Here is a 144,179-nt window from a genome sequence, read left to right as displayed (position 1 = left end):
TTTTTTTCGGATATTTTCACGGACAGGCGTCCACAGGCAGCTCTGTGTTGCTGAAGACACTGCACCCATCCATAAGATGCACATTGCACACATCATTTGGGTGCTATGAATGTAAGATGATTGCAGAAGTGACACTGATCTGTGTTTTTGTTTATTATTTTTAAAGAAATGGCAGAGCAGATTCCGAAAACAAATCCAGTGTTTACATTTTTATGATGTAAATTGAGGGAGCAAAAGCAGTATTGGCTCCAAATATCGGCTCAAGAAAATATTGGTCGATCCCTAATTGTAATACTCATCTAATGAGGATTTTGAACCCGATCCAACCCAGTAGTAAAAAAAATGGTTCATTATTGTATATAGAAGACCTTTATATCTTTTGTCACCTCGCCTACCATGGGAACACTGTACCTTTGTGTGCCTTTATGTGGATTTCACATATCTTCACCAGCAAAAACATGTACTTTCCACACAAACTGTTGTCTGTTGCAAATATTAAAACTGTATTTTATATGTACATAGATTCACAATTCTGCTTGGACATTTGATTTTTAATATGGCCTTTGAAATCTCCTCGTTGGTTGTCTTAACGCACTACATGATGTAAATATGAAACAAACCTCAGCCTCATCCACTCCAAATTCAAAAAATATTTAAATTTTAGAAACCTTTTTTTGACAGATAAATTAAAGATTAGTACTGTAGGACTGTACATCTCTATGCATTTAGCTACCATTGCTTCTGTTGCCTGTTGATTTTATACCTGAAGACATCTTGTGGCCTAATAATAGTATTATAATTTCAATTCAGACTTTACATGTAAGGATTTTGTTGATGAGACACATTTAGTAGTGTTTTGTAGTGCACATAGCATATTTTAATGTTTGTAAAAATAAAAGATCTGCGTGTATGGTTTTTGGAACATGAACTTCTGTTTGGGAAATTTGAGTTGTGATGGATGATGTCCTGTGTGGTTCGTGTAAGTGGTTTGATATGATGAATAAAAGAAAATCATGCATACAGAACTGAAGATTTTTGGGGTCAATTTGTCATTTTTGTTGGAATTAAACCTACAATAACTGATTATTTTTGGCCACTTGAGGGCAGCGCAACAAGCTTTAAACCAAACAACCCTGACGTATCAAGTTGATGTGGTGAACATGTTAGCAAACAGTTGCTTATTTACACATCCAGCAGACATGAAGAAACATTCACATTTGTGAAAGAAAAGAGTGGCAGGAGTGCTCCTGGTATCCTTTTAACCACCGCTCATCAAACGGAATAAAGTTCACGAAGAGGAAGAAGAGTTATTTTGACTGTTTTTATTGAATTATACATTATAACAGCAACCATGCCAGAAATAGGACAGATAGGCAATTTAAATGAAAAAACTACAATCAAAACTGAAGAAAATGATAAAATAAAAGAAGGGAGGATTGGGGGAGGGTATAGGGACGTCAATCAGTCACATTGGTACATGGTAGGCTGTTCAAGTAATCCAGGAAGGGTTGCCATGTCATGTAGTTCAAATGAGCTACAACTTCTCTGATCCACCGGGCATATGAGGGCGGAGCCCAATCCTTCAGGCCCGTCGGCCAGGAAGGAAGCAAATGCAAGGGAGTTAGATTGGGAAATTGAAAGGGATATTCCCTCTGGAGCCACACCAAACACCGCAGTTATAGGATTAGGGTAAAATACCACAGGAGTTCATGTGTGAAAGCATGTCAAATATAGATGACCGAAATGGGGCAAGGAGGAAGAGTTCTGACCAAAAAGTCATTAAAAAAAAAACAACATATCCAGGCACTCAAGGTTGGTGACAAAAAATAAAAAAGGCCTTTAATTTATTTGGCAAGACATTTTTATTTTTTGTAACCAATCTTGAGTGCCTAGATATGTTTTTTTTATGACTTTTTTGTTCATAACTCTTCCTCCTCTCCAGAAACGTTCACATTTATTTGAAGTTGTGTTTCTGCCACCTGATTAATGTAAATCCAATTTTCCGCTCTTTTTTTTAAGCTTTTTTTGTCTCTACCAACCCCTTTAGCTGCTACATGTTCCACTACTGTATGTCCACATGCTATACTGACTGTGTCTGTCTGCTGTTTGGTGCTGAACAGGCAGTGAACAGTGTATCATTTTTTTGTGCTGAAAACTGGATGCTGATGAGAGCAGTGAGACTGAAGCACAACAGTAAAGCTGCAGGCTGCAAAACCAAAACAACGAGGTAAAAATCTCCATAGAGATATGGGAACCGGGTGATAATTGGCACCACTGGTGGAAAAAGTATCTAAAAAGTAAAAGTACTAACACTGTAAAAATACTCTGTTACAAGTAAAAGTCCTGCATTGAAAATGTTACTTATGTAAAAGTATGTAAGTATCATCAGGAAAATGTACTTAAAATATTAAAAGTAAAAGTACTCAATGCAGAAAAATCCTCACATTTTAGAAACAATCCAAACAGTTCTGTGTTTAATCGGCTAATCGTTTCAGCTGGACTTATAGGCCTCTATATTGTTGGGTAGTTTAATGTAAAATAATACATTATATTTTACAAAACTCAGGTGTTTTGTGTGCAAAAATCCTAATTTCTAAAGTAGCTAGTAACTAAAGCTGTCACATGAATGTAGTGGAGTAAAAAGCACAATATTTCTCTCTGAAATGTAGCGGAGTAGAAGTAGAAAGTGGCATGAAAAGAAAGGACTCAAGTAAAGTACAAGATCCTCAAATTTTTACTTAAGTACAGTAATTGAGTAAATGTACTTAGTTGCATTCCACCACTGATTGTCACCACTACCAACATATAGCCATTTGATCTAGCACAGTGGCCCAGTGGTTACACTGTGGCCTCACGCCTTTCTTTTTTTTAAAACATTGTTTGGGCATTTTTGGCCATTAGTTTGACAGGACAGCTGAAGACATGAAAGGGGAGAGAGAGGGGGGAATGACATGCAGCAAAGGGCCGCGGGTCGGAGTCGAACCCAGCCCGCTGCATTGAGGAGTTAACCTCTACATACGGGCACCTGCTCTACCAACTGAGCTATCTGGGCACCAAGTGCTGGGCCTTTCTGTGTGGAGTTTGCATGTTCTTCACGTGTCTGCGTGGGGTTTTTGCCAGGTGCTCCGATTTCCCCCACCACTAAAAACATTCCCCCCCCTGAGTGGATGTGTGGTGAGCGTCTGCCGTTGTAAGGCTGCCGCGCATCACCCAGGCGGGTGCTACACATTGGTGGTGGTAGAGAGTAAGCGAGTTGAGTGTCTACGATAAAGCGAATTAATGATGATGATCATTATTATTATTATTATTATTGCTATTATTATTATTATTATTATCTGTTGCTGATATAAAAATGTTGATTACAGCAATTAAACTGCATAAGATTCGAGATTGAAAGTTCATCAAATGCATCTCACAGTCTTCATTGAGAGATGACTCAGGCTTCATCATGTATGAAATTTTGGTTGAATTACTGTATTAAGTTGTCATAAATGACCAGATCTATTTTAGCTGAAGAAGACTGGGAGATATATGGAGGAAAGCTTCGGAAAGCGGATTGTTGGGGATTAACCAGGCAGAAATCAGAACACGTTTTAGATTTTTTTGTTAAAAACAACAACACAGCAATACAAAAAAAGATCTTCCCAATAACACACAGGAGAAACATACATAATAATGGTTGGCAAAACCCTTTTTAACACATTAAGGATACACAAGACAACACGTACAAAATAACACTAGGGTTAGGCTTAGAGTTCGCCAACCAACTCCATATTACCAATGCAAAAGACAAAAAACTTTAACTTCTCAAACTTCAATATACACAAACAAAAGTGTTCCCTAAACACCACCTTCTTGTGACTGAGCTGAACATAAACCTGAATGAGAGAAAAGGTCAAATTAAGGTGTGAGTGGATATGTTGCTGTATTAAGTTCTCAGGGCCTACAATCATTTTCCAGCAAGACAAATAAATTGTGATTATTTTGTTCACTTTCTGAGTGACCGTATGTGATTCTCTGGCTTCAAAGAAGTCTCTGAAGATCACTCTACTCTAGAAATATAACCTGATCTCAGAACACCTGAATCTACAATTTCTCTCTTTCCTAAACAGCATTTGCCCAAACCCTGTCTGTAGCTCTTATTTATGCTACAAATAAAAGTCGGCACATTTTCCCCTAACCTATGACACAACAGTAATGACACCGGATGACTGGTCTAATGTGCCAGCTAGGCGTTAACAAGACAAAATGTTACGTCTTAAGGTTTATTCAACCCCATCTGTACAGAATACTGTAGCGAGGTCAGTAAAAAGAAAACGAGCTCATGTCAACGTGCATGGATGGATGACCTGGAGATGAACCAGATTAGGGTTATCATCACATTACTAGAGACATGCTTCACTTCACTCATGTCCTCCAGCTGTCTTTAAAGGGCAGGAGTCTCACCTCACGTGTGTGTCTCATCGTAGACATCTGTTAAATCTCAGCACCAGCATCCTTTATTTTACATTGATATGGTGCTCTCTCTCTCTCTCTCTCTCTCTCTCTCTCTGGAGCTGGAGCTGGAGCTGCACTCGAAACGGACAAAACCTTGAGTGGGGAACGCTGGACACTACTCACCCTGAACGGTAGCTACAGGACCACCGATGTATTTTCAAACTTGTAAAAATGGCGGGTGAGGAAGTTTTTCGTCAATTTAAAAGATAATTTACCAAGTCAAGATCGTCTCAGTTTGTCGTAAAACTGTGGAAGCAAGTATGTGAAAATACGTAATTAGAAAAACTACACACTTCAAAGTCGCATGGATGATGTCTCTCTGAAACTGAAATGACGTACCGAGATGTAAAGTTTCTCACACGAACAACGGATCTTGCTCAATTTTATGCTTCTTGGATGTTAAAACTTCGCTGGATAAAAAACATCAATTAAGATACCGTTACATGTGTTGTGGGAGCAGAGCTAAGATAGCTAGCTAGCGAGCAAGCCGAGGATCAAGCAAGGTGACGTAAATTGTGCGAGACGAGATATGTAGCCTAGTTCACTGAGCGGTTTCACACAAAACTAAGTGGTTCTACGACAAACCTACGACAAATTAAGACTTTATTCACTTGCAAAATTATCTTTTACATTAACAAACATCATAAGTGCAATACATCAATACAAACGGGATCAAGAAAATATTTGTCTCTTCCAGTTCTCTAACATACATATTTTTTTCCAAAATAGGTCCCCTGGGGTCCACTGGAAGGGAAGGGACTTATCAATGTTATCTATGCTCCGCCTGGCTGCAATTTACTATTAAAAAGAAGAAGCAGAGTAATTTCCGGTATAAGTGGATAATCGCTGTGCGTGATTTTAAGACAACACTACCCTATCAAACGTTACCCACTACACAAGTGAGTACATAGTGTACACATGTAAGTGTACTCACTAAAGTATCCGAATTGAGACACAGCACTGGTCTGTTCCTGTCAATTCTAAATCATTCTCAAGGCGGCCGATAGCAATATCCCAACTACTGAGATACAGGAGAGGCCCAGGCAAATGCAAACATTTGAATATGTTTGATCATGCCGTGGAACATGAGCATTTGAGCCAGCCAGAACCTTCAGGGTAGAACAAACCAGAGGTGCCTTTAATCCCGTGCATACCCCCCCACCCCCATTACACATAAATCCCTCCACCCTTGATGGGAAAGGATCAACCAGTTCAAAGACATGTTTCCTATTAAATACAACTGTGATGTTACTTCATGTCCTGCCTTTATTGATTTCAGCAAGAGGAACGAAGGGAAGGGATGAAAATCCTCAGGGGGGGTAGGAGATATGCTGTACACAAGGTTTAGTGGACCACTATTAAAAAGCATATTACTACAATCTCCGTGGTTTACCTCGGATTCATGCATGTGTAACTATTGTGACCATTGGAGCCTCCGTGTTGGATTGTCTTGTTTGTTCTCTAATCCCATGCTTATGTGCTATACATCATATCCTCAGTGTGAGTTTGTTGATAGGAACGTACAGTGTCTTGGATTCTATCCAGTCTGTTATTTCCACTGTCACATACTCTGACAAGGTGAATCCAGGTAACAATGATTATAAAGTTTGAAAATAATCCTCAAGCTTTGAAACAACTGTGATGCAGATTATGAAACAAAGCTGCAAATCAATACCAAGCAGCTACAGCTGATGTTTTATACAGTACATTCAGCTTGTGTTCTGTGTATAAACCCACAGCATCCACGAGCATCAGACTCGCAGCAGGGAGACAAACTCAAGCCTGTGGAGGAGGAAGATTTAACTGATGAAAACGAGATAAAGAGGAAATCAGTACGACGTACGAATATTGATGAGTTGAGACGTATGTGAGGAAGTATGGGTGTTGACTGAAACTCGATGGAGCACGAGTATCACAAGGCGGTCAGATAAAAAGATACAGCTTGGTATGTGGGTAGCATCTCTAACCTCTCTATGATCCCACTGCTTATGAGAAGAAGAGACCTTTAATGGGTGGGTGGCGTTGTTCTAAAGTGCACAGCAATTGGCAGTGACCAGAACGGGATCATCTGCAAACCTAGAAAGTGAACAACAACCACTTTCTGACCAATTTGGCTTTGAGCAGGACGTTTGACCCCTATTTGCTCTGGGAACGCGGCTCAGCAATCAATGCTAATAGACCGGTGGTTTCACAGGAGAGTGAACATCAAACAGGTTGATTCTTAAAGGAAAAGTACCCAGCAAACCTTCTCTGGAGGAATACATGTCAAGAGACGAGTGAGGCTCTTGAAACCAATCACAATCGCCCTGGGCGATGCTAAGCAGAGAGAACGAGAGGGGAAGGACATCCGGCGCATAGATTTAAGATTACAGGGGTATCCCAGCTTAGTCTCTCCGCTCAAAGGCCAACTCCATACTCAGGAGCCTGGAGCTCAAGGCTCCTTCATGGCTTCCGCCAAGAAGGTTATGTTTTCCATTTGGTTTGTCTATGGGCCATGGAAGTACCCATAACATTTTGGAGCGGATCCAAATCACAGGGCAAATTCTTTTTCACTTGTGTTAATACTGCGAGATAGGGTGTTTGTGTTGCATTAATGTGGTGTCGGAGTAATCGTAGAAATGAGTTCCCATCTAGGAAAATTTACACTTTGTTAAAATTGAGTGCACTGCTACTTCATAAAGCAACTGTGCCACTATCCATAAACTATAGCCCACCTTTTATTGTTGCATATTGTAGATTCCACTCCTTGCACTTTTGTACTCATTGCACTTTGCAAACTTAATGTTTGCTACTACTTGATGTTTATAATATCTTAACTGTTGTATATACACTAGGATTCTTGTTAGTTGTTGTTGATAGAGTTTTTTGTTATTGTCATGTGTACAGTAAGATTCTCTCAAGTTTTTTTTTGTTATGCCCTCTGGGGACAATAAATATTTATTTTAATTGAATTGCATTGAAAATTGGTGGATAATCTTTCTGGATGAGGGAATAGAGGGCAGCCCTCGTGTTTTACTGATGAGTGAGATAACTTTTATTACAACAGAGGAACAAAGCAAAAGCGTGAACACCCATATTTTACGAAGGTTTAGCTACATGTCACGGTTGTGTAGGATATTGGATATACAAGCACAAATTAATAGCTCTACTGTAAGGGAAACATATGGTAATAAACCAAGGAGAAAAAGACAGATGTGCAGTAGCGCTTCCTTCCTGTTAGGAGTCATGGAGCTCAACCCTCCTGTCGTTAGTGCCATTGTTGCTCCTGTGGCGTGTTCATTAGCCCTTTGCCCCTGGTGATTACACCAGCTCTGAGTCCCTGCTCTCCCCCGCCTCAGGTTGTATTCCCTCTGGCACAACGCCATCAGCACTGGCACCTGATGCTGTACAGTAAGATGGTTTTAGATTGTCCTGTACAAACAGTGTATGGGGTTGGGTGGATGGTGTCAGGTCAAGGTCGTAAAGCCACAGAATGGATTAGCAAAGCGTGTAGATACTGTAGATAATAGTAATAATATGAAGGTAATGTAAAAACAAACAAGTATGGCTGGTCTTTAATGAAACAATGATCAGTAACAGCAATTTATATTCAGTCCGGCTGTGAATCAGCAGGTCAAAAAAAGAAAGATTAAAAGCCTAAAGCTGTGTATTCTTGCTGCGGTGCAGGATTTTCCATTATCAAATACCACTAATTCAGCTTGCTCCTATTATCTAGTGAATGTCATTGTGAGCCAACATTTTTATTATGCACAAGTACAAGAGTGTGATGATTATTTTTTTAATCTTCAAGATTAGATCTGCTGAAGTCGGTACTTTATACCCTTATGAGGAAATGTGGCAAGTAACATTTATGGAATACATATTGATTAATAATAATTTCAAATAATTTAGAAAAAAACAGCATTAGTGTTATATTAGTATGAGGTATTTCTATTGGTGTGTCATTTAGTGAAGATTATATTGAATAATTTAAGGATACAAAATTGCTCTAGATGGTCAGGCAGTGTCTGCATGGTAGCTTGTTGCTATCGCTGTGTGTGAATGGGTGACTGAGAGGCAAAATGGTAAAGCCCTTTGGACACCACAACAACGCATTCCATTTGAAAGGAACCACCCTTGTTTGAAACCCCATCTTCTAGAAATTATGTAATAATGCTACTATTTTGTTTTCCCAATGACTTCTTGTTGGGAAACGTAAGGGCTTACATTTGAATATGTGCAGCTTTGTGTGTGAACCATGAAGAGGTAAAATTCCAGCAACACTTGTAATATGCAGAACAACTTCATTGTTAGACCAAGGCGTTTCGGCTTGTGGTCTGAAATTGTGCTGGAAATCTCTACCCTGAGTGTGAAGCAGGAACAGGTATGAAATAATCTCCATCTGCGGGTTCATAGTCTAGAAAAGCATGTTACAGTAAAAGATAATTGTGATAGTTACAACTTGGATCTTAATTTTGTAGCTTTAGCCAGTGCTTATGATATCATTGTACGCACCAAATTACCATATCTCTACGATAAAGCCAAATAGGCAAGAAACAGTAGCAGTCAGATGATCCGACAGGTTGTGAACATGTCATTGCTTTAGTTTATGTCAACCATTTTTATTTGGAGGTAAAACTAAAAGTGAGCGCATCCAAAATGTCGTACCTTCAAAACACAGGAAAAATGGGTGCAGACAACTATGGCAAGTTTACGGTGGGTCAAAGTTTAAGCAGGAAGTGGGTTAGGGAACTGTGATGGAGTACAATAACTAATGTACTTTATTTGTCACCTTGGGGATATTCATTTATTCATTCTGTTGTTATTTTTTGATTTACACACACGCACACGCACACGCACACGCACACGCACACACACACACACACACACACACACACACATCAAATGTGGAGAGATGTGAGAATGATGTGTCACAAGCAGTTATGGCTTTGGTGCCTTGCTCAAGGGCACCTCGGCAGTGCCCAGGAGGTGAACTGGCACCTTTCCACAGTCTGTGCCGGGTTTAGATGTCAGGCTCTCTTTTTCTTGACAATAATCTACACATGCCGGAATGCTGTTGGCACAATGTTTTCATTACAGATAAGAATGATGGTAAAAAGGTAAGACCCAAGTTATTTCAAACCCAAAATTATCTTTTATGAAATAAATAAAGCATGGAGCATGACTTTACATCAAACAGACAGCTCAGGGTGCAAATGCCAGCGGTTGTTAATGTCCTACAGTTTCATAATTAATAAAGTTTATTTTTGAGTCATTATTTTTTATCAAGCTGCACACAGTCAGTCCACACACACAGTGTTGAATTGTGTCAGCCTGGATAACAGCGTGTATAAGGCTGTATTTGTTTTAGCAGCAGTCAAGGAAGGGTGGAGGGCTATTCAGGGCTATGTAGGATTTCAGCTGAGTTTCTATCTCCATAAGCAACAACAGCAATTGCAATCACCATGTGTGATAAAGACTTTGTTATGCAAAGTGAGTAGAGATCCCTGATCCCTCAGGGTCATACAGCCCATACTCCAGTGGCTTCAGTCAAGCTACACTTTGGATTTCATGCTCTCTTGACAACAAACTACACATGCCAGATTGCTTTTACCACAAGCCAACAACCAGAAATGACTGGAAATAAAAGGTACAGTTTATTTATATAGCACTTTTCAAAATACTCAAAGAAACTTTACAATAGAACCAGTACATTAAGCACATTAAAAACAAGTGAAGCAATAAAACCGACACATAAAAAACAAGCGTATTAAAAGCAGGTGAATGGAAAGAGGTAGGTTTTGATGAGTGATTTGAATGTGTCCGGGTCAGTACACTCACGGATGTGTATGGGTAGGAAGTTCCAGTGGGAGGGGGCTGCGATGGTGAAAGCTACGTCACCCTAGGTTAGTAGGTTCGCTGCCTGAGTGGTGGGGAGAGGAGGTTGGTTACGGAGGGCATTGTGGCGGTGGAGCAGGTCTGTGAGGTAGAAAGTCATGCAGCAAAGGGCCATGGGTCAGATTTGAGCCTACATGGGGTGCACACTCTACTAGGTGAGCTAGAGGTTGCCGCAGTGGTCACTTTTTGAAATCAACTTTGTTCTGTGACATAGTTGCCTCTGTGACTCAAGGTTGTTACGGCAGAAACTCATTGTGACGCAATCCTTCCGTGTGGCCGTTTCATGACATTAAATAGAATAGTCATATACTGTATGTTGTTTTAGAAGTCATTGGCAATTGAATAAGTGGGTCGTTTAGGTATGAGGACATGTTGTATTAATTGTATGCAGAGTGGTATGGATCTTCTCATCTAACTCTTGGCAAGTAAGCAAATAAGCTTATTTTCCCAAAATATCAAAGTATTGCTTTAAGCATCAACAAAGCCAAGTAAATCCCCAAATCCTAATCTATATATAACAAAAGATTAAAATTAAAACAGCATACTCTTTTTACTGTTTTCTCTATTCAGATCTCAGTGTACCTTATTGACCCTGCGCACTAGAAGAAGAGAGACAGAGCGAGACAGAGCGAGACAGGGAGGGACAGAGAAAGTACGACATGGCCCGAAAACATGCTCCTGTTCATTTTCTGTCTTGAGTAATTATTTCTGACATTGCACATCAACCATGACAAACTGTGACAGCTTCAGACATTCAGGACTGACACATTGATAGCGACATGACAGCGAAATGAACCTTAAGATAAAGACAGAGGGAGAGACCGAGAGAGTAATACGGAAATGTGTCAGGAGCAAACAGCAGCCTGGCGATAGAGGGTGAACTGCTGTACGAGGAGGTGAGGTGTGCATAAAAGGGTGAGGAGGATGCTGTTGTAGTGAAGGCTATGTGGAGGAAATTATGATGCATTGGAAATACAGCATGAGGCGCAGCCCGAGCCCTTTCTACTTTCAATTTATATCATTGGCTAGAGAGAAAGAGAGAGAGAGAGAGAGAGAGAGAGAGAGAGAGAGAGAGAGAGAGAGAGACACACAAAGTAAACCTGAGGTGATGAGGGCAAAACCTTGTGTCACGCTACAACCTGAAACAGGGGACAGGTGAATTTCCTCATTTGCCATTTCCAGATTTTCATTCTATCTTTGCATGTTTGTTGCTTTTAGTGGACCTTCATTTTTAATGTGTATTTTTACACAAGTGCTCCAAATAAGAAGATAAAATACCTAACTGCTCTTTAGAGCGAAGCATAGAGGTGTTTTCTGATCTGAAGCCTTCATCAGCAGGGCGACATCATCTCCATCATCCTTCTATCCTTTGGTCAGGTTCAGGCTAAAAAAAACAGCTTGGCTATGTTATAGGGAAAGTTCATGATTTGGGTTAAAATAAGAAATTCCTTTGGTTAAGGTTAGGGGACCTTCTTTGTCATGGTCCACGATGTTCCACTTCCAGGATTGGTCCGTTGCCGCCGGAAATTCCGCCGGATGTCCCTCTTTTCGGGCCAGATGTCCGTTACCTTCCGCTTTCTTTGTGTTGTAATTTTAAACTCCGGTGGATTTCTGAGGACTATGGTTAACTGGTCCTCCGATCTCTGCAGGGTAAATCCAGACAGCTAGCTAGACTATCTGTCCAATCTGAGTTTTCTGTTGCTTGACTAAAACAACCTTTGAACGTAGACACGTTCCACCAAAACAAGTTCCTTCCCGAGGCTATTTTGCAGCGGCACCGGGGCTCCGTCTGGTGCTTAGCGCCGCCCAAGGCGATTGTGATTGGTTAAAAGAAATGCCAATAAACCAGAGCACATTTTTCTCCCATCCCGGAATGCTGTGTGGACTAGCCAGACCCTCCTCCGCAGCGCTGTGCAGGAAGGTCTTGCAATGCCAAGACTACAATAATTGACACATCATTAAGGTTAGAGAATGATCGTGGTCATGGTTCAAAAACAACAATATTGATTGGCGGTTGGAAATGGGAAACTACAAGAGCATGATCTATAATAATATATCATAATACAATATAATACATAATACATAAAACCATGGCCTGTGGGGAGTCTTGCTAATAAGGTAGGCCTGCTTTCCTAGGACTTTGGTGAATACTAATGAAGAGCAAAACTAATTATCATTAGCCGGCCTAATACTGAGCTGGTGGAGATGTACAGTCAAAGCTTTGTGTCTGCGAGGTGAAAAGCAAATTTGACATTTTGAAGGATGCTGATAAGAAGTAACAAGTACACGTGTTCCCTCAAGCAAATCCATTTTCTCCACAGTATCTAAGGTCAGACAAATATAGAGCCTCCTATTCACACAAAGGATAGCTCTGCCACTGTTTAACACTTGTTGTGTCTTATTCGTGCACGTGTGCGCTTGTTTGTCTGGCTTTGAACCCGTGTATGTGCATGTGATAGATGTGCTGGATATGATATAAAGGCAGTCCAGTTTCAGCACCTGCCATACCTTGGGGTGTCATGATAGCTGTATCTCGTAGCTGCTTACAGCTTGTATGCTGCAAAATCCAAAAAAGAGCACTCCATTTAAGATTTAGTGAAGGGGAGAGTCAGATATCTTTCATTCACACTGTTATGGAGATCTCAGTGGATGCACTGCAGAGAGGAATGGAGGCAGGCAGGGTGGGGGGACATGAATAATTCAGCAACTCTGCCACAGTAAGCCCTAGATTCCCATCCTCCACCCCACCAGCCTCGATCCCGGGGGACCAACAGTGGGTTTGTAGTACAGCTCAGCCAGTGTTGCAAATGCACTGGTGCAGCGGAAGAGACCACATGGGAACTTCAGGTTCCTGCAGGCGACTGGGGAAATCACCTGAATGCCGAGACTCATTTTCTGTCACAGTGACAAACTGGAAAAAGTTGCTTAAATTCAACCCTTGAACTTGTGTAAATTATAATTAGCCTGCACCACGCTAATGGGAGGAGTAGTAGATGGCACATGAGGAAGTTGAGAAAATTTATTCTGCTGGTTCCTTCAGTGTAAGCTGCTTTGGCTGAGAGCATCAGCTAAATGCTAAAAATGAAAATATGATACAAAATTATATGTGAGCTAAGCAAAGTTACTAAAAACGGAAGATTTTTCAGGTAGATTTCCAGTCACTGAGATAGATAGATAGATAGATAGATATATTCTTTGCTTTCATCCTGTGAATGTGGTGATGTAGAACTAACCACTTCACTGAATACATTATAAACCCACATCAGTGTCACACACACACACACACACACACACACACACACACACACACACACACACACACACACACACACACACACACACACACACACACACACACACATTCAAAGTGAATTGGAGGAAGGATAAGGAGACAGGAGATCATGCATATTGTATGATCTGTCATTATACATTTTAGTGCTTCAATTGTTTACATACGTTTTCTAAGAGCTAAGAGTATTCTTAGAACTCTACACACAAATCCAAAAGCACACACACAAAAGTAAAACTCCACAAATCTCCTGCAAATTGAAACTCTGCCTTCAAAACAATGTTGTGTCTTCTCAAAATGTAATTTTCAAATGATATACACACACACTCAGATTAATAGACCTTTCTAAGAACCAATTAAACCCTGATGTGCTAAATGTAAAACACTATTATAAATGGAAAATACCATTCATTATCAGGAGACCTATGCCTTTTGTTGAGTTCAGTGTTACTCCTACGTCATCCAATTAACAAAAAATACCCCGTGATGGCCTTCTGTGTCATTTAAATGTTTTTGCTGTCTACATTGAGGAGGTGTGTCTTAACTTGTTTTCTCCTGTTTGCAGGTTACTAATTAGAGTAACTCAGCTCATCTGGGTCTGGTGTGCTGAGGCCACTTAAGCTGCAGTGTCCTCTGTCTCTTCTCTCTGCTCTGGCTGTACTCACAGGCACATTAAGGTTTGGCTTAGTTAGGGTATAGTCTGCTAAGTTTTCCTTTTACTGAGTTTACACTTGACAACACCAACTCACTCATGCACACCCTACACTCTGCCTCTACTGACTTCTACATCTAATTCTGTATATTATTAATTTGGTCTAATTTGGTTCCATTTGGTTTAATAAAGTAGTGTTTAAACATTCAACATGGTGTTGTCTCCCTCTTTGTTATGACCAACTGAGCCAGGTCATGACAAGTGGGGGCTCGTCAAATTAAGATATATTGGTAGTATTGTGTTTGTGTTTTACTGTTAATTAGTGGATCCAGCTAAAGGTTGGATGTCGCTGTGCTTTGTAGGGTTGGTTTTTAATTGTTGGGAGATGCACCATATTCTATGGGAGCCTTTGTTTGTGAGGTAATTTGTTTGTGGCTAATTCTGACAGCGGTTGTTACTGTCTGATGCACTGTGGACAGAGATTTCTCCATCAGGTTGTAGGATGCTTTCCTCTAGGGATTGTGTCCGTTTTATTTTTATTTATTTTTTTTCTGGCTAGTGGCTAGAGCATTTGTCTCGGGGGCATATCCGCTGCTACTGAATGGTCGCCGTTTTATGGTTGCTCTGTCGGGCTAATGTTATTGAATGCATATAATGGTTATTATTGCAGTCAATGCCGTGCATAACTACCTGCCGTGAGTACCACACGAAGCCTAGGGTTGTGCTTTAGCTAGCTTTTGGCTAGGCAGTTAGGGGGCAGTTCTCTGTCAAGGGGCTGACAATTGCCCAAGTGCAACTTTGACTGTTAACATAGTTTTCTGTATTGTCCTTTTGTGATGATGGCTTCCGTGTCAGATTTTTTTGAGGCACCCACAGTAGATTTTGTGACTGGTGGTAAAAAGGATCAGTTGTTGGAGATAGCTGATCATTATGACATTGCTGTTGCAAGGAAGTGTCGTAAGGATGAGATAACCGGTGAGATTTGTTGTCTTTATTTGAATGTGGTGTGTGCTGAGCCTGTACCCATGTCATCTATAGCAACAGTTGTGCAGGCAGCGAGTTTGACTTTTGAACAGCGGAAGGAGCTGTTGGCTTTGGAGTTTGAGCAGGAGAAGCATCACAGGCATTTTGAGAGAGAGGAAAAGCTTGAGTTGGAGAAAATGCGGCAAGATACAGAGAGGACGAAGTTGGACTTGAATCAGTTTCGGTTGGAGTAAATAAGAGGGCAAGCTTGTTCCTGGGGGTTCTGAGGGGTCAGGATGTTGTCGCCATTGGCTCTGCACCGGCTGGTTTGGATGTTGTTGCCAACTTGCGTTTAGTGTTGCAGTTTAACGAATGGGACCCTGATTCTTTTTTCACTCTCTTCGAACACGTTGCCGATGCAAAAAAATTGGCCAGATTCAGACCGGGTGCATATGCTTCAGTGCGTCCTCACTGGACGGGCCCAGGAGGCCTATTCAGCTGTATGTGGTGAGGATGGCTTGGATTATAAGGCAGTGAAAGCAGCTGTCTTAAAGTCATACAAGTTGGTTCCTGAAGCTTATCGTCAGAAGTTCAGAAACTGGGTAAAGGGGGATAAGCAGACCAATGTAGAGTTTGTCCGTGATTTGACTTGGCATTTTCAACATTGGTGTTCTGCAACCAAGGTGAGTTCTTTTGTGGGTCTTTGTGAGCTTATCATATTGGAGCAGTTTAAAAATGCCATCCCTCAATCTGTTTCTATATATGTAAATGAGCAGAAGCCCACCACCGTTACGGTTACAGGAGCAGCGAGGACTTACATGAGGCTGCAGCCTAAAGGTAGTTGTTAACTGCAGATTAACAGAAGCCACACAGCCCTTTGGCAATTTTTATTCAGAATTGGAATTGTCTCTGTGCAAACTATAATCTATTGCAAGATTCAGTATTATGACACCTTATGCACATTTCAGTCTCAGTGACTAACAGCTCAGTTACTCACCTGAATTCATCATCATACAACAAACCATGCACACTTCCTACTCGCTCTCTCCCTCCTCCTACTTGTTCTCTTTCTCCCCAGATCTGGTTTTCAATCACTGAGGAGGGGTTGGTGGAAGCTATTTTCTTATATGGCATCTAACAGTAATGCTCTGGGTTATAACACCAGCACTGAGATTAAACTGGGTTATATCAATCCCAGGCTCAATGGAGCTTGTGGCACGGACCAGTAGACACAGATCACCCAACCATGCTGACCCCGGAGAAAAGGATAAGGGTGCTTCTTTGGCACTAAAGACAAACAGAGATCGCACATCTTGGAATAATCGACTGAAACACAGTGCAGACGTTTGTGACTACGCTCCCTTTAGGATGAACATATTTTCAAGCTCTGTTTACATTTTACCAGAGAATCCTGAATAGTTGTATCAGAGGATGTAGAGGGTGCAGATAACCTTCCTCTTTTTATTTATTAGCTGCTGTTTTGCTGTAATCATGTTATTGACGGTCACAATTGTGTTTCTAAGTGCACATTTTCCTCTGTCATAACCTGGCTCTCTGGCCATGACAAATAGGAGACATGCACCAGTTGAAAGGATCAAACAAAAATAATTTAATTAGCAAAAATAATTAAATTGCAAAGCATAAAAAAAGAAATTCAAAGTGGGATGCTGTTATGAAACAATCCGGTAACGCCAAAGCGACACAATGTTCTAAAGGTTTAATGAGACACACAAGAATATTTACATTTTCTACAATCACTTCTTTCACTTACTTGAGAGTAGAAAAATAAGAAAGGGGCACCAGAGGAAAGGAGGATTGGTTTACGCAGATACATCTTCAGAAAGAAAAAAAAAAAAAAAAGTGTTACAATATATTAACAAATTTATGATACCAAATAATAAAGAGGAGAGAGGCTTGTTTCTTTGTTTTTAGATAGTGAAATGTTTAAAATAGATGTGATTGTCAGTAAGATCAGTAATGTTAGGTGTGTAAAATGTATGACAATGTGGTGTGTGTGCATGTTGTAGTGTGAGCAGAGCCTAAATTTATAATCTGGGAGCACCGGGCCAATCAACCAATTGACCACACGGACACTGCTAACTAAAAGCAGGGTCGTCACACCTCCCACATGATTTCTCAGTCTCTTTTGTTGTCCGCCATCTAGCCTAAAGAACATCACCCTCATGTCAGGATCATGTGGAGCTTGGAACCTTCGCAGACAAATCTATGTGCAAATGCATCTCAGCAGAGGCCAACCACCTAAGGCATCATAGAAAAAAGAATCATGCATAAAGCACCACTGATAAGCCTGAGGTAAAAAGAAAAGTAGCAAAGAAATGATGAATTTCATCCCACCCAAATCAACATAATTATGATTGCAAATGACCTACATTCATAGCAGAGCAAAATCAGTTCTGAAAATGAATCTTTTTGTCTTCTTTTTGCAAAAAAGTAGACAACCATCTAATGCACCAGAGAGTGAAACTGAATACTGACTCACAGATGAGTTGAGCTCTTGCCAAACCGTAAAAAAGCCTCTCCTACAGATACAGTAGATATCTGGAGTGCTTTTCCAAACAGCAGATAACACATAAAACAATGAAAGCACATTCAGGGAGGGATACAGTTTTACTGCACCAGCAGGTGCTCATTGGAAAGCCAGCATACATAAAATGTTGTCATCAGTCCTCCTGCGGTGTACAGTCTCCCACTGCTATTATATGTGAATAAATCATGACTCATGTAGAGCGGAAGTCAGTGGCTCAACACATGATGGCATGAATAATAGGAAGAATGAGTAATTACTTTTGATTCATGAATTTAAAAAAAGATTTTTCAAAAGGATGTTTTCCAATTAGAGCACATGCTTATTCTACTTGACAATAATACATCCCTCCTCAGTTATCATTTCAGACACGACGGCTCCAAAATGGGGTGACATAAACCAATGAGAGCACATGCAGAGAGGCAGTCATTCTGCTCTACACGACTATTGAAAAGCCAGCGCATAACAATCACAAGCAGCGGTTTGATGTTCACCATCCTCCGGGGTCATGCTGTCTCTCACTCTGAAATGCAAGTGCATCCTGACTCATGTAGAGAGTCTATTTATACTGAATCTACCAGTGCCTGAGCGTGGGACATAATGTTCTCTGGTTAACAGGAGAGGCTGGACCCGACTTATGGAGAATCATGACGCCCACTCGCATCTCCGATTTACCTGGATAAGAGGATTTGTCCTCATTAGATAGGGCTTGTGAACAGCGCAGCTCACTAAAATGAATTGATTATTGTACTCTAGTGTGTGACAGCAGGGGCGCAACTACCCAGTGTCAGATGGGTATGCAGCAACAATTTTGGCGCCCATCCCCCACAAAAACATATAAATAAATAAATAAGTGTGCCCCCCGTTCTGATATGTTTACTACGTCCCCGCTGTCAGACATAGGCTAATTGTTATATATTCCATCTCCTTCTGCATTATTTTTTCCCCAAAAAGGACACAGTGAATAGGTTGGTCAACAGAACTTCAAACCCTACTGGACATTTAGTTTTGTGTGGTCTAACTAATAGAACTCCTACCTGATGTCATCACTGGTCTCATCTCTACGTGATGCCATCACCGACCTCATGTCTGTCTCATTCACTCCTTGCCTGTGTTCTTCTCCACTAAGACATATTGTCAAACAAACATTATGTAATAGATTTTCCATATTAGTTTTTCCATAATATTAAGAAATGAATCTGTTGGTATCAAGTGGCTCCCCCTACACTTCCACCTAATGTTAGACCTACCTGTTGCCTTCCCGTCTTTCCTGATCCACCATCCTCACACCTGAATGAAATGAACTCACTGTTAAATATAGCAGCCTAAATTCAATTCTTAAATCACCCTAGTGATGGCATTAGATAAGACAACTATTTTGCAGTAAGGTTGTGCTGCTGTTTTTTGGGATTTTAAAAAGTACAAATATGGAGAGCCACTTAGCACAGAGACCTTTAAAAAGAGAGAGAGAGAGAGAGAGAGAGAGAGAGAGAGAGAGATATGTGACCCTGTAATTACAGCTTCCATGTCACCCAACAGATGTAACTATAGGCCTAGCCTGTATGTCTGACAGCTAATAGACACAAAACACAAAATCTATTAATGATTCCATGGTACCAGAGTTATAGCATTAGTTATGTTTTCCAGATTCTTGTCATTTATTGTACATCCTACCTTATATTTTCCAGTTTTCAGCTCAGCAACCTCAGTTCTGCATATTCTAAGCTAGCTGTAAACTCCCATTTGGCTGCTACATTCCCAGTGTTAGCTAACGCTAGCTAGTCTGTTAACATGAATATTTGCAAGCCTCCAAGCACAGACGCCACACTTTAAATCCTACTTGTTGCCTTTCACCATCCACATATTTAACTGCTGTTGCATCCCTTGACATGCTATCTCCTTTTCCCTCTTTCTTTTTTCTTTTTAGCCCCCGACAGCTTTTTTGCTTTATCCATCTTTTTCCACAGACGACAACTCACTGCTGTACCTGTTCGCTCAGCGCTCACGGCGCCCCCACTCGCGATATTACGGTATATAATCCTACTATGGCCACGCCAAGACCGGACCCACCCTTCAATAGCCTGGGTCTTGGCGTGGCCATAGTAGGGAGCGCCCATTGACATATATAAACGGGAGCGCCCCCCGCTCCCTCTTCTCATCTATGATGGAATCTTATGAGACAGGGTGCCTACTCAAGCCTGTTAGTCCTCTACAATGTTATATAATAACATTGAGGAAATGCAGAAATTATTTAGAAATGCACAAAATCAGCTACATATAGAAAACACCAAAACAAATATTTTTAACTTTTTTTTTTTTCTTTTCTACCATCGCTTTGGCGCCCCTACGGTGCTGCGCCCCTATGCGCCGCACATAGCGCATACCCACTTTTTGCGCCACTGTGCGACAGCTTTAATATGTGAACTGACTGCACTCTCTGGGAGGTAAGGTGTAAGCTTACTGTAAGCTACTGGACAAATAGCCTTCTAATAATTCCCTAAATGCATTTTATTTCCTGCACAAATGTTTTTACCTACCACTTGCAAGGGTATTACAGTAAAATGATCTTAAAGGAATAGTTTTTGGCATATTGTAATTCAACTAGACTTCTGAAACTTCTCCTTGGCTCTGTATTTAAGCTTTAGAAAATCTAGCCCATGACAGGAAGTTTAGGCCAATCACAGGTCATTTCAGAGAGAGAGAGAGAGTTGCAGATGCGTGTGCACATCCTTTCGTGAAAGTTCCGCTAACCAAAAGGCTCAGGGCTGCAGCTAATTCACGGCTAAACTATTAGATAAGAGACTTTATTGTCATCCATATATACAGTGCAGTACAGTACTTACAGGAACGAAATTGTGTAAAAATGTAGTCCAGTTAATTGTCAAGGGAGCAGACATCTGCCGTCTAAACCAGAAGACGCCGGAAGCGATGTGAGAGGAAATGTAAATGCGGCACACAACCTGGTAGTTTAGCCTTCTGCTTTGTTCGAACAAAGCTGTATTGTGGAGTTTAACCTTCCTTGGATACTATGACCTGGATGACTGAGAACCTTTACGGACTAGTTATACATGATAGTAAAACCTTAAAAACAGCCCTTTCATTAGCCCTATCTAAAAAAGGCCGTGACACACCAAGTTGGGCCGATTTCTGGCCAAGACGAAGGTGACGTGGGCTGAAGTGAGGTGACGCCACAGTTGTTCCTGGCCATTGGCTTGGTGTGTCAGGGCCTTAAAATAAAAATGACAGCGCAGCTTGTTACAGGCACAGGATGTTGACATTTCCCTGCAAAATTTCTGTGCAGTGTGGAGCCAAGGTCTGAATAATGAATACAGATCTATTAGGCAGCCTTGATGCCCTTCTCCCGACAGGCAGACTGTGTCCTCGCTCGGCCCGCTTTGCAGATTGCTCACTGATTTCAATGCTCCACTCCAGGACTCTGCCTGACTACAGTCTTCACATCTTCACAGCAAACACTGCGCAGCAAGGGTTTCTGTTTCATATACAGATGGGAACATTATTATTATACCCTTCTAGATTATGATCAAAAGATTGGGCATTTAAATTGGCTCTGAAGTCAACCCTCAATAACAGAAGACACATAATGATGATGGCCTTTTGCCAATAGAGTTTCTCAGTGTTACAACCTGAGGTGATAAATGATCATCAAATTACATCAAATTCCTTAAATTACACAAGATTATGTCTAATAGTGTCAGTGTCTGATGATCCAACCCAACTTGTGGACTACTACAACAACACTCCGTCCTCCTGTCTTGACCTACTGGCTCCCATCATTACTAAAACTGTCTCCTTCACACACTTAGCCCCCTGCTACACTCCTGAACTTCACCAAATGATGTCCCACAAACATCAGCTTGAAAGACTCTACAATAAAATAGGTTTAACAGGTCACCTCCATGCATATACAGACTACCTTCACCAGTACAAAAACGCCCTAAACACTACCCAGTCCTACTACCACTCACAGCTCCAACAACCCCAAGACTTTCTTCTCTACAATAAACAAACTTCTTAACCCCCCTGACAACATTTCGGCAACCTTCACAGTGGACAAATGCAACTCTTTTCTCTAATTTTTAACAACTTGACCACCTTTCCTGCTCCTTCAACCACCACACCTGCCTCCCCCCCCTCCACCCTTTCAGTCGCTCTCTCACTTCTCTCAGGCTGTCCCCTGTGTCACCACAGGTATGAGCAGCTCCACCTGCAGCCTTGATCCCATCCCATCAGCTTTCATTAAGACCTGTCTACCATCCAATGACCTCCTCGTCTCCTCTGACTCTGGCCACCTCACCATTCTTATCATGCTTGACCTCACTGCAGCCTTCGACACCATCAACCACTCCATCCTCCTGTCCCGGCTGGAAACCTACTGCAACGTCAGTGGCACTGGACTCTCCTGGCTCCATTCCTATCTCACCAACAGACAACAGTTCGTACACATCAACAACTGCACCTCCTCCATTGCTCCTCTGTCACAAGGCGTCCCCCAAGGTTCGGTGCTTGGTCCTCTCCTTTTCATCCTTTACATCCTGCCATTCGGAAATATCCAAACATATACGCAAACATGGTCTTCACTTCCACTGCTACGCCGATGATGTCCAGATCTACATCTCTACCAAATACATCACAACAGCTATATCCTCCACCCTGACCAACTGCCTTACTGATATTCAAACCTGGATGCAAACCAACTTCCTTCCAACTTCGGTCTCACTGTCAACAACTCCACCCTGTCTCCATCCCCACACATCCGTAACCTGGGAGTCATCTTCGACAGCAACCTCACTTTTGAAAACCACATCAACCAAATAACCAGAACTGCCTTCTTTCACCTCAAAAACTTGCTCGTCTCCGCCCATCACTCACCTGCTCTGCTGCCGAAACTTTGATTAACGCCTTCATTACTTCCAGAATTGACTACTGCAACAGCATCCTCTATGGTTCACCTGCAAAAGCCTTAAATAATCTCCAATACACCCACACCTGTTACTGTGATCACATCACTCCTGTCCTTCAGAACCTCCACTGGCTCCCTGTTTCCCAATGCATCCAGTTTAAAGTCTTCCTCCTCACCCACAAAGCCCTCCATAACCAGGTTCCTTCCTACCTCACAGACTTGCTCCACCGCCACAATTCCCCCGTAACCTCCGCTTCTCTGACGCAAACCTAATCTCCCTACCACTCAGGCCCACACACCGTACCTGGGGCGACAGAGCTTTCACCATTGCAGCCCCCTCCTTTTGGAACTCCCTAACCATACACATCCGTGACTGTACTGACCTGGACACATTCAAAACACTACTCAAAACACACCTCTTCAGATTATCTTTCCACATACAATAGTCTTATATTTCTCACCTGATAGTTACTGGTTTCATTGTTTTTAATTGCTTCTAATATGTTGGTTTTATGTGTTGGTTTTATTGCTTATCTGTTTTTAATGTGATATATGTGCTGGTTTTTACTGTAAAGTGTCTTTACCATGAAAAGTGCTTTTTAAATAAAATATATTATTATTATTAATAATCCATATAGCATGTCACGAAGGGCAAACCATTGTCATGACATTATGTTAAAAACATTTAGTTTTTTTAAGTTGTAAGTGCAGTTAAACTCTGTAGTAACAGGACCATTATTGTGTATTATTGAGTGTTTTTCTCTTCCGGCATCGTCATCCCGAATGACATTCATCTATAAACATGGCCTGTGCTCTGAATGGTGCACTATGATTTCTGAAATAGAATTTTCCCAAGGCCACAGAAATTGAATAACCTCCCAGCTAATCACAACTGAGTCAGAAGATATGACTGAATTGCTTTCAATAGGCTTTAGGTGTTCCAAAAAGTCAATATCCATTATATGTTTGGGCTCTGACCAATAGGACTTCTTACAATATGAACATGATTGACCTTTCTCTTGGGGGGGAGAGAAGGAAGCAAAACTGTACCTCTGTGACACAGTCTCCACCAAAGCTAAACAATGTAAACTTCACAATAGTAGTAATATTATGGGGATATTAAATTACATTATATTGTGTTCACATTATTTTGTCCATCTCCTTTGTGTTGAGTTCAGATATTTACTGTCACACAAAAGGAAGGCAGTGTAAAAAGATATAAACACAATACAAAATGCAATAAGATTCAAGACATTAAAGGTGCTGGTGTACATGCAATGCAAATCATAACATATACATAACATATCGATGTGATATAACTGTAACAATAACATTAGATATACAATACAGTGATAAGATGTGCCAGAAATTATGGTTATAGGAAAACTGCACCAGTATATTGTATGCAAAAGATCCAATTGTTGGCTTGATTCTCAATACTTTTATGTGGAGTGAATTTCCAGGTACTTGACATCTTAAAGAGTTTTTAAAGTGCTAATAAAAGTTGGTGTGTTTTATCCTGAATTTAGATTTGCATCAGTATTGTAGAATCTTTGCACAGACAGTTGCATTATTGTTATTTTATTCCTGAATTGTGATGGTTTCTCTCAAAAGAGCCACACAATGCCCGACATGAGAAGCCCGACATGCATTTCTGTTGTTGTGTATGATTCTTTTCTCGTGTTTTTAACCTGTTTTTGCTTGGACTTCTGATATTAAATAGTCATGTTTAGTATTGTGCAACAACAAACAGTTCATTTGAAAAGGTAACTCATGCGAACAGGGAATTATGGAAGCTGAGACCGGCCGTGCTTGCAATGTTTTTAATGCCGTTATCTTATGATAAAAAGCTTTTTTTTTTTCAAGATAACGACTTAATTACTTCATTATCTTAAAGAACAAAAAGATCGTTTCCTCTTATTATTTATAATGTTTAACAGAAATTAGCATGCACTGCAGCAAAAGCAGCCGTCACTCGCATCTCCGTGGTCAAATCAGCCTATGATACATCTATTGTGCACCCATCCAGTATATATATTGAAATGGCCAAGATAGAGCTGCAGGGTCTTTTGACTTTCCCCTCACAATTTAGTGGTATTTTCGTTTTAATTTATAATGATACAGCTTTCCATTCCATGAGTCTAGCAATTTCTTGAGCAAAGACTTGAATCAGCTTCTTCCAGCCCAGCAGAAAAACAGATGGCTCAGTAGGATGCCAAGGATTTGAGGTCAGAGTGTGGGAGGAAGGACAGAGGTGTATATTTACACCTTTAGTCAGTCCTTGCTTCAGAACACCCCATAGAGAGGTTTAATCTAATTTCTAAAGGTGTTCAGAAACTTCTGGAGGATGAGATGACCTGCTGCTGCTGAGAGATATTTTTTGATACATGGATGTGTAATACTTTCGCTGGGAATGACAGTGGAGAACCTCAAACAAAATCTGTGAGAGTTGGGTGGGATGCCAACAAGAAAATAACAAAGACAGACAAAAAACAAATGGACAAAGGCACAGATGCGAGACGAGATATAAACAGCAAATGGCAAAGAATACCGAGAAATAGTGAACAGAGATAAAAAAGAAGAAAGCACTACGGGCACAGTATGGTTTCTCAAATGCAACACATACACAAAAACACAAATGCTCTCAGTATCATTAAATCCACTGGTCCAGAAATTTCTGATGTCACTTATGTCTCTTTCACACACAGTAAACAGTGCAGTAAACAGTCAGGATGCTGCCTAAAGCATGCAATCTTTACACTGAAGAGCGAGACAATAACCTCCCTAAAACTGGTTTGGGAGTTTACAAAGAAGGCCTCCAGGCTTCATCTAGCGGCTGAAGTGGGACCACAAACAGTGGGGTTTGGGGGCTGAGGTAACACGCTCTTCATTAAAATGCATCAAACTCAAGAGCTGCTTAACGGCTGCAGGCTGTTTATCATGTATTATAGAAGAGACTGTCAAGAAAGGATTTTCCTTTCAACATTTTCTGGCTTTAATTCATCTATAAAAAAATTAGTAATGAGCGACCAGTGTGAGTCACACCACACTACTACAACTGTTTCTGCTATAGGTTCAAGGTTTTCGCTGCGAAAAAATAAAGATTTTGTCTGATGTACCACATGTTGGTACGAGTTGTTGATTTCACGCGGCCGGTTATGCTCTCTTTTTGTTGGGAACATGCAGGGTTAAGGAAATTGTGATTAACTAAATGCAGCTGAGAGCAGAATTGTATAATGACATTGCCAAATGCATTCTATTTAATGTGAGTTGATCAAATCATAGCAGATGCAGTCAATAGGTTTTGACACCAATACTGATTTGGTGTATCAGATCAGTGCCACAAAATTTTGGCCTACTGAACATATTTATTCTCCCCAGAGGATGAACCTTTTCAATTTTACACATTTCTTTAGCTTTCTTCTAGCACCACCCACTGGCCAAAATGTGAACAGACTGTCATCAAATTAGCCAAATTTATGTTCACTTGGGGATACGTATACATTTGTTGTTGGAGTTTTTCCAACACTTTCTTATTGTGTGGTATAATAAACAATGCATCCTCTTGGAGCTGCCAGCAGCAGGGCTTAAACCACCAATCTTTCACCAATAAAGAATCTGGGCACACTCTAGGTGGACAAGAGGCTAGGCAGTGACTGGACACATCTGAACAGGTGGAGATGGAAGTCCTTTCTGGATACCCCAACCCACCAAGACTATACTAACCACAACCACCTCTGACCCAAAACATAGGCAAACAGGACCAAGAGTCTTCTGTCATGTGAGACGCAGTGGTGCTTTGAGCTGATGATGTCGAGATGAAAAGTCAAGGGCTCGCCAAAGTCATAGCAAATCATCCTGAGGGGGACGTTAAGGTCTGTACCAAATGTCAAGACAGTCATTCCAATAGTTGCTGAAACATTTCACTCAAAAGCACAAATGTCAACCCCATGGTGGTGCTAGAGGAAAGTCAAGGGACCACTAATGTCAGTCTGCTATAGTCTCGTGAATGTTTGAAAGAAGTTTCATTAAAATCCATATAGGTTTTGAGATATTTCAGTCTGGACCCAAGTGGTGGACCGACATTGCTAAAAACAATCTCAAGGCCTAAACATAACCTTTTATTGTTTAAAAAAAATCTTATGTCTAAAACAAACTTTCTGCTTTGGTGGATCAGGCACAGCGCTTTTACCTGTTACCCTGGTGGGATCCGTGATTCCACCTGCTGGATTCATTGGAAGCCGTAGACATTACATCCCTCACATCAACAATGCCGGAGGCCTAATACAGCCTGACATGAATCACTGATGGAAACTTGAAAAATGGATGAGGCTTTAAAAGGGGATGGTGTGTGAAAGGCAGGCGGGTTACATCCAGCAGATGTACTGGATGAAGGAAAAGTGTGTAAAAAAATACCAACATATTTCCCTGAACTTAAATGAATGAGACGTTCAGTTCTTGGGTGCTCCTTTCTCTTAGAGGCTTTATTGTCATTGCAACACTGGATTGACAGCAGTACAACAAAATGACGTTGGTATTCCCTGAGTATTAAAAAAACACAACAATCACAACAAACACTACAAATACATTTTTAAAAGGGCAGTTGAATAAGAGCAAGAGGGGAAAATGTCCCAGCATATAATGCACATTAGATTAGATCAGATTAAGTATTGCTCATTCCTTATAAATTAGCAGCCTCTGTAATAAATAGATAAATAAATAAATAACTTGGAGGTGTAAAGGTGGTTTGATGAATCATGGAACCATTTAACTGTTCCAATGCTTGGGGGAAGAAACTGTTCTTCAGTCTAACCAGCTAACAATTTTTGCTTCCCCGTTTTTGGTTGCGGGAACGTTTCCTCAAGGTTAGGTTTGGTTAGGTTTTGGTTAGGTTTTGGTTGTAATGGAAAGTCGGTTAAACATTCTTGCAACATTTAGAGTACGTTCTTTTTTACATTCCCCTAACCTTTAAAAAAACCCTTTAACAACCCTGGTACCAAAAAATAAAAAATAAATATAAGAATCAGAATCACTTTTATTGGCCATATACTGTAGACACATACTGTACAATAGAGACAACATACATATAGGCACATAACACAATATACAAAAAATACAACTGTACAAATAAGACATAATATCAATACAAGTACACATGGAGTGGGATGTAGAGTGCAAAGTAATAGTGCAAATGTAGTGTGCAAGATGCATATTGGAATGATAAAGTATGTAATGTGGAGGTGAATGGTAAAGTGGGGATGACCCCACTTATAAGCAGTTCAGGAGAGTAGTCCGAGTTGTTATTATGGTCCTGAATCTCCTACCAGATGGCAGGAGCCTGACAAGTGGTGAATCAGTAGACACTCCCAGCTGTTTTACTACATAAGGTGAGCGTATTGTGAATGGTGTAAAAAATGAACAAATGTCTTTAGAAAAAAATCACTCACAATTATTCCAAACGGGTTTTTGCTTACAATTCATTCACAGCAAGTAGCCTACGTGTGTCTTCCCCCCAGCTGTTAATTAAAAGCTGCATAGTAAGCTGCAGCATTATTCGGTGTGTGTGTGTGTGTGTGTGTGTGTGTGTGTGTGTGTGTGTGTGTGTGTGTGTGTGTGTGTGTGTGTGTGTGTGTGTGTGTGTGTGTGTGTGTGTGTGTGTGTGTGTGTGTGTGTGTGTGTGTGTGGATGGAGGAGTAGGCTATTAGGGAGCGCATTGGACGGCGGGGAATGGTCACATGGCAGTGACAGCATGTTCGATTTAAAAGAAAGGAAAAGAGAGGCTTGAGCATCAGATGCGGGCTGATACGTGCCGGGGATCTAGCTGAACTCACATCTTCACTCCGCCGCTGAACGGGGACAGCAGCTTTAATCCGCTTTTTGAAAAAAACACAAAAGCGAACCAAAACAAAACAACAAAAAACGCTATTCCACCTATATTATGCGACAATACTAATTTCCTACCTTCAGCTTCTGCTAAATTAAAACCACTGACGTGGGCTATCTTTTGTTGCGTTCATCACTATAACAGCATTGCGGAAGCGCGTCCAGACAGGGCACAATTCTCCAAACAAAAGGTAAGAGAAAAATAACTTTCTAAAGCTATCATTTTGGCGTAGTTGTTATTTGCTCCCTGATTGTAATCTCGCGTTGTTCCGCGTGGTCCATAAACCCAATTAACAACTCGATTCACACCGTTGTTCATTTTCCTGGCAATATCTTATCAATAAATCTCATGCATGCTGTGGCTGAGCATGTGCACCTGACAAAGGTTGGCAGTGTAAATGAGAGTAAACTGCATCAAAATTACATTACATTACATACTGTAATATAATATAGGATTATTTACTTACAGCAAACTAATTAAACGTTTGATGTGTAATTAATTCAGCCTTCACCAATTATTGCAAAATCCCCATTTCCAATTTGCAATCCACAAATGACTTACTAAATATAGGAAAATGCATTTGATTTAAGTGATTTAATATGCAGAGACAATCCTGATTAAACCCCCCAATCCGCCTTTTTTCATTTCATGTATTTTATTGAAGTACATATCTTTTTTTTATGGCAGCAGTGAGTCTGAAACTCAGAACAACTGACCTCATTGCAGATGAGCTTATAGGAGAAAATATTACAGATCTTTCTCCTTTTTATATTCTTTTTTAACGGTCTTTTTCCACATGGCAGATATTCCTTTTTGTCCTATTAAAGGGACAGTCTGCTGGTCGCAGAAATGAGCGTTTGTTTTGAAGGCTTCAAGTTTGAATCCTGTCTGTCCGTAGAACTAGACAATTTGCCAAACTGTTGTTGGTGGAAAGCTGTGGTAGTGCTTGAATAGGTTTAAGTGAGTGAATTTGATGGGTGTGATTTGATTATTCATAAATACCGGACTATTCAGTGGAGACTAGAGATGTTCACCTCCGATACTGCCTAAAACGCTGGTATTGTTATCGGGAAGTACTGGAGTTTATGCACCGATACGATACCACGTAATAAAGCCCATAAGAAAATCTACGTTAAAGTAGTTTATTTATGTTCTTTTTCCGTTATAACTAACTGTCAAGCTAGATAATAAAAGAAAGTTCTGTTTATGTTTCACAAAGAGTTTAACCTGAGCCAGACCGACAACAAAGATAGAAATCATATCCCATCCATACAGGGATAGTAGTATACAGTTGTTAAAACATAATAAAATATATGACACACTATTGGATCAGTACTCGGAATCGGCCGATACGCAAGTTCAGGTATCAGAATCGGTATCTGGAAGCAAAAAATGGTATCGGACCATTAGTGGAGACACATAAAATCACGACAGCTTAGAGATGTCTGCCACTTCATCACCAGGCTCCATTTCAGCCCTTGATCTCTACAGCATCTGTAGCAGCAGAGCAGTTATTCCAGTAGTTTTCTGGCCGCTGGTTTGTCCCATCAGAAAATGAAGAAGAGTAAGCAGTAGATACATATTAATGTAATTGCTTCTACAGTCCATGTGGGGAACATGTGTCTATCTGCATTCTATTGACGACCTGCGCAGTCAGAGATCCAACCTCTAGTGCTGGGTGTCCTGCATGCCCAGCAGGGTTCAGACACATGCCATGACCTCGCTGCACACTGGGCGGTCCGATCCATCTCCTTCTCTGAATGTCAACCCTGCATGCGCCCTTCTTCTTGTGTGAATAAACGGAAAATTGTACAGTGTTTTATATATTAATGCAGCCATTAGGCTCTCGCCTTAATTGAAGGTTGTGGTCTTTTAAAGTTTTTTTTTTAAAAACTTTTTATTTGTTGAAGAAGAGTTGGATGAATAGTATATGACAGAGATAACCACCTACAGAACTTGAAACATGTCCAGACAATCTAAAGATGCATGCATTTTGTTGATAGCCACGTGATCTCTAGACATAAACACACAACAAAATAAATGGCCAAGAGGAAATATTTATTTCCATCTATAAAAATGGAAGCTAATAGTGCAGTTTACGCTATTTGTGAGTTAACACACATAAACCATTCCTTATCTGCTGTAGGAATAGTTGAGAGTCTGTCATCTGTTTGTTAGGCTGTTTGCCTGGCCAGTTAAAATCTTTCCTCATCTAGAGCACTGTAGTAAAAAAAAGTAGTAGAAAATTTGAATGTTGAATTACGAGACATTGTGGTTTGTTTGGAGCAAATAGTATAATTTCTCCCCCTGATGGGGATTTCAAAAAAAATATTAAATGCTAGAATAATGTTGGTTTTTCTTGTTGCTTAATGCTCAGTGTTTGGAATCTGAAGTTCGTCATGAAAGAAGGCCACTCAAAGTGAGCACAGACTCAGGTGGTGAAGTTTGCACCTGAAAAGTAACCACTGATGGTGGCAATTGCGCCAATTCACGCAAATTCACGCAAATTCACGCAAATTCACGCAAATTCAACCAATCACCATGAATTTGGTGCGACTCGCAATTTTGACCAATCACCGCAAATTTGACCAATAACCTGAAGTTTCCCCCGACTTCAACCAATCCCAGCAGTCCCACGTGCCAGACTTGGTATCAGTATGTGACTCTGTGAGCCAATGACCAAGAAGGAGTTGATTGATCATTTCCTTGTTTCTGATATGAAGACGAGACGAGACGAGTGTGTGTGTGACTTGAACATCTCACATTTACCAACAAAACGTACAGCGAAAGACCGTGCAAAACATTTCAGACCGTCCTGCCAACCTGTATACATTTTAACATTAATGTACGCTGTAATGTTTTTTCACTCTAAAGTCGCTGAAAGCTACTGCTGTTTTAATCCTGTCAGCTATCTGCAGCGGGCAGGGCTGCAGCTCAGTTCCCACGACTGACGCACACACACACACACACACACACACACACACACACACACACACACACAAACACACAAACACACACGGTGGATGCAGGAAAAACTGGAGATGAGACGTACATGATGACCTAAATTGAGGACACCTACGCTCGTTATAAGTAAGTGCAATGATAAGTTAAAGTCCAATAAGTACTTTAACAAACCATATAAATGTGAGTCCCTGGCCAGGATAGGAAATTAACTAACAATGTAAAGCTCAACAAGCCACTGACACATATGTTTAAATTTGATTAATTCAATAAATTATTATTTTTTGTCTTAAATCCACCAGCCATTTTCATATTATACCAACATTTGCAGCATCCTGAGCCTTTTTGGTAAGGGTACTAGGAAATCTCAGCCCAGAGTAATTTTATTCTCTTCAAAATAAGTTTCCTTTTTATTTTTTAAAGAACTATACAAAAAAAACGTTGCAACTTTCACTGTCTCCCGCAACTTCATTGCAACAAACATACAAAAGACATCGCAACTTTTATCGCAATTTTTTACAAAAGCTCCTGCGAAATCAGGCATTTTGGACCGCAACAATCTCAAAGAAAGGCCGCAAAATCCTGGAGGGACTGGATGATGCCACTGACATGGAACTGTTCACACAGGGAGCAATGCAATCAGTGGAGGCTTAGATGGATATTGTTGTAAACTCTTGGACAATCAAAGCTAATTTCTTCAAAAATCAATGTCTTTGGCCTCACAACCAAAATATTATATAGCATTACAACATTTTAATCATGCAGCTCAGCAAATGTCATCTATCTGCACAGTTGCTCCTGTAGCCTAAAATACATGAATGAAGCTAATCACCAACTGTGCAATCAGATAAAAAAAAAAACATTGAAGGAAATCATTAATTTCATTATTTATTTATTTATTTATTTCATCATTCACTCAACAAAACAAGAAGATGCACAAATTCCAAGCAAACCCTTATCCGCTTTGAATGCAAATGGATTGATTTATGAAAACCAAACCTTTTTGCGTGAATGAAAGCTTAAATCCGTCCCCCCCAGAATCTTTTTTCACCTGGGTTGAACATTGGGAGAGTTAGTGTAGAGTAGCGTTATCAGCTGAATAGCTTAGCGCAGGGGCTAATTGACGTCTACAAATTACAACACCAAAAAGAGATGCAACAAAAATATTTATTAATTTAATGATTAAATAAGGTAATGTCTCCAAACTTACCTCAATTATAACTTGTCTCCTGCTAGTTATACTACAGCACTTTCTTAAAAAAAAAAGTTAAATTAATAAATATTTTTGTTGCATCTCTTTTCGGTGTTGTAATTTGTAAACGGCCCTAAGCACTCGTCTTACTGCCGGGTAGTAACAGCAGCAGCAGAGACGAGAAGCCAACAGGCAAGTGTTATTTACATAAACTTCTGATGTACTTACAAACTTTACAATCCATTGTTTTATGAGTACATAACCTATTTGTACTAGTGTAGAAGTTTGGTATAATTTCGGGCATAATTAGTGGGGTAACTTATACAACTTAACAGATACAAACGTGGGTCCATTAGCCCCTGCGCTAAGCTATTCAGCTGACCACGCTACTCTACGCTAACTCTCCCAATGTTCGACCCAGGTGAAAAAAGCTTCTGGGGGGGTGTTTGGCTCGAGGTCATGGTGCAAAGGACCCTAGGGTAAATTACTCCGAACCATCACTTTAAAGCTTTCAGTGAACCATTCCTCTTGTTCAGGCATTATTTAACCTTCACACACCTCTACACATGTTTACCGCCAACTGCTGCTTTAAGTCAAGCATTTTTTACACAACAATATCCTATGAAAATATCCTTTGCATAGTCTTATCCATCTCCACCGCGCTGCCGAAGAGGGTCTGGCTAGTCAACACAGCATTCTGGGATGGGAGATAAACGTACACTGGTTTATTGACATTTCTTTAAACCAATCACAATTGTCTTCATCAGACCTACCACAGCTGTCATCAGCATACTGGATGATTTCTTATCTGTATAAGAAATACCAGTAACTCTTAGTGAATGTAACAAACAACATTTAATCATAAAAAGGACACTTTGCTTTTACAAAACACTTGTTAATAAAATCAGAGTACTGCAGCTATAAAAGCTTACAGATATTTCACAATGTTACATAAATATGTGCTCCTTTTAAAAGAGTTGGAACATTCAAGGACGTTGCTCCATCAAAGTGTTTTGTTTGAAAGCTTCTAAAAAAAATGACACTGTCACTGTGCTCTGGCATTTAAAAATCGGCTGATTAAGGACGCAATTGATAATGATCTAAATGTAAAACCCTCAGAAGCCATAACTGATGCACCACTGGTCTGATTTTGATGCATCGGGGCGAAGGGGTGCCTTGTTGCTTGAGGGGTTCCTGCATTATTCTTGAGGGATACCTTTTGTCTTTTATTTTCTATTCTTCATAATGGCACCGTAAACCTACAACAGGACTGGAAGACATGCCATAGTCTGTCTGGGAATTATATATTTGCACCCAATCAAACAGATATTCTTGCTCTGCAGCAATGTACATCCGAAATCTGAAATGCCCACTGTGGTTGTTCCTTATTTTCCACTTCCATTTTTCTATCAACTATAACTTCATATGTTTTGGCTTTTCTGGATGTATCTGAAAGTGTTTGTAAACCATGTGCACATTTACATAAATCCATTATTTCTCATGGAAATGTTATTCTTAAGTACTACTGGACATAAAAGTCAAAACACTTTCCTCCTTATTATACATTAACACAAAAACAGATGGGACGAAGGAGAGATGCATTTGTTGTTGAATGCATTTAAAGTGCAATATGTGATGTTTGCCCTTCTTTTTTTAAACAGTAGTACATGCAGACAGACAGACAGACAGACAGACAGACAGACAGACAGACAGACAGACAGAGTTTGCCTCATTTTGTTGGCTGACATTGATTTTCACAAAGGATGAAAAGATGAAAGGGATTTTTTTTGTATGTTAAGCCTATAAACCAAAGATGAAAGACAAGTGAGAGGAAGAAAAACCTGCACAGCTAGCTACATCATAAAGCTACTGCAAATCAAAATGTTGGTTTTAGATACAAAACATATGAAGAGCATATATAATATGATGCTTTGTTACAAATTAAACTAGCCAACAGCCTATATACAAGTACAGCTGAATCAATTAGTTGAGTTTGATAGTTGTTTAAGTCATGAATGCAATATGCCAAACATTTGATGATTTCTGCTTCTCAAATGTGATGATTTGCTGCTTTTCCTTCTAACTTATTTGTAAACATTTTGAGGTTTGTCCTATTGTTTTGACAAACCAAAGCATTGTGAAGATGTCCCTTTGGGCTCTGGGTAATTTTGATTGTCATTTTTCACTATTTTAGAATTTTTACAAACTAAAAAATCAATAGGCTATAATCCATAATGGAAATAATCATTAGTTTCAGTCCTATACAAAAAAGTAAAAAAATAATAGTTGCACCTGAAAGACAGCAGTAAAATCCTGCTTTTAATGCATGAGTAATAATAATCTAATTTATAGTAGTTTAACAGTAAGGGGGCGGAGGGGGGTTCTGTTTTCCTTTTACCTGTGCTGATTATAGTTATAGGTATTATACATACCTTTTACTCATGTAACATTTACAGTGCATGAGTTTGATTGTACAAAAGTATCTTTGTAGTGTGGTGTATTTTTACAGTAAATAATCTGAATACTTGCTCAAACATTGCAGAGACCAGGAACTTGTGTTGTTCTTAGTCTATTTATGGCCAGCTAAGGCCATCATCTCTGTGTTTGACTTTGTCTGCAGATAAACAGATAGTGGACAATAGCAAGACAAATTGCTGTTTACCTTACAGTAATGATTAATGAGTTCTATCACTGATTCCCCTGAAAGTCTCCCGCTGCTGTACCGAGGAAGGATCGATGCCGCTGTTGCAGAGCAGTAAATCCATTGCTTCATAGCTCTCTACTAAAGAAATGTGAACAGACCAATTCATAGCTTTCCTGCCACATTTATGTAAGGTACAGCAAAATGGCAAACATCTCCCAAAAGCCACTGATTGACTGTGACAAATGTGCAAATAATTTCCCCCTCACATTCTCAACATCCACTTCTTTTCTCGCCCAAATGTAATGCAGTTGTGAACATGTTGATGGGTATTTTATAACTGGCCAGTATCAACTGGATATGTAATTTATTCCAGTTCTATTGAGATAGTTGGTCTCTACAGTTGACAACAGATGATGACAGTAAACAATTTGCAGTTCAGTAAATTTTGGCTTATAATAGCAAAAGCAGAGGTGTTATTAATGATGGCTCATGGCAGTGTGACAGGAACACAAAATGTAATTCAGCCATCATTAAATGTTTTACCCGTGTTTCCTATGTGACGTGTCAACATTTCTTCTGTGCCTAGCCATTTAAATAATACAAATAGATGCCCCATCACGCATACTACGGATATTACTTCCAACTTCCAATTTTGTTAATCAGTAAGTGATTCTGAGGCTGTGTGTTTTGGACACTCGGGTGAAGAGAGGGGCGGAGCTGTCAACTGATCACCATCTGGTGGTGAGTTGGGTCAGGGGGTGGGGGAAGACTCTGGACAGACCCGGTAAGCCCAAACGGGTAGTGCGGGTAAATTGGGAACGTCTGGAGGAGGCCCTTGTCCGACAGACTTTCAACTCACACCTCCGGCGGAGCTTTTCGTGCATCCCTGTGGAAGCTGGGGGCATTGAACCCGAGTGGACAATGTTCAAAGTTTCCATTGCTGAAGCCACGGCTAGGAGCTGTGGTCTTAGGGTCTTAGGTGCCTCAAGGGGCGGTAACCCACGAACACCGTGGTGGACACCGGTGGTCCGGGAAGCTGTCTGACTGAAGAAGGAGTCTTTTCGGGATATGTTATCCCAGAGGACTCCGGAGGCATTTGCAAGGTACCGAGGGGCCCGAAGGGCTGCAGCCTCTGCCGTGAAAGAGGCGAAGCAGCGGGTGTGGGAGAAGTTTGGAGAAGACATGGAGAAGGACTTTCGGTCGGCACCAAGGTGCTTCTGGAAAACCATTCGCCACCTCAGGAGGGGGAAGCGGGGAACCATCCAAGCTGTGTACCGTAAGGATGGGACGCTGTTGACCTCAACTGAGGAGGTAATAGGGCGGTGGAAGGAGCACTTTGAGGAACTCCTAAATCCGACTAATACGCCCTCTATGGTAGAGGCAGAGCTGGAGGATGATGGGGGATTTTCGTCAATTTCCCTGGTGGAAGTTGCTGAGGTAGTTAAACAACTCCACAGTGGCAAAGCCCCAGGGATTGATGAGATCCATCCAGAAATGCTTAAGGCTCTGGGTGTGGAAGGGCTGTCCTGGTTGACACGCCTCTTCAACATTGCGTGGAAGTCTGGGATGGTGCCTAAGGAGTGGCAGACCAGGGTGGTGGTTCCCCTTTTCAAAAAGGATCACACTTCTCAGCCTCCCCGGTAAAGTCTACTCCAAGGTGCTGGAAAGGAGGGTTCGGTCGATAGTCGAACCTCAAGTTGAGGAGGAACAATGCGGATTCCGTCCTGGTCGTGGAACAACGGACCAGATATTTACTCTTGCAAGGATCCTGGAAGGAACCTGGGAGTATGCCCAACCGGTCTACATGTGTTTTGTGGATTTGGAGAAGGCGTATGACCGGGTCCCCCGGGAGATACTGTGGGAGGTGCTGCGGGAGTATGGGGTGAGGGTGTCCCTTCTCAGGGCCATCCAATCTCTGTACAACCAAAGCGAGAGCTGTGTCCGGGTTCTCGGCAGTAAGTCGGACTCGTTTCAGGTGAGGGTTGGCCCTCCGCCAGGACTGTGCTTTGTCACCAATCCTGTTTGTAGTATTTATGGACAGGATATCAAGGCGTAGTCGGGTTGGAGAGGGGTTGCAGTTTGATGCGCTGGGGATCTCATCGCTGCTTTTTGCAGATGATGTGGTCCTGATGGCATCATCGGCCTGTGACCTTCAGCATTCACTGGATCGGTTCGCAGCCGAGTGTGAAGCGGTTGGGATGAGGATTAGCACCTCTAAATCGGAGACCATGGTTCTCAGCAGGAAACCGATGGAGTACTGGGAACGCCTCGGAATCCCCCAGTCGGAGCTGGTTAATGTTGCTCGGGAAAGGGAAGTTTGGGGTCCCCTGCTGGAGCTGCTACCCCCGCGACCCGATACCGGATAAGCGGACAAAGATGGATGGATGGATGGATGGATGGATGGAGTAAGTGATTAATGCTTTGTCCATATTTTGATGTGATAGTTTAAAAAGCTGTTGTGAAAGTGGCATGCATAGCATCAATCTTTATCTATGTTTATAACTACCAGTTAAATATGGAGGGACTGTTGTTAGGCAATTATACTTAAAGGTCCAATATGTAATATTTGTACTGTAATAAATCCAAAAATGACACCAATGCCTCATCAGATATTAAGGAAACATGTTAAACTGAAATACTATCTTTTCTGACAACAATGCTAATGTCAGTATTTTTTCTTTTTGAAATTTACATTCCGTGACGGAATTTATGTTTATGTTTTGATCTGTGTGTTGTTATCAACGGCCCAGTTTGACAGGCAGGCCGGGTTGCCAGATATACCTGGAAAAACGTAAACCCAGCGCGCTACAGCTGTAACGGTAGTACAGCCATGAAAGCAGCAAACAAACGAACAGGATCAACGGAGATAGATTCTACATGACATAAAAAAAGAAAACAGCATGTTTCTAACAGTTGCGTGACCAGAGACGTAACAACCCCCTGGTAAATATTGGAGATGTATTTGAAAGATGGAGACAGCTTAGAGCCCAAAAGGACGCAGAGTTTGCTTATTTCCTCCTGAACAGGTAAGCATTAGCTTCAGGCTAATTTATCACAGCTACTAGGGATGGGCATTTTTTGTCATTTCAACATTTGTGTACTCACATTGAATTATATAGCTAGAGTACCCGAGTTGGTTACTCGCAAAAACAATTGAGACATAGCCAGTAAAGTGATCCCGACTGGTCCTGGCTAACGCCGCCATGCTAACCCTGCTAACTGTTAACGTTACCGGGAGGACCAGGCAAGTAGCCCATGGCTGTTTACAGCGTGTAGCCTCTTCAGTGGCTGGAGCCGACAACGGTGAGTTATTTTAAGCCACGAGAGGGGGGCTGTAAATCGGAAAGAGAGGACTGTGAGTTTGCAGTGTGTTTAGCGATTGTTGCCGTAATTCTAAGCCAATGAAGTGTGTTCCGTCGGCAAGGTAGTGGTATTTTTAGCGTTTCGTATTGTAATTCTAAGCCGAGGAAGTGTGCCTGACTGGCGTGTGGAGAGGACAGTGAGGTTGCACCTTTAAGCTAGCGTTAGCTACAAAAAGAAAAACCCAATAAGCAAAAAATATTAGGTAAGCTAATAGCTAATGTTAGCTGGTAACTGCTAGGTTAGCTAACACAAACTAGGGTGTAGATATTTGTAGCTATTGTGGTCAGTGAATCTTTTGTTAAACAGTAATGTCAGCTACTAAAACATGATTTTGATGTTAACTGGTTTTGGCAATTGTAAGAGAGTGGAGTAAACTTTATTGTCCCCAAGGGTAGATCTGTCATGAGCACAGTGCTACATTCTGTTGTCCACTGGTCTCCTTAATTACAGAAACCTACACATAATTGAGCATTATTAGGTGTCTGAGTGTGACTTAATTTTATTAGCCAGGTGTGCAGCTCGGTCTCACACTAAAGTAACTGGTTCAGTGTCATCACAAATCACTAGTTTTAAGCATGCAATTATTAGACCAAAGACAAAGGGTTCTCTAGAGCTAATAGCTTTATTTGTTCCCATTTTCACACAAATGTCTCTCTTATCTTATTCAATGTTACAGTAAATGTACTATGGGAAATGTAATAATAAAAGTAAAGCTGTAAAGCTTAGATCTGCCTTTCCTTATGTGATTTGTGTTGTTTTAAAGGCCCTTGTTTTTTAATAACAATATCATTAATGCCATAATGATATAAAGGGCGGATAAATCAACAGATGAGAGAAGAAAGAAAGCATCCAGAAGTTTGCTTAAAGCACTGTGTCCTGAGACATTAGCAAAATAAAGAATTGTAAATTAAAATTATACCTACAAAATACTCCACCATGATTAAACAACACATGTATTGTCAAACATTTTTCTTCTATAATTTCCTCTTTTTACATCTTTGTGTTGAACTGTTGCCCTGTCAGTGAAGCACTGTAATGCAGCTCCTCGCAGTCTGTTGGTAGTGTTACAAATATGAGAGATAGAGGCTCTCTCAGCCATTATAAACAGGAAACTTATTTGTTATTCTGTGGTGCTGCCAGAGATCCCATTTCATGTAACCCCTTATTACCAGAGAGAAGCACTAGACCAGCCTGATAATTTTCCTTTTCCATTAATAGTGAGGCTGTTTTCATATGCATGTAATAAATTTCTAGCAGCCAACTTTGTACTCTCCCAAAGACAGGTCTGAGCATTTTCAGAAGGATGCTATTTGTTTTTTCTTGTGCCACTGATTTGTTCTTTGATAGCTTTTGCCACTGTGGTTCACAGCGCGATGGAATCCATTATCCTTTAGGTATCAGCACCCTGGCAGAGACAGAGCACAATATCAAAAAATCCTCCACTGTCATTACTTTCCTGTTTGCTGGGACGGGCACATTATCCCATTTTAGACATTTTTCTGTGATTTTAACAAATCCCTCAGTCTTCACTGAATATGAGGTTTCAGCCGAGTCATTGCTCTTCTGTCCCCCTGAGGAGCATCAGCCCTGAAGCTCAGAGAGAGAGAAAGAGAGACAGATTTAAATTTACGTGAGGCAGTTTGTGGAGAGGTTTAGAGAAGCAGTATTGGGCATCTGTGAAACATGAGCAGAAGCAATTCATTATCCTAATAGCTAAGTCCTGGAACCATGAGTGGGAACAATGTTCTGCAGACGGTGGTTGTGCAGTCTGAGCCATTGACACCATGGACTGGGGGTACTGTTTGTCTCTCTTTTCTCAATACTATTGCTTTGTTTATTAGTAAAGTATAGTTTAATTTGGATCAAAATAATGTGGAAATAAGAAAACTCATACCTGAATATATTCTTAAGGGGTAAGGATAGCTGTATCGGCAACGATGTGAGCATCCACATGGATGAACGATAACATTCTGTAAACAGCAGCACCAAAGAATGTGCTTGCACTTTCCAGCTGACAATACTTAAAGCTAAAGTGCGTAGTTTCTGTCGCCCCCATGAGGAATTCTAAGTAATGACAACAAAACTGTCGGCGCGTCCACAAGATACAAGCTTGCGTGATCGCGCCCTCACCCCTCCTCCACACAGTTTCTAGTAGCCAAGCAGGACACAGAGGTTTAAAAAAACATCATAGACTCTTCAGAAGAGGCAATTATCTTCACTCGAGTTTCTGCGCCGACACCAATTTCTGAACGTAGCCATACTGAAAAATACAGAGAGAGTTTGTGAGGAGCTGATAGTCTTAATTAGCTTTGTAGCAACTCATTTGGCAATGGCTTGAATGTAATAGACGTTCATATATATCAAAAAGTTACGCACTAAAGCTTTAATACACTATTAGCGACATATGAATACAGGAATACAGGAATGTCTGCAGTAATATCCTGCATATTGGTGAATTCAGGTACATTTAATGAACCTAAAAATATAAGGTTATTGTCTACCGGCAGTCCCCAGGGCCTTCGTGCTGCTGATCGCTCTGCAATGCTATCCTATGTGCCATGTTGTAAAGGCAGATGGATTTGAATTGGCAGTCAGTTGATTGGACACAAGTCCCTGTCTTCAAAATAGTGTTTTGAAAGACTACAAAGTTTTAATTGCAACAGCCGCATTTAATTTAAGTACAATTTACATAATTAACATTGTGATGATTAATCTGTGAAGATGAGACAGAAAGGTAAGACGATATACTGTAAAGAGTGTAAAAAATGACCACCTGTAAGTCAATTTTGGATGTTTTTCTGTGCTTATGGCTCTTCTAAAACTGTTTTATGTGGCGCTCTATCCTTCTTTAAGCTTGCCATATTCTTGTTATATGCTTGTCAGTGTTTGTTGAGATTATGAAAGGTGTTCATTCGTTATGGTGAAATCTATGGTAATTTTCGGGGGCTGTAGGTTTGTTGTGCTGTTGAAATGTATTGAAATGAAATTGGACAGTTTAGTGCTCATATATATTTGCAGGGTCGCTGCTAAATGTCTGTAAATCTTCAGTCAGCTTTTCACCATTTACAGATTCTCCTCTGAAATATGTTCTCAGAATCTCAAATCACTTTTCTTTGAAGATGAGACTCAGTGAGTTGCAAAATTGCATAGAACAAAAGATTTGCGAGATTAAAAAGAAATATTAGCCTTGGTTTGAACTCAATGGTGTAATTACATAAAAAAACAGTCTGTTCAACATTGGCCTGCTAGAGAATACAAAATGACAAAATGTGTTGGAAATGATGATGACTACTCATTTATCTCTCATACATATCCCTGAGTAATCATGTTTATTATAATTTAGAATGTGCACAATGATTAGCAAAGCTAAATTGGTTATGAAACATAGGGTCACAGTGGGAGCCTTTAAATAACACAAACATTAGCAGCCTGGGGTTTTGTGCTGGGGCGGAGGATGACACATTCTTTATTTGTAAAAACTGTCAAATCCACATGCATGCTGTACCAAGGCAGTGCACAATAGACCAGTGGATTACCAGGTTGACTATTGTTTAGTAATAACCAGGGGTGCTTTTTTTTTTTTTTTTTTTTTTTAGCTGTGAGATGCTAGTACGTCTTACATAAAATCATATCAAAGTGTGGGGTCTGGGTGTTATTTTGAGCGTCAAAGACTTCATTTCCAGCATTCTGATATGACACTTTTATGCACCAATTTATGGTGGGAATACCTTTATTTATCCTATCAGAAGGAAAACACAGATGACATTCAAAATATATCCAACATATAATGGAATATAAAGCAGTAAGGGGGCTTTCACATCAGGGATCTAAGCCTGGATCACAAAAGTTGAACGAAAAAGCAACGAGGACAAAATAAAATAGGCTACTCATATTTGTCTTAAATGTGTGGTGAAGGGAGGATACTGGCGTTAGTGTAGGCGGAGCATTTGGGCCCGGTCGCTACGCACACACTATGCACTGCGCTCAGCGTGTCGATGAAAGATGAGAAAAGTCTCTCTGCGTGTTCTGCAGCGTTAGTTTAGTTTGCACATTACTCGAATACCCGTATTTGTGAATACAAATATCTGAAGTGAAAGTTCTGTCCCAAAACTATGTTGTTTTGTATCATTGCACATTTTTAAGTGGGTATATGGAAATCCTGGAGACTGCGTATACCTGCGTATCATGTAGACTACACCACTGCTTAGAGCTCTACAGTGTCAATTGATTAGGCAGCATCTCTTAAGTGAAATCCTTTGCAGCTTCTCAGGGCATTACCTGTTAAACAAAGCGTAGTCTCTTGTGCTGTGGTAAAAAGGATAATGGGCGACTCTGGAACTGTGGAAAGGTCAGTTGGCAGGAATGAGTTTACTGATGACAGTCATCATACACTCTGGGGCTGATGGGCAATGTGTGCTGCACAATCTTTTCCATTACTCATGCAGCATGAGGACCTTGGATCTGTCACCTCTGTCATTAACTACGTAGTGTTATGACAGCCACCTCTGACTCTACACGCACACATGCACGCACACACACACAAGCACACGCCAAGAGAAAGACATGAAGTCCTTGCTGGGATGCTGAAGTGCTTACCTGCTGGCCACCAGTTACATCATCATCATTATTTATTGATACATTATTGATTTATACATACATTTTCAACCTTGTCAACCTCCCCCAAATTTATAGCATGGTCACAACATTGAGAAGTACCTGAACCAACCTTCTGAAAAAACTGTTGGTAATGTATACATAACGTTTAATCTTTTTGATGAGAATGTGAAAGTATAGAAAGTACTGCAATAACTAAGAATGAACAGAAAAGCTTATTTCAGAACTGACAATCAACCAGCCATGGTCCGACGTTTTCTTTTCCTGTAATTTTTAACAGCGGTTGAGACATAGGACACTAAAAGAATCTGCAATCAACAGCTCATACATTTTACATGTGTCTGGAGGAAGTGTTTTGAAACAAAGATATGGAAACACAAATCTATCGAAGTCTGATTGGAAAAAATGTGTTCACAGGCAACACAAGAGGCTGTTTTTTGGCGATGGGTAATTTTTCTTGTGTCTGTCTACAGGTTTCTTACAGCATTTCATAGTGTAGGCACTGTAGTGGCGATTTGTCCTCAGATTGAACAAAGACAAACTCAAAATCAAACAGCCACAGAGTCACCGAAGGAATGAATATTGCGCAGAGATAAAAACGTTCATTGTCCATGCAAAGATGGCCTTTTGTGAGGTTAATTTTCCCATTTTTTGGCAAGGAAACATTTTAACAAAGGAACAATGGCGTCTCTAGGCTAAAAGATACTTATGATATACTGTCATTAAACTTATAAAGCTGTATAATTCAAACAAAACAGAAAAATAAATAATTAAATATTTAACTATTATTATAGTATTATATTATTATATTATACTATTATAACTATATAACAAAACAATGAATAGCTCCAACAGGCACCCTGCCTTCGCTTAAATACAAAGGTTCAGAATAAAATATAACATTTGACGTTATGAGCAATATTAAATGTTATCATCTTCAGTTAACGAGCAGTGGCACAACACCACACAGCAAAAGCCATATATTTAATGAGTGAGGTGATTGTTTAAGGCGTTGTCTGGTAAAGAACGAGATGAGATGTGTCAGGATCTGTCTGAATCATCTTAGCAGGTGATTGATTGCTCAATTACACCGTATGTTCACTTTGCAGTAATTAGAGCCACAAAATGTCAGGGAATGTCAAGTTGGGAAAAGTAGAAACAAACAAATCAATTAGGGATAGACCTGGCAGATTATTGGGCCGTTTTTTGGCAGTTTGCAGATTATCTCTATTGGCATTTTATTTGCCTGATAACCCCTAAAGTTAATTACTTTGGTTTCACTCACCACTGAATCTGACTTAATGTCCCGCCCAAAACGCTATCTGGCTATCTTCTTTTTTTTTTAAGATTATTTGTTGGGCTTTTCCACTTTTAATGGACAGGACAGCTAGGTGAGAAAGAGGGGGAAGACATGCAGGGAATCATCACAGGTCAGATTCGAACCCTGGACCTCTGCATCTAGGCATAAACCTCTCAGTATATGTGTGCCTAGCTCTACTCACTGAGCCAACCCGGCCACCTATCTGACTGTGTATTATGTTGAAAGTTTCAAATTTATCAAATAATTGCTTAAAGCATTTAAACAAAGTTTTGTGTTGGAGTTTGTAACATTCCAAAATCCTAATTTTGATTTAAGATTTTCATTTTCACTCATTTTCATTTTCACTGTCATACCGGTTCCAAATATTGGTTATCGGTTTCATTAACTACTAATAACCAGTATTGGTATCGGAATCGGGCTTGAAAACCAGTATCGGTCGATCTCTAAAATCAATCACAATTAGATGCTGATGTGTACACAGCCGGTAAAACACCAAGCTGAAGTTAATTAGATGATCAGTTGCACACCGAAATGAGTGGGCATCAAGTTAAGGTTAGTTAGTATTACAACAGATTTCCTGAGAGAATCCCTGTATGTTTCAAGAACATATCTTGTATCACTGACACAAATGCAAAGGCAGAGGACAACTGTAAACTGAAGTGAAACTATTTCACCAGTTTTTTTTTTGATTGTTATAAAATATATCAAGCATCTGAATCTGAGGAAAAATGACTTAAGACACATTTTATGGAAAGGGCATCTATCTGCTGGTGGAAGCACTACCTCTCTAGTGCAGTGATTAATGGACAGTATTAGCCAGAAGCCAGTGCGTAAATCTAAGCCCTCTTTTTATGTAAACCTCAGCCTGTCAGATGTAATAAAAAGACAGACTGGAAGCTACATCCAGGCCAGGGCCAGACAGTCTAGTGATGCAGTGGTTATGATGACGCAATGAGTGATAGAAAGGCGAGGTCAGGAGAGCCTGGACCTCAGTGCATTGCTTTCAAGTCTGCAGGAGACATGAGTCAGACATTATGACGATGATGACCAGTTAGCCTTCATATCGCTGCATCCCCAAATACATTTCTCCCATTGTTGTTTCTCTGTCACAGAAATGCAGAGTTTAGAATCAAGTTACAAGCAATTTGTTCATTTTTAACCCCCATCTCCCTTCATTCCCGCTCAAACTGCCTGCTGATGAGGCATACAGGTTTTGAACTCCCTGTAGGAAGAATGAACATATCTGTCTATTCTTGATTAAAAGCTCTGTTTTTGCTTTCTACTTTTCTCTTATTAGAACATGCAATGCCGGGCTAGCCCTAACGCCATGTGAAATGTATTTTTCTCTGATAAACTTATTTCTACATTCTGTTGTCTCTTGTTTCGTCCCTTACCTGTTTTTGTGTGTATTTCACTCACTGAGTAGCATCACGTGATGATTTAAAACGCATGCAATTGGTCTGTGAGTTTCCTGGGCCGCTAAACATGTGCTGTAAAGGCAAGAAATGTAATATATATATACAGTACAGACCAAAAGTTTGGACACACCTTCTCATTCAATGTGTTTCTTTATTTTCATGACTATTTACATTGTAGATTCTCACTGAAGGCATCAAAACTATGAATGAACACATATGGAATTATGTACTTGGGTGGTTACTTTGAGGAATCTAAAATATAAGACATGTTTTCAGTTATTTCACACTTTTTTGTTAAGTACATAATTCCATATGTGTTCATTCATAGTTTTGATGCCTTCAGTGAGAATCTACAATGTAAATAGTCATGAAAATAAAAAGGAATAGCATTTGAATGAGAAGGTGTGTCCAAACTTTTGGCCTGTACTGTATATATATATATGTACATATATATATATATATATATATATATGTATATATGTATATATATATATATATATATATATATATATATATATATATATATATATATATATATATATATATATATGTATATATATATGTATATATATATATATATGTGTATGTATGTGTATATGTATATATGTACACATATATATGTGTATATATATATATATATATATATATATATATATATATATATATATATATATATATATATATATATATATATATATATATATATATATATATATGTATATATATATATATATATATATATATATGTATATGTGTGTATGTGTGTCAGAACAGGATAGCGTCTGGGTCCAGATTGGACAGCGCCTGGGTCCGGTCCCAACCTGTGGAACAGGAGGATGGAGAGGGATGGCAGGTTAACAAGAGGGACCCATTTTGGTAATTTTGCTAACAAGGGTGATGGCGTCCCTCCTGATCCCTGCTCATATCTACTACCTACTGTATCTCAACCTACTGGTCCCAACACAGTGGACAAAAAAATTATGGGATATGGAGATATAAAGATAGTTACGTTTGTTAGTTAAAAAATATATGAATGATACTTAAAACAATGATAATGAATAGACACATAATTTACCTTTTTGTGAAAGACTTGCCAGTAAGAGCGAATGCGCTAATGATTAGAGGATTTCTACTTTCAAAATATGTAATGCATCTTTGCAGGGCCACATGCATCTCTATCCACAGTTTTAACAGCCCTAGTGGGGAATTTGGTTTAACAAGACAGGCAGCAAGGTTACAACCACAAATAGGATACCAGGAATTCTTATTGACATTCAGTATACTCAAGCCAACAAGGAAGTTTAAATTGTAATTTTTTTGTTAATGTACCAGTTGCTTGCAATGGTATTATTTACATATATTTCCTTTTGTAGAACACTGTTAAACCACAAAGTTCTAAAAGTAGCTGTGGTCACAAAAACACTCACTTGTTATGCTCGCTCACACACAGCCATGCAGAGAGCATGCTGTTGTGAAATGTCAGCGAGATAAGCAACAGTGCTTTGCTGCTCCCCAGAGAGCAAAGAGAGGAGGAAAACACCATTACAGTAATGAGCAGTTAGTGCTGTCTGCACTACGGCCTCCCACAGCAGGTAGACCTTTAAGATTGCAAGGACAACATTTACATCAGGAAGGTGAGGGACCTGTGCTATGCCAGAACATTTTATTTCATATTTCTCCAGTCTCCTGATAGTCTATCATCACTGTTTGGTACAGCCTCGAGGCAGGTGTTGCCGGTGATTGATTCCTGCAGAAAGCCTGTCATTTGACTAAAACATGACAATCACAAATATATATCGTATGTATCACATTGATGGGAAATGCCTGTTCGGTCATGAGTTAGCAGCAAATGGATTCTGATTATTCCAGGACCTCACAGTTCACCTTTCATACTTTCTTCAGTGCACATACAGTGTTAGGGCTTTCACTTTTTCAAGTGTAGGGCCATAACGATTCCTCGAGGGACTTGTTTATTATTACTATCATTATTACTACACAATGCGCTTACAGGCAGAGGTGTCAAAAGTATTCATTCATTACTCAAGTAGAAGTATAGATACTAGGGTTTGAAAAGACTTTTATAGAAGTTGAAGTATCAACTCAAGCTTTTTACTTAAGTAAAAGTGTAAAAGTACTGGTTTCAAAACTACTTAAAGTATAAAAGTAAAAGTAATGTAAGGCAGAGATCTTCAACAGGGGGTCCTCAGAGTCATTGCAGGGGGTCCTCCAAATTATTGTAAATTTTTGAGTCTTTAAAATAAAAAAAAATTAAAATGCCTTAATATAATTCCAACATATTTTTAGCTAATATAAATTCCCACTGATGATAGGCTTACTGGCCTATAGGTAAGGTAGTCACTAAGATATCAGTCCACAGATATAGTTAATCCTAGATTTACTGTGCCACATATGTAACATTAAAATATGATTTATAAAATAATGCCATTAAAGCACCGGTGGCGTATTAGCACCGGGTCTGTGCAGGTGCGATGGATCGCGTACAAACCAATAGGGTGTCTGAATGGTAGCTATGTTTATACTTCTCATCCAACTACAATCAAATTCACTCTCTCCGGATGGAGCGATTTGGATAGGTTTTTTTTGTGTGTGTGTTTTTGAACGATGACGAGCCGGAATGAAACAAGCTGAACTGAAATATGAGTAACAAGGCTATTTTTAAAATGTAAGGAGTAGAAAGTACAGATAATTGCGTGAAAATGTAAGGAGTAGAAGTAAAAAGTATGTTGTAAAATAATTACTCCAGTATAGATTCCCAAAATTTCTACTTAAGTAAGGTAACAAAGTATTTGTACTTCGTTACTTGACACCTCTGCTTACAGGCTGTATACATGGCACGGATTGCGAAATAGAGGAAGACGGAGAAAATAGTGAAGGGTGAAGAGAAGAGACAAGCCAGAGAAAAAGAGAGACCGTGTCCAAAGTGTGTACAGTGTGTCTATTGTAAAACCAAACTAGCTAACCACAGTAGCACAACATCAATGCTTCAGCATCTCAGCAGAAAGCATTCAGTGTAACGGTACGCACCCAGTCCACAAAACCCGGGTTGGATGCCCTCACTACGTGGGCACAGAGCTGGTTAACTTAAGCTGATTGGATTAGTTGTTATATTATTTTAAGATACCTTTCTTATTTTCTCTTTTGTATATTTACTATTGCTCTTTAATAAAGCAAAAGTATTTCTTATTTGATTACTCTAGAATGACCCCAGACCCGGAGAAGCGTTTTCTGATCTCACACATCATTCGTCAAAAAACAAATGAATGAATCATAAAACACAATTTTTTTGTGATGGGTTTGGTTAGGGTTAGTCACAAAAACTACTTGGTTGGGTTTAGGGAAAGATTATATTTGGTCTTTAAAGTTTGGGATGGTGATTTGGTTTAAAATCATCAGCATTGTTAAAGGTGCCAACATGACATCATGACTTTGCGTAAACATACACGCCACTTTCTAAAGCCAAGGGGCGTGTTATCTGTACTGTGGAAAACTCCCTGCTGGACTGATGAGCCGACGTCACTCCTTGGACTCACGCATTTGCGCACATGCGCAATTTCGCCATTTCCTTTTTGTAGTTCGCTGCAGACACAAGTACAGCTGCTCCTAAAGTTGCACGTTACTTATATAGCATTCTGTTGTGTTGCCGTGTGCGTTATTGAGAACGTAAGTGCACAATTTTATGTCCATGCTGGTGTTGCATGTATCTTTGTTTGCGTAGCTAACATAACAGTATTTTCTTTACTATAGTTCAGGATTGCATGCTTATGTTTACTGTAATGCTAGGAGCTTACTGCAAATATGTCATTCAGAAACAATAGTTAATACCTTGATTCATGGATGCATGTTAGCACAGTGTTGTACATTCGTTAATTACAATCCTGCTGAGGATTAGTTCAGCTGTTGCACTCGCGATGGTGTTGCTGGTTTAATTGTTGAAGCGCATTTCACCGTGCTATTCGCGCCGCTGGTGTATCACATGACTATTGCACCTGTATGTCGCTGTTATGTTCATTTGTGGTCTTAGAGCGCCATCTAGTGGCCAATAGATGTAACTGCGCAATGAGACCTGCAGCGTATTTTTTACTACATTGGAATTTATTGGTTTCCAGTACTATCCAGTATTATTTGGTTGTTTGCACAGCAACTATTTATTGCATAGCAATTATGTATATTGCATATAATTGTGTATATTGCAGTGAGTTGTTACTTATTGACCTGTAATCTGTATATGTGTATTCGTTATGTACAGGTTATATTTACATATTCTGTATTTCTCTATTTTACAGAAAACCACACGAACACATACTATCACAAGCAACAAGCACTGTATTCACATGCTGGGATTGGATGTCAATAAATCTGTTGAACTAAAACCAAAGGTTGCAGCGACTCTCTTATCGGAGTACATAGCCAGCTCGGGTAGTGCCAGCACATAACGTACACGGACTTCACAAGTGGTCCTTCGAGGTGGATTGCCCCCCCGCTGCGCTATGGCAACCTCCAAGGATTACGACAGAGAGCCAGATGTCCGAACTCGTCCCAGCAGAGTAAGGCAGCTCCCAGGGTACCTTGCGGACTTTGAGCTTGGCTATTCAGTCAAACAGCTTCCGCCATTGAAGGGATCCCTCCATCAGGCTACTGAGAATCTATTGTGTAGCGATCGAGCCCAGGTTGACCTTGTCACGCCTGACCAAAGCCTGCATAGGATTTGCAAGGAGGAACGATGGCAGCGCCTTGAAGCGCGCTATAAGGACATGAGTAAACAGTTGGAGGAACTGAAGATTACGATGGACAGTGCTAAACGCATGCCTTACCCTCAAAGTTGCCCAGCTTATCCTCCACATTACCCTCAGTACCCTCAACAGTACTCCAGCCTGCCTCGGCTAGAGTTAGGCAGCCCAGCTCACAGTCCCCTGTGGAACACTACCTCAGCTGTCAGAGAACCCCTCCAGCAGTCAGCAACCCTGTTGGGTCCCCCGTCACAGCAGCCTAACCTCATGCCATCCCAGACAAGAGAACAACACGGACAAGGCCAATCCACTTATACCCTGCCAGCCCTTACGTCCAGGCAACAGCTAGCTATGGATCACGCTGTACCTGCTCCCCACACTTCTCTGCCTTCACTTTGTCCTGGTCAGGATACTGCTCTGCATCTACGGTCTGTGCCACAGTCTGCTCTACATCAGGCTCCACTTGCCCAGCCCGACATGCTTCAGCCTCGTCTCCAGCCTCCAAATCCTCCCCCTCAGCATCCTCTTCCTCCACCGCTACAGTACCAATCTTACTCTGCCTATCCTCCTTATCCAGCTGGGTTGTATTATCCATCGTATGCGCCACCTCCACCAGGACAACCACTACTGATGCAGCCAGCCGCGCCTTATGTACCAGCCATGCCACCGGCAGGCCCTACAGTCCCAGGCATCCTGGAAATGGCCATCGCTTCTTCATACGGCATTCCTAAGCCTAAACTGACCCCATTCAGTACTGGTAAGGAGAGTGACTTCATAATGTTGAAGAAAGGATTGGACAGTGTGCTTGGCCCACACAAACATCTATCAGAGGATTATAAGTACCAGGTGCTACTAGACCTCCTCAAACTACCAAATGCCTATCAGGTGGCGAAGAGGTACGTGAATGATCCAACCCCATACACTAGCAGCATGCAAGCCTTAGAACAGCGATATGGTCAGCCACGCCAGCTTGTTCAAGGAGAGCTGAAGGCCATTCTCAACTCCCCTCCTATCAAGCCAGGCGATGCACAATCCTTTGAGGATTTCTCATCAGCTGTTAGTACCTTGGTGGGCCTGTTAGGCACCATGGATGGTCCTTCCAGAGCCGAGCTGAGATGTGGCTCTCACGTAGACACTCTGCTTGGCAAGCTGCCTGCCAACTACAGAGACCGCTTCGCTGAGTACTGCATATCCCAGGGGATCATCCGCAGTGGCACCGATAGCACATACACGCTCCCTGACTTTGCCGTGTGGTTGGAGAGAAAAGCACAAGCCATACAGGTATCAAGGAGAGCTACTGAAGCATCCAGGGTGGAATCTGCACAGATAGAGCGTAAGGACAAGACAACAAGGCCCCAGAAGTCTAAGTCTGCCAGTGTCTACATCACCAACCGACCAGAGACTTCTGAGCCACCTCATAGCTCTGATACATCTGGAGCCAATCCCAAGCCAGGTCAGTCCTGTACTAAGAAGCGAGAGCGCTTTAAACCATACTGTCCCTAGTGCTCCAATCAGGAACACTACCTCAGTGCCTGTGCTGAGTTCGCTAAGCTCAACACAGCTGAGAAGGCTAACTGGATAAAGGAGAAGGACAAATGCTGGAGATGTGGCCGAGGACACAAACCAGAGACGTGTACTCCAAAGAAGCCATGCTCCACCTGTAATGAGCAACACCTCATCGTCCTACATAAGGTTGCACTCAAAGCCAATCAGAGCATCCTCACAGTTAGCACCTCCTCCAGCATGGTGTATGTGGGCTAGCCACTCCAGTCGTGTCCTGCTAAAAGTAGTCCCTGTTCAGCTTCACAGCAGAGGCAAGACCCTGAATACACATGCCATACTGGATGACGGCTCTGAACGAACCATTATCCTTCCAGCTGCCGCCAAACATCTTGGTCTCTGCAAGGAAGAAGAAGTCTTGGGACTTAGGTCCTTAGGACCATTCAACAGGATGTTGTGAATCTTAAAGGTGCTTCTGTATCATTTGAAGTGTCGTCTCAGACCAATACACAGGTGAAATACCACATACACCATGCCTTTACTGCAGATGAGCTGAGTCTTGCCGACCAGTCATGTCCAGCGGAGTCTCTCAAGAAGAGGTATGACCATCTGAGTGGAGTACCAATACATGGATTCAATAGAGTACAGCCCATGCTACTTATTGGTTCCGACCATCCCCATTTAATCACTCCAGTACGCCCTGTGCGGATGGGACTTCCAGGTGGCCCGGTGGCCATATCCACATTGTTAGGCTGGGCCATTCAGGGACCTACCAACTTCCTCCAGAACCCCACCAGAGAGGCCTCCTGCTTGCATACAGCATTCCTGTCTCCTGCTCAAGACCTGTATCAGCACGTTGAAAGGCTTTGGCAAATCGACACGCTGCCATACAGATCTGAAAGGGAAGCTGTGCGTTTGAGGCAAGACCAGGTAGCTATCAACACACTGGTTAAGCAAACCATTCGGATCACAGTAGATGGAGTAGCCCGCTACGCTACACCTCTTCTACGCAAAGCAGCGGCACCCAGACTACATGCTTCTCCAGCTGCAGTGATGCCCCTCCTAAGAGCTACTGAGCGGCGCTTGGCCAGCAGCCCAGATCTAGCCAGGGTCTACAAGGAGGAGATACACAAGCTGGTGAAGGCTGGGTACGTGGTGAAGATCAGTAATGATGAGGCAAGCCAATCTAATGAATCATGGTATATTCCTCACCACCTCGTTCACCACAATGGAAAAGCCAGAGTGGTCTTTAACTGCTCATTCAAATACCAACAACTTGCTCTCAACGACATCCTGCTTCCTGGGCCTAACCTTGATTCACTACTACTGGGTGTGCTCCTCAGGTTCAGGGAGTATCCAGTCGCCATAAGCGGGGACATCCGCGGGATGTTCCATCAGATTAGGCTCCTTCCTGAAGATCAAACACTCCTCCGCTTCCTCTGGCGGGATATGGAGAGAGACCGTAACCCTGATATCTACGAATGGCGTGTCCTACCCTTCGGCACTGCCTGCAGTCCGTGCTGTGCTATATACGCACTGCAACGGCACGTCAAGGACAACAGCTCTGGCAACCAAGAGGTACTGACTCCGTCATCAACGCCTTTTATGTAGATAACTGCCTGCAGTCTCTTCGTTCTACATCACAGGCAAAACAGCTTATCGACAAGATGAGAGTCCTGCTCGCTGACGGTGGATTCGATATGAGACAATGGGCGAGCAATCAACCAGAGGTCATCAATCATCTCCCCCCAGAGGAAAGGTCAGAGGGCTGCGAGCTGTGGCTGACTGCAGACAGAGCTGATCCCCAGGAGTCAACACTAGGTCTCCGGTGGCACTGCCCATCCGACACCATTGGTTACAAGCACCGCCAAGCCGTAGCCACGGAGCCCACACTGAGGAATGTATACAGAGTGCTGGCATCACAATATGATCCACTCGGATACATTATCCCCTACACCATGCGGGCTAAGGTCTTGATCCAGGCTCTCTGGAGAAATGAGCAAGGCTGGGACGAGCCTATCACAGGTGAACTCCTCTCTGTATGGCAATCATGGGAGAATGAGCTATCTCACCTCCATCACATTAACATGCCTCGGTGCTATATGCCAGTCAGCCTCGATCCTGATCACTCTCCTGTGGACCTGCACGTCTTCTGCGACGCCTCAGAGAAGGCGTATGGCTCTGTTGCCTATCTGCGTGCTGAAGGCAACGAAGGACATGTGCACGTGTCCAGATCCAGTGTTGCTCCACGGAGACAGCTCTCTATGCCCCGCTTGGAACTCAGTGCCGCACTGACTGGAGCTCAACTGGCTAAACTGCTACATACTGAGCTCACCATACCTATTAGGCAGACAACGATGTGGTCAGACTCTACGACTGTACTCAGCTGGATCCAGTCCGACTCGTCTCAGTATAAAGTGTTTGTTGGGACGTGTATAGGCGAAATACAGGAGCTCACGGATGCTACTAGCTGGAGGTATGTCTCTTCTGAGCAGAACCCGGCGGATGACATCACACGGGGAAAGTCACTACATCAGCTGACACAACCTACCCGCTGAAAGAATGGACCAGATTTCCTGTATGATCACCCGGCTCAATGGCCAGCTATCCACACGGTAAAATCAGAAGATGCAGGTGAGCTCAGGAAATCCACATTCTGTGGTCAACTCACTGTTCTTGATGCATCTGCTCCCGACCCAACACAGTACAACACCTGGTCTGACCTACTGCAGGCTACTCACCAGTCCCTTCATGGGGCGGCAGCACTCCCTATGTCTGCTTCAGACCGACTGGACACAGAGGTAGTACTTCTTAGGCGAGCGCAGAGTGAGAGCTTCACTGAAGAAATCAACGCTCTGCAGCATTCTCACCCTGTCCGACCTTCCAGTCGTCTCAGTCCACTTTCCCCGGAATATGACCAGACTCTAGGCCTTATCCGAGTTGGGGGTCGTCTCCGTAAAGCCGAGGATCTGCCTGAAGACACCGTTCATCCTATTGTTCTTGCGCCTGATCACCCCATTACACAGCTGTTGGTGCAAGATTATGATGATCGTTTACTCCATGCAGGCCCTGAGCGAATCTTCGCAGAGATCAGAAGGACCTATTGGATCCTCAGAGGCCGCCAAGCCATCAAGAAACACCAGCGGCAATGTGTGGAGTGTTGCAAGTGGCGCAGTAAGCCGGTGATCCCTAAAATGGCAGACCTCCCAGCCGCTCGACTCCGACTCAACAAGGTCAACTGGTGTGGACTGCTTTGGCCCATATATGGTCAAGATAGGACGGCGACAGGAGAAACGATGGGGCATTGTGTTCAAGTGTCTCACTACCAGATGTGTTCACCTTGACCTACTGCCTAGTATGGACACCGATTCATTCCTCTTGTCTCTCCGCCGCTTCATCGCAAGAAGAGGGAAACCCTTTGAGATTTTATGCGACAGAGGCACCAACTTCCGCTGTGGGGACAAGGAGCTTCACGAAGCATTCAAGTCACTTGAACCATCGCTCAGGGAACAGCTAGCAACACAGTGCATCACCTTCAGATTTAACCCGCCTCTGGCTCCACACTTTGGCGGAACATGGGAGAGGGAAATTAAATCTGTAAAGGCATCTCTCCAAACCATCCTGAAGGACCAAGTCATCCCTGAGGAGGTACTATAGACCGTCATCATTGAAATTGAGGGAATCCTCAATTCCAAGCCGTTAGGCTATGCTTCATCGGATCTTGCAGACCCTGATCCTGTGACCCCTAATCTTCTGCTCATGGGGCGGCGGGATGCATCACTGCCTCAAGCTGTGTATGGCTCCAGTGATCTGCTAGGACACCGCAGCTGGCGACACAGTCAGGTACTCGCTGACCATTTCTGGGGTCAGTTCACCTGCAAGTACCTCCCTGGTCTCCAACCACGTCAGAAGTGGCGGAACTCAACGACAGACCTAGCTGTGGATGCAGTCGTCATGGTCCATCTACAGTGACGATGGCAAGGTACGCACTGCAGAGATCGACATCAAGGGCAAACTCTACACACGTCCTGTCGCCAAACTGATAGATCTCCCAAGGATGCCTGACAACGGAGATACCAGCTTACTGCAAATATGTCATTCAGAAACAATAGTTAATACCTTGATTCATGGATGCATGTTAGCACAGTGTTGGACATTCGTTAATTACAATCCTGCTGAGGATTAGTTCAGCTTTTGCACTCGCGATGGTGTTGCTGGTTTAATTGTTGAAGTGCATTTCACCATGCCATTCGCACCGCTGGTGTATCACATGACTATTGCACCTGTATGTAGCTGTTATGTTCATTTGTGGTCTTAGAGCGCCATCTAGTGGCCAATAGATGTAACTGCGCAATGAGACCTGCAGCGTATTCTTTACTACATTGGAATTTATTGGTTTCCAGTACTATCCAGTATTATTTGGTTGTTTGCACAGCAACTATTTATTGCATAGCAATTATGTATATTGCATAGAATTGTGTATATTGCAGTGAGTTTTTACTTATTGACCTGTAATCTGTATATATGTGTATTCGTTATGTACAGGTTATATTTACATATTCTGTATTTCTCTATTTTACAGAAAACCACACAAACACATACTATCACAAGCAACAAGCACTGTATTCACATGCTGAGTTTGGATGTCAAAAAATCTGTTGAACTAAAACCAAAGGTTGCAGTGACTCGCTTATCGGAGTACATAGCCAGCTCGGGTAGCGCCAGCACATAACGTACACAGACTTCACATGTACACATTTTGAGATATCTGCGTGTATGTCAACGTCGTATACAGCGGACGGGTTGGGTTTAGGAAAAGAAGAACGGGATGCGGGATAACAACGGCACGGTTGGGTTTAGGAAAAGAAGAACGGGACAGTTGGGTTTAGGAAAAGAACGGGACAGTTGGGTTTAGGAAAAGAAGAACGGGACGGTTGGGTTTAGGAAACGTGACACGATCCCTGGTCTCCTGGGTGAAAGTCCTGTGTTGTTTGACCCATCCACCACCCTGACCAAACTCCCTATGCAGATTTCATACTACTCGCTGCCGTTCCTTTCTCAGGAGAACTTCACGTAAATTGACACGCAATCGCAAGGTAATGTAAGTCAATGGAGGCCAAACGGTGTTGATAAACATGCAAAAAGCGAGTATGCATCTTGATAACATGCCAAAATGGCACAGTGTTTCCTCTATGTTGATTGGCAAGTGGCGGTCCGCCACGGTTAGATTTCTCCCGCCACGGTTTCAGAAATGTACAAAAAGCCGTCTATCAGCAGTGATTGTAAAGAGCACGTCGACGGAGAAAAGCACTGACACGCGCTTCACAACATGAGTGGGCAGGCATGCCACTCGGAGAAAAGGGAGAAAGAAAAAAGAGACAGGCTGTCCGGAGGGTTGAGATGGCATGTGTGCATCCTTGAGAACTGTAAGTCGTATAACTTATGTTGTCAGTTCATTTAAGCCTGTATTAGTCTATAGTTCTTGCACATTTTTAGTTTCACCTTCACCTGCTAGCTAAATTGCACATGGCTGTTAATTCAATAACGCCCTTGATATGATATGATAGCATAGTAGGCTAAATCGTGATTATTTCATACATTCATAAAACATATTGGGGGAAATTCATTCAACATAATTCACAACCAAATAACAATTAAAAGTACGTTATTTGAACATTTAGAACCTAACCTAACCTGGCACCGCCTCCGTTTTGGTGTCTGCTGTGGTGCGCAGCGCTGTTCGGACCGTGCGCCGCTTCCCTTTTTTTCCTCGATAACCTCCGCTCTCACCTCCTCTACCAGTTGCTGCATGAACTTCCTCCGGGACATTTTACAGCTGGTGCACTCCTTGGAGAGGATGTGTGTAATGATTCCAGCCAGTTGTAGCATGTATAAAGTTATATGAACACGTAGACAGCTACCGGCCATCTACGTGTACTGCGCCTTTCACAGAGTGAGCGCCCGGTGCTTTTCTTCTGATTCAGAACCGAGTCCATCCACGCCGTCGTAGCCTACGTTACCGACTCTGGCTTTGCCTTCGGCCCATCGGTGATGCCCACACTTTTTACTTGAGACCACTAGTTACGTTTCTCTGACAGAGACTATGATTATTACTAAGCAACCAAGATGCATCTTCAACCACGCAAAAGATTAAAAACAAAACCGCGAAAATCCGAGCGGTAAGCATGACAGCGTATGGCCAAAATAGGCAAAGTGATTGTATTTTCTTTGCCTTTTGTGTAATGTACAGTATAAAAACAATTTTAAATGAAAATACAGACTCTTTTAGGAAAATTCAGGTACCAGCAGGATTGTATTTTTTTATTTAGCAAAGTTACACATATAAATTTCAAAATTGTCAAAATGACCGTCATGGCCGTTCTAGTATTAAGGAACAGGCCACAGGGGTACCATCTAGCAGTGGCATGTATGCTACTCAGCATTAATGGGCCACCTCTTTCTGAATTCTCCTATAACCGAGCCTTGGAGTTATTTTTCCAAAAGCCAAGAAAAATCAAATGCACACAGCAAGGCTGCCAACTTTGCCACTGAGGCAAATATGCAATTAGTTTAATTATGAATGGTTTCCTACTATAGCCTACTTTGGGTTTTGGTTTCCTTTTCATTTTGGAATGAATTTCTTGTAAAATTCATTTTGTAGACCTACAGTTCCTCAAAAATACAGTTCAATCAAAATTAAATGAAGTGTGTGAATAGAGGTGAATAAATATATTTGTTTGTGTTGCAGCGAAATGTCAGTTCCGTTTAATACGTACAACATTTGGAAAATCCTAGAGGAAACACTGTGGCATACAAATTGGCGTGTCATACATACGCCACTTAATGAGGTCAGTCTGAAAGGTGCTGTACACATGTCACATCCTGTGTCAGCAATTAGGTAATTTATTTAATTTGTTAGTCAATATTTGTCACTTCCTGTTTTATTTTGAAACTCACACTGTGTCTTGTGTCAGGTGGCTTAAGTTCCGGTCTTTGTCTGCTTTACCATCTGTGTGATCACTTGCCCCTCCCTAATGTGTTTCACCTGTATATAACTGTCTCCCCACCTCCCTCAGTATATATACCACCTCTCAATAGCCTTAGTTGCCAGATCGTTTTGTACCCTAGTGACAGCGGTCTAGCATGCCTTCCTCGTGTTTCTAGTAAGTTAAGACCTTTGCTTGTATTATGATGCTGCCCTTAGCTAGTGATTTTGGATACCTCAGCCTAGCCCTTTTGAACTCTTGTTTGACGATTTGGACACTGTTGCCTCTGATTGTATTTCGAACAATGAACCTCAGGTACCCAAGTTGCCTGTTGAGTCCATTCTGTGACAGACACATTAATATGGCAGTAAACAAATATTTGCTATGTAAAGATATAATGGAGTAATAGCGTCCTGACTCCCTCCGTGTGTGTTGTAATCTGAGCTTCTCTGTTCTTTGTTTTGATAGCGTTTGGCGCCGCACGTGCATGTCAGTGGCTTGTGCGTCTGTGTCAGACGCCAAAGGCCGTGACAGTGGGTTGGTATTTGAATAGTTGGGGAACAGTCTGTGAAAGCCATGTGGAGGCAATCCCAGACAACTCTTTGCATTATTTTGAGTACAGCATATTTAAGGTTCTGAGAGCTTCTTCGTTATCATTTGAATAGTTGTTAAGTCTAGGGAACGATTGTGGTGATGCTTTAAAAAAAACAAAAAACAAAACGATTGTCTAAGTATTCTTAAGGGTCAACATTTTGGCAGTTAACTTGATGATTAAAATGGTATCCTGAGCGATAGGAACTAAACCTACAACACTCAATATAACCCCTTTCATTCAATACCTGAAAGAGCACTATCAATTCTCTATGACATTTTCTACAGTCACTTTCTTTGAATCATTGCTCCACAAAACATTTCCCTCAGGTCCTGTATTCTGATATATGAACACTTAATTGTAAAGGCTTTGTTTACTTCAACATGTTCCCTATTTTCATTTTCTACCTTCTGGCTACTCATTTTTTCTGCCTCTCATCCTGCAAATGTTTTCCACGCCTACAGCTCTCAGCGACATCTGCCATTTCCAGCCACGAATTCAGCGTGTTTTTTATTTCCTTTATTGTTACATTTTGTCAACCCTCAGGGGACTAGGCGTACTGTCAAAAATTCATTAAAAACATTATTTGGTAGGCTTTTTAACATTTCAAATTAAGCAATTCCAGTGTCTAAACTGCAGCACGTATTCTGTGATCCAGTATTGTTTTCAATTTTGTTCTCAACAGTGTCAAAAGCTTATGGTTTGCTGGTTTCAAAGAGACAGTTACACTTAAACCGTGTTGTGTTTACCGTGTTATCTGGCAGAAGTTGGGGGTGTTTGGGATGCTCTTCCTATCCTCCGTCCTGCTTTGACCTGTGGAGATGTTTCTATGTCACAGGGATTTGAGCAGCTTTAGTGTAGGTGGTGTTGTTGCAGAGAAGTTTACAACTGGGTATTTATATTTGTCTTGTGTGTCTTAACTTCATAAACAACAAACAGTATTGACCCAGCTGTCCACAGAGGAAAGCCACACACCGTTGATCTGCACACACTGCCCACGCTGCCATGACGCATAGCTGGATTAAAATCAGCAAAATAATTGTATAGAAGACTTTAAAAAAGACAATAAAACAAATGGGGAAAAATGCTATGTACAAAGCAACACACTTCATTTTCTTTTTTCATGATAACTACTACGTTTAAGTGTTTAGATGTTGCTACTGTACAGTATTGATCACTGCACATCTTCATTTTTTTACCATGTCAGAGCCAAGGGTGAAATCCAATAGGACCAAGCTATTTTAACACCCTGCGTAGGAGAGCTGCTTATTCTATGATAGATGTATACAGAGGTGTAGGTAGAAAAGCAGAATATTTTTGTTGATATTGGTCAGTCCTCCCTCCCTGCAACCGCACGGCAGGGTTTGTGTTTATCTTCTGTAAGCTGCTTGATACCAGAGTTAATATGGAGCGAACAAAATGCAAATAAACTGAGAATTATTCCATCAAGAATAGTTTTCTAGGTTCACTTTGCCATTATCACTCACTTTGTTTTCTCCTTTGTGTTCAGACAATTCATATTAATCATTCAATGTGCTTTTCCTTCACCTGAAAGCATACTGTATCAGATGATTATCCCACTTCTCTCATCAAGACATTATGATTACAGTTGTTGACTCAATTACGTGTATTGCTTCTCCATTTTCTCCTTGGCAGAATAGATAAATTAAGATAACTGGACAGGCTGATGAGCCCAACCTCCTACTGTTGATTAGAATTAGTGGGCTCACTAGATATATCATTGATGGGGGTGTTAAAGATAATGGCTCTGCTGTTGGAAATTAGGCCAAGCGAAACATGCAGCACCAGTTAGTAATTTAATGGTTAAATCAGTTAATGTAAACCTTGAGATGTATTGTGGAACTCAATCCTAGAAGCGTGGGCTCATTTGGAAATTTAAACCAAGGTCATTTAAGCATTATTCTAATTCTACTGCGTCAGGATATACTAACGTTAACTCAAAAGGCCAGAAACCAATTCAGTTTTCATTGACTGAAGTCTGAAAAAACATCCACTGACAATCAATTGAGCCAGAATTTGAAGCCAGACCATTCAGTACTCCTAAAACTTTAAAACGTTGGCATTGCCATTTAACTGTTATAATGGAAGCTGCTATAATGGCCAGGTGTTCAATGATTAAAACCATTCTTTCCTTGTCCTTATTTGCTCTTTTTTTTTTTTTTTTTTTTTTTTAATAAAAGCTAGGCCCTATGTTACATGCATGTTGCCAACCAATCATGTGGGTCCACACACATTTTCAATTTATTATTCAAGCCCAAGGACAGAATTGTCACGGTGGCTTAGTACTGGCATTAACCATACAGTTAAAGGCCTGTCTGAGTTTCCATGCACCTACACAATAGAACCGCCCGGCTCATTTTCACAGCTCCACTTTAGCAATAATTGATATTCATGATGTGTGTTCTTGCAGCTGCCAGTTAAATTCAGTGTACACAAACTCGAGGGCGGTGGGTGGATTAATCTGCTCAATGTGTCAGATTTAAGTCATCCAATCATTCAAATGCAAACTAATGTTTTCAGTTGAGCACATAATGTCATACAATGTATATCATACTAACATATGAACTTGCCATTAATTGTTGAGTGGGTGAGTAATGGATAAGTGCATTCAGCTGCCTAAAGCTTGGCTACCTGTGCTTTTTGGAAAATGGGATATGTTAATTTGTTGGTTCTTGTAGTGCCTTTCCCACCACTATCAGTGAAAACGTAGAAATACTGCATACCTCCTGTCTTTTTTAATTTAGATATGTCTTTTCTCTTTCTCCACAGCAACAGCTGATTAGAGGATCATACATCTCGGCAGCTTACAGGTAGGTCAACAATTTACACAAATCATTACCCTGTTCACATCATCACTTTATCTTACTGACAACAAAAGTAAATAAAAACTAGAATTCAGGCTGGGATGTTATCACCTACCTTGCGGGAAGAAAGAAACTGGAGTGAAGAGAGAAACACATGGTGTTTAATTGCTACACTGTGTATGGCAAACTGCTATGTGGTGGGAGTGCTCCTGGGGTCCGTTTCAGGAAGGAGGTTTAACAAACTCTGAGTCTAACCCTGATCTCTGAGTTGATTTACCCTGAGATGGGAAACTCAGCCTAGAAATCTAGACGCACCCTAGCGGCAGCTAATTTAATTTGCAGCCAGGGGGGTTTAGGCACTCTCCGTTGACTTGCGAGCTGGAAAAACCAAACTCCAGTCAGGCCAATCACATCGTGTATAGAGTCGGTGGGCGGGCTTATGGCTGCTGCTGCTGGGAATAGCGGTCTTCTGGAAGACTTGGAGTTAAGCTTTTCTTTGAGAAAAGAACAAAGAATGGCACAGAAATCATTCTTAAAAAAGGGAAGATGTGTTCAGAGTTTTGCTGACCGGATACGGGCAAAGTTTAATCTATCAACTAGCTTTGCTGCCTTCTTCGTTGCTCTGCCTGGTTGTAGCACTGTCCTATTGCATGCAGAGGGAATTTGAAAGACAACCGTTTATCCCGCCCCTTGGATTGAGACCTGTGAATGGTGAGTTCCCAGACCCAACATCTTGATGTGGGTCTGGCTTGTCAGGCTAAAACGCAGATTTGAGTTGGTTCAATCAACTCGGAGTAGGTTCACTCAGAGTTAAGCGCGTGCACCACCACTATAAAAGGCAGCATGAATGGAGCCATGATACTACAATTCACCATGGTAACAACCACAAACAAACTGGTCGGCGGAAATACTCATGCGCACATACAGCGAGTTTGAACATACATTTTGTTAAAAAAACAACACAGCGGCTGCTGCAAAAGAGAGAATTTGCGTGGGAGAAAATTGCTGCTGGAGTCAATGCGTAAGCTCTAATTTAGTGTATTAATATCATACTTAATCATAAGTATAATATTACTGGTGAAATGGTGTTCAACCTATAATCTATTTTATTTAGGTGTAATCCTGCAGGCGAAAAAGTTCTAGGCCTAATAATCCCATTCTGAGGCTGCAGCACCATCATTAACAGAATTATAATTCATAATCTTTTATTTCAAAAGGTTTACATCATTCACCTGCCATAACCCTAACTCCTTTTTTAATGGCTCTTACTGGTTTGTGTCCAGGGAACACTACAAAATTGTTTAAAAAAACGTTTCCGAGCAAGTCACATTCTTCTGACGCCGCTTTGCTATACAGCGGCTTTACTAATATACTCCGCATTACCGCATAATGTTGTAAAGAAACCTGCAGTTTGCAAAAAAAACAACTTAATTTGACACAGATAATCTGCTGGGATGTGAGAGCATGTCCACGATGGGTGACATTAGTGATATGAGGACGGATAAGGTTATGTAGGCTACATAACTGATCGACTGGGAAGAAAAATTATACCGCTCAAATAGGTAGGCTAGTATCTGGAAATGAGAATGCATCTGTAGTCGGGGCCTCAATATCATCTCCTGACGTATGTTTAACTCCCTGCAGAGTAATACAGCTTCTTCATCAACAGGATCATCGACAAAAGGAAATGTCTTGAGACAAAAAAAAACGTTTTATAGTCTGCCTAACACAGTTAATAAACCACCCCTGTTTTTTAATTAATGCAGATAACGAACTGTGCTAAAATGCGCCTGATACAGACTGAATGAGGAAATGAAAGAGAGCTATGTCAGAGGGAGGAGACTAAGAAACTTGAGGTTTCTTGAAGAAAACCTGCTCCCGACCAGGTTAGGTTCACAGGCTCAGTTACCATAGTAACTGACTCTGAGGTTAAGTTCCCTCTCTTTCTGAAAGGGGCTGGAGTTACCCCTCTCTCTCAGGTTTGATTAACCTCCCTTTTCTGAAACAGAAAACCCAGAGTTTCCCTCATCTCAGGGTTAACAAACTCAGAGTTTTCACTAAACCTGCTTTCTGAAACGGACCCCAGGTCACTTCCTGTTGTGTTTGAGATGACTGTGACCGGTGTTTGTTGAGACTATTGCCTCTGCATGGAGTCAGCAACAGAGGCAGTCAGCAGCATGCAGCCCTTTAAACCCTGCTGTCTTCATAAAGACTCTGTGCCTCAGTACTGAAATGGCAACTAAGAGGTTTTAGTGCACAGCCTTGTAATTATAGACCTGTTCACTGAGTAGTTGGGGAGGAAACATGCTCTAACCCTTTATGCCCTGTGTTTGTCTGGAAGTAGAGGGCATTCTGAGCGCTATATCAAACGCAGTTTCTCATTTATTTCCAAATTGCCTTTTTATTTAAGCCAAGAGTTTAAACACATTGACCCACAACTTTTGCCATCATATTTATAAAGGCTTCAGTGAAGCTCCAAGCTTCTTTTGTGTTTTTTTGTTATGTGGCAGTACTTATTTACAATGTGTGAATTGCTCAGTTCAGGTGCAGGTCATTTTCAGTTTTTACAGTTTCCAGTATAAGAATGAATATAGCCACATATGCAGACAACTTTTCAACTTCCAGATTATTTCCATTATTACAGTTGAGTGCCTCTATTCTTGCGTTATTGACAGTCATGGTAGCGCAAGCCACTTCAGTAAACAAGAAAGCAATCTGTATTGGTTTCCTTTTGTACTCTAGGTTGAATAATTCATGACTTGGCCAACTGTCAGCTCGGGTTTCAGAGTGCAAAAAACTGTACCCTGTGAAGAATGCCAATGCCATGTTACTTTTTAATTGAATGCTTAAAAAAGTGGATGATACTCTCAGTTGAATGTAGGATCTGCCGCCATCACCAGTGACCACACAGGAAATCACACCTAACCAATCCAGAACCATTACAAATTATTGTGGCATTTTATTAAATCTGTAAGTGATACAGCTGAATATTTAAACAAATTAGCCTCATTAACCTCATTGTAAATATTTGTAGTTTTTTCTTGTACTTACTTATACAGGATCATATATTTTATATCAAATATCATATGCATAATTTTCTCTAAATGAATTGTCTGAATCCTATACAATAAAGCTGATAATTGCAAGATCAACAAGTGAACAGATATTTAATAGACGTCTTTAACCAGTCAGCCTCTCATGAATAAGGACACACATAGAAGTGACTTGACATAGGTAAAAAAAAATCTTGTGTTGATGTTCAACAGTTCAATCAGGAGAGACCTAATTTAAGAGTGAAATACATTTAATTAACATGGTGCATAATGGGTTTATATGTTTGAGTATTTAGTGATTAGACTCCATTGCAATTTTAAATTATTAGTGGTATAGAAGCCATGGATATATATAGGAATATCCCCCCGATGGAGTCTAACACTGGTGGTGGTGAAGAAGGGATAAAAGAAGAGCCTGAAGAGCTGGATGGATGTTAATGTGGAGCAGGGCCGTGGGAGCTGGGAATGATGACAACTGGAGGTGAATGGGATTGAGGAGGGTCGCATGGCTTTTGCCTGAAATAACAACTAACAGCAGAAGAGTAGAACAGATTTAAAGTTTAAATGCAACAACGCAATAGCTCACGGAGATTGTGGCAAAATCTGGTTGTGTTAAAGAGTGGATGCCCAGAGTCGGCTTATAATCATGCAGCTGATTAGGTGGGAGAGGAATGTGAAGCATAGAAGTCTTCCTGATATACGCTAAGCTTCATTTTTCACTGTCAAACCAATGGGATAGTTTGATAAGCTATGAAGTGACATCATCCAGCCCTGCTTTGCAAAAAAAAATCATATCTTGAACATACATTTCCACTTTTCTGAAAAACCCTTCAAGAAGTGACCGATGTGGCCCTGACATTTAGGTCTGTTTTGTTGACTCATTTCCCAATCTGACTTGACTAATTTATACATTGATGGTTGACTCTGCAGAGAAGGCAGCTATTTGGTGCACAGTGATGTGTGTGTGTGTGTGTGTGTGTGTGTGTGTGTGTGTGTGTGTGTGTGTGTGTGTGTGTGTGTGTGTGTGTGTGTGTGTGTGTGTGTGTGTGTGTGTGTGTGTGTGTGTGTCTTAGTGCATATAATAGATCCAACATCTCCTTTTGGTTTTTATATTTTATTCTCTGGCTGTTGGTTGTGTTCCTCCCCCTCCTTGCCGTCCACTTTAAGGTTGACTTTGACTCCAGCTGTGAGGTCCAATGAACCTTGGGTCCAATGAATGATGTAGTAAGCAGAGCTCATGACCTGAAATGACAGATAATCCTGTTAAGAGAAGGGCGTGCTGCAGTTTCAGTGCTACATTTCCCAAACCTGATGAGCTTGTGATCCCGCAATTCTCGTGTGATACCATGATATGTGCAGTGCAGGGTTAAAGAAGATTCACTTGACTCTTCAAGATCATTGCTTATGTTGTCATCTCAAGCGCAGAAGGGAGGGATTTTATTATCACTTCTGGGTTTGACAAAACTGTGAATACTGGCAATTCCAGCTCAGTCTCAGTGGGTGCAGATTCCTGTTCATCATTTCACATTGACACAGTGGTTGCCAGTTCACTTTTTGTCTCTTGCTGACTTTTTTGGAGGCCACTTGCACACCTCCATTAATTAACTATGGGGGCCTGGAAAAACGTCAAGTCTATTGTTTAAGTTTACTGCGTCATTAATAATTATTTATAAATGTGCATGTTGTATCAAGGTTATTCATTAAATGTATTCCGAGTCAGATTATTAATATTAATGCACTGATAAATGATGATATATTATTATAGATCAAGATACCCAGCAGTATATAAAGTCATTAAAAATAGCTCCAACCTTACCAGCTGTGATATTAAAGGGATGTACACAATGCATGGCTATTATAATCCATTAATATAATATATATGATTTAGCACTTACTTAAGTAAGGTTTTGAATGCAGGGCCTTTAATTGTAAAAGAGTATTTAACACTGTGGTGTTGCTACTTTTACTCAAGTAAAATACCTAAATGCTTCTTCCACAAATGGTTGTGATGTTTGTGCTCCTTAAAATACTGGTGGTCAAGGCATTTAAGCTTATTTATTGTCACTCTTGGTGTGAATCACCGTAGATAATTTTATATTTGTAAAAGGCAGCGGTTAATGTTAGAGTGGCAAGAGAGCCTATGCAATGCAAAGAGACCATCATATTTGATATTCAGCCTAAAGACAGTATGAATCTATACCTTTACTGGCAGTAAGACACTTCAGAGTACATTGTAACCACTTGCAAAATGTCATGCTCGCTCTAAACTAATCATCTACATCCATTTTTTCTTCAGAATGATAAGCAATCATTTAATGCATCACTGGAAAATTGATTATTACACCATGTCAGTCATACAATTATCAGATTTTGAAAAAAGCTAACTCTTGCACACACTACACTACACAGCTGGACTTTTGAGTCTTTCAGTAAAAACATATAATGCCAAACCACTTTTAGAAATGTATTATTTAACCAAAATAGTTCCATTGTGCCCATGACAATAGAACTCCACTTCTCCCAGATAATGTTTAATAAAGCCTCGTGGTGAATGGGATCACTATGATAATTTACCAGTATTGCCTGTTAGCCTACTGGGGATCACTGATGTGTTATGGCTTCTCTGAGGAATATTGCCTGCTACATAATTACCCACTCATTTTTGTTTTATCTTTCAGTACTTTCCTGATAGGCAGGCTACAGAACTTTGCGTCATCATCATCACAAGCCAGACTAAGCAAAAAATAAATCCTCCAGTAGGCGACATGTTAACTTCAACTTTAACAGGGGGTGGGTGTGCATTGTAAAAACGTGACAAAAAACGGAATATTATAGATCTAAGAAGAAACTGACAGAAGGGCGCGGCAAACACACACAGGCTACTGATATTTCAGAGCATTTCAGGGCAATAGATTCCCACTTGCACAAACTTCAGTCACATAAAGGATCAATGGGTCAGGCAGACTAGACTAACATATTCAACTAAACAACCCCTCTGCCCCAGCCCTCTCTCTGCTACTGAAGATGGAGAGGGGGATTGCAGGTTACCAGGGGGCATGCATTTTGGTAATTTTGCTAACATGAGGATGACATCCATCCTCAAATCGCCTTTTGGTTATCCCTAATACTGCCAGTAGTGATAGTTATCATTTCAACATAGCAACGATCCCGCTTCCTAAGGTAAGGTGACCAGATTTCGGAGACAAAATCCGGGGACATTTTCATCTCAGAAGTGTAAATACCTCCAAAACAGGTAATGTTTTTTAAATTTGTAAAACTTAAAACGGGGACACTGTCCCAGGGGCGTCACTAGACCTAGAGCTGCAGTGGGGCACAAGCCCCCCTAGGGGGGTCCGGGCATGCTCCCCTGTAAGAAACTTTTGTCTATTTTAACATTTAAATGCATCAATCTGGTGCACTTTCAAAAGAAATCCAGAGGTTAGACTTGATTATTCTTATCTATGGATGGAAATATTTGTACTGTAGCCTGAACTATTTTGCAAGTGGAATAGTTTTTCCTTCATATTTTTGCATTAATGTCACCAGGAAGCATACCAGTAGAAATACAGTACAGGCCAAAAGTTTGGACACACCTTCTCATTCAATGTTTCTTTATTTTCATGACTATTTACATTGTAGATTCTCACTGTGTTCATTCAAAACTATGAATGAACACATATGGAATTATGTACTTAACAAAAAAGTGTGAAATAACTGAAAACATCTTATATTTTAGATTCTTCAAAGTAACCACCCTACCTGTTCTATCTATCTATCTATCGATCTATCGATCTATCTATCGATCTATCGTAAGTGGGATATATACAGTACTGTGCAAAAGTCTTAGATTTCTTTCAAAAATATGAATTTTGATTTATTAAATTTTAAGAGAATGCCTTACACATGATAAAAGGACATCAAACACAATCAAGGATAAAAACACAATAAAGTCCAAGACTTTTTTCCATTGTGGTCCTCAACACACATCAGGACAAGACGAGATACTCAATGACATAACATAAAAAATTTTTCTTAAATAAATAAAAATAGTAACTTGCCCTTTAATCTATTCCGCAACCCTCTCTAGTAACCAGACCTTGATGCTCTTTTTAAAAGAGTTCAGCTGGAAATTATTTTAATATGATGATCTAACTTGTTCCAATGAACTGCCCCCATATAGGCAAAGGTTCCATTCCCTAACACTGTCAAGGACACAGGTCAGATATGCTGCCACGAGTATTAATATTGTGTGTGTCCTTTACCTTAGTTATAAGACATGACAAAAAAATTGGGACACTACCAAACAATATTTTCTGAATCCTGGTCAGTCTTAACATAGTAACACGAGACTCCACAGGGAGCTAGCTGAGCTCAACAAATTGTGACCTACCTATGTGAGACCTATGGCCCAAATTCAGAATTACTCTTATTAATTTATTCTGTGCTGTTTGCCGCCTCCCTTGGAGTCTATTTGTTAGGCCTTTAAACCAGGAAGTACATGCAAATTCAAAGTGATTTTAAAATTAAGGCATTAGCTAAGATGATCATTGTTGACCGTTCTAAAACTTTAGAATTTCTGGCTAAAAACTTTGTGAGCCCCGTGACTTTACTCAAAACCTTATTGGCCATATTCCTGCCATCCAAGTTGTTTTCTAGGATGCAACCCAGGTATTTTACTGACGTTTTTGCACTGACCACAACATTATTCAAAATGACCCTAAATTCCGAGCATCTGTTCAATCTGTATTTTGAACCGAACAAGATGGCCTCTGTCTTACGAAAATGTAGTGACAGCATATTGTCAATCAGCCAGTTGTTTACAGAAGATAGCTCTGAGCTCAGGGTACTCTCTAGTGTGGATTGTTGTTTATGAGACATTAAAAGTGCAGAGTCATCAGCGTACAAAAATAGTTGACATGAACAGGAGTCTGCCATATCGTTAATGTATGTTAAAAATAAGGACAGCCCGAGGATACTTCCTTGTGGAACGCCACATTCAACTACACTAGGGTCAGACAGTACTCCCCCTAAAACCACCAATTGTTCCCTCCCTGATAGGTAAGACCTAAACCACCTACAGGTGGAGCTGTCTGCCCCAAAGGCCTCCAGTTTGGCAATCAGTCTGTCATGATTGACCGTATCAAATGCTTTTTGAAGATCCAATAACACCATTCCGCAGAGATTTCCATTATCTACTTCCCTGCGTATGGTGTCGGTTAAATACAATAGGCATGATTCAGTGGAATGTGACTTCCTAAATCCGGATTGGAATTTAAACATCAAGTTGTTTTTATTCATGTATTCATTAAATTGCTCATTAACCAACTTTTCAAAATTTTTTGAGACTGTGCACAAAATACATACTGGTCTGTAGTTACCAGGATCATGGCTGTTTCCCTTTTTTTAAAAAGGGGAACTACCATGGCCCTCTTGAGGTCATTTGGAAAAACACCCGATTCAACAGACAGGTTAAAAATATAGGAGATGCAAGGGGCTATTTGGGCAGCAACATCTCTTAAAAACCGAGGGATATTCCATCTTCCATGATTGTTTATTTTTATCAATTTACAAAATGCAAAGTGAGCGAACAAAAGAAAAATCTAAATCACATCAATATTTGGTGTTACTAGCCTTTGCCTTCAAACCATCATCAATTCTTATAGGTACTAAAAGTCAGGGATTTGGTAGGATTGTAGTCAGGTGTATGATCAACCAATTATAGTATATAGGTAGTACAAATAACCATACAAATATTTCAAAGCAGACTGGTGTTTCAAGATGTGCTGTTCAAGCTCTTTTGAAAAAGCACAAAGAAACGGGCAATGTTGAGGATCGTAGACGCAGTGTTTGGCCAAGGAAACTTAGTACAACAGATGAAAAACACATCAATCTTATTTCCCTTCAAAATCGGAAGATGTCCAGCAGTGCCATCAGCTCAGAAATGGCAGAAACCAGTGGGACCCAGGTACACCCATCTATTGTCCGGTAACGTTTGGCCAGAAGTGGTCTTCATGGAAGAGTTGCAGCCAAAAAGCCATACCTCCGACATAGAAACAAGGCCAAGCGACTCAACTATACACAAAAACATAGGAACTGGGGTGCAGAAAAATGGCAGTCGGTGCTCTGGACTGAGTCAAAATTTTAAATATTTGGCTGTATCAGAAGGCAGGTTTTTCGCCAAAGGACTGTAGAGTGGCACAATAAGTGTCTGCAGGCAACAGTGAAGCATGGTGGAGGTTCCTTGCGAGTTTGGGGCTGCATTTCTGCAAATGGAGTTGGAGATTTGGTCAGGATTAATGGTGTCCTCAATGCTGAGAGATACAGGCAGATACTTATCCATCATGCAATACCATCAGGGAGGCGTATGATTGGCCCCAAATTTATTCTGCAGCAGGACAATGACCCCAAACATACAGCCAAGGTCATTAAGAACTATCTTCAGTGTAAAGAAGAAAAATAAGTCCTGGAAGTGATGGCATGGCCCCCACAGAGCCCTGATCTCAGTATAATCAAGTCTGTCTGGGTTAACATGAAGAGACCGAAGGATTTGAGGAAGCCTACAGCAACAGAAAATCTGTGGTTAGTTCTCCAAGATGTTTGGAATAACCTACCAGCCGAGTTCCTTCAAAAACTTTGTGCAAGTGTACCTAGAAGAATTGATGCGGTCTTGAAGGCAAAGGGTGGTCACACCAAATATTGACTTGATTTAGATTTCTCTTCTTTTCATTCACTTCATTTTGTTAATTGATGAAAATAAACTGTTAACTGTGTGTGTGTGTGTGTGTGTGTGTGTGTGTGTGTGTGTGTGTGTGTGTGTGTGTGTGTGTGTGTGTGGATAGATATGGGATTGTGGCAATATAATAACCATTATGGTAGGATACACTGGCTAAGCAATTTACAAAAATGCCTATGCTGACATAAATAGTTTACATGATAATACATTATAATTTTGGCCCAAAGTTGGAGACCATGTAGAAATTTGTTGCAATTTCAAAACTAGGTTACTCAGGAACTGCTTGTTGTACCGATGCATGTGTTGAGTGAAGAATTTGTGAGATATTTTCTAGCAAACCATTTGTCACAGCAACTACCGCTAATATCATTGGAAAGCTTAGATTCTGGTTGAGGTGGTTGTGCCAGACTCACGCCTTTGGCTGAGTCTCTATCTGTCAGAGGGAGAGCAGGAGTGCGGTTGTGAAGAAGTTGGTAATTTCATGGTTTTTTGATTAACACTTTTGCATGCACTATATCTGTGTCATATTCTCATTAGGGGCTAAGCCCCTGCTGCTACTTCATACTTGTACTCCAATACACCTCAGAGGGAAATGTTGTAATGTTTACTGCACTACATTTATCTGACAGCTTTTGCTTTATTGCTTCACACTGGGCTTGTTTCTGCAACAGTTCATTGAGTATCAGATACAATTAAAGCTACTGAGGAAATATTTTCCTTTGACATTGGTCCAGTATTAAACGAGATCGCTGCAGTCGGCAACGGCGAAACAAGCTACAATGTAAGTTAATAGGACAATTGACCAGCTTGTATTTACGTTCATAAAAGGGCTTTTTTTGCCGATGACAGGCTCAGATTAATATTCTAAGTGTCTGACAACATTATGGAAAGGATTTCTAAGGATGTCGACCTTTCTGTTAAAGAGTATAAATCCTTTTTTTTTTTTTTTAAACAAAGAATAAGTCTTTCCTCTGGACATTGAAGGATGTATTCTATGGAGTTATATTACTGCCATTAGTCAAGAGCGCATTCTTTCAATTTGAGAGCATTTCTCACTGATATTACGTTCATATTTCTTGCTCTCACACTCAAATAGTCACTGCTCGCGCTCAAAACCTTGCTCTCACACTCAAATAGTCACTGCTCGTGCTTAGATTTGCTCTGCTTGTGCTCAAACTTTCTGCTTAGACTCAGATATGTTGTTGTTTGGACACAACTACGAGGGTGAGTAACATAACTTAAGCACCTAGCTAGCTAGCTAACATATGGCGCTAGCATATAGCCTAGCTTGATGTCCATAAACAAATAGATTTTCTTTATTGTATAGCTAGATTGAACGACATATGACGGACTGTATGTGTATATGTGATGACCTCACTTTGTATTTTTTCCTCGTTTAGTTAACCATGTTCCTGGGATTTGGCTGATTTCATGTTAGAGCCAGTAGTAAAACCTAACCTATAATATAACTGAAAGAACACCAGAAACTGGATTGTTTGTGTCAGTTTTTGCATTACTGTTGTGTTGTTCATCAGAATTTAGTCTTCATTCCTTCATATAGCATTAGTCTGAAAATGATGAATTCATATCAGTCTGTTTAAAAAGTTGTAACATTAAGTACAATTTCACCACTATAATAAAAACAAATCTAGAAATGATATGCTTTCTTATTTGCTCCTTAAATAGCAGTTATTTGTTTAATACAAAGCAAACTGAACATAGGATTTAGTGATCATAATTTAGTAGCAATATCTAGGAAAGTCAAAGTTCCAAAGGCAGGGCCTAAAATAGTGTTTAAGAGATCATACAAGCAATTCTGCTGTGAGTCGTATGTGGATGATGTTAAAAAGATCTGTTGGTCTGATGTGAGTAAGATGACAGACCCAGATGCTGCAGTTGAAGTATTCTTGAAACTGTTGAGTCAAGTTATTGATAAGCATGCACCGGTGAAGAAAATGACTGTTAGAACTGTTAGTGCCCTTTGGATTGATGAGGACTTGAAAAAATCCATGGCTGATAGAGATGAGGCAAAACGAGTGGCAAACAGGTCTGGATGTACATCTGATTGGCAAACATATTGTAAAATACGGAATTATGTGACTAAAATGAACAAAAAAAAGAAGAAATTGTATTATGAAAGTAAAATAAATAATGTAAAGTATGATGGTAAAAAACTCTGGAGTACCTTAAATGACATCATGGGCAGAAAGAGTAATTGAACTCCATCTTTCATTGAGTTGGATGGGTCTTTTATTACTAAACCTTTTGAAATTGCTAATTATTTTAATGATCATTTTATTGACAAAGTGTATAAACTACGGCAAGCAATACCAACAATAAGTTGTAATCCATCATATTCACGTATACTGTAACAGACCAAATAATGAAAGACAAGACCTGCACTTTTGTATTGTGTAAAGTGACGGTAGAACAGGTGGAAAAAATATTGCTGTCCATCAATAATGAAAAACCACCTGGTATTGACAACTTGGATGGAAAGTTACTGAGGATGGTTGCTGACCAAGTTGCCATGCCTATATGTCACATTTTCAATTTAAGCCTTGTAAGTAATGTTTTTCCTCGAATTTGGAAAGAAGCTAAAGTTATACCTTTGCCCAAGCAAGCTAGGGCTGCCTTCACCGGCACGAATAGCCGACCTATTAGTTTGTTGCCTGCTCTTAGCAAACTACTGGAAAAAATTGTATTTGACCAAATACAGAGCTATTTCTCTGTTAACAATTTGACAAGCAAGTATCAGCACGCTTATAGGGTAGGTCACTCAACATGCACTGCACTAACACAAATGACGGATGATTGGTTAAGGGAAATTGATCAGAGGAATACTGTGGGAGCTGTGATGTTAGATTTTAGTGCTGCCTTTGATGTCATTGATCACAAATTATTGGAAAAACTTGAATGTTATGGTTTTGCATCATCTGCATTATCATGGATAGAAAACTATGTATCCCATAGAACACAGAGTTTTTTTTAATGGAAGTTTTTCTGACACAAAACATTTAGAGTGTGGAATTCCACAAGGAAGTTCGCTCGGCCCTTTATTATTTTCAATTTTTATTAATGATCTTCCACTTGCTTTTAAAAAAGCTTATGTGTCCATGTATGCAGATGATACAACAATATACATGTGTGCACCTACTATTAATGAAATAAGTGCAACACTTAACAAAGAGTTGCAGATAGCACTAGATTGGGTAATCAACAATAGACTATTCCTAAATATGTCAAAGACTAAAAGCATTGTATTTGGTACAAATCATTCCTTGAGCTCTAGGCCTCAGTTGAATTTGATGTTAAATAATGTAGTTGTTGAACAAGTAGAGGAAACAAAGCTTCTTGGTGTTCTCTTAGATTGTAAACTATTGTGGACAAGACATATAGATTCTCTTGTTGCAAAGATGGGGAGGAATATTTCTGTTATAAAAAGATGCTCTGCTTTCTTAACACCACGCCTAACCAAACAAGTCCTGAACACTCTAGTGTTATCACATCTTGACTACTGCTAATGATATGGTCAACTGCTGCAAAGAAAGATCTAGGAAAGTTGCAGCTGGTTCAGAACAGAGCAGCTCGCCTTGCCCTTCAATGTCCAATTAAGTCTAATGTAAACAACATGCATGTTAAACTCTCTTGGTTGAAAGTTGAGGAGAGACTTTTAGCTTCACTCCTGGTTTTTGTTAGAAATATGAATGAATCTAAAATACCTGATTGTTTGTTTGTATAGAAAACTTTCATTTAGCTCTAACACACATAATTACTCCACTAGACATGCCACTCGAGGTCTTTTTAAAGTTCCAAGTGCCCGAACAAAATCAATGCAACATACAGTATTGTATCGAGGAATGGTTGCTTGGAACTCCCTTCCAGCAGAGATTGCCAAAGTGTCTAATATATCAAGTTTTAAAAAACAAGTAAAGGATCATTTAAGGGCCAGAAGACTGTAACCATATTTTTGTATTTAGTTTATGTATAGGAAGATTGAAATGTAAACAAAGATGTTATAAAATTGAAATTTTTATGTTCTGTATTTGTGTATTCATTATGAGATCTTATTTTACTATTTGTATACATGGAAAGAAATGTGTATATCTGCAAGGAGACAAATATTTGTTATCTTGCTTTTATATTTTGTGACTGTTTTAGATTGAAAATATCATGTTTTGTTTATCTTTTTATTTGTAGTTTGTTTGTTTTGTCTGAAAATTGAGTTTTATGTTCTGTGTGGACCCCAGGAAGAGTAGCTGATGTTTTGCATCAGCTAATGGGGATCCTAATAAAATCAAATCAAAACTGAAAAAACAAGTATTTTGTTTCACGTTCTTTTCATCCAGGTGGGGCTGAGGGGCTCGACCCCTGTTGATCTGTGTGTGTCATATCACCAACCCATGATAGCTAGAATTCACCCTGCTGCTCCAGATCTACCTACTGTATGGCTGACTACAGACTACAACCATCTGGTCCAGATCTACCTACTGTATGGCTGACTACAGACTACAACCATCTGGTCCAGATCTACCTACTGTATGGCTGACTACAGACTACAACCATCTGGTCCAGATCTACCTACTGTATGGCTGACTACAGACTACAACCATCTGGTCCAGATCTACCTACTGTATGGCTGACTACAGACTACAACCATCTGGTCCAGATCTACCTACTGTATGGCTGACTACAGACTACAACCATCTGGTCCAGATCTACCTACTGTATGGCTGACTACAGACTACAACCATCTGGTCCAGATCTACCTACTGTATGGCTGACTACAGACTACAACCATCTGGTCCAGATCTACCTACTGTATGGCTGACTACAGACTACAACCATCTGGTCCAGATCTACCTACTGTATGGCTGACTACAGACTACAACCATCTGCTCCAGATCTACCTACTGTATGGCTGACTACAGACTACAACCATCTGGTCCAGATCTACCTACTGTATGGCTGGCTACAGACTACAACCATCTGGTCCAGATCTACCTACTGTATGGCTGACTACAGACTACAACCATCTGGTCCAGATCTACCTACTGTATGGCTGACTACAGACTACAACCATCTGCGAGTTTTGTTTGTAGTGAACATCAACATCTGCACTAAAAGTCTCTTGGGTTCATATGGGACTTGGTTGTTCTCCATACTGCATCACACACTATATTACATTAGTATATTTTTTGTTTTGTTATATTAGTACAAACAACAGTAAGTATCATTACTTAACCACAGTATATATTATTCTGGTGTACACTGTTGACTTGACTCTAATACAGACAACAGTAAGTATCATTACTTAACCACATTATATATTATTCTGGTGTACACTGTTGACTTGACTCCATGCTATTGATTATACATCACTTTAGCTTACCACTACCTCATAACTTAACCTTAATTGCTCTTGTATAGTTCATTTATCTTCTACTAGTTGTATATACCTCCTATTTAATTGAATTATTCTTAATTTGTGTTGCAATACCTGAATCATCCCTCTTGTGAACACTAGGCTTATCTTTATTCATAACCCTGCTCACAAACTCACCTTAACCTGGGTCATCTGTTTGCCAATATCAATGTTCCTGCTACAGTAAATCCTATAGGCAAATTATTCCGCTTTCACCGTAGTATGAACAATACACTTTTAAGGTTTTGTTTCAAATATTGTGCAATTTGTTATGAATTACTCATTGTTTTGACAAGGTAAATTAAAGCTATTTACCAAGTGTCAGCTCTGGTCAATTTAATTGTACTGTTTTTTTTTTTTTTTTTTATAAATGTTATGGAAAAAAAAATGAAAAAAACAATTTGCCTTGATCAGGGTTTTAATTTGTTGCAAATATGAGCATGGTTTTAATAATCTGTATCTTATTGCTCTGAAAAACTACAATGATTTAAGAAATATCAGTGATACTTATCAACATTTATTGAATTGATTGAATATATTGGCAGACATTACAGGCACCTATTCATGTCAAGAGAAAACAATAGTTTGTTCTCTCTTTTATCACTTTGATTATGCAGGTGATGGTGCAGAAAGAGGGGTGAAGTCCTTGTAGATCTCTGACACTTTGAGGACAGAAAGATCCAGCAACTCTCCACTGTTGTCTTTGTATAGTATGCTCCTATTAAAGACAAATTCATAGACATCAACAAATAAGATATTAGGTGTACATAGCTTTCTTTAACATCATTACTATCTATCTATCTATCTTATCTGATTTGGTTTTGTGGATATCAGTAATTTTCTCTCCCAGGCCTGGTTGTGCACCCTGTGAATTTAAGCAAGAAACATAAATGATAAGTGTATGTAACATGATTTTACTATTATATTACAACAGGGGTACTTTAGTCACACCTAGAAGAAGAAAAACAAACAAACAAAACACTTGTTCTTTTCTGCTCAGTTTGCTTTGTATTAATTAAAATAACATTTAAGTTGCAAATAAAGCATATCATTTCTAGATCTGTTTTATTTTATGTTTTATAGTGGTGAAATTGTACTTAACAGACTGGGTCCGTGTACTTTTTCGTTAATTCAATTTTCATTTCATAAACAGGTATTATATAACAAAAAACAAATGGTTATTTGATTTTCGTTTTAAAATACGAAATTTGAAATTGAAATACAAGGCGTTTTTTCCTTTTCATGGTCAAAGGGGATGGGAGAAATTTAAAATATGCTGTGATTTTCATTTTCTATTTCATATAACAACAAAAAAAACACTCGAAAATAGAAATGAAAAAAGGCCTGTTTTTTCATATTCAGACCACATTAAGCTTTTTCACGTTAAGAGTTAGAATGTCCCGGCTGCAGTTGTTTTTTAATACCTGTTTATGAAATGAAAATCGAATGAATGAAAAAGTACACAGACCAGACTGATATGAATTCATCATTTTCAGACTAATGCTACAGTATATGAAGGAATGAAGACTAAATTCTGATGAACAACACAACAGTGATGCAAAAATTGACACAAACAATCCAGTTTCTGGTGTTCTTTCAGTTATATTACAGTTTAGGTTTTACTACTGGCTCTAACATGAAATCAGCCAAATCCCAGGAACATGGTTAACCAAACGAGGAAAAAATACAAAGTGAGGTCATCACATATACACATACAGTCCGTCATATGTCGTTCAATCTAGCTATACAATAAAGAAAATCTATTTGTTTATGGACATCAAGCTAGGCTATATGCTAGCGCCATATGTTAGCTAGCTAGCTAGGTGCTTAAGTTATATTACTCACCCTCGTAGTTGTGGACATAACTTCATGTGTCCCACTTCCAAGCTTTCTCCCGTTTCCTGATGGGTGCAGGTGAAAGTGCCTCGACCATTCTGTGCACATTGTTGACATATACTTATAATAAAGCAATGAACGGCGCAGGGCTATATAAACTTGGTTACAGTTATCGGTTACAGTGCAGCCGCCCTCAACAGACGTTCTAACGTAAAGTGAACGCACCCTCAACGGGGCAGGGATCATTTCATTGGTCAACACTACAGCTGGCATTCTATTGGTTGTTGACTTTTGGCAGGGTTATAACACAAAAAAATCCAAGCGCGCAGGAGAGATCCGAGAGCAGAAAATTTGCAAGCGAGCAGAATTAGCCTGAGTGCGAGGAGAAGGTTCAAAGCTGAGAGCAGGAAATCTGTCCAAACAACAACATATCTGAGTCTAAGCCAAAAGTTTGAGCACAAGCAGAGCAAATCTAAGCACGAGCAGTGACTATTTGAGTGCGAGAGCAAGGTTTTGAGCGCGAGCAGTGACTATTTGAGTGTGAGAGCAAGAAATCTGAATGTAATATCAGTGAGAAATGCTCTCAAATTGAAATAATGCGCTCTTGACTAATGGCAGTAATATAACTCCATAGTATCCCTCCTGCTGAAGTGTCCTTTAACAGGCACTGCACTGCATCTGTTTCATTAGTCAACGACTCTACTTGATGTCCTCTGGTGATATGTAGCCTCATACTGAACAGTAAACAAGTGCTCAATTACTAAACTTTAGTCCAAATGGAGGGTGGAGCATTTGAAAGGAAACACACTGCCTTTAAAAGTCCCATGACATGCTCCTTTTTGTTTCAAGTTTATTTGTCACATGCATACCCATACAAATACAACAAGCAGTGAAATGAATTCCTGACTCCACTCCAACTGTGCTATCTCATAGCTAATGAAATTCAGCCTTGGTGCAGAATTACAGCCACTAGAGCCAGTCCCACAATGAGCTTTCTTTAGAATGTGCCATTTCTGTGTCTGTAGCTTTAAATGCTATTGAAAATGAGAGAGGGGGGGAAAGGGGGAGGGTGGGGGCGTGGCCTTGACTAACTGCCACTTTACTTGTTTGCAAGCCATGATGTCTCTTCTTTCTCATGGGCGGGCCAAATTCTCTGGGCGGGCAAAGCAGAGAAAGGGGAGGTAACCTTTCTCCTTATGACCTCATAAAGAGCAAGATTCCAGATCGGCCCATCTGAGCTTTCATTTTCTCAAAGGCAGAGCAGGATACCCAGGCCTCGGTTTACACCTATCACCATTTCTAGACACTGGGGGACCATAGGCAGGCTAGAGGAACTCATATTAAAAAACCTCAAAGTGAAATTTTCATGCCATGGGACCTTTAAGCAAGCAAATACTAATGATATACATCTACCCTATTACTTTTGTAAGTAATAATTTGTAATCGCAAATAATCACAATGTGTTTTGGGCAAAACACGTGTCTATGAAATCATGACCTGCAATTCCATGGTATTTTTGAGCCTCCGGAAGGCATCATGGATTCCCTGAAGGGTTAGCACTAAGGTGAATTTGATGTGGACTAGTTAAAACAAACAAAGAAACATGGTTCCTGAATCAAAGTTATGTACAGTGAGAGGAAAGAGGAGTTCTCTGTGGGAAGCACAACCATAACCATGTTTATTATTATCCCCATCAGGACAAAGTTCCCTTAACAATAACTGATAGGTTTACATTTTCTTGTCTGTCTTTGAACAATAGTCATGTGGCTCTATGAACATTGAAAAAGATTTTGCTTGCTATAATAATTTCTCATTTTCATACGGGCCACAAAAAGATCCCTTGATAACGCGCTTTCAACGCAAAATCCATAGTCCATGTTCTTGGCAAAATATATCCCAAAGTTTATTTCAGCAGTCTGATTTAGTCAAATCAAATGGAAATCTATAAAATCCTCCCTTTGTGTTTCCATTGACTTTCTTTTTGGGTGCTGAGCTGCAGTGCAGGGATAGAAACAAAAAGAAGTAAGTGTGTACTAAAAAGTCTGTAACTTGTGTCTAATTTGATTAATATGATAGGCACATACACATGATGTTGTCCTGCTGATGGGGCCCTCAGATCAGAAACGCTTCTCTTCTATGTGTTGCTCTTGAGAGCATGCACATGTTGTCATTTAATTTGGAGGACTTACTCCAGGCAAAATGAAAATTTCAATTTAGTTGACTGAGGATGTTGCAAAGTGGGAGCATGTAAAATGAAAAAAGCAGTGGACAGAGCATTTGGGTATGTCACAGGAAAGGAAATGACAATCAGAGAATTAATTGTTGTAAATAGAAGTGTGCGTCCTACTAGGTAAGAATGAGAGTGAGCATTTGTTTTAATGCTCAATAGCAAGCTGCAACAGATAATCTCATGGCTCACTTGCATACTGATGCTCTGAGGGATGTACTATATAGATCATGTGTGTTCATATACTGCTGTAACATCTATCTCGTTGCATGTTATTGCCTATAGAGATGTATTATAGACTCAGTCAAATTGGTGCATTGCTATTTTGCATGTTGACCTAAATGCTGTTCTTTTATTCAGGGACCCAGCTCCAAGGATACTTTGAATTTATATTTAATTTAATCCTACATGTCTCCTCCACTTGTCTTTGGTGTGACCTTATGTTGCCTGTCATCCATCATTCCAAAACACAGACATCCTGAATTGCCTTTGGTTCCGGTCTGAAACATGGGATAGAGAGGGGCTTTACATCCCTGACTTGAATACTGTTTATTAGAAATGGAATATGACCTACAGTAGACCTGACACTTATCTTCCCCTCTAAAGAAAACAAGCATTCAAGGATTGCTAACATCAGAGCTCCAGAGTTCAAATGCTACTTCTGACAGAAACTACTAATTCTACTCTGAGAGTAGAATTACGCTTGACTGCTGTTAAGGGCAGACCTATTGTATATTTCTTTACAATACAGGGTCGAGATGGACGTGTGTCTTTGAATTATTTATAACTGCTTGACCTGGCTGCTGTTAGAAATGTCTTTTTGAGACTGTTGAAAGGATGATTATTACCCCCTTTTTTATTTATTAAATCACACAGCCTTGAACAGTGGAGTAGATTTCTTGTTGTAATATTTGTACACTTAATCTACTATAACAAATAGAGCCACGTCATGCTCAGTTTTTTCCCTAGCCAATTACAAAGTACGGACTTTTGGAGCATTTTTTATTAAATTTCTAAACCTAATTGATACATAATATTTCATGTCATACTAAAAGCTGCCGTTTCTAATACTCCAATGTCCTGTGGAAATACATTCAGGAATGATCCTGATCCTGTCAGAGCAGTCCTGTGAATTTGATTTACAGACCTCTAGTTGATAAATGCCATCCCATAGATCGTGTCACAGCAAGTCGTCTCTTATAGGAGCATGCTTAGCAATTCCCAGCTGGAGTCTGGGGGCCCTCAAAGGGTCAGGGCCACAGTAGGGATTGGACTGTTCCAGTGCTGTCACATTTGGTGAAATGTCATGGTGGGAACAAAGGCAAATGAAAGAGCTGTTTTGCCTTTTGTTGCTGTCAAGGGCTATTGTACGGTGGCCGACAGGGGCAAACGCCCTGCAACTTCAGAAAACACATGCAAATAGATAAAACACAAGCAAATTAAGAAAACAACTTCATTAATTTGACAACACATGTGCAGCATTCAGCAAACCCGCTGCAAATACACACAACACAACCAAATATACAAACACGCTGCAATTAAAAAACGATGCAAAAAGAAAAGCAAACCCCGAAAAAAGAAGCGATGCAAAAAGAAAAACAACTTCATTAATTTGACAACACATGCGCAGCATTCAGCAAACGCGATGCAAATACACACAACACAACCAAATACATAAATGCGATGCAAATAAAAAACGATGCAAAAAGAAAAGCACACAAACCCCGAAAACAAATGCAACAAAAAAACGCTGCATCCAGATTCCACAACGGAAGTTCTCCAGACCTCTAGAGGGAACAGCTAATCAGCTGGATTTTCGACCCCTTTTCTGCCTTTTTACTAGAGTCGGGTATGGCTGCATAGTAAAAAGAGAACTCCTGTCTCAGGCCCTTATTAATAATATAATATATTAGTAATATACAGTCTATGTTCCCGTCTCAGCCGGGAGGCTGGTGCCGTGCTCGAGCTTCAACTTTTCAAAATAAAAGCTCGCGTTTGGTCGGCTCGTCTTCCTTTGGTGTTTTGGATGTTTTTGAACTAAACAGTACGGCAGTCATGCTGATGAATACAATACATTTTTCAGCAGATGTCTTACTTACAACACAATGGAGCAAGCAAAGCAGTTTTGTCTTCATGTGCAGGCGGGATTTATTCAGTTTGATAAATCCCACGGTAAATTGGCTGGTTTAACTAAACAGGGAGGGATTATAGTCTGTTTTTTGTATTTCACGAGTGAATTGCTCCACATTATGAATACAGATTGGTCACTTATTTTGTTTTATAATCACAATATTACACTTGAGGGAGGTCTACACTTCAGTGATGCACTTTCGGACCTGGAAATTAAACCCTATTATTTAATGTGGCTTAAACAAACGTCAACGTTAAACACTGATGCAGACAGTTTTAAATGTTTTATTACCACGAGTTTACAGACACGTCTCTGCTGATTGAGTATCGCCTGTGACCCTAGACACACCCACCAAACGAGAGAAAACATATCTAAAACATAGACTAAATATTTACAGTCTATGATCTCACCGTTGCACACTGTTCTGAGATTAAACGTCTCTCTCTCTCTCTCTCTCTCTCTCTCTCTCTCTCTCTCTCTCTAGCTCTCTCTCTCTCATAGACTGTTATGCTCTCCCCCCAGCCCAAAAAAAAATCAGCCTTTCTACTGCTAAGTGTAATATTGTGATTATACAACAAAATAAGTGACCAATCTGTATTCATATTGTTGAGCAATAAGCTCTTGAAATACAAAAAATAGACTATTTAAAATAGTCCCTCCCTGTTTAGTTAACCAGCCAATTTACCGTGGGATTTATCAAACTGAATAAATCCCACCTGCACATAAAGACAAAACTGCTTTGCTTGCTCTATTGTGGTGTAAGTAAGACATCTGCTGAACAAGTTATTGTATTCATTAGCATGACTGCCGTACTGTTTAGTTCAAAAACATCCAAAACACCAAAGGAAGACGAGCCGACCAAACGCGAGCTTTTTTTTTAAAAGTTGAAGCTCGAGCACGGCACCAGCCTCCCGGCTGAGACGGGAGCATAGACTGTATATTACTAATATTATATTATGTTATTAATAAGGGCCTGAGACAGGAGTTCTCTTTTTACTATGCAGCCATACCCGACTCTAATAAAAAGGTAGAAAAGGGGTCAAAAATCCAGCTGATTAGCTGTTCCCTCTAGAGGTCTGGAGAACTTCCGTTGTGGAATCTGGATCCAGCGTTTTTTTGTTGCATTTGTTTTCGGGGTTTGTGTGCTTTTCTTTTTGCATCGTTTTTTAATTGCAGCGCGTTTGTATATTTGGTTGTGTTGTGTGTTTTTGCAGCGCGTTTGCTGAATGCTGCATATGTGTTGTCAAATTAATGAAGTTGTTTTCTTAATTTGCTTGTGTTTTGTCTATTTGCATGCGTTTTCTGAAGTTGCAGGGTGTTTGCCCCTGTCGGCCACCGTACTATTGCCACCAGGCATGAACACAGAGATCACACTGCACACCGAGCCTCAGTGCCACAAAGCACATTCCCTCACCTTCAGCAGCTGTTTCTCAGCATACCTCAGGGTTGTACTTTATGGAAATTCTGTTGTTGGGTTGAAAAAGCATGCAAATGTCCAAACATATGAGCATTTGTTAAGCGCAAGTGTGTGTATGTACATGTTTGTGAGTGGTCCATTTATGGTGGCCCAGTTAATCAAATTCAAATGTATGCACCAAATGGCAGACATAGTTAGCAAGTCGCGGGTGAACATTGAGGAGCATTTAGCAGCTAAAGAGCCAAATATTTCCCTCAGGGGTTAGTGGAGACTAAAAACCGAAAAACAGAATTTACAATGGAAGCTCATGTTGCTCTGTATCTGCTGGATGTTTACACAGGCAACTGTTTGCTAAAAAGTTTAAGACATTTAGCAAATAAAAAATAAAAATGGATTTTGGAAAGGTTAAAGTTGTGATATTTTCAGTTTAACATATGACAGGAATTAGCTCTGATTGGCTCCAGGAGGCATCATTTGAACCGAACCGTACCTAGTAAGCATCCACCAAGCTCAAGTTTATCTAATATGAATTAAATGAGCTGTTATTGCCATGCCTGTGAGGACGTAGTTCTCAATTGCCATAATTTGCACGTACAAAAAAATGAAGCAATTATCTTTTCTGGAGGTGTAGTAGCTATATTTGAAAACTAAAGCAAGAAAGATAAATAATCTGGTATTATTCTGAAATAAAATCAATATACATTATTCTGGCTTCAGCATTACATGAAATGAAAGTTTTTATATATTTCCCTTTAATTTATCATGATACATAGGAAATTATGGATCTTAACTAGATTTAAAAATAAATTTCAGCATGCTGCTCCATGCAATTTAAATTTGCAATGATAGATTCACCTAATGGTCAACAGGATTATTAGATCTTTCTACTGATGCTGCTGTCCATGGTGCTGAAAGCAGTTCAGTGTCTTCTGAGTCCAGTCCTGCTGGGGGAAAGCACCGTCCACGCTTTAAGCAGCTTTGTATGAGATTGTTTCTTATAAAGCAGGCTGGTCACAGTCTCATTGTCTTCTTCAAATAGAGAAGTTGCAGGAATTTAAATTGCTTGTAATTTGTTTGATTTGATTCACAGTGCGTTCTGTATCTCTCGAGCACAGCAAAGACAAAACATCCAGAACAAATAGCATCCAATTGTTGCCCAATAGGTGTTGCTGCACTTCTACTTTAGTATTAAAACATATTATTTTATTAGAATAATACTTTAAAAAAATAGCACTCAAACTCTCTTTTTCAAGTAAGTAGAAAGTCTTTAAAATCTGTCATCAAACAGTACTCTTGTGGCAATATGTTGTTGGTTGATTGGGTGCTGTTATAGTACCATTCCTCTTCTCTATACTGGTCCCTGAAGTCATTCCTTTCCAAGTGACTGCAATAGAAGAGATAAGGTACCACATCATAGTCTACATTCCATACAAAAAATACAATCTGGAGTTTACCTGAAGCTAGTATCAGTCTTCCACACTACACACCAAAAACTCTTTCAAAGTAGATTTGAAAGTACAGATTCTCGATTAAGGAATTCATCACCTGGCCTAAAATATCTCAGAAATGCCCAGTAGCAATTTACTGAAGCACAAAATAATGTCATCAAATAGCTTCATTTTGCCCTTTTGTCTGAACAACAGACCAAACACACAAAGATATTGAGTTTATGATCACCTAAGACAAAGAAAATCCTCACTCTACAATTGTTGGTGCTTTTACAAGACAAATTACTTAATTAATGTTCAATAATAATTATGAGTCGATTGACTAATCAATCTATCAACTAATCGTTTCAGCCTTAGGCATTAAACACAATTAAAAACAATCTCCATCAATGAGCCCTTTTTGAAAGAATCGTCCATGCAGTATTTCCATACTGGTTCCTCTATATTAATAAAAGCATAAAATGATTTTCAGATACTCTATTTTACTTTATTTTAGGAGCTCAGTACTTAGGAAACTTGAATATGGTTGCATAATCAGACATTTTCTCTTACTCTCTCAGATACTTAAATGTCATTATACTGGAAAGTGACAGGTCATTTGAATAGTACCCCTCCCCAATTACGTGTTACATCCACAAATGCCAAGAAGACAGGAAACCAACAAGTCTTGTTGAACTGTAACCATATGTTCTGTGTAAGAGCTTTCAATGCGATGGCTCTAAAACGTCTGTGCAGGCCAGGTTGAGGTTGTTGGCAGTGGACAGGCCCTGAGGTCTGAATGAATGATTATTTTGATGAGGCTGTACGATTTGAAATCTCGGCCTACCTCCTCTCGGTCCCCGTCTAGCCTTCTCATGTGGATAAATCAAAGTCAGCCCCTAACTGAGTCTCTGTTGCTGCACTGTCTGCAAAGTCATTAATCCAAGGATGTGGCCTGTGGGGCTCTCTCCTGCTTGACTCAATCGTAACATGAAAAATACGCTTGGTTTCTCTCTCCCTCGACCCTACTCGCCACATCTCTCTCTTTATTTGTTCTAATGGGCTTCTGCTCTTTGTTTTCACCGCGGAGGTCTTTCAGCGGGATTGTGTGAGTGTAGCGATGCTGTAAATTGCTATACGCTGTGCCCTCACTCTACATCGCTCTTGGGGAACATTCACAGAATCTCCCATTCTGTTGGTGTGATTTGTGTCTTCATTTTCCTTTTTTTTGTCTCCTCTCTAACATGCGTGTTACTGTGAACTGGGTGTACATAAACAAAGAAAGCAGAAATGAAGGCCTAATGCCTAATCATGCTATATATTTCCACACCATTATCGCCAGTCTCAGACACACACCCTCTTTTTCTCTTTTGTGTCTTTTCTCTCTATCTCCCTAATTACTTTTTTTTCTGTGACGCCCCCACCCCCCATCCTCCTCTGTTATAATGACCTGGAGAGGAGTTGTGAAATTTATGACATTCAGATCTAGAGGGGGCTAGGGGATAGAGGACAAGAATAGTATACCGAGTTCCTGCTGGAATCTGTCTTTGATGAGCGTGTTCTACAATGTCAGCACCCCCGATAATATTGCTCCCGCAATTTGTGGCAGAGAGAATCTCATTTGTTGCATTTGGTTACGGAACAGTGGCTGCCTCTGAAGAGCCATTTTCTGCTGCATAATCTTGCAACTGTACTGACCAGTAACTTGTGCACAACCTGAAATGGAATAATGGATAGTGTCATAAAGCTACAGAAAAACAAGAAAAAGAATTGTAATGCTTTTGTTCGTGAGCTTGTGTGTCTCTTTGCCTCTCCTGTTGTCTTTTCTCTTTGCTGTGAAACTCATCATAGGCGGTCTGCTTAAAATTCCAAGTTGTCGGTGTCAAACAGAGCTCTCAAACAGCCCCTGAGACACTCAGCAGCTTGAGAGAAGGAAAAGTAGTTCCCCTGGCAAACAGTGAGGGGTAATGTTGCTCCAAGACAACTTGATTAGTCTTTTGCCTTCCTTTTTCGTTTGGCTTTCTCTTCCCTGTTTGCCTTTCTTGCATAAAACCTTGAATACAATTTTAATATTCAGCTTCAGCGGGAATGGTAAATACTTGGTGCGTTAGAAATTTGGAGGTTGCTGTTGAACAGCATTTAAAATGCAATTGATCAAAGTCTTGACTTTTAACTTATGGTTTTGTGATGCTGACATTCGCTGCTTGTAGGGTTGAAAAAATATCCCACTGGAAAAAAAAGATTAACGGCGCTGTTTGAAGTAAAGCAAAAGTGCATTTTTAGCCCACAGAAAGTCTGACCAAACCAAAATGAAAACGTGGGCATTTCAAGCCACTGTCCCTATTATCTTTTCAGGGGTGTAGTTGTGCACACAGCTGGTAAATATTGAATGTGTCTGTGTGGTGCTTTGCTGTTCCCACTGTTCATTATTTGCTCCTTTGTCCTTAAGAGACCCACATAAGAAGAGCTGTTGCTGCACGTGAGGCTTTACTGACTAATTCTCACCTGAGGAGAGTGTGGACGTTTGGACAGCCAATGTGTTTGTGCTCACTGTGCAGTATATCAGCTACTGTATATTCAGGTAGCGGATCAAGGCAGCAAGTGCAGAGATGTTAACTGCAATTTTAACCACAAGACCAGACAAGCCCTCTGGGTTTTTGTCTGTATCGTCTTTCCCTTTGTCAAATACAAACTATTGTAGACAAGAAGCTTCTATTTCAATGCTAATTTTCTTCTTCTCATAATGTTACTCATCAAGTTCCTTCCTATAGTTTGTTTTTCTGTCTATTTATCTAGCGCTGTGACAGCAGTGTTTCAGGGTGAACTGAACCTCAGCTTGTAGAGGGCAGCCTCTCATTACCATCATCATCCTCCCATTGCCAGTCGAGTCCTTAAAGTCAAGGCTGACCTGCTTTAGAAGAGCCCTCCAGCCAGCCTGCCACGTCTCCCGAATGAAACCAGCAGGCATAGACTAATTACACCAAACTGCCCTTTCACCTGCCTCACAAAAATCACTCTGCGAATACCTTTTTTCCCCATCTTCCCACTTCATCATGAAGGACATTTTTTTGAGGCACACGGGGAAAGCAACAGAGAAAAGAGCTCTCTTGAAACTACATTACCGTAGCTGCAATAACAAGTTTGTCAGCAGAAGTCTGGCTCTGGATAATCATTATTTTTGAGACATGACATTTCAGTGTCATTATCAGCCGAGGAACCAGGACAGGCTGACTGGAAAGGAAGAGGCAGCCATTGGTGCCCACTTTGCTCTAAATAAAAAAAGGATCTGACTGGAGGAGGATGCTACATTTTTGCCTGTGGACTATATCATGAAAGTATATTTAAATACTTTTCCAGTATAATAAATCTGCATAAAATGCAAATTCAATTCAATTCTCTTTTATTTATAGTATCAAATCATAACATAGGTTATCTCGAGACACTTTACAGATAGAGTAGGTCTAGACCACACTCTATAATTTACAAAGCCCCAACAATTCCAACAATTACAGTAATTCCCTCAAGAGCAAGCAGTGCGACAGAGACAAGAAAAAACTCCCTCTTAGGAAGAAACCTCGGACAGACCCAGGCTCTTGGTAGGCGGTGTCTGACTGATTAGAACTCTCCTCCTGCCGGATCGGGCTTGGCTGGCCTGCCTCCCTCTACTTTGTTATGTATTATTAGTCTAACAATTATGAAGAGAAGGGAACAGAAGGTAGCATTAGAAACCTTTTTGTCTGGTGTTCTTGTAAATATATCTTTGTGTTTGTTTGTTCTTTACATGTACAGAAGACGAAGATTATGAAAAGATATATTTTTTATTTTAATAAGCAACCATTTTGTCCCAATCAGTCTTGTTGTAAAAAGTTTGTCATGAACTGTTATACTGTTATACATTTGACCATCAAATGTATAAAAAAAAAAAAAAAAAAGACTCAAAGACCTAAATAATCAGGGAATTTTTTATTTGGCAAACCGTCCTAATGCTCCGGCTCTAAAATAAACAAATCCTAAGAGACCACTTCTGCTAAGCAGACGGCTGTTGCATTAAATAATATATTATAAAATAAATATATTTGACATTACCCCTTAGGTCATGCCCCAAATATATGACATAATACACTATTCCGCTATTGTAAGTTGCTCTTTTTTTTTGCAACACTGTCACTTAATCCTAATATACAATGTTTTGGTCCCAGAACCAACAAGTTAGGTCCATTGCCACAAAAGATGATTGATTGTTCTTATTGAAGAAACAGAATAGCAACGAGGCAAGTGTCAATGCAGGTCCATCAGTATCAATATCAATCAGTAAAGGAGCTGAAGGACCTTGGTGGGGGACACTGTGGATATGCATGGCACATTCCTGTGTCTTGTCCTCTAAACTTGTGATTTGATTTATAGCCCATGTCTGGCCAGAGTCCAGTTAGACTTGATAGAATCGCAAAAGGTCGACAGGGGAGTCATCGGAGCACCCTGACATTAGCGCTGATGCTTAGGGGGACGAGAGGACAATAAATGCACTTGAACCGGACAGGGCAGGGAAGGATATTCTGTCTCATCATGGCAGAACACTTAGTAATTTACTAAGATAAACCTGTATGTAAGAAAGGCAGCGGAGAAGGCAGCCACAGGCAGAGGGAGGACATTAATGGAGAGAAGAGCAGAGAGGAGGATGCAGAGAGAGAGGGAGAGATGAAATAGAGAGGAAAGTGAAGAGAAGGATGGGCATGTAAGATTGTCCTCTCTTGTTTGACCATAAACAGACGTGCTCTTCCAGCAGATTGGGAAAGATATCACTTTCCTCATACCCTGATGTAGGTGTCACTGTGTTGTTTGAGGAGAAGTGGGATCACAGCAAAATCTTTAGATGTGGGTTATAGAGCTGGAATTACCTGGTTGAAATAGGTCAGGTAACAGGAGAGACTTGTGTAAATCAGATAATGTAGTTTGTCCTCTTTTCAGTCCAACTCCACTTCAGTGTAATTTAGTTGTCATCTAAGATGTGAGCCAGGTAATCTGACAGCAAACTTGAATATCAAATCATCAGGTTCTAAACGGACTCTTCAACAACAGGAGAAAATTAAAAGGAAAAGCAGGTGTGCCAAATGACTGGCATGGCACCTTGACATTGCAATCCTAGCTCAGTACAAATATGCCAGATCACTGCACCCTCCCAAGGGGTAAAGAAAGAAATAGTTCAGTCCTGAACATGGGCAGCATTCCACTTCATATATCTGCAGAGGTTTAAAGTTGCTTAATATTATACATAAATGATTAAGCTGACCCATTATAACTTGAGTTCAGTGACTGCTGCCTCTGTCATGGCAGATTTGAGGTTTGGCTTTAATGTTGATCCTTAGTTAATCTACAGTATAAACTCTAATCAATTAGTCGTTGATATAAAAGTAACCAGCAACTATTTTGATAATTGATTCATTCTTTTAGTAGTTTTGTCAAGTAAAAATGACAGCTTCTCAAACGTGGGTCTTTGATGTCATTAACAATAAACTACATTTTTTTGAGTTTTGGATTGTTGGTTGAATAAAAAAAACTATTTGAATACACCTCCTTGGTCCATGGAAAATTATAACCTCTTTTTTCACTTTTTTTCTGACATTTAATAGACAAAACAATTTGCAGATCAATCAAATAAAAATATATGTTAGCTGCAGCCCTGAAAACAACAAAGGTCAGTAGCAAAACATGAATCCTGTCTCAAAACCTTCAAGTGTGTTGTTAGGTCTACATGTCTACATGCCTATTTCCTACAAGAACTGTTCTCAAGCAAAGAGCTCTAGCAATTCACTTCATGTGAATCGCTTGTCAGAGTTGATCGGCAAAGGGGAAAGTTGCCTTCACTGGACATAGGCAGGAAATGTAAGTGTCTTGTTCCCTCGTCTTGCTGGGAATGAGAAAGAACTAGCCAGATAGAACCTGAAAAATAGTCCTGTTTGTTTCCAGGACAACGGGACAGCCAGATGCACCTTTCTCTTAATCTGGCAGAGATAGGAGCTACTTAGCCAGAGAGCACAGAGGAGACACAAGGAGGGAGGGCCGGGGTGTGTACACACACATGAAATACTCTCAAACAAAAAACACACACACTCAATAAAGGTTGAGACAAGGAGGGAGGAGAGAGGTGTAGAAAGAGAAGAGAGCAGCGTAGAGAAAGGAACAGAGATAGAAAAAGCAGGAGGTTTTTCTGTAGCCTGGTGTTGTAAACTGCACTAATACCTGTGCTCACCTGGGGAGCCTCATCAGCTGTTCAGCAGGATGCCTCAGAGGAAAAGGAGTTTCACATTTGGAGCTTATGGAGGGTAAGATGGAGGATTAAGCTCTCGGAGTGTGATTTTGGAGTTGCCAGCTTTGTGGTAGTGTACCTGTTGCATGTTGTTGCTCAGGGAGTTACACTGCACCTACTAAACAGCTGCAGAACTAGATGACTCTGACAAGGTCAGTGGCTGTCAGCGCTGAGCTCTCCTAATTTACAGCTTTAACCATAATTAGTGAATAGCTGCCGCAATCCTAGAAATAATAGCAACAAAGGGAGAGGTTAAAGGGATTGCTTCAGTGGGGTTGATTGGCTCATTAGGATGATAATTGATTGTCTCAGTCATGTTTGTTTTCTAAAGACCTTTTAGAACTTGCTGGTCAGACACTGCAGACTACTCAAAAGGAAAATAACCTAAATGTATCATAGTGATGAATACTGTAAACCCACTGGTAGTTTGAGGGAATTAGTGAGACCATTAGTGGTAAATAATGTTATCCAAAATCAAGATCAACTCTGGAGTACTACCTTTTTTCGACCCTAATATCTTTTGGAGAAAACAAACACAATACAAGCGAAGCTCTTGTTGTTCATTATCAACAGAAGTGGTGTGTCATTCTCAGAAAGAAATTTAATGTTGGTAATACTGAGTTATTGTAAGATAGTTGTAAGATTCAATTAAAGGCTTATGTGGGTAGTGTATTTCACTGTGAGGAAAGTGAAAGTGATTAGCTGCATCTCAGCATGATTAAAAGGAGGGTGTGAAAGAAGAAGGATGCGACTTTGTATAGTCAGTCTGTCATGTATGTGAGTCATGGCTTTTGTAGCCGTCAGAATGTGAATCTGAGATATGAAAATTATTTTTATGAGCAGTGAGCCCACAGTGCATTACAATTCATGAAATTACTTGTGTTTTGCTGCTGGAGGGCTCTGCCAAGTCTGCCTAGAAAGCACTCACAAGGCTCAGTTTGACATTTCAGTAGTAGGAGTCAGGTTGAAAGCTAGCCTGAGTGCACAGGCAGATACTGTGAACCAATATTAGACAAGGAAGTGCTATGTAGGGCATGGAAAACAACATTTTTGGAACAGCAACTACTTTGTTTTGAAAATGTGCAATAAGATTCTTGGAATAGTAGTCAAAAAAAAAAAAAAAAGTAATGTTATTCTGAAATAATTTTTTATACATGTATAAACTAAATGATTGACTGGTTGAGGCAATTGAGGCTATTCAGTTGTATCACAAATCTTCACCCCACAGAGAAAGACCTACGATATGTCAATCTCCACTATGCCTGACAGATGTTTTTTCCTCAGTGTCATAGGCAACTGGACACTGAGGAGCTGCTAATATTGACTCGACTATTAGGTGTCAGACAGTTCAGGTCCACCAGATGGGTCTCTTGTCGATTGGAAGTGCTTGCTTCTTATGAAAACCCCAGTGGACTAGTGTTTGTGAGGCTGGAATTTAGTTGTGGTAACTGCAATCACTTTTACAAATTCCATCAAGAGTCCTAAAGTGAAGGAAACGTCTTTACAGAAAAACTAAACTTTCTGGTTGTTTAGGTGCTTGGATTTCCACATTAGTACTGTGTTTCTAAAGGAATACATTTCTAACTTGAAACACCATGCAGGGTTGTTTTTTTTCACCCAAAGGATTGATAATGGGTATCACAATTAGGATGGCATTGTTTTTATGCTGACCTGATAAATTCATGTTAATGAATGGCTTTTTTGCTGAAGGGTTGTATGAGGTACTTATCGATAGTCAGTCTGCAGTATACAGTATATGACTTCCCCCAGTTTGGAGAAGCAAGCAGGAGTACTGATAGAGAAGCTAAGGAATGAACTGCTGTGGATGGGGGGCAGCAGCAAAACAGATTTTAGACACCTAAAAAAAAAAAATCCATTTCAGTTTAAGTGTATGCTATATTTAGAATATTTTCACCACTTTACCTTGCTGTCAGACAGCCCTTTCCTCCAGTTTCCACAGAAGTTTCTCCTCTCTTTCGTTTGGCTGTTCAGTCTCTCTCTGCAAAAGTTCTTCTGGTTCATAAAGTTATCCTCTTGTTTTCACACTGAACGCCATTTCCTCGTCGCTGTCATAATCACTCATTTTTATTTTCTTGTATTTCTTTATTCCATACTGTAAACCGAGGAGTCTGACCGAAACAGCTGATCCGCAGCTCAATGCAGTGTGCAACACAGTTGTGCTTTTGCGTAGGAATACGTTAAGAAATTGTAGGGCCAAAGTAATGGCTGTCTGATGGCAAGGTAAAGCAGTGAAAATATTCTAGATATAGCGTACACTTAAACTAATATTGATTTTTTTTTTTTTTTTTTTATGTGCTCCTTTTTTGGAAAGGTGACTAAAGTACGTTTTGCTGCTGACCCATAATGAAGACTTCATAATGATTCCCATGAGTTTAATCAAGTGAAGTAGTGAGGTCAGAAAAGGTTGGATCGATTCATATACTTTTAATGCAAACCATTAAATTGTAACAAATATCTACCTGGGTGTGTAGAATGGTAATGTAGTAATGGTGTTAAAGGTTTAATGAGCATGTATTGAATAATTTATAACCCCAGTTTTCAAATGAGTGCTTCAAATGAGTGGATGATTGTTTGTAAGTGTAGCTTGGCTGAGCAAAGCCTGTCCTTGTCCACACAGTCCCCCAGATTGTCCTTAAAGAACTCCAAAGGACCAGTTTGATAGTTTATAGCTTGCCTGTTGAGGGATTGTGATCCATATTAATTTTGCCCCCAAATTCTCCCCTCCATCTATGATCCTATCTGATAAGTCACAGACCTCCTCCTCTAATCTATGAACTACTTTTGCCCCGGGATTCTTTGAAAGTATTAAGCTGCCTGAGATGAATTAGGTAGTTTGTTTCAAGAAAAAAAAATTAGCTTTTTACTTATTTGTCTAATATATTTGGTTTGTTTGCAGTTGTCTCTGTTAAAAGCTTGTTTTGTCTCTCCAGGGAAATTAATGCCTAATGAATAACAAGGAAAGGATTCTCTAACAGAAATGGATGGAACCCAGACTTGACTTGGACCATCAAATAACCAGTCTACATTTGTTTCAGTATCTGTCCTTGAAGCAGTTATTTTGTTGCAGCATAATTTCCACAAACAATTTAATGGAAATTGCCGTTAGCAGATAATAACGTGGCTGTTTCTACATAACGCTCGTAAACAACTGCAAACAAAAGCCGATGAGCCAAAAAAGAACAACTGGAAATTGCGATCTATTTGAGCATCAGTTTTACTGCCTGTGTTTGTAATATGCAAAATCCGGAGTGGGCAATTTTGTGAAGTAGGCAAAACGATATAAAAACAATGGATGGTTGACGATTAAGTGGGTGACTAGCTCTTTTTTATTATATTCAGTAAACCTCCTCATAAACATCCCTACACACGCTTAAATGTCTTGCTTGATGTGAGTGACTTGCCTATTTTGAGATTGGAGGTTGTGATGGTGAACTGAAGACTTACAGAAAGCCAATTGATGAAGCTGGTGCTTTTACAGGCTTAGACTTATAGCTGGCTGGTTCCCTTCTAGTGAGCAAAGTCATCTTTAAGCCTGAAGACAACTAGCAACTGTTCAGCCAAGTGAAAGATTCTAGGATTGTGTGCATAACGCATTGCTCTGTTTGAGTGTCCCTCAGGTGTCGTACCTACTCTATGGTGATGTCGAGGCGGAGGATGGTGTGATTGTGCACCCAGTGCTTTCCTTAGTATGTGCCATTTCTGTGTCTGTAGCTATTGAGGAGGGGAGGGGGGGGGGCAATGTGAAGGGTGGGTGTGTGGCCTTACCCAACTGCCACTTTGCTCGTTTGATAGCCATGACGTCTCTCTCTCATGGCCGGGCCAAATTCTCTGGGCGGGCAAAGCAGAGAAAGGGGAGGTAACCTTGCTCCTTATGACCTCATGACCTTATGAGCCATTTTTAGCCACTAGGGGACCATAGGCAGGCTGGGGAAACTCATATTAATGTTAAAAAAACTCATAAAGTGAAGTTTTCATGCCATGGGACCTTTAACAAAATAAATGCAACACTTTTGCACATTTTTGTAACTGGACATATACCTTTATTTTGATGTCTTATTCCCTTTTCAACAAGTCTTGTTTTTTTGAAAAGGCAACTTTCTCGCTGTTAACGTTCACTCCAGATATCATATTGGTCTTCTGTCATGTCTCTTCAACTACCAAATGCTGCCTTTTCCCGCTTAAGAGTTTGTTAGTCACTTCTACTAAAGCCGCATTCAATTTAGTCCAATTATTCTAAAAAGTATGATGGCAGCTTGAGCATTAAATTGGCTCTCTGTAGATCCACATAAAGCAGTTGATGTGAGAGTGCACTCCATGAAAAATGGGAACAAAGTAAAAGAAATGTATTATTGTTTACACAATCATACAGTACAGTGTAGTAAAATTCAATGTCTTCATGTAACCCATCCTAAGCATTAGGAGCAGAGGATATGGGATTAGTTTTGTGACTTTAATTGCAAGCAAAACTTCTCAAGTATCAAACAAAAAACACTAACTCAAGCAAAAAAATTGTCACCTCAAAGGTAAAACTTAAAACTTGCAAAAAAAACATTTGTGTAGTTGTAAACTATTGGTCTTTTATTTGTTTGATATTATGTCCTTTTGTTTACAGTTCCCTCTGCTTCTTTCTCAATGATCAGTCTTTTGCTCTCTCCATCACGTTTGCAGTCATGCTCCCAGCTTTCTCCTTTGCCCCCCCTGAGTTTTTGCTTGCGATTCTGACACAAACATCTCGCGTGGGCGGGTCTTACAGGGGTACGTCCCCATTGGCTAATGAGTGTTAAGGGAAAGTTAAGGGAAAGTTTGAGTGACAGCTCAGCCTCAGTGCAGGTAAACTAACGTTAGAGACTCAGGGCTAGATTTACTAACACTAGCGCAGTTTGCGCTGCGTCTGTTTATGCGAGTTCGGTAATAGCACACGCTATGCTTCCACATTTTGCGTAGTATTTATCAACCCTGACACCCATCAGGCAATCAGCGTCTTTCTCCGCCCACTATACCGTAAATTGTGCTGTAGCGAAGCGGTACTGGTGCTATGATATGACTGAGTGCAGACTGCCATATTCCCACTGCTGATGCTATGACTGTTTGAAATGATCCTGATGCCAATATTTGTAATGTAGCGAGGAGTTTAACAACTGCTGGAATGGAATGTGAATGCTGAGTCAGAGATTCAATTTCATCTTTGAGTTCTTCCAGTAACTCTAATATTGCATGGCTGCTTGATCTGTAACGCTAAATGATGTTGTGTTCACTGACAAAGTGTGATTCTTGTGTTACAAATATTTTCAGCCTCGCCTATATATGTCTTCGTCTTGCTCACATTACAGTTGCCATTTCACCAGCGGCATAAAGGTCTACGAGGAAACTCAATTGCGGCTGGTTTAGACCTGCTTTTAAGAGGCGGAGAATTTCCCCCGCAGAATAGAGACGCGCTCTTACTGACAGTCTTTGTAAATACCACGGAATATATAATTAGGCGCACTTTGCGCTTATCCTCCCACCTTTTCGGGTGGAACTCCCACTTTCCCCACGACCCTCCCACGAACGCATATTGAAAGTGCAACTTGTCTCTTCTCGCTCATGTGGCAGACGATCTGCGATTTTACCCAAGTGCGCCCTGTTTGTAAATAGCCCGCATCGATTACGTCCGTCTTTGCGACCAAATAGCGCCTGGAAACAGGCGCAAACAGCTTGATAAATCTAGCCCTCAGAGTCTGGTCTGGAGGACACACAAGCCACTCCACAGCGGATTCCTACAAGATTAATAAAGTGTAAGTATTGATCATATTATCTGTGATCTACGTTGCAAGCATGGTTACTAGACATTTGTTGTTTCGTTGTGTTAAGTTACTAGCTAGCTAGCTGGTAAAGCTTTTTTAAGTTAGCATTTAACGTTAGCAATATTGCTAACGTTATCTAAAACTTTTAGCCACCGGCTACCTTACTGAGCTAATAATTTACCATGGGAATCATGTATTCTTCGTGAGTCCTTACTCAATGGAGCTGTATTAATTATCGTCTTCTCTCTGTAGAGACCTGCAGGACCCGAGCAGCGCTACGATGCTCTCCCAGGTAACCTTAGGTTAGTAACGTAGCTATATTATGGTCTATTAGGAAAAATTATTATCCAGCTAACTACTAATTGTTGTGGTTGCTATTGGCCTGATAATACACAATGCTAGGGTATTGGTTAAGTTGTACAATGAAGAAGCTGTGAATGTTATATATTATATATAGAGTTCGACACATACATTAGATAATGTTCCATCTATACACACTGTTTCTTCTTTCTTTGCACTACCTTAAGATGGCAGATAAAGGACGTATTTTTTGTATTTTTTAGCGCTGTAAATGTCAACAATATTTAGAATTAATGCATAGTGTTACTACTGTCCAAACTATGTACTTTAACTAACACACCAGGCCCTTGACAAATACTTTGCTTAGTGATCCTTATGGTTTGATGTGATGTGCATGTGTCCTGGTGGCTGGCCATATCTTACTTTACACATGTAGTCAACGTGGAGGTAGGGATCTAGAAAGTGTGATCAATAAAATTCCAGAAATAAGTGTTCCAGTAGTGTTCAGGAAAGCTAGAAAAATGTTTCTAGAGTGCAGGCTTTATTACAATTATTTATTATTGAGCTAATTTCAAACACTTTTTATCATCCAATAAGGTACTTCAAGCTTTACAATAAGACGTCAAAGAAGTGAAGGACTACAGCCACATCCCAGCCCTTCAGTGAACTGTCCTGCAGAAAAGGCTATCTATCGTCCAGACTGGAGCCATCAGTGAGCTCAGGAGACCAGATGATCCCGGGCGTCCAGGAGTTGTGTGTGATATTCCTGCACCACCCTCAGAAGTGTTGTTACAGACACAAGTCAGCAGAGAAATACAGCTTGCCTTAAGTGAAACTGAATATGTGAAATACAGTATATACATAACCCAATTACTCAGTATGTTTGTGTATTGTTGGTGATGAAAAACTGACCCTGACCTGTGATGTACTGCAAATAATGACTGACACTGAGTTCCAGCTTCTTCTACCACCGGGGCCCCAGCAAAATATGTTCAAATATCCATGATGTATGTGAAGTTTTATATTGGACTAAAAATAAAGCATTATAATAGTCTCAACCTTATTTCCTGTTTTATATAATAAACCAAACAGACAAGGGTGAATGTAAAAAAATGTTTTAATATAGTATGTGCATTTTAAAATATAATTACAGTAAGATAATGTAAACAAAAATTAAATTACAGGACAGTATACTGTAGTATGATATATTGACATACAATGGACTAAGAAACTACAAGTACACCAATGAAAACTTAAAAATAAGGTTATTGTAAGTGTTAATTGAGTATCTGAGCAAAATATGATCAAAACATACGCTATTGGTCTACATCCTGGCTGTTTGAAGCCTTCGCACACAGTGTTTCCTCCACAGAGAGACCGAAGGCTCCTCTCCCTCTACTGCTCCCACATCCTCCTGGTTGGTCTGCCTGCTGTGAGCTGTGATAAAAAATTATAACAACGTTTCTTACACAAATCAAATAGTAACAAAGTTCTTACTGATAACAGGCTTCCAAGGTTGTGTGATTTACAATTAAAATAACTTGCTTTTAAGAAGCCATTAGCAAATGTGTAGGCTTTAAAAACACTATGAACATTTTCCTTATGCTGACCTGCTTGCAAATGCAACAGAAGACATGTAATTAGTTAGGATAGCCAGTCTTTGTCATAACTAGGAAAGTACAGATGAGCACAGTTAAGCACTGCTAACGCTGCATTTGTACTGTACAGTATGTGTCGACCTCTAGATATAATACATTATATTCACAGCTTCTACATTGTACAACTTAACCAATACCCTAGCATTGTGTATTATCAGGCCAATAGCAACCACAACAATTAGTAGTTAGCTGGATAATAATTTTTCCTAATAGACCATAATATAGCTACATTACTAACCTAAGGTTACCTGGGAGAGCATCGTAGCTCTGCTCGGGTCCTGCAGGTAAATTAGCTCAGTAAGGTAGACGGTGGCTACAAGTTTTAGATAACGTTAGCAGTATAGCTAACGTTAAATGCTAACTTAAAAAAGCTTTACTAGCTAGCTAGCTAGTAACTTAACACAACGAAACAACAAACGTATAGTAACCATGCTTGCAACGTAGATCACAGATAATATATATATGATCAATACTTACACTTTATTAATCTTGTAGTAATACGCTGTGGAGTGGCTTGTGTTTCCTCCAGACCAGACTCTGAGTCTCTAAGTTTACCTGCACTGAGGCTGAGCTGTCACTCAAACTTTCCCCTTAACACTCATTAGCCAATGGGGAAGCACCCCTGTAAGGACCCGCCCACGTTTTTGTAAATATAAGCTAACGATTGTGTCATAACCAAGTGACTTACTGTCGCATAGTAGAGGAATTACCGTATAGTACAGGAGAAGCTCGCAGGCAGTTTCGACTTACATGAGCTGTTTAGGTTTAATTACTAATGTTAACTAGCATGTTAGTTAGCAATAATTAGCCTGTGCCCATGTTATCTCCTTACATCCACCTACACTCTCCGTATCTGTAAGATTGGGAATGATTGAGATTTCTCTTGGCACAGCTACCAGAAGACTTCCAACTTTCAGACACGTTGCTCACGTCACATTCTCTCAGTTGGAGGCTGCGCAGTAAAGCTGGCCATCACCGGAAAAGTGCTTCTAATAGCCTTCACTGGTCTCCGTCCAGAGCAACGGGGTCTATTGGTCCATTATATACTGTCTATGCATATCCCTGATGCATTTCCTGGTTCTCCATCTCCGTAAACAACATGATATCAAAGAGATAGTTAACGTTTACTGCTCCAGATTTCCCACCGTGGTCACATATATATGACTGTAGAGTCGCTACTCAGTGACGCTTCTTTCCGACCAATCAGCAGCCTGCAGGATTTCACGTCACCTTCTCGGCTCGCCTCAGCTCGCTTGGAACCTCGACTGAGCAGGTACTAGAAAAAGTACCTGTTAGCAGGTACCAGGTACTTTTTTTCAAAATGGAAAACCAAAAAAGGCAAGTAGAGGCGAGTAGGTACCATGTAATGGAAAAGCGCCATTTGACATGTGGTTGGAGGAGGCCAGGATTGAACCGCCAATCTTGTGGTTGAGGGGCCGACCCATTCTACCTCTGATCCACAGATTCAAGACAATCACAGTTTATTATGAACCCCACAGACTGAACATAATGGTTCACAACAACTCTTATTTATCAAGTCTAGCAGAGGAAAGATAATTGTTGTGCTCCAGACAATCTTGTTCTAAATGGTAACACTTCCACTCAAAGAAAGCCGAATGAATGCATTTAGCCGCATCTTGTATTGACTTTCTCACATTCAACACATTTCATACAGTAGGGCTTTCTGTCTGAATGGCTCAATTTTCCCATTGTCTCTTTTCCTGGTTGAGAAGGAAGCATGTTGTGTTTTAAAGCCCCCCCTCCAGCCAATATTACTTCCTGTTTAACGGCTAACGTTCTTTCTCAAACAGAGAATGGGTGTGTGGATAATAGTTGGACCTAATCCATAACCATGGCAACCAGATTGCAGCTACAGCCTCTTGGAAAACAGTGATATGGCACTTTAATTGATGAATTTAGAATTAGAAGAATTAGCACAACACAGTCTGTTTCATTCACTCGCAATCCTCGCCCCCCCCCCCCATCCCCTTTGTGAGGTGGCTGTCTGGCTGCTGCTGCACCAAGGAGCCTCACAGCCGCACACATTAAAATGTAATAAATCAATGTAAAAAATACACTGGAGAGGGCCTTTAAGTATACATTTTTGTCTCAGTTGTCAGTGGAATTCATGCGATACTCGGATCAAATTCCTGCTGGAACATGTGCGGTTGTGTAGTTTTTGGTTTAGAAGACTAGAGGTAGAAAAATGCCGCTATACTTCATTACCGCCATCCCCGGCTGCAATAACAGAAGGTACAGAGACGGCAAGAGCACAGATGCAGAAGAACCAGGAACGCTGACCAATCAGAGCAGACTGGGCATTTATCGGGAGGGGGGGCTTAAAGAGGCTTCAACAGAGCATCTCAGACAGAGGGTGAATACAGATGCAGCAGCCATGGGCAGTATGAGAAAAATAAAGTGTTTTTTTTAACATTAAGGTGAGTAAACATGTTATAGTAGAAACACAAAATACAAGTATGAACCTAATAATGAGCATAATAGATCCTCTTTCATCTATTTTTGAATCTTGTTATGAGCAATTACTTTAAATGTCTTGAACACTTCAAATATAAAAAAGCTCATTGGTTAAATGGCTTTAGGTTTATAACAGCCAAACCCCATTTTGTTACCTTCTACCTATTTGATTGTCCTTCCTCGAGTGAGTGTCATGTGCATCCACAGTAATTGGAGATGTTTTTCACTCCTGACACCAAAAGAATGGTGTTGTCTGTGTCAGCAGGGGGATAATCTCCAACCGTGTCACAAACTTGCAAACTAATGTTTCCATTCTCAACACTGAGCAACAAACATAGGAAAAGAGCAGAGCACCTACCAGCAACATGTCAAATACAGTCGTGCACAAAGGTGAGTTGTATCTGACAGAACTGGCTGTAAGGCTGTAAGAGTGTGCATGAAGTAACGTGTTTGATGTCAGACACACTGCAGTGACACTGTTTCCATTTCTTACATCATCCCATCCTCTTTTCTTCATCCTCTTTTCTTCAATATTTTTTTACAACAGATACAAGTACTAAAATAGGAGAGGGGGGGAGGGGGGACCGAACTGGAGATTATAACAGCCTGGTGAGCTAGTTGGCAGAAACAGAGGGATATCAGTGTGAAGACAGACATGCACAGATACACAGACCTGATTTGACTACTTAGCTCGATTATGCCACCCAGCGGTGTTGGCATGCCATTGAATATTGACCTACTGCTCCCTGAGGAGCAGTAGGTCAATATATAACGCGCTATCACTCTCACACACGGGCCATTTAGCTAGCAGGAAGAGGGGAGCTGCAGGCCCTGGAGCTCTGTCAGAGCACCAGCGTTTAGTAGTCCATAATCCAAAAACCGGTGACTTTGCGCGGGTATGGAGTGCTGTGGGCTGCAAGCCGTAACGGAGCTCGATCGAGCTCAGAGCAGGCCGGGGTGTGTAAAGGAAGGCAGGCTGTGCAGCGAGGCAGCAACACAGGCAGCACCGGCAGCTGAACTCCGACACACAGTCTTACCAAATTTGCAATAAGCCATACATTTTCGTAAAACGTCCCATATTTAAGCTTTATATAGTTAATTTCTCGCTTAAAAAAGTCTCAGAAGTGAATTTAATAACGTAATAGCCCGACAAACAATGTATAACTTTGCAGTGAGACCTGCTGTCGAGTCTCCCATGTGTTTCTATGTAGTTTGCTCAAACCAATCGGAATATTCTGAATATTCATGAGCATACCATATTTGGAAGAAAAGCTCTTTTTCCAAATAGAACCATATTCACAGGGTAGTTAAGGGCCTAATAAAATAGCATTCGGGCAATTTTCAGCCCAACCAATGTTACATACCCCATTAGGAGACCTTAAGGAACAGTGTAAAATACCCTATATAATAGTTCTATCACCCCTTTAAAGATTTGAAGTCCAAGCCGAGCTGAGGTTATTAAATCAACTGGCAACTATTAATCAATTAATCCTGTCGGTCATTTTTCAAGTGGAAATACAAAACATTCACTGGTTCCAGCTGCTGAAATGTGACGATTTTCCACTTTTTATACAAAGTAATAGTTCTTTAATTTAATATATTGTTGATGTGACCAAGGGCTCTAGGAAAAGGTGATTGCCATTTTCATAATTTTCAGACATTTTCTAGACAAAACAATGAATCGAGAAAATAATTTGGCAGAGTCAGGTTGGGGTGGTGGATGGGTAAAAAAAAAACTCTTTTAAAAAGTCAATTCACTTTGAAATGAACAGAGTTTTAGTCTGTGACGCAATGACGTACAGTACATCCTTATTTCATTATTACTCATTTAAAGCCAATCCCTGATGTTTCATCAGGTGTTTGCTACGTGTTTAAAACTGCGCTCGTTATGTTAAATAGAACAGTCACGTGATTACAGGCACATTATTAAACCGCCACAGTGCGACAGTAAATAGAATGGTCGGATTTGTTCATTTGGGAGTCTTTGGAAATCAACCTATAATGTTGTTTAGTCATGAGAATGTGTTGAAAATAATTGTTAGCTGCAGCCCTAATGCACAGTTACTTTATTATATTACTGTATCATGCTGGCCCCAGTCTGTAGTGCTGCACAGTAGATCTAAAGCAATGAGTGAAAAAAATCTGTGGGGGCAATAAGGCAGGGCTGTGTCTGTGTGTTTGAATTAATTTGTTGAATATGCGAAGAGGCCATGTTCAAGCTAAAACAAGGTTTCAAGCCGCTCTTTTAGTAGAAAACCATACAGTATCAGAATGTGCACTCATTTCTTATCCATCCAAAACTTCCCTGGGCATAAATAAATGATTTTAAAACTAAATATGAATAATTCATGATGGTGATAGTAAATCACATGAGATGTGCTGCGCAGTAAGTGTTGCCTCTGAATGCATCCCTTACTCCAAACTCACCTTGGGTGAATATTGGTTTGTGACATTGCCGGGAATCTCATTTATCATTTTAAAAGGTTTTTCCATGAGACCTAATCAATACATTGTCTTTCTTTCAATGTAGACAGATATTGTTTTCAAACTATAGGTGAGCAGCACCTAAGATGCTACTGGACATGTCAAAGTCTCATAAATTGGCATAACCCATTGGATTGCATTTTACTTCTTGAGAAATCTTGGAAAGACTATGGATAATTCTTTAAAGGTAATTACTTACTAGATGACAGCAGTAACCTTACACTGACCTGAGTCTCTTTGACACATTGCTGTTGCACACTATACTTAAAACAAACTTCAGTTGCCTTCCTGTCTTTATTCACTTAAATGCGACTGTCGGCAGGATGGCTTTTATTTTTTTAATTATTTTTATTATGTTGTTTTCATGTTGTTGCTACTGACGAATGTGATTGCGAGTGTGTTGACATCGAATGACAATGGTCATTATTTGATTGGCCTAGCCCTGGGGAGAAAGAGATAAACAGTGATTATCAGAAGATTGATTTTCCACACTCAGGGCTTTAAAGATTGATCCAGGTGGGAGTTTTTGCCCAGCATAATTTGTATGCATGGTAAATGGAAAAGAGAACCAGCCACACAAAACCCCTAACACTCCTAGACCTCTAATACTAAATGGAATGCACCAACAGAGGGATACTGCCTTATCTTTCGCTCCTTTGCAGTTAATTTTACCTACATGCACACATACGTACTTTATCTTTCTCCCTCTGTCATTACTCATCCAACAGCAACATTTATTGTAATTAATTGCTCATATATTTCCTGCATGCTTAATTAGCTTTACATGTTTTCTTGCTTGCCTTAATTTACCTTTTTATCATAGGTGATATTTTACTTTATCTCGCTATTTGGCAACCACCACCATTCAGACATTTCTGCACTGCTCCCTACCCTGCACTGAACAGCTGCCAGCTGCCCCTTCTTTCTATCTTTGAGGCAATCCCACCCTGGTTAGACTTGGCAAGCGGCTGGCAGGCTGAGGTGTAGATAAATGAAGTAGAGGGAAGACAAGGAAGCAGAACCATCCTACCTTCTGACCTACTGTATATCAGTGTAAATAGTACTGGGACTTACAGTCTTCGTTCCAAGGATCTTTTCCTTCTGTCTATTCCAAAGGTTAGAACTGAGCTGGGGGAAAAAAGGCGTTTAAGTTTGCTCCTCCCTCAACATGGAACAAGTTACAGAAATCCATGAAACTTAATGAGCTGGTCTCATTGGTCGCTTTTAAGAGGATGTTGATTGACTTGGAGGCAGCCACATCTGGCGGTAGATGTTTTTGCCTGATGTGTTTAGGATTGTGGTTGACTTTGATGGATTTGCTGTTTCAGTTGTTTTATGTTTTTAGTGTTTTTGTGTGTATGTGTGGTTGTACTGCTGCCTGTCTTGGCCAGGACACTCTTGAACAGGAGATTTTTAATCACAATGAGTCTCTTCCTGGTTAAATAAAGGTAAATAAAAATTATTAAAAAAAAGGAAGCAGTGGAGGGAGGCAACGTGGATCCTGGATTCCTTGTGGAATACATTAAAGCTGCACTAACCAATATTTCTGTGATAGCAACAGATCAAATTCCCACTTGTGTTGTAAAGGGGTCGTCCTATAATTGTGTGTTCATACCCCTATAAAAGTGTTTAATAGGGGTATGAACCTTCACTAGTATCACTATTCGATTACGATTATCCTGTCAACGATTCGAATTGATTCGATATCACGATGCGTCAGCTCCTCCATATTATATATTGCTACACATGGTTTTCATAGTCAAATTCAAACAGTCATATATGTATGAACTCTCTTTTTAATTGCATCTGCTCTCAAAAAAAACACTTCCTGAATGTAGCGGAGTCTGAACACAGCAGACAACAGACAAAAGAAAAAGCAGCGACCTGGAAAATCAACAAGTAACAGTTATCAGTAGGCAATAATCGATTATGGTCTGTCACTGCATCTATGCAGAATTGTCTAGGTCCGCCTCGCGATGCATCGATGCAATGATTAATTCCAACACCCCTAATGTTTAAGCATCTTTTGGCTCATTGTTTTTGTTTTTCATCCCGCACCTTTACTGTTTTGATTCAGCCTTCCCGCTCTCATCAGCGTGGTTTCCAGCCACAACTCCTGCCTATCAATAAACGATAGACAAACATACAGTAGTTAGCAACTAGTTAGTGAATACAGTGGTCCATTTGGCATGCTAGAGAGTCAGATGTTTCCCTTAGGAGTAGGTGGAAAGCAAAACTGAGCTTTAAGGAGAGCGAACATTGGACTGACATTCATCAGACAACTCAAAATGAATGCTAACAGTTCTCCGTGTCAGCGCCATCTGTAATTAGCAACTGCTTGCCAAGAGATGACAAGGTGATAATAACACGTTATGTTAGGTTGTCCTTAATATCATAAAAATGTCCTCTTATATTTATTGGAAGAAGAAAAATGCCCAGGATCAATGAAGAATTGAAATACATCTAAAATAATTCTTAGTCTAATCCACTAAATAATTCAGTATTGTTCTCAGTTAGATAACTCACACATCTTACCTTTTCCATTTCACCTTCTCCAGATGTTTGTAGCAACTTTCTGTGATGCATAAGGATGGAAACTGATCTACTGTCACTTTGTTTCTCTCTAGAGTTGACAAGAGCTTCTCCAGGACCTTGTGGTGAGTCCTCTCCTTATTATTATTAAAAACATTATGCATCAGAGATTGTTGTGTCATGCTTGACTGCTCCCAACACTCTCTTCCCAAACGTTGCATTTCCAACTTCTGACATTTTTGAGGTAGAGGCTACAAAATTGTTGCTTCCTTCTTATTCCACTTGACCAACCACTGTTTTGAATAGATCTCTAACTTCAATCATCTGAAAGCAGAATCAAACGTGAAAAGAACGTCTGTCAAGAGTTCAGATTTAGCATTCGTATAGTCTTTTTGTTCCACCCTGTCAGCATGACTTTCTGTTATGTGCTGCAGCATTCTCAAAAGCTCCTTTTTTTTAAGTGAAGACATGATGACCCGAGTAAAGATAGAGTTAAAAAAGGTGAAGGCTGATAAGACCTCTATTTTTAGAGCAGTAAAACCATAAGCACACATTTCCTCTTCTTTATCTCTACCCTTGGCTTTTTCCTGCCTGGTGATAAGAATTTCAATTATGCATAAAATTATTTACTCACTTAGCATGGTCGAAATGGAGATAGTGGCGCTTGCAATGTTGCCTATTGGCAGATAGTCTCACAGCATGGAGAAAGGAATGTGTGGCTGTAAATACAGGGGCAAGAGCAGATGGAGGGTGGAAGGGAGCACACATATGTGTATCATACCAGCTGGTCAGGTGGGGCACACACCTCTGAGGTCTCAACCAGAAAGATTGATAACACCACTTTAAACTTGAGTAAAATTTGAGGTATATTGCAGTACTGAACCCATTAAACTTAGTTGTTTGTGGTACTGTGATTTATGGGACTTTATATTTAAGGCCATGTTTGTGATGTTTTATTGATATAATATAATTGTAATATACAGACGTACTAATGTGGAGAGTTTCTTATGGCATGGATTCAAGGCAGCCAATATCAAGGTTGTCATAAACACTGCATACCGGCTGTAAATTATCACAGGTAATTAGCAAACACTGTCCATCCCTGAGTTGAATTAGAGAGAAAAATGGAAAGAAAGGGAGGGAGAGAGACAAAATATTAATTACCTTTTCTTGAGTGTTTTTGTTTCATTTCTGTGTCACATGCAATAAAGCAATTTTTGTTCAGAGGGATTTTGTCTTTTTGTTTACAAGGCTCTTAGCGCAGCTCGCCAGCAGCTGAAAAAAGATTGTGTTGCTTCGTTATTATAGATCAAATGGGCTATAGAGTCATAAAAAAACAGAGTCATAATGAGTCTGGAAAGGACAATGGGAGGGTATACTGGAAAGGGAAAATTGAATGTGCAAGGATGATTCAGGCTCATCAGAGGAGAATAGAACCTTAGACACCCGGTGAGTTTCATTATGAGGATTCGGGTTTCTCTCTGTCGCAAACAGGTCTGTAGCACATGCTAATGAAGCCTCAGGGCTAGCTATCCACAGCACAGCCCTCTGATTATAATCCCTGAGTCATTATGCCAATTGTGTACTCCATCAGTCTAAAACTTAGATTAAAAAGCCCAAGTAACAACATACCTAGTATTTAATAATGTCTCTCTCGTGGGCACTGGTAGTGATTTCTTGAGGAGTTAGTTGTTTTTTTTTCCAAATCCAGTAGGGTTTGTTCCAATATCATATATTAAGGTTGCATGGCCTCAGAAAAGGTTTATGACTTAATTAGGACACATCTCAGTTGTTGTTTGTGTATGACACTCTCCATGTCTGCTACCTAGCAGTCACACAGCTATTGTGTTAGGAACAGCACCATGGAGGTGAGATTTACTACAGCGGCTTCAAACCACATTTCTGTCATTAAAAAGTGTCTTTCCAGGATCCCCTGTCATGTGCCACTTCCTCAAATCCGGTAAAAACGGTATCCTCAACCAGCCAGGTGTGAGTGTGTGGCGGGGGGGACAAACATACTTTTCTGTCACTCTGGTTGTCACAACCGTCTCCATCATCTCACCCTGGCTGGCTCACAAACACTTTCTAGCCCTGAAATTTGGAAAAGAAAATGCTCTCCATGATGGCGGGAACACACATATTCTGAGGTGCAAAACGGCTCACAGCACAGTGTTCCCAATTAAACCCTCATTAGTTTGATTGCTCTCGATAATGGTGGTGCTTATCTTCCTCAGTCTAAAGCTCCTGCAGTGCTGCCATAAGGAGGCCAGAATAAATGTAATTGTCCCTTACAACTCAATTCTGCACTATTTCAGTCTAGTGATGCAGTCTGGTGATGCATCTAATAAAGCGAACAATGTGATCAGCATTTCTATTGTATTATAAATATGAATTAAATTTGTTTCTCAATTAACTTGTTTGGTTAGGGACGCCTCTCAAGGGCCTCCTCTTTGAGATCATGTGGCATATAATGTACGTGCACAGCTTGAGGTATGTCCGTTAGCTTGCAGCCATCTACTCTCAGCAGCACCAGGGCCGTGATTCGGAGCAACCCTTTGACTGACACGAGGAGCTGCGTGGTAATGAAGTGGTCCTCAGTGTTGAACGATGGGAAAGAGCGGGGCAGAGAGGACTCTAATTGGGCATCTGCGCCTCTTTAGCTTGCTGTTAATGGCCGGTCTCCTTCCTAATATAAGAGTCAGTGTCGTATGGAGAAAGCAAAGAGGAAAAGAGAGTAGCCAAGTGTAGTTTAATGGTTAGATCAAGGGTTGTGCTCAGCGAGGGCATGGCTTGACTGTCATGGTGATAAACAAGCTGTTTACTAGGGCTGGGACGATTCGACGTCGTCCATTGCGTAAATGCGTCGACACAAATAATTTGCATCGATGTGTCGCTAAATAAAATAAATAAATAAAACTTGCGTGCAAACAAAGAATTTCTAATAAGGTGCAAATTAATTAATGTAATGCGGAAATAATGTAATGCGGAACTACTGTTAGATATGCGGATTCTAGGGACACTTAATCTGTAGTCCTGCCTTAGCTCTGAAGCTAGCCGAGCTCCAGCTACATGCAGTCTTTTGTCAGGTCTACGGTCCAGTGAGCGAGTCAGAGATAGCGGCACGAAAGAACGAGCATGGCGAGTGGCGACCCACAAGAGTTAGAGGACCCGCTGGCCTATTTAAGATCGCAAGTTTGGGAAAACTTTGAGACTGTATGGGTGCAGCCTTGCCCTCCCGCCTGGTGCCGTCCCCGCCTCGAAAACGTCAGTCTTCGGGTCAGTTCCCCAGTAGTAGGCTACAGACGAGAGAGTGGTGGATAAGATGAGGACTGCGTGTCGGCGTTGTTCAGCAGTCGTTGCGTATGTGAGTGGAAATACATCTAAGGGCCGGGACACATCAGGCCGATTATCGGCCATGGGGCAGTCTGGCGAGGTCAGTGACTCAAATCTGTTCGGTGTGTCCCGTGCCGTCGTCCGTCTGGGGGGCTGTCGGCGTTCATTTTGGCCGACCTGACATGTTCGGTCGGCGGCAGGGCTGTCGGGACTCACCCGGAAATGACGAACGGAATGAGGAGACTACAGTCTCTCAAAATCTGATGAAAATCTTTTAAACTGACCTTTGTTGAGCTGAAATTAAGACAGATTCAGCAACTGCATGGCCTATTTCTCGCTTAAAATGTTTTAGTACAAAAACTGCAGTCATCAAGCCACTCCTAAAAAAGAACAATCTAGACACGTCACTAATGAGCAACTATAGGCCGATATCAAACCTTCCATTTTTAAGCAAAATCATAGAAAAAGCGGTTTTTCAACAACTCAACCTTTTCTTATCACTCAACAATAGTTTTGATGCCTTCCAGTCAGGTTTTCGACCACACCACAGCACTGAGACAGCTCTTGTCAAAGTCTTTAATGACATCCACTTGAACACAGATAGTGGCAAAATTTCAGTCTTAGTATTACGTGATCTCAGTGCTGCTTTTGATACAGTCGACCACAACATATTACTTGACCAATTGGAAAACTGGGTTGGTCTTTCTGGCTCAGTACTAAAGTGGTTTGAATCCTATTTAAAGAATAGGGACTACTTTGTGTCTATAGGTAATTATACATCTGAGCATACAAATATGACATGCGGAGTTCCCCAAGGCTCATTTCTGGGGCCTCTTCTGTTCAACATCTACATGCTTCCACTGGCTCAGATTATGGAAAACAACTAAATAAGTTACCATAGTTATGCGGATGACACACAAATTTACATAACCTTATCGCCAGGGAATTATAGCCCAATACAACAACTGAATATGTGCATTGAACAAATTAACAACTGGATGTGCCATAACTTTCTTAAATTAAATGAAGAAAAAACTGAGGTGGTTGTTTTTGGAGCAAAAGAGGAACAATTAAAGGTCAGCACTCAGCTTCAAACGACAATGTTAAAAACAACAGACAAAGCCAGAAATCTTGGTGTAGTCATGGACTCAGACCTGAATTTTAAAAGTCACATTAAGACAATTACAAAATCAGCCTATTATCACCTTAAGAATATATCAAGGGTTAAAGGACTTATGTCTCAGCAGGATTTGGAAAAACTTGTCCATGCTTTTATCTTCAGTAGACTTGACTACTGTAACGGTGTCTTTACAAATCTCCCTAAAAAATCAATCAGACAACTGCAGCTGATTCAGAACGCTGCTGCTCGAGTCCTCACTAAAACCAAGAAAGTGGATCACATCACTCTAGTACTGAAGTCTTTACACTGGCTTCCAGTGCCTCAAAGAATTGATTTTAAAATACTTTTGCTGGTTTACAAATCACTAAATGGTTTAGGGCCAAAATACATTTCTGATCTGCTACTACACTATGACCTACCCAGACCTCTCAGGTCGTCTGGGACAGGTCTACTTGTTGTTCCCAGAGTCAGAACTAAACAGGGGGAAGCAGCGTTCAGTTTTTATGCTCCACATATCTGGAACAAACTCCCAGAAAACTGCAGGTCCGCTGCAACTCTCAGTTCTTTTAAATCCAGGCTGAAGACATATCTTTTTAATGTTGCCTTTCTTTAAATAACCTATTTTTAACTGCTCTTTCTTTAAAATTCTTATACTGCACTGTACATTTTATTCTTGTCTTTTAATGATCTTAAATTGTTGTTAATTGTTTTAATGCTTTGAAATTGTTTTTAATTGTTTTCTAACTGTTTTTAATGTTTCATGTTTCATGTAAAGCACTTTGAATTGCCTTGTTGCTGAAATGTGCTATACAAATAAAGCTGCCTTGCCTTGCCTTGCTTTACAATATGAGATCGTATTCTGAACGGCCGCCATGACAGTCCAGGTCTGAATTTCCGGAGAAAACAAACCAGTGTGACGCGTTTGTCCAATCAGCTGCCGGTTTTCATTTCTTGGGCGACATTACAGATTAGTGCCACTTGCTGTTATAGAGATGTATTATGTCTCGTCTCCTCTCGTCTTTTTGGTGTGTTCTGTGGCAGGTTTTTGGACCTCGGGGATGCGACTGATCATATCGACGGGGTTTTCTGTCAACGGTCGGCCGTCGGCTATATGTGTCTACACCTTAACATGATAACGCATATCCGACGCCATCACCAAGATGTGCCAATCACTGGAACGAGACAAAAAAAAACTGTCCAACTTCTCCTCCCTACAGTGCTTAACCAGCCTTTAGATACAAATAATTAAAGTTAAATTAAAGGGAGAAGAGCTTGGATGTTAAACAAGAGCTTATTCATTATTTTACCTACTGTTAAAAAAAGCAAATACAGGTTAATCTCTCATACACTACTCTTTTTGCACTTGCTCTGTTTACTTAAAGTTTTTATTTTTCTATTCCTCCTGAAAGTGACTTTATTTTGTGGTTGGATTGATAGGCTACATCTGGCTTAAGGTTGCACTACAAATTAATTTTACTAAACAATTTTACTAAATTTGAAATTTGAACCTTATTGAAATTAGTTGTGTAAATTGTTAATAATTGAGCAATGGGAAAATAATCGCTAATCGAAAAATTAATCGTTAGATTGGTCGACTAATGGAAAAAATAATAGCTAGATTAATCGTTTAAAAAATTATCGTTTGGGACAGCCCTACTGTTTACATTTGCCTCATTAGACATTAAGGCAAAACATTAATGAAATATTAGGGGACCCTTCCTAATGTTGGGTTGCACCCAAAAAATAAATTCCAAACTCACAGATGTTCAATTGGACTGAGATCTAATGGCTGAGCAGGCCGCTGTATCAAACTGAATTCACTGTAATGTTCATTGAACCATTCCTGGACAGAATTAGCTTGGCAGTACAGATTATAACCATGCTGCCAGGATATCCTGGGGCTTCAGTTTTAGCAAATGGGCACCATTTATTTCCATTGTGTATTCCTCTATGTCAATATTTCCACAACTCCTCTTTGTACAAAAGTTCATTAATGAAGATGTGGAACTTTGTAAGCTCATTGGCTCGTTGTGTTGCTCCATTATTTCTGAGACCAGTGAGACTGAGACTGATATTCTATCCATTAGTTTTGACAGCGCGACATTTGTTTACAGTGTTTCGTGCGTTAGACAGTATGAAAGCTAACCGAACCAAATAAAAAAATGCAACAATGTTGCAAATTCACCCCTGAATCACACCGAGGCTACCAAACTGTAGGTGTGAAAGCGATCTTAGTCTTTTCCCACCAGACTGGCACTTGGCTGGACCATCTGAAGGTGTGTCTATGTCCCAGTGCCTGAAATATCAACAATAAACCTAAATAAAATCTTTTCATAGTGGCAAAAATGAACACAAATTTTACAATATTTCACTTTAGCTAGAGTCTTTTATACTGAAAACATGATGCAATATACCACTTCCAAATATGCAGTAATTTTATGAAACCTCTTATCTTACTATTCATATCTTATATAATAAAACAGATGTGATAATTGTCTCTTGAGGCTTGAGTGATAACAGAACAAAATCCTTTTATAAGCTTTTTTTTCATCAATTATAGATGGGACGACAGCACTCATTAAACCCAGGTCGAGTCTGTGGAACTGTTTCATAGAGCCACAGTGGCTTAGTTTTATCACAGGGCTAGGACCATATGCTTTGTCTGCCAATTCGATTTGTATTGTGATTTTCATTTATTGCGATTTCTAGAAGTATTGTGATTCAATAGTATTGAGTATTGTGATTTTCTTTTCCTTTTTGAACAAAAACAAAAGTTGAATAATACACTTCCGGAGACAATACATCATGAGACATTTCTAAAAGTGAATTGTTTTCTAAGAAGAATGCACATACATGTCAGACATTTATTTCATTTGTAAAGAAGTACATAACATGGATTTTCTGCTTTTGGTCAGAAAACAGATATGATGTAGTCCCCGGTGAATCATTGGTAAAAAATATAAATAAAACATTGATTCTAGGGAAAGGAATCCATTTTAAAAATTGTCGCAAAAAAGTAACGATACATGAATTTTCAATTTTTTTTCCCCACCCCTAGTAAAAAACACCAAGGTTTTTTGTTGTTTTTTAGTCGATGGACTGACTGTGTGATCTGAAACCAGGCAGGAAGGAGACCCCTGCTGCGACCCAGACAGGTGTGTCCAGGAAAACATTATGACCTAAAGCAGTTGCAATGTGGTCTGCTTTTACAGGTTGTGCAGAGGGCACAATCAGAGAGCAGCGCCGTGACGTTGGAAGTAATTTTAGCAGATGGGGTTCGCCTGTTACTCAGTGCACCTGTTCAGTTAAATACATGGTAGACTGCAGCTGCCGTGGTAGATGAGAAAAGAGCCATGCCTTTTAGGATCTTTTTTGAAGTAAGCGCCACCGTCTTGCCACACTTTAAATTGTATATTTTTGAAGATTATAATGTTCAGTTTTAAGACACTTTGACAGAGAAGTGTTATTGCTGTTTGAATGTTGAAAGGTACTTTTCAAACACTGATTATAATGATAAAACACACACAGGCACCTACTCTATAGTCCTCCCAGTCCCACTTCCAGTCCCACTTCATTAGCCTCTCCACTTAATATAGTATCAGCTAATTAATTGAAGAGTTCCAACTTATTTAGGGTGCAATGTTGCTTGCAGTTGTAGCCATTTATCTTTATCAGGAGGTCAACTACATATAATCAAGCTTTTATTACATCTCAATTCCGGAGACTCATGAATGACTCGTACGCTGCAGTACAATTGTTTCGCCCAGACATATAGGGTTTGCTTTGTGGCATTCATGACCATTGTTCAGAACTGTCAAATCATTCTTCTTATTACATAAATATGTTCAATCAATGTTGTCAACTGCAAGTTTCTAAGCTCATTTTTAAGGCACAAGTTGTCACTGCAGATGAAATGTGGCACATCCTTTTGTCTGGAAAATGGTGAAGACATGTTTGGTGATGAGGTTTTCAGCACAGCTCAGAAACTCTTGTGGTCAGAAGTGGCAATTAGTTCAGTTTTTTTGTTGATTTTCTACGAAGCCATGAAGGCATTATGCAGTATCAAGGCTGTAATAGAAATAACCTTTTGTGCTCAGCCACAGTGCCCATGTGGAGCAGCTGCTGACTGCCCTGCATGTCCACGTAATGAACACTTTAATCACCTTATTAGTTACTGGGCCACTCAGAAACACAGCAGATTTAGGATAGGAAAATACTTTCAGAATTTTATTTAAAAAAATGTTTGGGAATGTCTGTCTAATGTACCTACTGAGAAATTACTTAAAATGGTAAATTAAATATGTAAAAAATTTTGATATTACAGGAGTTGTTTCTGTGTTATTAAATTGATTGAATATAAAGTTTACTTTGGTGTTCCCTGGAGTCAATATTGTTCACAAAGACACTAAGGTAGTTCTTAGGATTTAGTGGATACACATAAATGACATCAAATGTAAAGTGCAAAAGACAACACTTGAGTGCAGTCTGACAGGAAATCAGGGAATTGTTGTGTTAGTGAACTGTGGATAAGCTCCGGCCTGTCTTCCATATGCTACCTGCCCCCCTGACGGTCCTGTGCTTTCACACCCAGTTTTGGTTCAGGTTTATCACTGCCAAAATCAATAGAGAGGGCTGCCCAAACGCAAGGTAATTATGAGAGTCAGCGGGGTTCTGGGATTGCTAACAACACTGTTGTTGTGTTGAAGAACTGCTTCCATTCCCACCTCGCATCCCAAGGAAACACGCAATAATTACATTTTGATAGAAAGTCATCTTGCTCCTCTTTTCCTGCCTTAGTTTAAAGGTGCCCAGTTTTCTTGGAAACATACCAAAGTTATGTTCACATTCAGTGTTAATCACCAAAACACATTGTGTGTATCCTTGAGGTGTTACAAAGTGAGTAAAATGTCTGTCCTCATAAAACATTTGCAAAGCCATTTTCTTTTTAGCTATTTCAAATCCTGTATTGTTTACATCCATTTTGCTTGCTAGCAGTCTTCTTCTTCTTCTTCTTCTTCTTCTTCTTCTTCTTTTTCTTCTTCTTCTCTACCATTGTTAACACATTGCCTAATTTGTTGGACTTGTCCATCAGCAGAGTAGTGTGAAATTGACTGCAGGATGTCAAATTCACAAAATACATACTCATATTTGCATCCTTGTGCACGATACCAACAAAATGGGGACCCACTCTTAAAAATATAGTTCCATTGTGCTGCTGGTGGTCAAAAAGAAAACAGGTTTTTTTTATTTTCCTACTCTTTCTGCAGCTCTGGTTGTTTTTTTGTGTTCAGTACTGGCCTGCATAAGGCAGAATTCACACTAAATTTGGTGCTGCGGAAAACCCCCCAGTTTTATTCATTTGAATGGGGGTAGTCTGTTTAGGACTGCCTCTATAGCTGCTGTGGGATGGGGGACAAAAAAACAAGAAAAAAGCTAAACCGAAGCACCTATCCTCAACTGCCCAGGGGTCTCATTTATAAAACTGTGCGTAGGATCCTTACTATAAGTGTACGTACGCCCAAAAGCCCAAATTGGCGTACGCCGGAAAAAGTCAGATTTATAAAACCGTGCGTACGCACACCTATAAGCAATGTTCCCTTTATAAATCACATCTTGACTACAAGTGTGCGTACGTGGATCAGCCTCTTATCCCGCCATGTACACGCCCATTTTTAACCATAAATAGTCAATGTAAAGCACCTCGTGAATGCTGATCAGTATGTTAATGACCCTGGCAGTTGTTCTTCGTTACACCGAAACATGCCGAATCATGACGACTGGCGGAGAAAACAAACAAACCTTTAAAAATCCTCTCAGACGCTCGGGAATTGCTGCCAATTGAATTATACACGGTTCCGGCGCGTTGCCCTCTCTACTGGACCCAATTCAGTACATAGATCCAAGAGCGCAGCTATATTACTATTACAGCTACATATGGGAATTTAAATCGGAATATGAGCCAGTCATCGTCATGGTCCCTGAAGACTCTTTTTCTCTTGATTATTCCATTCCGGTCCTCCTGCAGGGCCAGCAGTGCCATGCAGCATTACGCACGGGTTCACCGCAGTATTTATATGTTTAGTCTACAACAATTTGTGATTGTTAACACCTTGCTAAAATCACAGCAACAACTAGTGGTATCCCCCACCCCGAGATACAATTTGAAATCGAAATGTAATAGGCAAACACACTTTTCTTCATGCAGGGTTTGTTATAAACAGTATTAAATTTTAGACCGATAACAAGGACATAGAGCGTAACGATTGCACGAGAGCTTAACGGCTGTATTTCCAGACTTTGACATTTGATGATATATGCACAGTTTTAAAGATAGATATTTAGTTATTTACACTGCGTCGCCAATTCCTATTTTGTCTCCATAATGTGCGTACGCATGGGTCAGAGTTTGCGTGGAGGACCGCACATTCTCCCGTCAAGTTTGTTTTTTTATAAATCACAACGTTTGCGTCGGATGTGGCAAAGGTACGTACGTTTTCAGCCCCGTTTTGTGCGTACGCCACGTTTATAAATGAGACCCCAGGTCCTTGTGGAACAGCTGACTGTTTCCTGAAACAAGCTCCAGCACAAAGCACAGCCCTTCCATCTTTTCTTGTCTAGCTGCTGTGAAATGAAGGTGCCTTTAAGTGCGGTTAGAAATGTTGAGATCATGTAAACAATACAACAAGAACAGAAAACAATAATTGTGAAATATAAAGGCTACTTGTGCTACATTTGGGGGGTTAAATAGGATTATTATACATGATTGATTGGTTAAACAGGAGTGCGCAAATTGCCACAATGCCAGATTTGGTCTGAACGCAGCCTGTCTCCATGGCACTCAAATGCAAGCAGATACATGTACACAGTACTTGATAATACTGTAGTGATATGTAAAATGGGATTGGCTCTTGTATCAGCCTGATCCAGCTGTCTTTCAACTTAACCATAGTGGAAAAGTTGTTCCTTTTCTTATTTAAAATTATATTTTAGGCTTGACTGACACTTTTTAAGGCAAACCAGGACACAACGATTCTCATACACTTTGTAATTGTACTTACCTGCTACCTTCCCTGCCCACACGTTTGGAAACTGTGACAGCAGGGAATCAAAAGTGATTCCTCTAACTAAACTAACGTGTTCTGCTATACATAGCTGTTGTTATATACAACATGTCATTTTTTTTTATTTTGTATCTCCCTGAATCTTTGAAATGTTTCATCCATCCACAGAGCTGCTAGACCTTTGGCAGAGTTCACTAGAGCTGCAGAGGCAGTTTTACAAAGATTTTAGCTACACCCTAAGTGTCACTCAAGGCTGCAGCTACACTACAGTTAAGAAGCGAGACTTAAGCAAGATTTGTTGTCCTCACGTATATGATGGGTGTTACAAGGACAACATTATTTATAAGTGTTACTTATTCTTTTTCCAAGAGTATTCTCTGCAGTAGGTTGGTGAGTAAATGTTAAATTTAGTCCGGCTGCCTCAGGAGAGGACTGTGAACAGAGTGGGAAGCAGACAGCCACGATGAGAGACAGACAGAGAGGGGGATGAAACTAATGAAATGAGAAATGTGGGGAGGGAGGTAAGAGTCAGAAGAGTCTCAGCATGAGCCACATACAATTGCTCTTGTAATTGCACACTGTCTGATTATCCTTACAATTCTAAATTCCCATGGACTCACTTGAAATAAAATACTGATAATTTGTTTACTGAGTCTCCTCCTGATTTGACTCTCATTTGTTCTGCTGCGTGAAAACAAAGATCCTCTTTCATCTCCAGCTCCACACCACAGACTGAGAGGCTTCAAACAGGCAGAGAGGAGTCGATTGTACTTGACCTGCATGCTTCATTCATTGGAGCTCAACTTTGTTCAGGTATTTCTTGCCCTCCTTGGGGTAACACTATCGAGTGAGTGTAAGAGCAGCTTACCTGGGACCCTACTACTGCTACTGGAAAACCACTACGGACTGTCGGTGATCCATTGTAACACAGAACTTCCTGAGCAGTAAATGAAAAGAATACAGGCTTTGTGTTCCTTTCAGTGTGTGTGCGTAAGATAGCTCTGGGCTACCTGAAACATTATACACCCATGAGGGCGTAGACAAGCCAACAGGCCGCCCAATGGCTTGGCTCACATCCCCCTTCTGGGTTTGTTTCAGGGCCTGCAGCCTGGCTTATCGATTGGCTCTACCGCCAACATTTTCTGAAGCTCGGTACTCTTAGTAGAACTGTAACTGTAACCTTAGCAAGCAGCTAAATCTGTTTTCAGAGGTGACGCCTCAGAGCAAATGCGCTGGAGGATGTTCATAAGATTCTGGTTTTCCAAAAGGTGTAATACGTTTGGTAAAAGAATGTATTGTTTATTATATATATATACAGGGTGCGATTTCCCCCTTTCTGGTCTACATATCACTGCCCCTGCTGAATTATTTTTATCCCTGGTGGGGACAAAACTATACAAAATGTGTATATATATATATACTGTATATACACATATAAAAAAGGTTGTGGTTTGGATTAAGTCATTCCCGAGGAACGAACGAGCATTTCCTGGGTGAAAGTATTTTGTTTTCGCCACATATAGTGAACTCTGCTCTCCGGCTTGAAAGCGCTGTGTTTTATGTTGACACCGCGTTGTGCTATTTCATCTTGAGATTATTTTCCATTGGATGTTGAAGTGCATACGTGTTTTAGCATATTTGGCCGAGTGGCACTATATCCATGGTATTGGAAGGGGGATTTAATTCTTGCATGTTTTGTTGTGCGTGATCAAACCCCCCTCGCTTTCTTCATGAATCACGTATATATATATATATGTATATAGAGATCTTTTTTGGCTTTTGTTTTCACCTGCATGGATTACTATATGCGTGGAACATACCTGTATAAAAGTGGAATGAATGTTACAAAGTTGTGTAAATGTATGTGACACATTCTGAATCATCGTTTTATTCTGAAAAAATCAACTCCTGTGAACTCAGGGTAGGAGTATCTGTGAGCTGCTCCAAAATACATTCTATGTTGGACCTTTTCGGATGATAAAGGGATTTATCATTGAAACACTTATTTGTAGATACTGTTTGTTTGTATGGTTTGGTGCAGAGGGGTGTACGTGAACAGGCGACTGGTATTAAAATCCAGTGAATGCCTTTTAAGAGACCACTTTTTTGTGACTGTGCGCATAATGTGTAGTGATGCCTTGTGCTGTCTTATGCATGAGGATTAGGGAAATGTGATTTCTCAGTAATACATTGGACAAAACTGACCTGTGCTTATTCCTCTGTGGGCTGAGTAAGTGATTTTCTCCATTATGTGTGAGTGTGCTTCAAAATCTGCAGCGTTTGAGAGCTTTTCAGCTGTCTGCCACTAATGTGTCAAATGGACAATGGGATGGTGAGGCTAATTTCTGAAAAGGGTTTTTATGATGTTGAAAGAAGCTGTCGGAGCAAAGCAGATATTTGGACAGACCGATTTGATGTCACTTTTTTAGATGAGGTAATGTCCCTTTTTTTTGGAAAACTTTGCTCTTGAGCCGACATCCGGCCACAGCAGTTTTTCCTACTGAAAAAGCATAATCTGTTCTTAACAAGCAGACTCAGTGAGGCAAATTCAAAGCAAAGCAACACCCACGGCTTGGATGGAAAGCTCTCAGATCAAGAGAATAGAGGGGAGGTGGAGATGAAAATGGAAAGCTAACAAAGGGATGACATCGGCAGAGAGAGAGCAGGAGATAGAGAGAAGGGAGCGTTACTGCTCGCCTCCGAATAAACACAGTCAGGAAAATACACGGATGTGTGGAAGGGGAAGCGAGGGAGAGAGTAAGACGAGGAGGGTAGGGCTGAAAGGGAGAATAGAAGGAGGGCTACTCAGTATCATCTGACGGGAGAGAGGCTGATCCCCGACAGCAGGTGTTGGAGCGTAGAGAGACTGAGTCAGACGCACGGAGCTAGGGAGGAGAGGAGCACCAAGTTCTTGAGGAGAAGAGACTGAGTTGCAAGTGAGGCACTTCAGACAGGTAAGCATGGGCTGGGATGATGGAGTGCACTGTGCTTGTAGGGAGAGAAACTGTTGAAAGATAGATACGTTGAGAGAGCTTACAAGACAGACAGATGAGAGAGCGAAACGGACAGACACGATGCATTGTGCATTAGCTGCTGTACTTGATTAGATTAGTTGCTCTCTACTAAGTGGACCTGCAAAGCTTCCGGGTTTTTGTGTGTGTGTGTGTGTGTGTGTGTGTGTGTGTGTGTGTGTCTGTGTGTGTGTGTGCGTGTGCGTGTGCGTGTGTGTGTGTGTGTGTGGGTAGAAGGAAAGATGCAGCCAAGCAAGACATTACTCTTAAAGCAAAATTATGATCTAAATATTACATTTGTTCAGTATATATAAATCTAGGAACTAAAGCCCAGAGCAAGAATTGAATCCTATAATGGCGTTGAAAGGCAAAACCTGGAGCTGCTCCAGTGAAAATGACTTAGAAAAACAAGATTCTCGTCTCCTAGGTTGCGTTGAGCTTTTCAAGTTCAGTCAAGCTTCATTTGACTGTTACGTCAACAATTACCAAGAAGAAAATGTGCCAGAATGTCTGCAAAGTTTGTGCTTGTGTCCCCAATTCACTCTTGCTTGAGCAACTCCAGATATTTTCTTTTGGTGACATCAAGAGAGGGATCGACTAATGGTGATGACCCTGTATGCTGCTACACTTACAGCTTTACACCCAGCGAATTGGTTGTAAGCAAATCAAGAATCATTTCTTCTTTTCAGCTCAGTTTTTTGAAGAGCAGTCAGAGCCAACAGGCTGTAATCATGTTGACAGATTCAGACAGACAGAAGACGTCAGATTAACCTTGATGTTGCTGCTGCCTGACTGGCGGTTTAGCTGGTGGATTGATTGACGACATGATAAGCATGCTGAACTACACTAGTTTTCCTATATTATTTTTTTGTTGTTTTGTAAAATCAGAGGGAGTTATTTTGGAAGTAGCTATAAATCCCTGTTTCACTGAAAAAGAGCTAGCAACTGGATCATTACTATTACCCACCAGAAATGTTCAAAGTTTGTTTTGCTTCTTGTTACATACACCAAAATCATTACTTATTTGGGTTATAGTGGCAAAGTAATGGATAGCACTCCTGATCTCTTTATTAATGCAAGATGCCCCGCGGTCTTCTTGCTGAGGAGGGCTTGTCTGCTATAGCCCTTTAACGGACAATTACTCTACCATTAATAGACAAGGTTACTCTACCAAAGCAGCACTCAATCCGATGATATCTGACCCTTCCTGCAGTGCCTGCGCCTATCTTTTGTTTGCCAAAGAAAGAAATGCATCTGTTGAGCTAGCAGACATTCAGTAGTCATTTTCAGCCAGTATTTAGTCTGGGATCAGCAATATGTACTATCGTAGATTTCTGCCGGTGAACCTTAGATTAACCTTGTAATTCTTTGTCTTTTTACTATAAACTTTAAGCATTATTTGCTTTCATGACGTATCTTTTTGTAACTGTAATGACTGCAGTTATTCTGGTTAGAGTTTGTGGGGGCTTAGCACAACTGATAAACTGACAATGACAAATTATCTGTACACTTCCTTGAGTGGTGCAACGTCAATGCAATAATTGTCATCAAAGATTTTACATTATAATCATCTTACTCATTTATTAAACATTACAATGAACTCGTTATTGGATGGCAGAAACACAGCAACACTTTTTTCTTTTTTAAATAAAACTACTTTTACTGTGTCCAACAGCATGCTAATGATAACTGCTAATGACTAAGCATGAATTGTCACAATATACAGTGAATACCACACGGCACACCATCTGTTGCTGTTGTTTTTGTTTGTTTTTTGAGTGAACTAATAATAGTAATTGTTTTAGACAAATATGTCACTTATGGTTTGGACTGAAGCTTTGGTCTTCATTTCAAAGGTTACCCCTCTCGAGGAAACACACATTTTATTATGTAATTGATACATTAATCCTTAACATACACAAATAATGGTTCAACTGTTTTGCTGTATCTGACTGACCCTGACCCTCTCTGTGGCTCTCTGTAACTACAGCAACCCAAAACAGACCCATCCTACTCAAATGTATTTTTTAAATTCAGTTTGCAGAGCATTTAGTGTAGTCCAGCTCATTTGTATTAGCAGGTGCTCCTCAAGCCTGAGCCATGATCGAACTACAGAAAGAGGGAAGTCTTATCAGGGCTCATGACCAGCAGTCAGTCGAGGCAGCTACTGGCAACACACAGGAATAATTGGTGTTTTAAGTTTCAGACTGCTTTGTGTCTATTTTAGAAACTTTCTTCTGCCAGAAATTAATATAAAAAACCTATTATTCTATAATTAAGAGCATTGTAATCCAGAGTGTGAATGGTTTGAAAGTGAATACCAGTATCTAAGTTAGCCATTCATTAATTTTTACTCTGGGGCTTCATGTTAAAACTGTAGCATATGTTGTTTTTAAGCTATAGTGCGTAGTTTCTGTCGCCCCATGTGGAATTCTAAGTAATAACAACAAAACTGTCAGCGCGTCCACATGATACAAGCCTTACGTGATCGCGCACCAGTGAGATTATATCTTTCATCAGTGTAATAGACAATGTATCCCTCAGCAAAGGATCAAATGATATTATTTGATAGGTTTTGGGTTTGTTTTTCAAATGGAAAATCTTTCATTGATCCATGGGATATATAATGTTGCTAAGTAACACATTTACACAACGGTATAAGCTTTAACAAGAATTCAACTTGAATATGGAGACAAAAGGAGCTTTGTGCACTGTGTGTCTATACCACAGAGCAAGAGGTGCTGCAAGATGAATGTTAGAAAAATGTTTGTGGTAGTGACCGCACACTCTGCCCATTGATCAAGGATCTTTTTAGTAATTAACATTGGCATGAGCATTGTGTTTTGGACCTTTCACCTGGGATCATGTGTGTGCAGCTTGGCAAAAGGCAGTGAACTGATTGTTTAAGCTGGCTAGGTTGCTTGGGATGTGCCTCCAGTGTGCCAATCATCCCGCTGACGTGATACAGTGACCCAGCCACCCAGCCACCTGGCTGCTGCTGTGCACGGGCTTGACCTTTGCCAGTCACCACTGGTCCAAAGCTCATTAGGACACACCATTGTTTAATTCATCTTAATAAAAGAGTGCACTTTTTATATGTCTCTAGGTCTCCTAGATGAAATGTGTGATTTTGCTGTAATATACATAAGATTATTAACACAAAAGGGCTTTCTAATTGCAGACATTTTGATTTGTCTATTGCATAGTTGCATTATTTAAGGACTATTCCGGCGCAAAATGAACCTAGGGGTTACAAACACATGTGTACCCACTCCATCGTTCTCTGGGACATGTTTTCATGCTAATCAAATGTGTTTGTAGCTTGAAAGAAGCTAGCGTGGACCACCGATTAGCTTACAACGCTAGTATTCGGGACACAGGAAAAGTAAAAACAGATCGCTATTTTGTACCACTAAAAAGGCTCAAAATATCACCAAACCTCAACGGTAGCATAATGAGGGTCCCTAAATGTTAACCGAAGCATTGAGAACTTTGTAAGTGTACAGACAGTTTATTGAAAAGACACTCACGTTCATGTTTACATGCGGCCGCCATCTTGAAAACCAGTCATGACTTACAGCTGGCGATGCAAACTAAAATCAAAAGCAATTTGCTCAATATATCTGAAATAATTGCACCGATGTAAAACATAACTTGTCTAGTGTAGCTACTTACTCAGTGGATAACTGTCCATCTGGTCCCTCCGGTCTGGGTCGCTGTCTCCAATTTATTTTCGGGTCATGGAAAAAACTTTCAAGTACAGCCCTGTTTATCAGAGAGGGGAAATCTTTAGACTGTTAAAAACACTGCGTCTCTTGGGTGTCGCGACGCAACAGGTCCCACCCAATACAGACACTCCTGTTGCCATAGCTTCACAATGCCCGCAGGTACACCACCAGTTTCCCAAAGTACGAGGCTGTGTTGCGGTAGCTCTCTCTCTCGTAGCCCTTTCACTTAGCTCCCGCAGCTCTTCGTTCATTAAACTGTCTGTACACTTACAAAGTTCTCAATGCTTTGGTTAACATTTAGGGACCCTCATTATGCTACCGTTGAAGTTTGCTGATATTTTGAGCCTTTTTAGTGGAATAAATAGCGATTTGTTTTTACTTTCCCTGTGCCCCAAATATTAGCTAATCAGCAGTCCGCACTAGCTTCTTTCAAGCTACAAACACATTCGATTAGCATGAAAACATGTCGCAGAGAGTGATCACATCTGTTAGTAACCCTTAGGTTCGTTTTGCGCCGGAATTGTCCTTAATGTAAGTCAAGTCAGTTTTATTTATAAAGCACCAAATCCCAACAGGAGTTATCTGATGACACTTTTCATATAGAGCTGGTCTAGACCATACTCTTTAATTTACATAGACGTAGTCTTGCTTTGCCAGACCCTCCTCCAAAGCGTGCTAAAGGAGGTCTGGCTACTCCACATAGCATTTGGTTTTTATTGGCATTTCTTTAAACCAATCACAATCATCAAACCAGAATGCTAAACTCCGCACAGAACCGCTGCAAAATAGTTGTGCGAGAGAAAACTCAGATTGGATAGATAGTCTAGCTAGCTGTCTCAATTTACCCTGCAGAGATTGTAGGAGCAGTTAACCAGAGTCCTCATAAATCCATCAAATTTAAAATTGCAACACAAAGAAAGCAGAAAGACACGGAAAATACATGCATCCGGCGGAATTTCCTGTAGCACCAGAGCAATCCCGGATGTGGAACGTGAAGGATATAGACTAACAGAGAACCAACCAAGTGGCAACCTCTGGTTAATGAAAATTGAAGCCAACATGGAACTACTAAAAACTGCAGTTCATTGCGTGGCCACTTGAGGCTGGCTCCAAAAGCAAGTAAATCTTCATAGGCCCCCATGTTAAAATGCCCAAGAAGCAGAATTAAACATGTTACAGCTGGGTACAAAAAACAGTTTTGGTCTTTAAAGCTAAGTTCACCCTTCTTGACAACTGTACAGGGGAGAATTTTTTGATAACTCACCTGTTTAGATTGTATTAAGGCTTACAATTATACATAATTAAGGGTGTTCAGCTTTGAGTGACAGGTAGGCTGCCGTCACAGTAGGCGAGCATAGACTGTAGGTGTCATTCGGCCCGCCTTAGCTCCATCCATGTTCCACCTCTACAGCTGGATGCACTGGAAGCCGCCCACTTAGTGCTATATTTCGGCTCTTCAGATGGGTGACATCACAGAGACTACGTCCATATTGTATACAGTCTATGGACCCAACATTCCCCCATTTGCAAACCACACGGGTGTGCAAGGAAAAAAAAACTCAAACAGAATCAGGCTCTAGGTGGGCTGCCATCTGCCTCGACCATAAATTATAACATTGGAATTAATAATGGCCATTGTCCAATTAGGATGCACTCTGGCCCCAGTGCAATGGAAACAAGTGATTCCAAAATGACTTTATGGATATGTAATCACAATGGACTGTTTAAAATGTTCACTGATGGAGTAGGTATATACAACAGGATTTGTGCCAGGGTTCTGTTGAACAGGATTCATGAACCAACATAATCTTTAAAGAATTACAGATTTCCATGAAAAAAAAAAAAAAAGGCTGTACAGTACAGTTCATATTTTGTCTTTGAATGCTAATCATTTATTTACTGTACTAGTGCACCTCAATGCCTTCACAGCGGATGGTGAAATACTGAATAATGCTCTCTATTTTGCAACTTTCCTAAATCCATATCATGCAGTGTCATATATCAGGATGGTGGTATTTGATAAGGTGTGCTTACTGTGATTGTCAGAATATGCCAGCCTGAAATCTCTCCCTGAGTCAAACTTAGCATTTACCCTTTCACCAGATATATTATCTGCCTTGTAAATGAATGCAGGGACACACACACATACACACACACACACACACACACACACACACACACACACACACACACACACACACACACACACACACACACACACACACACACCTACTACAAAAAGATTTTCATTATGAGGGCCACCAAGTGTGCGATCGGTAGTTAAAGTGGCAGGCTGTATTGTGGCATCTTTCTGTCTGTGGAGTTTTCCTAAATCAATGATTGATTTGCTCTTTTGTGCTTTGCCTTTCTTATTTGGATATATGGTAGTCCCACATAGGAGGTTGAAGCAATGGGCAGGTGACTTACACCTACTGTACAAAGGGTAAAACATGATGAAAGAAACATGAATTTAAAAGAATAGCCCTTATATGTGCAGACATCAGAGGCAACACAGAACAGTGTTGCTGCTATTTTACAAATAGATTGCTTAACCTGAAGTCCAGGTCAGCAGTCTGTTGTCATAAAAGTGCAGCTCTGTTTACTCAGAGATTCTCCCCAGTTGTTAAAGGCGCAGCATTTTCAGATATGGGGGAGCGGGAAAATCTATAATGGACTGTCTGCAGAAGAAAGAACACTCTGTAAATGATCTTATGTCAACACATCACAAACCGATGTGGTGTGTGCTAAGATGGCAGAATAAGGGGACATACTGTGAGCGTGTGAGTCTCCACCAATTCTCACTCCATTCTCACCGAGAAATCAGATTGTGCTATTGTTCTGAGTCTTGTGCTCCTAAGCAATGTTTAGAAATGCCCTCTGCTGCAGGTTTGTTAACCGGCTGCATGCACAGACGGGTTGCCAGTTCTAGCAACTAACTTGTTGTGTGAGACAAAGTGTGAAGTAATATGCTGTGACCGGAATCCAGGCCAGGCTGGTAATTCACTCCAATCACACAGAGAAGGATGGGGCCGAGGGGGAACAGAGAAAGATAGGTGAGGGCAGCTGGTGAAGAGATTAAGGTGAGGGTCCTTTCTTTTTCTGCTTTGTGTCAATTTTTCACTTTCCTCTCCGTCTGTGCAGTTCTCCTGAACTCTAATGTTTCACAATCTCGCCTCTAATCTCACTCATCTCATCGCCTTCAACCAAGCTGGTGTGAGGGCAAAGGCTTCAGGCAAGCTATACACAAACCAAAAGGGCAGAATGTTTTTGTATTACTCGTGAGTAAAGAAATACCCTCAGCACAGTGGTGTAATAATTGCAACGTTTTTATTGTAGTAAGAGTTGAATGATCCTCTACGATGAGTCAAAAGGGTCACTGTTACATACATTTTCCTGTGCTCTTATTGCTTAAGTGTGAAACTGAGATCAAGCTGGCCATAACCTCCCTCTCTCTCTCTCTCTCTCTCTCTCTCTCCCCCCCTACCCCTCCATCCTCTCTGACTCACAGGAAACAAGATGGAAGGATTCCTCGTATATCTGATGAAGTAGAGCCCTCACTAGCACACTCCCACCCTCCATTTCCTTTTCCCTCACTTACAAAGGTAACACAAGACTTCGACCTGTTCTCTTCTCTATTCAGGTTTGCATTCGGTTTACAGCTGCTGGAATCACATACTGAGACAGTGCCAAGATATTGATCTGATAAATGTCAAACTGAGAATTATAAGATGCCTAACAAACACAGTTAAAACACAAGTGTGATTACAGTATGTCTCAGGCGCCCTAATAAGTCTAAGGCGCCTAATACTGGCCTTTAAGAGATCTCTTTCTAATTCACTTCCACTGTAAATTTTGGGTGACAAAATCCACTGTCCTCATCTTGTGCAAAACTGAAGTTAATATGAGGCTTCAACAGTCTGAAGCAGGTATAGCAATGATTACAGCAAGCAAAGTCACTAGCATGGCTTACTTACTGGTACACTTGAATGAAATAGAGCCAGTATTAATGCTATTAGATGCAACACCTGTGCATTTCCTGTTAAGGCAAGTCAAATTGCTTGATGTGAAAAATGTCTGTCAAGGATATTTTATTTGTCTAATGGAGGATAATGTACAGTAGACAAAAATGGAGTAAGTCAGTTAGTGACCCATATCCTACCTTGTTTATTTAAAGGATTTAAGGAAGTTTGGCGATGTTTTAAACTTTCTTACTGTTAACAAATCCCATGAAAAGACCAAAACCAAAAAGTTATCTTACTAACAAATACTACCTGTGTAGCCAAATCCTGAACTAGAAGATATGAAATCCACAGCAAACAAAGCATTATTTATTTACATTTATCAATCAGACCATTCCCAATAATCTGCTTATAAAGCTGTTTACACTGGTTTGTATTTCTCTCTCTCTCTCTCTCTCTCTCTCTCTCTCTCTCTCTCTCTCTCTCTCTGTCTCTCGTTGTCTTCAAGGGGGCGTCACAAACACCAACCTGATTATTCTTGGGTGTTGCGACTTGTAAAGTTTGAGAACCACTGCACCAGCACATCAAAATTTGTGGCTAAATGTGGAACCCAAGAAATTGTCTATTTTATTGAGTTTGAGTAATGTTTGCTACTCCAGCATTTAGAAGTGCCACTGACAGGGTACCGTTTAGGTTGTTTCAGAAGAAGAACACATTGTCTGTTTTGGTCATTTCATGGGATTTGTTGACAGTAAGAAAAAAATATAGAATAATGGGTTACACTTTACTTGAAGGCAGGGCTTAATTTGAGCCGGAACATGTTCCGGCACCTCCGACGTTGGATCCAGAACCTTTTTTATTGGATCCGGCACCTCCTGTGTCACCATGAAAAATGAATCGCCTAAATGAAAACTACTGTTTGTGTAGCGTTCAATGTTGTTATCTGTCTTCTTAGTCTTTATTCCCCATTGAAGTTCCACAAAAATCGTGTGTTTGCATTTTCGATGCGTTTTCAGGTGAATTTTCAGGGTAAGACGGAGGGGGGAGAAGGACGGAGGGAAGTGAGGCACTTCAACAGCGCGGCCATTTTACTCATGGGAAAAATGTCAAAAAGACAACAAAGTTTGCTTAACTTTTTCAAATACGCTGGCCAGTCGGATCCCAAACAAGCAAAAACCTTTTTTGGTTAATTTAATAGTCCGATGGATAATTGCTGCTTGTGAAAACGATTGTTGCAGTGTTTTTTTTATTTTTTTACATTTTGCACTGATGCAGTGCATTTTCTGAAATAAAAATAAACATTGCCCTGATGTACACACAGCGTTGTTTAGGTTTTTTTGTCAGAGAAGCTACGTAGGCAGTGTAAAACATGTCATAAATATTATAAAAAAGTCATAAACTTTATGACATAACTCTTCTGTCATTAAGTGTCATTTGGTTTTTGTCATGCCAAGTTAGAGTTAGGGTTAGGGTTCATGTGTCATGACAGTGTCATGTCACTCTTATGTAGATGCCTTCAAGTAAATTGTTAGCGAATAATGTAACCGTTTAAAGCAATGTCAGATTCAATATTTGGCATCAGTGATAGCATGAGCCCAGTACACAGAGTTACTGTTGGCAATGGAATAGTGTTATCAGTCCATCCCTACTTTTAATGCATCTTTCTTTTTTGCTCATCACATCCTTTAGCTGTTACACCAGGTGAAAGGTGGCTCTGATGCCCCCCACCCCTGGTAGCTGTTGGCAGGTTGTTGTGGTGCCTGACAGCAGAGTCTGCGCCCTTTGTCACATGTCTCTGGGACAAATATAGATCTGCAGCAGTTGTTCCTCTCCTCATACCATAGGAGGCATATTGGTAGTATTTTTGTCACACATGCAGTGGAAATGCAATTTGCAAGGGATTCATATTATGTAGTTATATATGGAGCTGCAAAAATAGACTTGCAGGGATACATTTGTTTTTGTTTTGTCTCCATGTCTTCATGTGATAAATGTTCTCATTTATTTATATATTTCATATTTTGTCAAACTGTAGACCTAAATATTTAACAATGTTAAAATGGATTGTGTGTGTCTATGGTGACAGGAAGTTGTAATCTCTACAGTGCATATATGACGTTATAGGTTGCACACAAAAGGGTTGTTAAAGCCAAGAGCTTAAACAAGACTGGGAAACTTCATAGTGATTTTAGCTGCCAGTGGTTTAGTTAAAAGCTCTTAAATCAGCCTAGTGTTTCTGAATAGAACAGAGCTGACATAAGGAATAGAGACAAATTCACATAATAGAACTTGGATCAGAGATATGCAGAGAATACTTCAGATGATTATACTAAATGTGACACATTGAAAGGTGTTTTGATGCCGTTTTCGTGAGACACATACTAATACACTAATGTTGGCCTGTAAGTGGCAGTGGAACCTTTGCTCATAGACGTATAGCTACAGAGATGCTATCTGTGTCTTTTAGAAAAAGGTTTGCTGTGCATTTCTGCAAGTCAGACACCTCTCTTCAGTGTGTTGTAATGATCTGATCAGAGCTCATGAAGGTTTTAGGTTGTGATCTCCAAGTGTGATTACAATACATGAGTTCCTTTTCAAACAAAGTGGCTTATTCATCCACTCGTGCTCATGGTGATTCGTACATGTTCTTTATGAGTGATCATCACAAATATTACCACATTCAGTTTGTCCTGAAGGAGAACTTAAAGGGGAATACTGCATATGTGAAACAAGTAGAATAAAGCCCTTTGGGTCCAGAGGGACCTACGCAAAGTCCGATGAATTGCCTCAAGTGATGTCACTTGGCTGAACACTACACGTTCTAAAAATAACAGAAGTGAAGAAGAAGTTTCCCAGGCCTATGTAGCCCACTTCTCGTCTCTGCTTGAGGCTAACGGCTCAAGGCTACATTAGCCACTACTAGCATAGCACACCTGAATATCCTAATTAAGTGTTGGCGGTCAAGTTGCATTGTGGGTAATGTAAGCAACAGGTTTTGACAAGGAAGAAGAATGCTTGGAATAAGAAAGGCGATATCTGTGGTTCTGCTCCATCGATTTCCATCCTTTTTTTTTTTTTAAACTGTCCATCAAGAGTCTAGACGGGGTTACAGGAGTGCAATGCAAAACTGTTTTAGCAACAACTCTTTTGATGAGTTTATTAACCTGCTCACCTTGTCAAATTAGCAGTACGCTAATAGAAATGTACTAATGGATTCAGCATCTTTATGCTAAAAGTGTCTGAAGTCCTTGGTAATGCAATGATAATAATGCATTACACATACAAATGCCCACAAGATGTTCATCAAAATGCAAGTGATGTTCTATCTTATAGGGAGAGTTACAGAGCCTCTTTGTTTCAAGTGATTGTTCACTGCTTTTGCCAGAGAGAAGACAATAGGAGATCCGCTTCAGCATACAGACAACTCAGCAGCAGTTCTGTAGACCTTAACCTCTGTGACAATCGGCCAGCTCTTCTGAGGCAGTGATGGGCTGAAGGGGGGACCATCTGTGTGAACTCCCTTTGTGTCCACCAGGCCCCGTTGGCCACAGCAAGGTCAGGCTAGTCTCTGGAGCCAGACCTGATGAATTGACCCCAATGGATTTTCTCTGGCTGAAATGATAGACTTCTGTGCCCATTGGTTGACTCTCTTTGAAGTTCAGTGTTCCATTTTACCATATTGCCTTTGAGGATGCGGCAAACCCAGAGAGCATTGAGGGATAGGGAGTGTTGGCTTTGGATGCAAAGCATTGACAATTTGTCTGTGGAAATTCAAATGGGGCTCTGGTTGTGAGGAGTTAATGAAGTACTGGAGTCTAAGCTTTACTCCTCAGCTTGCAGACTAAGTAGAAAGGTCTGGACTGTATGGTTCATGGATTTAACACCCCATCGTATGTATTCACTCACATACTGGATTTTTGACTCACTCTGTCATTCAGCTCAATCAGTCAGTCGATCAATGAATCAGTTGATCAGTCAGACAATTTTAACTCTCACTCATGCACTCACATTTTTCTTTCTTTGACACACACACACACACACACATATATATATATATATATATATATATATATATATATATATATATATATATATATATACACACAAGCGCTCATAGTGTGATTCTGAATAGCAATTAAGATCTCCCTCACATTTGCCATCAAGTAACAATTATACATGATTATCAGGCAAGTATGTAATTAGTATTCAACTTTCTTCTGTAAATGTTCTCAAATCCCAGTTTGGCATTCAGCTAAAGCTGGTCTAGGCCTGAGTAAACAGATCAGCAGTAATGAAATGTAACCTCAGGATGAGACCATACTAGTTTACCCATTCTGATGCACTATCATTCAACTGCAAGTTATTGTCACACACTTGGATGTATGAAATGATTTTCTAGGCGTGCATTGTTTTTAAGAACGTTTATTCTTTTCTTCCTTCTGTAATCACAGAACACACACATATCAGCCTCATTCACGGCTGCACTAACTCAGGATTTACTACAGTGTTTACACATACTAGTGTGAGTCTTATTCAAATAACAGTGCATAAAATACGAATGACCATATTACATTACTACCCGCACTCATATACAATCTTGCACACAGGCCACACACGAGGCCGCCGGCAACTACAAAGAATTCCCCATAGCTGCTTAGCTAACTCCAGCTGAGTGCCCTTTTCAGAGATGTACTAAATAACTTTTTCCATCACATTAGCTCACATTGTGTTATTGATATCCAATGTCACATATTTTTTCACATCTGTATTAGTACGCTATAACACCTTAGCAACTTCTATGCTCACCTGTAATCACAGAACACACACATATCAGCCTCATTCACGACTGCACTAAGTCAGGATTTAATAGTGTTTACTGAATTGTGCAGGACCCCTCATAGCTGCCCACAGTGCCTGTGCCTTTGTACTTACCCATACCTCATGCATACTGTCCCAGTGTTATTAAATTAATAGATATTGTGCTAGCTAATGAAGGACTAGAACAACACATTAACATAATCAAGCAAAATAACAGAAGAGAAGGGGGTTTCCCTTTTATATAGCCAATATTACTATAAGTCCCACATTGTCTCTGTCCATGCAAAATCTGTACTTTATGCGCTTCAATTCAAACATTGTAACCTCTCCTCCTTGTGTGTATTTCCCATCGATTTCCTCAAGGGAAATCAATGCAGATGGTTAGCTGAGTGTTTATCTTCTAATGCAAAATGAACAACGCTTAACACATATGGGGATAATCTGTCCTCTTGAAAGCTTTCAGCATTTTTTTTTTTTAAAGTAGTGTTTGTTGATATCTGATGTTGGGAGTGCACCTGATGGAGAAAGCTACACAGAAAAGTCTCCCCCACAAGACAGCTCCCCACTTTCTTCCCCCTCGCCTTTTTATCTCTCCTTTCCTCCTAGTATACTTAACTATGCACTGATGATTTTAGAGGTGCTGCGGTTGGCTAAAGTCCCCTACCATGCTGTGGCATCTACACATGCAGGGAGTTGGGCTGCTGCTTGTCTGTGTCACATATCTCCTCTGGTGGAAGTGGTAACACATGGGGCTTTCACTTTGTTGCTTTCTTACCAAGGACACGATGCAGTGTAAAGTGCTTGATGCATGTGTAGAGTCCCCAGAGTGCACCACTCATTTATTAACTTCTCTCATTCATTTATAATGGCCACTTACTGTTATTAAGCATTAATTGCAAAAAAAAGGCTTTAGTATCTGTCTAAGTGCTTGTACAGAAAGAGTAGCACATGACTAACAGCTCATAATCAGCACTTACTGTATAATTTATGAGAGCACTGCAGGTATAATAAACCTACCTCTCAACATGTGCTGTAAAAAAAAAACATCGTAACATTACCTGCAAAATGTATAGGAACGTCTAGGTTTGTCCTTAATCGCCTGAGAGGTAAAATAAATGCCTACACTGGCCTGTTTCTTTATTTCTGGCTCTTTGTATAAAGCGAAGGAGAAAAGTTTCTGAAAGGGATGCTTGAGAAATACCAGATGAAAGAAAAGAGGAAGAGAATAGTCTAATATTGCAATTCAACAAAAAAGAGAACTGCGATTTTTTTTTTTTTTTGTGCGTCCACATGCAAGTGTATATGTGTGTGTGTGTGTGTGTGTGTGTGTGTTTGCAACAACAAAAAAAGATAGTTGTGCAGATAGAGAGGGGAGAAACATTGTTCCTCCTACTTCCCACAGAACAGCTGTGTGCGTCTATGGGAGGGTGGGCATGAAAAAAGGGAAGGAAGGGAAATTACATTCTCACACTCCGGCACATGCTTTTCTCACACACTGATGTCTGATGGATTCTGATTGACAGCAATCTAGTTTTCTCTGATAGTCCATTGCCTGAGCAGTGACAGTGAGTGTGAAGTGTCATTGTCGCCTTTTGTCAGTTTGCCTGCACCCGTACTTGTAAAATGATGACTGATCTCAGGATACCTAAGAATGCCTTATTGGATGGACTGCTCAACAGTCCCCCCACTAAGCCTTTTCTCAAGAGACGATGCCTCAGTGATGTGAGTATTTTTCACTTGCCTGAAGTGAGAGAATATTTTCACTCTAGTTCTTGCTGCTTGTTTAATTATTAAGATAGCTGTGTATGTGTTTGGTGCTGCAGGACAGTAGATATTTTATTTTTGTACATTCTACAGATAGGGACATGCGCCATTGCTCTAGCATTCGTCTTAGCTCCATACAGATCAACTGTTTGCAGCACTTTTTCTTTTACCTGATGATAACGTGCAAAATACAATTAGCCAATTCTGTAATTATGCTATTTTGTATTTCTACATAGCTGTGGTTCACGTTCTGCTCCGCTAAAACAGTAACTCCATCTTTCTCAGTAGAGATTGAGCAGTGATGTAGTTACTGTAACGCTTCACCGATTATCTAGTCAGCATATGACAATGTTTGTTGATGTTTGTTTAGCAGTCAAGAGAGCAATATCACTTTGAATATTGTATGGCTTTGTTTATTTTCACATGAAACAATAGACTCCAGGCTGCAATTTTGGCTGTCAGGGTCAGGTGTGTCTGTTTGTTTGGGTGTGCTTTTATGGGTGGTGATAGGTGTACGTTTAAGTATGTTTTAGTACATGTACGTGTCAAAATGTTTATATACATGCACGTATATGCGCTTTCCTCTGTCTGTGTGTGTGTGTGTGTGTGTGTGTTTTTTGCACGTCCTGCAGTGGCCTGAGTAAATTTAAGCTGTCATGTGGAAACATCATTTTGACACTTCAGTCCACTTGTGTTACATGGTGAACAGAGGTCTCACCCCACAACAAGCACTGCCGCCAGGGCTGCTGTGAACCCTTTTCATCTCAGGTTGGAGCTGCTTAAAATCCATAGCGTGGCCTCTGCAGAAGATAAATGCATGCCTGAGGGTGTTTTCTTCTACTTTAACCTGTACCAGTACCTCTGCTAATTGGCAAAACACGAAATTATGTTCTGCGGTAGAGCATGGTCAAGGTATAATTACAAAGCCTCTTTGTCTAATGAGCAGCACCGGTGTCAGTGCACCACCTGGACACAAAACCTCAAGATTAAACCACTGTTGACATGAAACCCAGTTGCCACAGCATCTATGTCAATTTAGGTATATTTCATGCCTTGTACACTCTGTATTTGCCCTTTTAGCTGGTTAAATAAGTCTTGTTCACACATTAATGTGCCTGAAAAATCATAGTGCCTTCCAGCTAATTTGGCTGTTGCGCACAGTCAGATGAGCTGTTGGCTGTAGCAACAGAGAGAAGCACCATGGAGCTTTGAGGCTCATTTTCCCCTAAGAGTTACTTGTTTACAGTGTGTTTGTCTTCAAGCATGAAGGAAGGATTCTCCTGGAGTTGAATGGAGTCTCAGTGAGATTGGTGTTGGGTGGGATGGCGGATGCGTTAAGGAGCGTCATAGGGAAATATGGAATTAGGGATTTAGAGATTCCAACAGGAGTTCTTGTGTCTTGAGACTGCACAGCCAGCTTTTGCAGTGAGCAGAGATTAAGGATGAGTGAAAATTGCAGTGAAAGCATATCAACACAGCTGTCAAACCCAGTGTCAACTCTCTTCCACAGACCTCGGACCTGTTTGCCATGATCGAGAGGATGCAGGTACTGTAAATTTTCCCCAGGCTCTGCTCTTCTGCTCTTCCTCCAACGCTTTAATCAAAGGGCATCCTCAGAATTTCACTCGCTTTGGACATAAAACTTCCATTTAAGTCTATTTCGAGACTCCCGTTTTTCCTGCTATTTTTGCATTCCAGATTACAACCCTGCTACTCTCTTTGCCATTTGTGTGTGTGTGTGTGTGTGTGTGTGTGTGTGTGTGTGTGTGTGTGTGTGTGTGTGTGTGTGTGTGTGTGTGTGTGTGTTTTGCAGCAGTGACAGTCCTAGGCTGCCTTTAGAAACCTGATGCTTCTGAATGTGCTGAACAGAGCCTTTGTGTTTTCTCTTCACAGTTGTGTTTTGTCTGTGTAACCAGATGTGTGACATGTTATGATGGATTTGTAGGAATGTAGTTTGTGTTTTGTACCCAGTAATGTTCAACTCCAGAGTTACACAAACCAGAATCAAGAAGTGTAGATTCCAAAATAAGCCAGTCGAAAGAGATCAAAACATACTTTGCACATTGGTAACATATCATATAGTAACTTTGATAAAGAACCCACACTCCCTAATTCACAGAATCATAATATCATTCTCTTTTGCATCTGCCTTTGGATTTTGAATGATGTTGTCTTTAAACTGACAAAACCCATTTTTCTCTTGTCAAACACCGTGTAAAATTGAACTTGTAATGTGGGCATTGCTGTGTCAGGGTCAACTTAACATGATCCTGAAACAATGTGAACAATATGTTAATCTAAATAGTCTACTATGATAATATCTTTGTTGGAAAAGAATATTTCTGGAAGAGGCACAAAAATATGATTTAGAATATGTAAAATTCTGTAGAGGCTCAAAGAACAACATCTTTCTGAAGTTCTAGGGGTGATGTATGTAATACTAATGCATTCTTTTTAATTATAATGTCAGTTTTTCTGAGCTATTTGGGGAGTTTTTTTTTTTTTTTTTTTTTTTTTGGGGGGGGGTGTCAAACCATATTTATTTTTGTTTACCTATGGTTGTTAAACACCTAAACAGCACAGAAGCAGCAACATGGAGTGGGCAAGTTACATATTTTATTATTAATAATGCATATTCTACAACCTTTAAAGGAAATGCAGAAGGGAAAGAGAAACCAAAGCAGGGGAACCATCTTCAAAGAATGAATTTAATGAAAGACTTTTCAATTTTCCATTTGATTCATCTTCCTCAGTCCTAAAAAAAAACTGTGCATCAAATTTGATTCGATTCAAATCTTGCTGCAGGGTATTCCACTCAAAGAGGTCACTGATCAGGAATGCTTTGTTCCTCATCTCTCTCTCTGTGCTTTGGAAACTGTCAGTAGTTAGGAGTCATCAGAAGAAGAAGATGCCCTGTTTTGGCACTTTTTGGCCTAGGAGTGGAATTGTGATTAATTATATCTGCAGTATGGCTTGATGGTTGTTCACATGGACCTCTGCTTATCTTTTTCACCCGATATAGCCCCCAAGATACATCACTCCTCTTTACTTCCTCTTTCTCGGGCACATCTGGTGGTTGCGCTTGCGTTATGTAAACATCAATTATTGCCACAAAGACTGATTTTGCTCTATGCTGCTGCACAAGAAATTTCTAGCAAAACTACGTGTCTCTTTGTGTACCTTTGCACATGTGTGAACCTGTTTTGTAGATATTTCACCTGTTCCCTCAGGATCCTATCGTTTTTTTTCTCTCTACAGGGTTGCAGAATGGATGAGCAAAGATGCCCCCTCCCTCCCCCCCTCAAAGTGAGTCGCAAATCCTCACATCTCCTCTTAAGCCTGGTTCAGACGGCAGGATAATTAGGCCGATTTTAGCCCCGATTCACCCTAATTCAATCCTAAAGATGCTCCGATTATCGTAAAATAATCTGATCAGATATTCCTGCCGTGTGTGGTGTGTTAAGACTGCTCTCGTCTGCTCGGAAGGACGTCGGGACCGCTCCGATCTCAAATTGGGGATATCCAACATGTTGGATTTTTTTGGCCCGATTTCTCCTCGTGTGTGGTGTCCCCCGGGGACAAACGAGCACGCAGCCTGTGTAAAATAAATAAAGTCGATGGGCATAACTACATCCACAACTGCAGTCCACCAGAGTACATGGAAACGAATATATGAACGTTTATTTCAACGGTAATTAATCTGTGTAATACGTAACGACATTTCTATGAGAAAAAACTAATCACCTCCATATCATGATGTAGCAAGTATAGTCCATGCTCGCGGTCTTCTTTGACCATCGCCATTTCTTTTGATAACGTTTTTTTTCGGTTAAAAACAAACTAGAAACTATCGCCACTGCATCCACTTCGTCCGCAATGATTGTTTACTCTGAAGTCACGTTTGATCTAGGGATTTTGTGAGATTTCCCGTCTGACCTGGGAATGCTCGGGAGTCAAATCGGTTTGTGTGTGATGTGTTGATTTTGCCGTGTGCTGCGCACCACACACTGTACGACCAAAACTGTTAGACCCGTGATTTTTCATCACCGTGTGTGGGGTCTCTCAGGATTGGAAAATCGGCCGACAATTTTAAAATCGTCCCGTGTGAAGCAGGCTTTAGACCACAGTCTGGTAAAGCATCCATACTGGCAGAGATATAAACCTTTTCTTATCAGCTGTCAGACAGGCATTAGAATGCTCAATGACTGAGTTCGGAACTCAACAGGGACTAGGCCTGTAAAATCCTAAGCTGTGCTATTACCTAGACAGGCTTATGCAGTTGTCAGTGAAGACTGGGATATACTCTAAGCAGGAGATCTGAGGTCAAGTAAGGGCACACAATAGATGGCATCATCATCTGAAAGAAAAGCACAAAGCCATTTATTGCTATGGGCTGACAACAATCGGGTAACTTGGTGAGGGTCTGGCTGCCCTCTAATATGCATAATGTCGTTTTGGAGTTTGAAGAAAAGATTTATATAAAGGCTACCATGCAGCATAGTGTATAAAGAGAAAGTTCTACAGTCCTATTGGCATGAATCATTAAAAGAAATTTCAACAAATTAGCTATCAATGATGCACACTATATGGCCATGTGTGATTGTTGAACATCTCATTCCAAAACCATGGGCATTAATATGCTGCCTCCACTCTTCTGGGCAGGCTCTCTACAAAACGTTTAAACCTATTTTTAAGCGATTTTGTTTCCATTCAGCAACAAAGAATAGTGAGGTCGTTCCATGGTGGATTGCTATCATAACGGCGGATTTGCCTGGTGCACGTCAGCGGGAGCTGTCCGAGATGTGGCAAAGTAATAAATGCCCGTCTTGACCGGGTGGCGATGTTACTGCTCCTCTCGGGCGCATCTCCTCAAGTCTGGAGAAGATTGCTGCAGCCATGGAGCGTGGGCCTCCAAACTCACCACCTGCAACTGGTGTGTCCCTTCCTCCTCCCCCGACTCCATCTCCGTCCACCCGCTCCACCAGGAGCGCATCGCGCATTGCCACTCCCGGATCAGAGTGTCCAATCTCACCGTAGTTCAACATCACTTCTCTAATATTTCCTCATTTATGTCATCAACACATCCATGATTCATGGAAATGTTGTGTAAAACACAACGAGCCCCAAAGAATAATGCGACTTTTTGAGGACTGTACTGTACGTTGTGCACACGCTACATTATGGCCAAGCATGCGCACCTAAAATAGCATCTGAATAACGCACTACTGACTTTAGACTAGCGCCACTGACTTTAAACCATTGGTATGGGGTACTTTCCATAAGATCATCTCTCAATGCAAATCAAACCAGCTATTAGGCTAAATGACATAAAACCATGCCAATCTCTAGGTATGGTGAAGGGCATGTGATGATGTGGGGCTATTTTAATTCCAAAGGTCAAGGGAACTTTATCAGGATGCATGGTATCCTGGATCCATGACATAACTGGCCTTTAAAAATAAAAATCTGCCTGCCTCTATGGGAATTTAACATAGGGGTGTACTCACTTTTGTTGCCAGCGGTTTAGACATTAATGGCTATGTGTTGAGTTATTTTGAGGGGACAGCACATTTACACTGTTATACAAGCTGTACACTTAATACTTTACATTGTAGCAAAGTGTAATTTCTTCAGTGTTGTCCCATTAAAAGATATAATGAAATATTTACTTAAATGTGAGGGGTGTACTCACTTTTGTGAGATACTGTATATATGCCGTCAATGCCGTCAAGAGCATGCCAAACCTGTAGGTGGCAGTGTAACGAGAAGCTCAAGCCCATGTTAGCCAATCAGAATCCCGAAAATAGCAACAACAGCAACGAATCACTAAACCTAAACCTCCATTTGTCTCACTTTACATGCAAACGTGCAAACAAAGTTTTCCGAAATCTCCACTCTGGCCGGAGGTTTTAGAAAGACTCGTATTCAGAGGCAAATTCTCTGTTTGCGTGTAAATGAAGGGCATAAACGAAGGGAAACGTCTCAGTTTTTCTAAATAACCATGTACGTGTAAACAGGTCCTCATTTTGAAAGGTGCAATATAAGTAATGTTTATTATTATTATTATTATTATTATTATTATTATTATTATACACCATGGTACAATTGCCAATAATGCAATGCCATACGAAGGTTGCATTTTGTTTAAGGGACTGTAACTTTCACTTATAAAGCTCTCTTGCTCCTGCTTTCACTTCTGCTACATATAGCCGATACAACTTGTAATGAAACATGCTCTGTTGAAAGTGTCACTATCCGAAATTAAAGGAAAGTGTGTTTGCCAAAGAAACATTGCAATATGTCGTCACAAAATGGTGTTTTCAACGGACATCACAGATTACTTCCACAGTACCTGAATACAACTTTTAAATGTTAAAATAAGATGACATGTTTGTAATTGTGTATAGTTTTGCATTATCTGCCAGTAACTGAAAGTGAGCTTCTCTCACACCAACAGTAGGAACCATGTCACTTTCTTTTTCAAGGAAATGGGTTGTGTTGTCTATTTGTCATGTCAGTACTTTGAGGTTTGGCACCCAGTCTTTGGCGATTATAAAATATTTCAACTTTTACCAAATGACACGTTTAAACAAGTTTATAAAGGAAATTAGGACAGCACTCCAATTAATAGTTTTTATTGCCACACGTACATTTTGAGCGCCTTGTCCAAAACATCCGTGTGTCAACAAAAACTAACTCGGTGTGTTGTCGGAATTGCCTTTATACATTATTGTTTATTGTTTATTGTTAAAAGGATCCCCATTAGCTGTCACCAAAGTGGGACGAG

General features: G+C 40.4%; 1 protein-coding gene and 1 long non-coding RNA gene across 2 annotated transcripts in view; both read left to right on the top strand.

Moving 5' to 3' along the window:
- The first annotated feature begins 59,395 nt into the window (after positions 1-59,395).
- On the top strand, positions 59,396-130,438 carry LOC114553649 (uncharacterized). Its single transcript, XR_003692362.1, has 4 exons — positions 59,396-59,552; positions 62,758-62,798; positions 108,694-108,723; positions 130,360-130,438. It is a non-coding gene; the product is annotated as an uncharacterized LOC114553649 (long non-coding RNA).
- An 8,482-nt stretch (positions 130,439-138,920) lies between these two features.
- rap1gapb (RAP1 GTPase activating protein b) overlaps positions 138,921-144,179 on the top strand; it is a 27,480-nt gene continuing 22,221 nt past the window's right edge. Inside the window, exons 1-2 of the mRNA XM_028574961.1 lie at positions 138,921-138,938; positions 140,651-140,698. Coding sequence (XP_028430762.1) covers positions 138,921-138,938; positions 140,651-140,698 — 66 coding nt within the window. The remainder of the gene's footprint in view (positions 138,939-140,650; positions 140,699-144,179) is intronic.

This window comes from Perca flavescens, chromosome 4 (assembly GCF_004354835.1).
Source record: "Perca flavescens isolate YP-PL-M2 chromosome 4, PFLA_1.0, whole genome shotgun sequence".
Classification (NCBI taxonomy): domain Eukaryota; kingdom Metazoa; phylum Chordata; class Actinopteri; order Perciformes; family Percidae; genus Perca; species Perca flavescens.
The sequence above is the reverse complement of the archived record's forward strand: the minus strand, read 5'-3'. Positions and strand labels throughout refer to the sequence as shown.